The 144179-nt window shown below is 42.1% G+C and overlaps 2 long non-coding RNA genes across 3 annotated transcripts; one reads left to right on the forward strand and one right to left on the reverse strand.

Annotated features, from left to right (window-relative positions):
- Window positions 1–3175: 3175 nt before the first annotated feature.
- Window positions 3176–38028, reverse strand: LOC143843628 (uncharacterized). 2 transcript variants are annotated; one of them, XR_013233621.1, is made up of 4 exons: window positions 37709–38028; window positions 24875–25212; window positions 18732–18902; window positions 14297–16405 (listed from the first exon to the last, which is right to left on the reverse strand). It is a non-coding gene; the product is annotated as an uncharacterized LOC143843628 (long non-coding RNA). The 2 variants fall into 2 exon arrangements; XR_013233622.1 differs by lacking the exons at window positions 14297–16405; window positions 18732–18902 and adding an exon at window positions 3176–3458.
- A 34-nt stretch (window positions 38029–38062) lies between these two features.
- Window positions 38063–86674, forward strand: LOC143843627 (uncharacterized). Its single transcript, XR_013233620.1, has 3 exons — window positions 38063–38317; window positions 75991–76234; window positions 84533–86674. It is a non-coding gene; the product is annotated as an uncharacterized LOC143843627 (long non-coding RNA).
- The last annotated feature ends 57505 nt before the right edge of the window (window positions 86675–144179 follow it).

A 144179-nucleotide genomic window follows, 5' to 3' on the forward strand; every position in this document is an offset into this window, starting at 1 on the left:
AACCATCTTCAGTCAATTAACAATTTCTTTTGGCACTGCCCTGATAGCCTCTGACTAGAATGAAGGCAAGTGCCTATTCCATTGTCAGCCCTTGCAAAATGGGATTCTGGGAGTAATGACGGCTTAATTCTTCTCAGCTTTGAGGAAGGCACGCACATCTATATTATTTTAGGCTACATTATACAGTTTGGCCAATGGGGGCTGTATTTTTGCAGGCAAATTTCTCTGTTCCACACATCTCACTGTTGGGTTTGATTGCTTGTTAGTTTGCTGGGTTTTATTGTGCACTTTGAAGCACAGAATAGATATTCAGAATGCAGTCCTAAAAACACTTTCCTGGCAATAAGCCCCCTGAATAGCCTGAGTGAGATTCTGAGTTGACCTGTTTAGCATTGCTCTTTTGGTGTCTCTGGAGACCAGAATGAGTATTAAGGGGTCAGTCCTTTGCTGGCATATTTCGTTTTTGTCTCACCAGAAGCAGAAGGCTATTGCAAGCTATTGAATTTGAATGACTTTAATGAGAGCTTTGTAGCTGAGTGTCATACCAATGACACTGAGCTTCATATTTCTATACACATCCCCAAAAGTTAAGGAAAAGCATCTCAGAAGACAACTTTGAAGGCCGTTAGAGGGGGGGGAATGCTGTTTATTGTATGTGAGGCTGGGAGTTCGATCCCAGCAGCCGGCTCAAGGTTGACTCAGCCTTCCATCCTTCCGAGGTCGGTAAAATGAGTACCCAGCTTGCTGGGGGGTAAACGGTAATGACTGGGGAAGGCACTGGCAAACCACCCCGTATTGAGTCTGCCATGAAAACGCTAGAGGGCATCACCCCAAGGGTCAGACATGACCCGGTGCTTGCACAGGGGATACCTTTACCTTTACCTTTATGTGTGTGGTGTTTAACATACCAGTGCTTTGAATACTTGTCAGAGGAGTCATACAGGAGCAAACCAATGATCTATTTAGTGCAACATTCTGTTTTATACAGAAGACAAGCAGAAGTTCCTGAAAGGCCTACAGTCAGGGCACAGAAGCTACAACCTCCCCCCCCCCCCTTGTTGATTCCAGCACTTGTATTCAGAAGAATACTCCAAAGATGGGCATTGTGTCTGAGGAAGGGGGCATGCGCACACAAGCTCATTCCTTGAATAAAACTTAATTGGTCTTAAAGAAACCACTGGACTCCCAATTTGTTCTGATGTAAGCTCCATTTAGTCATCGTGCCTACTAGCCATTCATAGATCCTGCCCCCCATACATTTGTCTTATTCCTTTTAAAGAGCAACGAAACTGGTGGCCATTAATACATCTTGTGGCAGAGAATCCCAAAAATCATTTACTGAGGGCAGATTTCCACAGGAGGCTTTTTAAAGTCTGATGTTTCTGTTGCTAGATTCCACTACTGGAAATGCCCAACTCCTCACTGTCCATTTGGCCAGCTATGCCACCCAGCAGTTCATTCATGGTACTCTGACAAATAAAGTTTTATTTATTAATTAATTTATGGATTTTTATTTCGCTCCTTCCCAAAGGCTCGGGGTGGAATACAAAAAAATAAAACACTAGATGTAAAGCAACTTAATTTAATTAAAAACAAGCTTCCAAACATCGCATCCTTAAGGAAAGAAAAAGAAAATGGTTGGTAGTGTGTGTTAACTAAAGAATGTGTCATTCTGCCTCAGTCCAAACATCTGAGATAAGTGAAAAGATTTTCAGTGACTGAAGTTAATGCTTCTGGACAACCTGGGATTATATTCACCATTTAGGGAATGAAGTACTGAGAGCTACTTGAGTTCGGATACCTTCCCTACAGGAGTTCTCTCATTTTATAAATTCTCAAATGCCTATCAAACTATACCTGCTATCGTTTCAGAGAGCAGCTGTGTTGGTGTACAGTACAAGAGCTAGATTTGAGTCCAGAAGCTACATTGCTCATTTTCTGCCCCTATGCATTTCTCCCCTGCTCTAATTAATCTGATTACATTCTACATTCATGTTGTGCTATGAGTGCTTTTCTTACATGGAATGAGTATCTGTGTGTGCAAATAATCACAGCTGTAGGCGTGGCTAAGTAAGATAGGGTTGTGCAATTGTGTGTATTATTATGACATCTTATCTCTGCCCTCTAAATCTGCATCTAAACCAGCCAGCCACAGAATCTCATAGCATCTTAATAACTTGCCTGATGTGTGCACCATGTCATCTTGTAGGAATACATTTAATTTACGTACTTGGTCAGACCTTAGATAACTAATTCCTGTATGTTTTAACAACATCCATTCTTACTCACTATCCAGCTGCTAGTCACAGGACTCTGTTTATCATATGTTAATTCTGCTTAAATGCATGAAATCTATTATCAAGGATAAGCTATGACAGAAGAATTTCTTGATCTTATCAAAAGATGTATTCATCATGTCACATGAATTAGGCTCGAATATACAAAACATCATATTTAAAGCACATTCACAGTTTACAGTGGTGGTCAGGCAACTATTAGGTTAGAGGGGTTGAACATTCCTTTCACTTTCATAGTTGCTTTCTGGTGGCTAAAGCTGAAATCCTATCCACATTGTATTTGGAAGTAAACCTTATTGTACAAAATTTGACTCCCCTCCCCCCCAGTAAACATGCATTGAACTGGCTTTCACGCATTAGGGGGATAAATGTCCCCTTTTGCTGGTTTGTTGATTTTGCTAATTTCCCTCTCCTCCATCAAAGCTTTGACGTCAGTCCAAACAAGGCCTTGAATGATCAGTCTGGGGGATTCTGGATCTTAATGTTCCAAGTGTGCAACGTATAAAATCTTACAGACCTGCTGAAGCAAGTTTGCAAATCCAGTGTGTTGGATACCATTCAGCCATGATGAAGAAGGCTAGTTACTTCTTCCTGCTTCTCCCATGAGTATGAATAATGAAATCCAAAGTTACTCAATTAAGATGATTAATTTGTGTGTGTGCAGTAGTTTCCAATCTCATCACATTTAGCACCAATGCCTTAGCAGCCTCTACTGTCTATAAGATGCCTCTACTATCTATAACAGGGGTAGTCAAACTGCGGCCCTCCAGATGTCCATGGACTACAATTCCCATGAGCCCCTGTGGCAAATGCTGGCAGGGGCTCATGAGGATTGTAGTTCATGGACATCTGGAGGGCTGCAGTTTGACTACCCCTGATCTATAAGAACAGTTGCCAGTTCACAGCAGAATCTAAAGTTTATATCTGTCTGCATCTTCAGTGTCCATCATACACCCCATCCAGGGACTCAAAGGTTTTAAATATCATAACTTGTGGTTTATTAACTTGCTTTCAGCTTAAATTTCCAGCCTCCACAAGTGTCAGTTTCTCTTGTTAGTCACCCACATGGTTTGTGTCATTCCATATGGCAACACCAGAGCTTCAGCCAGATTTTTTTTAAGGAGGGAGAATTACAGCTTTCAAGCCAAGCAAATGTGATTCCTACAGGAGATAACAGAAACAGAGAGATCCCCATTGTGAAGAAAATCAATTCCATTTTTATATTCTGAAAAGCACCAAACAGCTTGAAAGACTGAATAAAAACTACAAAAAGTGACGTGTTTTATCATGAAGATCTTATTCTCCAGGAATGAGAAAACATCAAGTGAAACAATGTTGTGCCATCTAATCACCCAATTTGCATATGTAAAAGGACTTTAACTTGTAGACCCCTATGATGGGCAGCATAAGGAGCCCTTCCCCAAACCCGGAAATAGCCTGATCTGTCAGACTAGCCTGTGTGCATAAGAGGATTCTGAGCTTTTCCCAGGTGTACTGGGCATCACTATTGCCCCTCTTCAACTCAGGGTCACTTCACAAAATGGTGGGGAACAAAATGTGGAACCCCAGATAACATCTTGGCAAAAAAGCAGCCAATAGAGAGTCTAATATGAATTGGAGTCACAGAGCTGCGCATGGACAGTGAGCATTGTCCCCTCACAGACTATTTTTCCAATTAGAAATGTTCCCTGAGGGCTGGGCTATGTTACTTCTTCCAAGGACAAAGCAGCTGTGGGGCAAGATATGATGTCAGGAAAACAGTACAGGAAGAAGAGCTGTTCCCTTCTTTCCCATTCTAAGGTCTCTATCCATCTCTTTCCCCATGCACGTGGGGATCCAAATGCCTGCAGCTGGCTTACGTGAGTAAAGCTTAGTAGTGAGAGGTAAGCTGTCTTTCTTACACTGCAGAACCACTGATAACATTCTGAGGACCTTCAAAGTTTGAAACCACTTGCCTTAGTTAAGCAAAAAGATATTAACAAATACAAAAATATGTAGGAAACCCAGTATTGCTTTAGCAGCCCCAAGCCCCAATCAAGCATTCTTCGGACAAAATAGACGAGATATTCAGGGGCCTGGATGTGTACAGCTTCCAAACATTTTTTTTTAATGAATTGGACCCAACCGGCTCTAGATAGCAATGGGGGCAGGAAGGGAGAGTAATTCCTTAAACTTAATTTCAGGTTGGGAAATGGCTGATATGGGGAGCAGAGACCTTCATATATTGCATTCACAATCTAAATTCTGACTCTGCATTTCTGCTAAGTGAACATCATATAAGATACACTCAGCATCTTGGCTGGTTGGCCCTTGAGGAGGAATGATATACATTCCATGAACTTTTTAAGTTGCTGGAGTTACAATTTTGAAGGAATACTGAATACGGGTAGGGGGAGATGTTTTCAGAAAATAATAAGAGAAATAGTTTAGTGCCTCATTTCCTGTTTGCCAATCCATTCATTAAAATCACAGTCATAGTAGCTACATTCAACTTTAAAAAAAAAAGGTTTATTAGAGGAATAATTTCTTTCCTAAAAATACTTTTTGAAGATACAAATTCAATGCAAAGTAAAATGAAATGAAAATTGATCTTGTACATGCAGGCTATTGGCAATTTGTGTGGGTCTGTTGGCCTTTAGAACAAAGAATATCACTGTTAACAAGTGTACAAATAACGGGGCCTCACCGGTGGAGATGCCTGCTGGGTCATATTTCTCAAGTTCTTCAGAGACAAATTAAAAAGTGAAAAATGCAGCAAGTCAAAATATAACATCTAGAAAGTGAGCCATTTCCCTCACAAACTAAGTCTCGCCCAACTCTTGTAAGGCTAGTAAAATATATGACTTGCTGGGAAAGAGCTGTTTACAATAAAATAACTCAACAGAAAAGAAAAAAAAACAGTGGGGGAAGCAGAACTGCAAAATAACTTCTCTGTTATATTCAAGCCAACTTCAGTGAGACATTCCAGATTCATACAATAGCTGTATAGCTACAATATAAATCTGCTGCTAGGTGCCTGGAAGACAAGGCTAGTGGAAACCTGTTGCTGGCTTTTTCAAGGCATTTCAGGAATCTCTAGGATGGTAATATTTGGCTCCTTTCACACCACAGGCTTATAAGATTTGTCTTCATGGAATCCACAAATCTTGTTGCAATTAGCTGGATGGGCATAAAAACAGGATTTGGGAAATTGTTCCGCCAACATCATAAATATTCCTGCGGTTTTCCAAAACTTAAAAAGCATTGTCGTAATAGGAACGTTTTGCAAATTCTGGGATCAAAAACCCTTTCTTTCAGAGAAGATTAAAGGCACTTACAAAATGATTCATGCTCTTAAAAAAATGGAGACTGAAAGTTGTTTCCCTTCGCAGTTTTCATGTAAATACTGGATGGCCCAGGCTAGCTCAATCTCCTCTAAGCAGGTTGCCAAATTCTGTGCACATGTGCTTTTAGCACACGGGAAAGACAACTTAAGCTCAAGTAAAGATTTTTAGAGGAATTTTACTATGCATTTTTAATAATGTACTCATCAATTATACAATTTATATATTTTAAATTTTGTACTGGCTCCCTGATTATGCAATTTTCTGCTGTGAAATATTTTTTCTTGCTACCTGTTTTATCTGGCCACAGTGCTGTATTAAAATAAATTTGAAGCTCAGTCTCTTCAGATCTTGGAAGCTGAATAAGGCTGGCCCTGATTAGCACTTTGATGGGAGACCACCAAGGAAGTCCAGGGGTGCTATGAAGAGGCAGGCAATGGCAAACTCCCACTCAATATTTCTTGCCTTGAAAACCTTGTGGGGTCACCATAGTGGGGGCACTTCCCACCACCAAGTACTGAACAGTAAAAAAGCAGTACTTTCTCACATAGGCAAGCATAACATTTGGTTATTTGATTTCCGTCATCTGTAAATCAGTTGCAATCCCATGGAAATCTCCACACCTCTTCTGGAGGTTGGCAACTTTAGGGTCTCTGTGGAACCCAAATGAAACAATTTTAAAATTTTAAAAAATCTAAACAAAACATATACAATTGGGAAATTGAGCCACTTTAGTGTGATGCAGCAGTCAACATGTTAGAATAAGACTCAGGTTCAAATTCCCACTCAGGCATGAAGCTCACTGGGTGATCTCTCTCTCTCTCTCTCTCTCTCTCTCTCTCTCTCTCTCTCTCTCTCTCTCTTAGTCCAAACCATCTCTCAAAGTTGTTATTGAGTACAAAATGGGAGAAATCATGTATGGTACCAGCTCTTTGGAGAAAATTAAATAATAGATAGATACAAATATTATTGGGTCGGGAGGGGTTTGGTAAATGTATGACACACTAATTTATTTAAAACTTCCAAATCTGTTTATTGCTTTTATTATAAGCACACAGGGTGGACAGACAACCCCCCCCCCTTTTGCTCACTCTTGCCCCAAGGCCTCCTTTATCAGCTTAAAGCAGCCAGCCTTGCCTCCGGCCATGTCCCTATCAGCTGACAGTCAGCTAGAGATAGGAGAAGTTAGCTGAGGAGCAGGCTGGTGCTGTGGCGCTGCCAATTGTCAGCACTCTGGAGTCTCTCTTGGCTTAATCACCGTTGTACTGAATGTGCTTACAGCAGTGGGGTGGAAGTCTCCGAGGACTTGCTGTTTTGAACATACTGAACAAAAATAATAAAAAAAGAAAAAAGAAAAACACAGAAAGCCAGCCAGCACAGCCAGAAAGAGTTGGCAGCAGGCAGGCAGCATGGCAGAGGCACACAGCTCCTGGCAACAATAATTTAAACTATTAAAAATTAAGTCATAAGGTGAAGGAAGAACGCCGCATAAAGGGAGCCAGTGACAACAGGCAGACGATGGATGGATGGATGGATGGATGGATGGATGGATGGATGGATGGATGGATGGATGGATGGATGGATGGATGGAAGGACGGACGGACGGACAATGGACTTAATCAAGGAAGCCATGTCTCTCAGTTTGCAAGACATGAATAAGGTTGTTAACAACAGGACATTTTAGACCAGTGGTCCCCAACCTGCGGGCCGCGGCCTGGTGCCGGGCCGCAGCTCCCTCTCCCCGCCCCCCCCCCCCGCAGTAAAAAACTTCCCTGGCCGCAAACTTGCGGCCCGGGAAGCTTCTTACTGCGGTAGGGTGGGGAGAGGGAATTGGGGCCGGGCCGCGCCCGTGCGGGCGCGGCCGATGTGCGGGCACGGCTCGCGGGCGCGGCCGATGTGTGGGTGTGGCGCGGGCACAGCCCGCGGGCCGCACCCCAATGCCCTGCTGGTCCCCAACCTCAGAAAGGTTGGGGACCACTGTTTTAGACATCATGAATGTATAGGGTCACCATAAGCTAGAAGTGATCTGACAGCCTGTAACATACACAGCATCTCGCTAGCCACCTGTTTGCTTCTGTCATTGTGCATGTGGGACATTATCATAGTCCATCAGCAATCTTTAATCCTATTCCTCTAATATTTATGTAGCTTTTATCCATGGAGGAGGCTTTTCATACTAAACTTCACATCAATAAGGAACGTGTGGGGTGATACTCACCTCTCCTGTGCCAGCCTCACCTGGGATGAGACACTCCTTGCCTTTTTCAGCTCTGTTTGAGAGAAGGCTCTTCTCAACACAACTGGAACTTAATCCACATCAGCCAGTCTTGCTCTACAAGATACAAGACTTGCTTCCTCTTGCCTGGTATGGTGCATGATAAGACTCAAGCAGCCCCATACTTGATGATACTTGATGATACACCATGGCAAGGACAGCTCCATGAGGGACTCTTCTTGCCTCAGCTGGGCCAAGCCCCTTACAGAATGAGATTTACCTCAGCCTAGCAAGCCCAACAGTAGACCTCAACACAGGCCAGCCTTTTTTTCCTTCAGAGTATGGCCAGGGAGAGGTCACAACCCTTTTCCCTGGTCATTTTCCACTCCTAATCTGCTCCTGGCTTTGCATGCAGCTTAGAAACAAAATACCGCCTGGTTCACAATGGCCTGTTAGGCACGGCCGCTGAAACGGCGGCATGGAGAACGCGGAGGAGGAAGAAGCAAAGCAAACCGCTTACGCACAGGATGGAATGCAATGGCGGCAAAACCCAGAGTATCCAATTATGCACGCGGCTTCTCCGGAGCCGCTTCTGGTTGTGCCCTGATCCCAGGAAGCTCCACTTTCTTCCGCATCTCGCTAACGCGGCTTTTTTGGCAGCATATGTTGACTCTGTGCCCGGTTGCCGCCTGCAGTGTGCATAATTTGTAATTTTAGCTGCTGCCACTCCACCCTGAATGCGACCTTCCACACCGTGCATAATGGGCCAATGAGACATAATTTTAAGTCTCTTTCTCATGACAAACTATGATATATTAACATGTTGAATTAGGAATTGTCTGAGAGACTGGCTAGAGCCTTTCTGCTGATAGTTCTGGCAGTGTCATCCTAAACTGAAGTACATTTTTGGAGCCCAATGAAGTCAACAGTCTTAAAAAGTATAGCTCTGTTAAGGGTATTGAATCTTTGAACTTTTTGAAGCCCGTCTTTCAAGCAAACTCATATGGCACCACACTGGAACACTATTTAAACTTTTATTATAGTTTTGCTCTATGCAGCATTTTAAGTTAGTGTTTCTAACAAAAGAAAATCCTTTAAAATAACTATTTTAGAGAAGAACAATTCCCAACAAATTCAGCTTTTGTCCTTGTCTTGCTACATACTGTTCTGGGTGGATCACGAGTAGGTTAACTTTATGCATGAGGTGACTGCCACCTACTCTCTTTGTATAAAAAAAGGCTTAAATGGCAGGATCAAACTTACATTTACCACAGTGTGATTTTGAGCTACTCAGTAAAACACTTGGCAGAGTTGCTGATTAAGCCTGTAATTTGAAGAATTTTATATTCTTTTTCTTCCTGTTTTAGATTATGACTTCCTTTCAAAAAGAAAAGCATACCTCATCGTGTACACTTTTGAATATCAGGTTGTTTAGAAAGTATGCAGTTCTTAGTATAGAGAATATACTAAATGTACATGATGTTCTGGCTGATTTATTTCTGATCTAGAATAAAATGTGCAAACCTGGACACAGTCTTGAAAAAAAATGTATTGATTTACATTGTTCCTTATTTGAAAGTCAGTAAATGTAGACAAATAATGGACACCTTGTTTATGTCTATATAAATAGAATAGTAATATATGTATTATAATTAATAATCATTATTACTACTATAATTACTATTAAGTAATTAGTAGTAGCATTATCACTATGATGGCCCAGGCTAACCCAATTTCATCAGATCTTGAAAGAACAGCAGGGACAGCTCTCATTAGTACTTGGATGGGGAACCACTATTTCATCCTCAAATTGTTTATCAGCTCAGATTACTTCCCAAGATGTTAAACTTCTTTTGAAAGTTGCAAGGATGACAAGAACACTGCAAAGTTATCCAGAGCAGTCTTTACACTAGAACAAGAAGGGACCCATGAGAACCTATGAGAGGTTCTTGAGGATAGCCTTCCTCTGGTCCCCAGTTTTCCTCGGCTTCTGATTCTCTCTTGTTCTCTTGGTCCAACCACTTCCCGTCTCTTTCTTTCCTTCCTCTCCCCCCCCCCCAACATCTGTAGAAGAAGAAAAAGCCATCAGGAAGAAACAGGCACTATGCTAGCCATGTTTGGGCTAGGAGTGGGGCTGTGCTCTACACCTCTGTCCCTCAATTAGCATTTACTTTCTGCAAGATAATGGAAGCAGGCATGATCCCCAGCTACCTTTTCTTCTTCCAGCCCTGCCGCATCTGAAGGGGTTGGTAAGCATTGGGACTGGGATGGAGCCTATGGCTTCCAGATGGAGCCTGAATACGGTTCAGGCCCAGCAGCTCTCTCTAAGGATAGGCATGACACAGTTTGTATCAATTCATTGTTCATGCCACAAACTCTTAGGCACCAAACTAGTTTGGCTCATGAAGTTCATGATATGGTAGAACATCCCTACCTGATGTGCTAGAGACACCAAATTCACAAGGGATCTCCATCTGACTCACCTCTACTTGCCCTACATTTTTGGTGATTATTGGATTTATGGGGTTCAAGTTATGCCCCTCCCCAAAAAGGTAATCCCAGGAAAGTGCTTTCTGGGGAAATGACAAGCACAGGTTTAGAAGTGTATAGAAAGGTCCTTGGTCAAATTAGAGGCATCACATTCAAGGGACTTCCACCTGATGCTCCTCTATATGCCCTCCAAGTTATATGCAGATTGGATTTAGGGGGGTTGAGTTATGTCTCCCCATGAAGATGACCTCAGGAAAGTGTTTTTGGGGAAAAGTCAGGAGAATGGATCCCCACAAGCTACACACACTAAATATACAGGGAACTTAAACCTTCCACCCCCTCCACTACAATCTCTCCAGATTATATTTCTGGGCTCTCATTTACAGACCCCCATAAAGGTCTCCCCAGTATTCTCTCTGAAAAAGACAGCTACAGTTGCAGGAGTCTATGAAACAGCTCAGAAACAGGCCATTGTCATCAAACTCATGTGAAAATTTCAACTGGGCAGATATACACAGTGACACAGGAAGTAAGCTAGACTCAGGAATCAAGGCAAGCATCCCATTCACCCCCGAAAATAATGGCCCTTTATATTTTAAAGGAGAGGCACACTGATGGTAGAACTGGGTGTAAACTGCACGGAGCTTTTATTACAATCCCACATAGATGGCAGTCCCTGCCATCTACTCAAAATGGAATTCTCAATATTTTAAGATTTGGATTGAGAAAGCAGGCGGTTTTGAATCTGGGCTTTGCGCCGTGGTAGAGAACCCCTGCTTGATTCCTCCCTCCCCCCTTCAAGAAAAGAATGAAAGAGGCTTGGTTCTCCCCCCTACCCTTCTGAACTACCCTAACCACGTGCAGAATACTTTCCTGTTTCAATGGGGGGGGGGGAGGAAGACCCAAGTTCAAATCAATCTGAATTCAACAGGACTGACAATGGAATAAACAAAGTAAGTGCAGATTCTGCCCTGGCCTTGGAATCTATACGAAATAATAGCCCATTATTGCCTATGGATGTGTGCTGCGGGGTGTGATAAGTCATGCTGTTGTCACAGCATGGTGCTGGGTCAGGAGGGAAGCCAGGAGCAGGAATGGAAGACAATTTTAACTGAAGCCAGGGGTTCTGGCAGCTGTGGAGGCTGCACTCAAAGAAATGTCCAAGGTCACAGTCATAAACAAGCCAGAAGTCAGATGCCAAGGGGATTATCAAAGCAGAGAGAGAGTCCAAAAGCAAACTGAAGAATCAAGGCCAAGAAATCCAGATGCCAACAGGGAGTGTCCAAAGTCATTGCTACTGGTTTAGAGTCATTGCTACTGTCCAGGGTCATCAAGAAGTTCAGGAACAAGAGCATGGAGTCAGGTTGCATCAGGAATTGTACAGGTTGCATACACATTGTCTTTTTTACATATGTTCCTTAAATAACGCTTAGCAGAAAGGCAGAAGTCATCCTGCAATCAATCACTGTCAGGAGACTTAGTAAGCATGCAGAGCATCTTTCGCATAACACAACCAAGTGGGTAGTTGTGTTGGTCTGAAGTAGCACAACAAAAATAGAGCCCATAGCACCTTTAAGACCAACAAAAATTCATTCAAGGTGTGAGCTTTCAATAACATGACTGAAAAACCTGTAGGGTAAAGGTGACCAGATTGTCCCACTTTTGGAGGGACATCTGGGGGTACCTGGCAAATTGTACTTATGTTATATATATATATATATATATATATATATATATATATATCTATATATATATATATATATATATCTATATATATATATATATATATATATATTACAATACTATTTTTGCGTTCTATGCCTTCTATGAAAGTTTTTGTTGCTCCATATAGACCAAATTTTAAATCAAGAATCAATGGTGCTTTACCAATGTTAAAATCTGGTCACCTTACTGTAGGGGAACACTGGTGCAGCAAAAAAAATGTATAAACGAATTTTGCACTTCTAGAATCATAGGAGTCCTGAAGCTGTAAACATGGAAGGTATTGCCTCTTAGCTCTGCTTGTGACACAGTCATGGGCACACTGACAATACTACAGGTATTTTATTTATCCATACCAATTTACAAGCCAAATGAATACAACGCTTTCCAACATCATGGTACTCATTATGGAAGTGACTTGCCATAAACAAAATCAGAGTCCAGTAGCACCTTCAAGACCAACAAAGATTTATTCAAGGCATCAGCTTTCGAGTGCAAGCACCCTTTGTCAGACTATGATCTTCTTACATGACAGGGAATACATAAGAAGATCGTAGTCTGAGGAAGAGTGCTTGCACTCGAAAGCTCACGTCCTGAATAAATCTTTGTTGGTCTTAAAGGTGCTACTGGACTCTGGTTTTATTGTGCTACTTCAGACCAACACAGCTACTCATTTGAATCTTGCCATAAACAAAAATGGTCGTCTGCCATTAGTCCGAGAACAGTGAGTAAGTTTTGGTGCCATTAAGAACGGAATGGAAGGGCTTTCTATTTACTCTGTACTTTCCACAGTACAGTTACATAGGCTTCCTTGTCACTAAGGCAAATTATGCCTGTTACTTATGCATTGCTTAGGCAACAAAGTAATAAGCAATCGTCAGACAGGTTACCGGTCTCCTTTCCACTGGAAAACAAGTTAATGTTTTAAAGCTTGAAAACCAGATTTTTCCCTTACAAAATTGCCCTTGGGAATTGCATTTGTAGCCTCATAAATTCAGAGCCCAGGCACTCAATCCAAAGTCTGTTAGAGTTAGTTCTAAATAAGGGCTGAGACAAAATGGAACAACAGAACACAAGATAAATACATCATCAGTCTTTAAAACTCTTTCACGTTCAATTGCCCATGTTTAGTTTGATCCTTTTATTCTTTTTCTTCACTGAATTCCTATGACTGAGTGTTTACATTCCTCAACAACTAGATGAAGAGTACTGTTTTCTTCATGTGTCCCACTGAGCTAGGTTGTACATATTTAGTCCTACCATATCTTTCCTCAGGTGCTAGTTTTTTTACCCTTAATCATTTTTATTGCCAATGCATGTCCAGTTGGTCTCCATCTTTCAGGAAATAAAGTTTCCACAGTCAAATAAGTCATTCTAGGAAGGATCTCATCCTGGCACTACAGGCCGGGAGCATTACTTCATGGATGCCTTTCATTATTACAGTTTTATCAGTATTTTGGAATTGTTGAATAAACCTAGGAGAATTTAAAATGATACAGGCATCATAGATGCTGCAGAGGTTTAAGGGAGCTGCTTATGTTTTGTTTAAATTCACACAGTTTTTTTCAGTGCTTGATTCCACTATTAGAAATAGCATTTTTATTGGTAAGTAGGGAGATATGAACTTTGGTAGCTCATCAATTCATTAATATTTTTAAAATGCGTTTTAAACCAGATCTTAATGATTTCCAAGCACTGAGTACAACATAGACTTACAGTGCCATTCGAAGATGTTATACCCTTTTTCACTTTGTTGAAGTCAATGGGTTTAGAAGGGTGTATCTCAGGAATGTAATCAAAGCCTTCTTCAGGCTGTGATCCAGAAAGCCATAGGATCGCAGACAAGGCACCTTTTCATTTAATCAGTCAAGGAAAATGTAACCTTCTTACATTTCCTCAAAGTATTATAGTATATAGCTTGTTATTTAATATAGAGCTGAAATAATGTGGTACATAGGGATGGAAGTATATATTGTATGCAGTTTTGTGATTCTTTTGAGAATTTTTGTTTTAGATAATATAACTACTATGCTTGCAATTTAAAGGGGAAGATTGGCACAGGACAAAGAGTCTTTTTAATGATTTCCCCTGGTTCCTTTTCTGCAGAAAATCAACACTAGTTCAAATTACTTGTACTCATGCTGGGAAAATTTTCAGGTTTTCAAAAGTCTCACAGAACTATTCATAAGATGTAGTTCCCCCCTAAAACTGGTCTTTGAGCTAAGCAGCACCAGTTCCAATCTCTTATGCGTTATGAACTCACTTGGTGGCATTAGGAATAATAATCACACCTTATGAAGTCCTATAAAGATTCTGAATGTTTGTGAAACACCCTGAATATTCAGTGTGTCATATAAATACATGATGGCAAAACATTAAAAACTAGATGTGTAGATTTATTTTAAGCTAATGATTTTTATTTTTAAAACCACCTTCATTTTGGATTTTAAAAAATAAGAAAAAAAGATGGATGGATGGATGGATGGATGGATGGATGGATGGATGGATGGATGGATGGATGGATGGATGGATGGGTAAGTGATATTTACTTAGTGGCTTGGGAGCTACATGCAGCTCTTTGACATCTCCAGAAGAAAAGGTTGTACCGGTAAAGAGAAGAAGAAAAGAAGAAAGAGCAATTGATGCAGTGGGAAAAAATATTTTATTAGAATCAATTAGCCCTATGCAATTTCACTTATGCTTCATCAGGGGAAATTGGTTAAAATATAGATATAGATAAGTCTCAAACATGCTTATATCAACTTCTAAGGCAGGTTTTACACTCAAGGCCTGCTATGCTGGTACAATTTGTCCCTGTCTGTCCTTGTGTGCCATTGGGGCCCAGCCCACTCTTTGGTGTCTGTCAGCTAAAGTGCAGCCTTTCCTGGGACTGTTCCCAGGCTCCTCTACTTCCTAGCCTGTGGGATCTGATATGGTTGCCAGTTAATGACTGGGGAAGGCACTGGCAAACCACCCCGTATTGAGTCTGCCATGAAAACGCTAGAGGGCGTTACCTCAAGGGTCAGACATGACCCGGTGCTTGCACAGGGGATACCTTTACCTTTACCTTGCCCACTTTGGTATGCAATTTCCTGCCCTTCTTCCCCCATACTTCACCACTGCTCCAATCAGCAGTGGGAACTAATAGGAAGGGGATGGGAATGTTGTCACATGATGCAATATCATTCCATCTGAAAAATGGGAAGTAGTGTCACTGTCTCCGTCTCCATCCTCTCTAGGAATCCTTCAATTATTATTATTATTATTATTATTATTATTATTATTATTATTATTATTATTATTATTATCTTTTGATTTATTGCCCGCCACTCCCTTACGGCTCGTGGCGGGTTCTCTAGGAAACCGGCATGTCTCCACCAAACACCCCGGCCTCCTAGCTACTGCTGATCACCAGCCAAGGGTAACCCTAGGGTGTGACAATCTCAAAATGATAAGCTGAAGGTAGTCTGGTAGTTACTATAAGGAAGTCAAATACATATAATGAAACTTGGTACATATCACACATTGGTTAATAGGTATTTCTGAAGTTCAGAATCAGAACATTAAATCATTCTCAGTAAATGAGATGGAAGGTGGGGGTGTAAATTTTGTAGAGATTAAGAAATGAACAATAAACACCAGGTCAGCTTTGTTAGAAATTATGAAACACCATGGGAGGACAGAATATGAGACATGTGCTTCTTGAAGAGTAACAAAATTTGTGGTGGGGTATGAGCTGTTGTGAGTCACTGCTCATTTATTCAGAGGAAAAACTCATTCCTTGCCACATATTTTGGTAGTCTTTATGGTGCTACTAGACTCTTGCTCTTTTCTACTGCTCCAGACAAACACAGCTACCCATCTTGAATTCCATCTAGTACAGAATTCTTTCCCCAATTGTGGCCTTCCAGATGCCCATCAGTGATGTCTAAGGAAATAATTTTTTTCAGATGTTCAGTGGTAGCAACACAACACTTTGAGAATCATATGCTAATTTTGTGTGACAGTGGTAAGGAGATAACTTTTTCCTCTGTCTCTTTGCATCAGTTAGGATCATCTTGGCACTAGCCAAGCAGTATCACTGTGCATATATATTATGATTACACTGTCCCTTGATACAGCATTAGTCTAAGAATCAGGAAGAATGAGTATGAAGGATTTCCTCACACCTAAATTGAAGTCTTCCTAATAGCAAGAGAATTCAATAACACCATAAACCATGACAATTCCAGGAAGCTTATTTTCAGAAACTTGTTCCAGCACTTGGAGAAAAGATAAAGGGCTACTTTCCTCTTATTGCCTTCCCTTCAGCTTTCTTTAAGAACCAGGATCGCTAGTTTGAATAAGCATTGCAGACTCTGTAATATAAAAGGTAGAATATGGTAATATATATCCTTCAGCCTTCCCTTCAAAATGCAGCCTACAACTTTCTCCTCTTTCATTTACTTAGAAATAGGAAGCAGGGTGATTAGCCCAAAGAACAAAGATGTACTAGAAAACTGTAATTGTCATATAATAGGTCTTCAGCAATTCAAAGCAGATCTCTCCAACTACAGTATGTGAAATAGGAGACTATGGGCTTTACAGTACTACTTAATGCAATGCTCAGTAGATTTAAGTCAAAAGTAAGCCACCAAGTTCAATGGAACATAGTGCTGATGCATTTATGCTCCAGTATCCATGCCCACACTAGAGGCCAGATGTATCTACCAACCCTCAGCTCCAAGAGCAAAGGATAAAAGTCAAACAGCATTTCACACCAGTAAAATGTTTAAAAGGGATTTCCACAATCTTGACAAAGGGATTGGTGGGGAATAGTTATGATGACTTACCAGGAAGTTACACAAAAATCAGGACTGCCACTATAAAAGAAGACTTCTAGAGTAGAGATGGACATGAACTGGGAAAATGTGGTTTGTGGTTTGCAGAGTGCCTGTTTTGAGAACCACAAACTTTCAGCTGCTAAACTGACTGGTTCAGTTTGTGATGTGTAGAATGGCCCCTCCTGGTATGCTAGGGACACCAAACTCACGGGGCATCACTGACTCTCCACTACATGACTTACAAGTTTGATGGGGATTGGATTTACAAGGTCCAATTTACACAGACACCCCCCCCCCCAAAGAAGGTGCCCCCAATGCAGCCTTTGTAGAACTCAGGGGTGTTTTGCTAACATTATCTTCAGTAACCTATTCCATTCATTCAAGCTCAGAACTATTATGTATGTTAATATATTTCATCTTTGTGCCACAAGTAAGGAATTGTAGGTCATTTTGTGAACACTTCAGGGCCCAGTGTAATTTGTCTTTTCTTATTAATTTACTATTCCTCTGAATCTCCTGAATACAAAATGCAGCCTTTAAAATTTGATCAGCGATGTGTTATAAGTGGCCCTTGAATCATAAAGGTCTTTTTTTTTTCCAGTTTGCCTTTCTTTCTTTAACCTATTCTGTCCATGTTTGTTCAAGTCACTATGATACTTTATACCTCTGTAACACACTTCTTCTATAATTTGTCTCTGTTACACGATCCTGGCTTGACTGCTGCTACTACTGTCTTCCATTTATTTCCTTGGGATATAGGATAGGTGTATTCAGGACATTTTGCAGAATGTGCAAAACATAAATATTTAGAAGGGCATTTTTACGAATGGATTAGAAAGCTAGTATAACGGAATCACTCAGGAGGTTGCATAAAGGATATTTTAGTCTATTGCATTGTTCATTCATCTTCATAACTATAATATCTTCTACTTCTTCATTTGGGTATGTCATGCTGTAATGGACTGTCAGGGGTTAATGCTAAATTGAGTCTGAGAACCTTTGAGTGACAGACTAGACTAATGGAATTCTGCTGAGAGAGTCATTTAAGGCAGGGGTCATCAATCCCCTGTCCGCGACCCGGTGGCGGGCCGCAAAGGCCACGGTACCGGGCCGCCGCCAGCCACGCCTGCCTTCCCCTGCTGGCAGCAATAAGGAAGGGAAGAGGCAGGTGCAGCCGCCGGCATGGCGGTGACACAAATGCACATGTGCGCTGTTGCCGCGCATGTGCGTTAGTGCTCCCTAGTGGTGAAAACGCACGTGCGCAGTTGCCGCGTATGCATGTTAGCGCCACCTGGTGGCGAAAACACGCATACACGGCAATTGCGCGTGCGCGTTTTTGCAGCACCCGGGCCGTCGGCTCTTCCCTCACTCCGGAAGTGGTCCCTTAGGTGAGAACGTTGGGGACTGCTAATTTAAGGAATGGCAGTTCAGAACTGACAGTTAAGGACGAGTTAGTTAAGCACTGAATGTGGACTGGGAAGGAGGCTAACAGAATGAATGGATCAAGGAGGATCCTCGTTCAAGTCAAAAAGAATATTAGCTTGTAGTACAGACTAGTGATTTTTGCCCAAGAAGCTTGTAGTAAAGAGGAGTGATCCCTGGTTTGTGTATGGGTACTTGGTTATAAGTTCCTGCCTTCTAAATTTTATGCGTTAGTGAAACTCAGAAACCTATTTATGAATGTTTAAGAAGAAACTGAACAGAAAATCTTTCTTTTCAAGAAATTCTGGTTCAAATCTGGAATAATTTATACTGAAATGCTTAAATACCTTGTGGAATACCAGATACACTTACTTGTTGGGCACCATTTATGTGTTTTCTGTGTGAATATAAAGTTACTTCAGCTTGATTATTCATTTACCTCATGCATTCTATACCTGATTCCTTTTCTCTTCCAGGTAAAATAAAGCCTTCTGATTATTTGAAACTTTCAAAAGTTTCAAAAGCAGAATATAAGAAGGTGTTTTTGTCTCTTTCCTCCATTCCCTGGGCTGGACTAGCATCAACAAGAAAGATGACAAAAAGGAAAATCCTGTGTATAAGGGAGGAAAGAGAATAAGATGACCATACTTGCAGTAGGTAGATTTTGTTGCCTTAGGCATTTTTATTATGCCCTGTTTTCCAATTCAGTAACTGTAGTCTTACTGCATTGTTTATTGGAGGCCCTTGCTTTCTAATTGAATTGCTTTTCCCATTTTGTAATCCACGTTGAGTCTCAATGAGAAAGGCAGGCTAGAAATGAAGTCAATAAATACAGAAATACATATTGTGTAATTTTCATTCTTGTTATATAAAACACCCTTTTGGGGATGTGGTCAACCAGCTCATTGTGGAAATTTTGAATTGCCTCTCATTGTTCATATGAGTACATTCAGTTCCTAATCATCCTGTTGTATTAATTAATGGACAATGTATTCCTGGCGTAGATTGGTTTAAATAGCTTCCACAGATAAGTTTCAAGGATACATTTATTGAAAATCTATTAATTTTTACACCTATTATCAATCATATAGTCATTCTGGGTATCTCCCTGAGTGATAATAAAAGGTGTTACATAATACTATTAATAGAAACTATGGGAAGACTCTGGGAAATTGGTTCTTTGGTGGAAAACTGCAAAATGCAATTGAGATGGAATCTAAGATTGTACATATTATGGCCTCGGGAATGGACTAAACCATAAGAGTCAAATGCTTTGTTGTTGTTGTTGTTATTGGGAAGTACAATACTCATTGTCATATTTTAAAATAAGAAAGCTTATATTATTGACACTCCTTAGTCTTCCTCATATTGATAATGAAAAACAAGAACCAGGGTTTTGTACCCCGCATTTACTACCTGAAGGAGTTTCAGAGTAGCTTACAATCACCTACCTTTTCTTTCCCCACAACAGTCACCTTGTGATGTAGGTGAGACTGACAGAGATCTGAGAGAATTGTGACTGGCCCAAGGATACCCAGCTGACTGCATATGCAGAAGGACTGGGGAATTAACCCCAGTGCTTCAGATTAGAGGTTCCCACTCTACTACATCAAGCAGGCTCCTAAGTACTACATCAAGCTGGCTCTCAATAATGAGAGGTATAAGATTCCAATTCTGTTGCTGTACCTTTGTCAATCTATGAATCTTAATTAAGGTGTAAGAATTTCTGGTTCAAATCTGGCATGCCTTATACAGTAACTCTGCATTTCCAGAAGAGGTTCGCTAGCCCAGTTCTATAGCACCCGCTCTGTATGCAGAAGGTTCCAAGTCACTAGTACTTCTATTGTTAAAAAGGTACCAGGTAGAATGGCAGAAAATGACCTGCTCATGAGACCTTGGGCATGGGCCTAGATGGGCTAGTTGTCTGACAGGGGAATAGGACAGCTTCATATGAACTTGGTGCCTGTATGAACAAAAGAGAATAATTAATCTGCACACTGATTAATGTCTTGCTGAATCAGGCAGTTTAGAACAGAGCCAATTTTGTAATTTCTCAACCTTGCATGAAAATTGGAATTATTGAACAGAACTTTGAATACAGGTACATCCTGCCTAACAGATGGATAGGTTCTTTATTCCAAACATTAAGCTGCTATACTCACTCCCCAGCTCCTGCTTTTGTCCAGCCAAGCTAGACATTTGAGGATCTGGGGGAGGAGGGAAGGGAAATCTGGATTGCAGTTGCTAGGCAACAGCAGGAAGTTGCTCCTGGATCACTCCCAGACTACAATAAACTTGGACTTGGACCTGACCTTCGCCCCACCCTCAACATCAGTATCAGTAGGAAAACATAAAATGAAGTAGTAAAAGCCAAAAAGGGAGAAATGCATAATGGAATGATCTCTGGGAAGGAAGCTAAGGTCTATAACAAGTGCACAGAAAGCAAACACAACACCAAGGAAATGACAATGATGGATAAGTTGAAGGACTGCAATTCTGATGGATAAGTTGAAGGACTGCAATTCTGATGGATAAGTTGAAGGACTGCAATCTGGATTTTCAGATAGTTAGGTGGATAGGGAATTGGTTAGAGAACCGCACTCAAAGAGTTGTTGTCAATGGTGTTTCATCAGACTGGAGAGAGGTGAGTAGCGGGGTACCTCAGGGCTCGGTGCTCGGCCCGGTACTTTTTAACATATTTATTAATGATCTAGATGAGGGGGTGGAGGGACTACTCATCAAGTTTGCAGATGACACCAAATTGGGAGGACTGGCAAATACTCCGGAAGATAGAGACAGAGTTCAACGAGATCTGAACACAATGGAAAAATGGGCAAATGAGAACAAGATGCAATTCAATAAAGATAAGTGTAAAGTTCTGCATCTGGGTCAGAAAAATGAAAAGCATGCCTACTGGATGGGGGATACGCTTCTAGGTAGCACTGTGTGTGAACGAGACCTTGGGGTACTTGTGGATTGTAAACTAAACATGAGCAGGCAGTGTGATGCAGCGGTAAAAAAGGCAAATGCCATTTTGGGCTGTATCAACAGAGGCATCACATCAAAATCACAAGATGTCATAGTCCCATTGTATACGGCACTGGTCAGACCACACCTGGAGTACTGTGTGCAGTTCTGGAGGCCTCACTTCAAGAAGGACGTAGATAAAATTGAAAGGGTACAGAGGAGAGCGACGAAGATGATCTGGGGCCAAGGGACCAAGCCCTATGAAGATAGGTTGAGGGACTTGGGAATGTTCAGCCTGGAGAAAAGGAGGTTGAGAGGGGACATGATAGCCCTCTTTAAGTATTTGAAAGGTTGTCACTTGGAGGAGGGCAGGATGCTGTTTCTGCTGGCTGCAGAGGAGAGGACACGCAGTAATGGGTTTAAACTTCAAGTACAACGATATAGGCTAGATATCAGGAAAAAGTTGTTCACAGTCAGAGTAGTTCAGCAGTGGAATAGGCTGCCTAAGGAGGTGGTGAGCTCCCCCTCACTGGAAGTCTTCAAGCAAAGGTTGGATACACACTTTTCTTGGATGCTTTAGGATGCTTAGGGCTAATCCTGCGTTGAGCAGGGGGTTGGACTAGATGGCCTGTATGGCCCCTTCCAACTCTATGATTCTATAATTCTATGACAAGCTGGTTCTAATGGGAACCTAAATGTCTTATACCAGTTCTGTGATGTTATCAGCTTCATAAACTACTTTGATTTCTTCCCTCAGAGAGGTTGTAGTACACCAGTGTCATGTGAACTCAGTGGGTCCCATTTAACCTGTTAGGCTGAACGCTGTAGTAGAATTAGTAGGGATCATTCCCCCATGTGGCTTATACCAAACTTCAGTTCTGGAATACTATTCATTAATTTCCTCTTCTCCTGCAATGCAGTTATAATTCACTTGCCTGGCATATCCAGTCTTTCCTTCTCTGGTAACCACCCACAGACATGCTGGATCACGGCTTTTAAATCCCAGCTGAATAACTGCCCCCTCCTGAACCTCACTCACACTTTCTCTTGGATCCAATTGGGCCCTCACTTGCCTAGAGCTACTCCTTCTCCAGCCTATGCTGCCGAGGCATATGACAGCATGAATAGGCACATCTGGGCTATCTTAAAAGATCTTTGAGGTCCCTGTCTGCAGATGTTAGAGTAGATCAAAGGCAGGAAAGAAAAGAACTTTCCTTCCCTTGGCATGGCACAGTTTGTCCTTCCATGGTCTGATTAGTACTGTGATAACTGAGATAGCGCCTTGGCTACACTGAAGGAATGTGTTTTTCTCTCCCTCCCTCTATCAAACCCTGTACAGCAGGGGTAGTCAACCTGTGGTCCTCCAGATGTTCATGGACTACAATTCCCATGAGCCCCTGCCAGCAAACTCTGGCAGGGGCTCATGGGAATTGTAATACATGAACATCTGGAGGACCACAGGTTGACTACCTCTGCTGTACAGCACAGCTAAGTCTCAGGATGATTTAAGAAAGCTACCCTAATTTTAATCCATGCTGTAGGACCCTAATATAGTGAAACTGATATGGATACTGACAATTTGACTCACCATCTGTTGTAAACAGGGAGCCTATTGTCAATCAGTTCATTGTTTGCAAGCAGTTTGGGCCTGTTTGTAGGGTTTGTAGGATTACTTTTCAGGCATTCAAACAGTGCAAAACAGTTCAGTGTCATACAGAACAAATGGCAATGTTTCACATATATGCATTTTCATAGAAGTTGATTGCAGTCCTACATTGCCCCTGCACTTCCCTTATGTCAGAAGGGGGACCCCCTCTGCTGACTTGGCAGCAACCCAGACATACCAGACCCTCCCAGGGGGGACAAGGAAGAGTATAGGGGTATAGGAGGAGCCCTGGAAGAAAGAGGGAGTGGCTCTTGGAGAAGAAGAGAGGAAGGACACTGGGTTGGCCCCCAGATTTATGCCTTTGGGATGGTGGGGCAAGCAGTAGCATCCTATAAAAGGAGTACTTCCATGAATGGCCAGAGAGGATGGACAAGTTTGGCCAAAGAAGCTGCACAGAGAGAGAGAGAGAGAGAGCAGAGGAAAAACTAACACGAGGGAGAAGAGGCTAAACAGTGAATCAACTGCCCTCCCTTTCCATGCCTGAGACTAAGGGAGTATAGGGGGCAGCATTGTGAATGTGGAAGAAGGCAGGGCAGTAGCAAGCGGCCTAGAGAACCTCACACCTTACAAACCTGTTGTATAATGTAGCAACCAATGGTATTAAAAAGCAGTGATCAAATCAATCAAGTCATCCAGCAATTTTAAACAAACTTATTTTTAAAGTCTTCTAGTCTAGTGTTTCTATAAATCTACCATAGCAACATCATTTCACTCATACACCTTTTCTCCAGCCAAAGTTTTTCTACCCACATCACTTAAAGATCTGACTACCAATCAATCTCACTTCTATTTGCATATCCCAAAGAACAAAGTACTGTGATTTTTACTAGAGGCCAATAACAGTTTAAGAACACAGGAAGACCCTTCAAGATCTAACCAAAGGTCCTACAACTCCAGCATATGGTTTCCTACAATAGCCAATTAGATGGCTCCAGGAAGTCTGCATGCAGAGTATGAAAGCAGCAACCTCCCCCCCCCCAGTGATAGATAAAGATACACCACCTCCAAACATGTATGTTCCATAAAGCCAATATATCTGATGGCCCCTTGTCCATAACCCCCTTTTTATAAATTTATCTCATTACCTTTTAAAGACCTGCAGATCAGGTCATCTTCAGACAACAGAGATGAGTTCCCTTGGAGAAAATGGATGCTTTGAAAATGGACCCATTGTAATCCACTGAGGTTCTTGTCCTCCCCAGGTACCCTTCCACTGAATCCCCAGAACTTTCCTACCCTGGATCTGGCAACCCTACCCCCCCCCCCATTTGCTTTTCACTTGCCTCAAACATCCCTTGCTGAGGTCACCATAAGTCAGCTGCACCTTGATGGGACTTTACACATACAAGGCAGCTGAGATCATCCCATCTTGTGTCAGTGAGTCTGATAAATCAATTACACAGTGTGTGATAAAACACTTCCTTTTGGAGCTATGCATTCTAGTTCAAGTACGGGAAGGGGCTCTTCTTCCATATCACACTGCATAATTTCATAAGTCTATATTATTTTATATATTGCAACTACTATAAATCATTATGAGCTCGTTGCCCCCCCCCCAAAAAAGAGACAAGTCCCCCAAGCAGACCTGTTTCTTTTGAAATGTCATACTGAACCTCAATGTTCTGCAAACTGAATTGATTCATTTCACAATTGCTGGAACGAGTAGGGATTTAGAAATGCAGTGGAGGAAGTGGTTGGTTCTGTCAGCCACAACATAGGCAAGCGTTGCAGCAATACTAAATAAAGACTCAGGATGTTGTGGAGTTCAAACCAGCCAAAGGCCTTATTTTACATTGGAAGAATTGCAGTAAACCTCATTTCTAAGCAACTGAGCCCATAGCAACAATATCTCGGTAATGTGCTATTTTATGCCACTGTTTGGAGGCTGTACAGTGTTTCATTCAGGCTCATAAGCGGAGCTCTCAGAGATATAAAATAATTTTACTTACCTTGGTCAGTCATAAAGGTGGCATTCTCTGTACAAGTGGGCTTGCAGTCAAAGGTTTTGTTTTATGCTGTGGTTTCTTACATTTCCAAGCTTTGTAGTAACACTGACTTCCCTGCAGTGCCAGGGACTTCTCCAGTGCTGTTTCCCTGAAAGTCTTCATGAATAGGGGAAGGGGCTGCTGCTATCTTTCATGGTAACTGCTTTTTTCATGCTCCTTTAAAAGCTGCACTTGCTGAATTTCTCTCTTCCATGTAATGACACAAGAACCTTGTTTTCCTTTCTGGGACCATCCTCTTGAAAACAGAGCCTTACAAGGAGTATGCACAGGTCCAGTTTTTCCTGCAGAACCGAACAGTATAGTGAGCTCCCATTTGTGTCTGAGGTCAAATAACAATTTTTGTCCTCTGGAAAATGTTACAGCAGATATCTAGCCAGTTTGCTTGTTGATCACATTAACAACCCTCCTGGCTGTAATGGAGCCAGGCAAGCCCTGGGACCGCCACTGTACGCACTGAAGTCCACAGATATCTGTAGCTTTGGAATTTCCTGCCTCAGGAAGTCCATTTGGCCCCCCTCATTCTTTGCTTTCCAAAGACCTGTGAAGATAGCATTTATCTTGGAGGGTATTTTGGCAGGGGCAGAAACCAACTGCTTGCGTTATTGTTTTCAGCTGCCCTTACAAGCCTTCTTTTATTCCATCAATGGGAAAGCTCTTCTAGTCATACCAAATATGTTATGCCATACCTTTTATATTGGAACACTCATTAACTATACTTTAAATCCCCTAATTATTTTCCATTTTGAAATATGTTCTGTCATCAAGGCAGGGAGTTCAATAACAGTCTCTATAAATCAAACCCACATTTAACTGGATGCTATGGATGTCTCTAAAGAAGCACATATGAGGCTGCCTTACCCTGCATGAGACCACTAGTTCATCTAGCTCGATGTTTAATGCTCAGAGTGGCAGCAGCTCCATAAAATCTCAGGCAAAGGTCTCTTCCAGCTCTATCACTTGGACATTTTTCATCTAGTGATACCAGACTTTGGAACTGGATCCTTCTTTGTATATTTTGCCCCTGAGTTATGCCCCTTCCACCAGAGGTAAAATTGTTTAGCATATTATACATATGGTCACCACAGCCTCAGGTTCCTGATAAGCCTCCCAAAACATCCAGGATAAATAAGGTGGGGTGGACTTGAATTTAACAATGCAATAAAGAATCCATCACTGTGCATTTCTTGTTAAAAACCAAAGTCATTATGTTGCTATTCCTATTAGAAACACAGCTTGCCTGGACTGTACTTACAGCCTGTATTAAATTGCTTATGTGTGTTTATGCAGTTAAATCCATGTCCTATAAAATTTACTGTGAACTTTAATAGTATGCTCATCACATCCCTAAGTAAAACTGTTATTCAGAAACTTCCAAAGACTTCGCTGACATACAAACTGCATTTCCCCCCTACTATCTGTAATACTGGGATACTACTGATGATGATGGAACTATATTGTAATTTATGAAAAGCTGGATGCTGTCACATGAAAAATAGGGACAATTAAAAATTTCACTTCATCTTTTGCATAAGAATCACTGCAATCCATATACCAAATGTTGTAATGGTCCTGCATTTTCCTTTTAAGAATTCAATCAGTTCAGTCTCAAGAATCATTGACAGGTAATGGAATTACTCCACAAGACAACTTGGCACAAGGGTCTTTCTGTAGGTACATATATGGAAGCATTACTTATAGATAACCATTGTATTCTTTTCACAGCTCTTAAAATGATCTTCACACAAATTTCCACATGCAGTAGCATCACCAAACAACAAAAAGACTGGGTGAAATAATACAGCAAATACTATTTGAATATGAAGAAGCCTCCCAACAATGAATTTTCCTTTTGTATCAAGGTTACTTCTGACTTTATTAGTATTCACTTTCATTTAAACTATTGCAAAGTCATTAACGCGATAAGAGTCTTACTATCTTTCTCAACAATGCTTATTCACTGAAAGCATACACAGAGCAAATTGGTAAGATGATGGAACATTGCAAAATACAATGCAAAGGATCCTTAAGGAAAAATAATATAGATTTCTCATTCTTTTCAACAGCTTCATGGAAGCTAAGCAAGATAACACTGAAAAGCTGAACTTATCAGAATGTGCAAGAGCTCTGAATGTTCTGAGACCTTCAGAATTTTTATTTTTATTTTGAGGAGACAATGACATTCTTGACTTTCAGCAAGTATCTGTTCTGTAGGTTTTTTCTAATTAAAAAGGCACAGTCAATTACTACCCACAAACAAGAAACTAAGTAGAAATGATGCTCATAAAGCATTTATGCAGCTAGATATGCATGACTGCTTGCAAGATCTGTAGAGTTTTGATTCCTCCTTCCTATTACATTAATGATTGGTGATACCAGAAGGATACATGAGATGCCTATCACAGGTAGCATATAACAGATAGCAGTAAACATTTGCAAATCAGCAGTTATTTAATTTATTATTGAGGGATTGCCACCTGAAGGACACTATTTATTTTTATTTTATTTTTAAAATTTATTTTAAGACTTATATCCCGCCTCTCCTGGTACTGGCTCAAGGTGGCTCACAATAAAACAGTAAAACATTAAAACATATCAATGGTTACACAGTAACCAGCTGCCATTAAAATACAACACATCTAACCCAAAAAGCACAATAAAACAAGATGGTGGAAAAATCGAAAAATGCAAACATCTCCCAATTCCATAATTCCAGCCATATTTGCATACCATAGTTGTGATCTTCTAAAGCTGCATAAGTGCACTGGGTGGGACCGCAATATCGTAACTCTGGGCATCCTCTCCCCAACCTCAACCAAATTAATGGCAGAAGAGCTCCATCTTGCAGGCCCTGTAGAACCTTGACAGCTCCGTCAGGACCCTTAGCTCTTCCGGGAGCTCATTCCACCAGGTTAGGGCCAAGGCCAAAAAGGCCCTGACCCTGGTTGAGGCCAGGTGGATGTCCTGGGGCCTGGGACAACCAATAGGTTCATACCCACAGAGCGGATTGCTCTATGGGGAGCATAGACAGACAGGTGGTTCCTCATATAGGCAGGACCCAAGCCACATATAGCCTTAAAGGTTAAAACCAAAACCTTGAATTTGATCCAGAAACAGACTGATAACCAGTGCAGTTGTTGTAGCACCAGCTGGATATGGGCTCTCCAAGGTGTTCTAGTGAGGACCCTGGCAACCACATTCTGTACAAGCTGTAATTTCTGGATGAGGGACAAGGGTAGGCCTGCATAGAGCGAGTTACAGTAGTCTGATCTGGAAGTGACCATTGCATGGTGGCCAAATGGTCCGAGGACAGGTAGGGCACTACGCCTGGCATAGATGGAAGAATGCAGTCCAGGCTACCTTCATGATCTGAGCCTCCATAGAAAGGGAGGCATCAAAGATCACTTCCAAATTCCTTATGGATGATGCAGGTGTTAGTTACACCCCATCCAGCCATGGTAAGCATGCTGCCTGATCCTGACTCTTTTCACCCAGCCGCAAGAACTCCATCTTGGAGGGGTTGCATTTCAGATGACTTTGCCTGAGCCACCCAGCCACTGCTTCCAAACAGCTGGCAAATGTATCTGGGAGGAGTCCATCCATCCGTCCAACAGAAGGAAGAGCTGGGTGTCATCCTCATATTGGTGACAACCCAACCCAAAGCCCCGGACCAGCTGGGCTAGAGGGCACATATAGGTGATAAATAGCAAGGTGGAGAGAATTGCCTTCCGAGGCACCCCACACAAGAGCGCCATTGGGGCCAACAACTCCTCCCCCACTGCTACCCTCTGCATTCGCTTCTGGAGGAAGGAGGTCAGGCATCAACAGTCTTAACCAGTTAGGAGGGTTGTGCATTTATAATGTGCCATCAAGTCCCACATGACTTATTTTAAAGCAAATGATTAAGCAGATTAAAATCTGGCTTGTCTTTTTTCCTCTGCAAAGTATTTCTTAGTAGTATTCTAATCAAGTACTGATCCAGCCTAGCTTCCAAGATCTGATAAGGTCAGGCTATACTTGTAAGAACATCTTGCAAATTCTGCATTTTTTCAGATTCTGGAATTTTCAGACCATTATGGAACAAAATTGCGGGTCAAGGGAAGCTGTTTTTTAAGATGGTGGAACATAGTCCTCCTTCTAATCTAAAAGCCCCTAAAGACCCAAGCAGAATAGACAAGGAGGAGTTGATTTTACTTACCCCCCCCCCCCCCGCATGCCAGGTGCCTCAAGGCACAATACATGTCTCCACTGATTCCTGGGGAAGGGGGAGGGGGAGGATTGCATCAGCCCAGCAGAAGAGCTGCCAGATTTTTCAAAATTCCTGTCTGCATCTATTTTGATGTGATTTTATGGTAACTGAATTTTTTTTTAAGTTTGCCTTTTCCCAGAAAGCTGCATTTGCAATCTGCAGAGAAACCAGAATATAACTACATTTGCTAACCTTCCTTGCTGAGATTTGTTGTTTCCTTTCACAAAGTAAAAAATGTTTCCTTTGCAGAAAACCTTCTCCTGCTTTTTCCCTGCAATGTTTGAAAATAGTTCCATTAACAAAAAAAATAAATAATAATAGACCTTGTGTGTGTGATTGCATGTGATGAGTCCATCACCCAATTTTTATTTTTTTTTAGAAACTAGTCTTCAATCTGGGTGTCTACTGTTGGGGTACCTAAATTGGTAATTACTATTACTACTACAATTTAAGGAGTTTCTGGAGGAGGCGGAGGAGGAATAGGCAGTACAAGGATGGAGCATAGGAGTTGGAAGGCTAAGCTATATGTGTTGTTTCTAGGTTCTTTGCTTTGATCAGAGTCACATAGAATTTCCAGTAATGTTGCTTTGGAACAGGCTTTCTCAACCAGGGTTTCATAAATTTGGAGCATTCTGAGCACTAAGAACTTGACATAGACTTCTCCATGGAAATTCCTTCTTTAGGGCTTGTCTCCAAAGGCGATTCACTGGGAGCCCTCACCCGTTGATCCCTTGCAAGGATCTGATTGGAGGGTCGACATGCTACCGCCTGGAAAAATCAGAAAGATGCGTGCTACTGTTGACTGTAAGCAGAGGAACACAGAAACAACACAACATTTCCATAATATCCAAGAATCCCAACTTTGTATTAACATTCTGGAAAATCACAATAATGACCTGAAACTGATTTTCATATATATTTTTTTTCACAGGAATTTTGCACACCCCTATTAATTATCCTGTGAGAAAGAAGCAGAACCTGCCAACAAGAGGTCTATGTTCATCAGTGCCCTGTTCATCAGAGATGCCTTCTTAAAACTTGTCATGAAGTGGGACACTTTCCTTGTGCATCATAATCAAAAACACACACTTCCATTAGATTCAAATGACTAGCTATGTTGGTCTGAAGTAGCACAATAAAATCAGAGTCCAGGAGGAGCACCTTTAAGACCAACAAAAATTTACTCAGGGCATGAGCTTTCGAGTGCAACCACTCTTCGTCAGACTAAGAACTGACCATCAAGCTCATCCCTTGAATAAATCTTTGTTAGTTTTAAAGGTGCTACTGGACTCTGATTTTATTACACTTACGTTAGGCATCCCAAATCTACTATATGTGCAACTTCAGTTTGTGCAAATGAGTTTAATTCCATAACAATGAACTGACAACAAGGGAAGCACCAGGACCACCTTTGAACCCTCCACAGAAAGTTCTCGGAGAACATCAGTCAAAGGCTAAGCAGAGGGCACTTCATTTCATAATGTTCAAAGAAAGAGATGAAGATCGAAGGGGAAAATATTTTGGCAGGAAATATTTCCTGAATCCTAAACGTCATTACTGGCTAACTTTTGTGAAGAAATGAAGGCCATTTGAAGTAACAAAGCTTTTTGTTCTCCACATTTTGAAATGAGATTATTTGTGACATAAATGTATAACCTGACTGCCTGTCCCTTACTAGATCGAACAAGATTATACTTGTCAGGCAATGCAATCTAAAGCCTGGTTAATCCTCAATTCTTGAGACTTCAGTGCAGCCCAATCAGTTCACATGATGCCCTGGATGTAGACGAGACTGTTATTAAAGATAGCATTCATACATTAAAGCTGAGGCACAGTGCAATGCCATGTACTGGTATTTAAAAGCCAAAACTTATCTTTAAAAAAGAATCATTTGAGTTTATTGGTAAATTCCAAAGTTAGCATTCAGCATAAGACCTTTATTAGCATTACACAAAAGAAAATCAATTGACAGAATTCCAAAGTTAACATAAACATTAACATTTAAATATATTTAAACATATACATTTGAAAAGGTGACGTGAAGGCCTATAACAGATTCCATCAAAATAAGCCACCTCTCCCAGTTCATTTCCATGCATCTTAAAATAAATGTTCCAAAAATATTTCAGTTCTTCTTTCTTAGAATTTGTCACTGCAGTAAGTTTCAATAAAATAAAAGTTTCACTACCTATAATTAACCAATCTCATTTCTCGGGTGGCTCCTGTTGTTTACACTTCTGTGCAAAAGCTAGTTTAGCAGTAGGAAACATACTTATTTGTAACTAGAGGCAAAGCCCATTGTATGTGGGAATACAATGGGCGCTAGCCTTTTCCTGGAGGGGAATGCTTTACCAAGAGAATTGCTTACCCTGGGATGCTTGAGTAAGCGAATTGATCGGCTAGGCAGACGAAACCTCCAGTGACTCATCAGCTAAGGCAGTGGTCCCCAACCTTTATTAGGCTGGGGACCGGCAAGGCATCGGGCCACGCCCACGCTTCTGGCCGCGCTTGCGGGCCGCAGCCGCGCATCGAGCCGCGCCCGGAAGCCGCGCCCGCAGGTCGGGCCGCGCCCGGAAGCCGCGCCCGCAGGTCGGGCCGCGCCCGGAAGCCGCGCCCGCGGGTCGGGCCGCGCCCGGAAGCCGCGCCCGCGGGTCGGGCCGCGCCCGGAAGCCACGCCCGCTGGTCGGGCCGCGCCTGGAAGCCGCGCCCGCGGGTCGGGCCGCGCCCGGAAGCCACGCCCGCGGGTCGGGCCACGGCCGGAAGCCACCCCCGCGGATCGGGCCACGCGGACGCGGCGAGAGGCGCTTCGCGGCGTCAGGCTGCCGGACAGGGAGCCCCCGGCAGCCGCGCTCCGCGCAACTGCCGGGGGCTCCCTCAGGCGGTGGCCTGACACGGCGAGAGGCGCTTTGCGCCTCTCGCCGCGTCAGGCTGGGAGCAACTGCGAGCCGCGCTGCGCGCGGCTCGCAGTTCCTGGGGCTGGGAATCGGAGGGACCAATTGGCAGGCGCTTCGCGCCTGCCAATTGGTCCCTCCGATTGTCTGTCATGAGGAAGGGTCCAATCTGGACCCTTCCTCATCCCGGACTCATCCCGCCCCAGGACCCCTTACTGTTTTATTTAGTCCGTGGCGCCCGCGGCGCCACGGGCGGTTTACAGATGATTATTTCATTATCACAGAAACAATGTTCTTTCTAATATCACACAGAATATTCCAAAATGATTGTACATTAACACACCACTACCCCATATGAAAAAACGTTTGCTTTAGGGGTTGCACAAAACCAACAGGAATCTTGAGATTTGCTATGAATTTGGTGAGTTTCCAAAGTAAAGTGCCATTGATGAATCATTTTAAATAGATTCCTGCTAAAAGAACACTTTACCTGAGAAGGTAAATCTGGGGTTGCTTCACAAATTTCATTGCCAGGGTCTCTGGGCCATTTAGCAAAAATATTTTCTTTGGTTCCTTTATATATCCAGCAATATAAAATCAACTAGGGGCAAAGCCCGTTGTACCCAGGATTATAATGGGTGCTCGCCCATTGAGGTAGGTGAGTTTGTTTGTTTGTTTACTCACTTACTTATTTTATTCTATTTATACAGCCTCCTCCCTTATGACTCAAGCGATTTACATGGAAACTATCATGAAACAGTGCATCTTCTTTTGAATATGTAACACTCTTAACAATAGGAACTTGAGTCAAAAAACTTTTTTTTTTTGAACAATCGGAACTTAAGTTTGTTTGTCTTCCTCCCCATGGATTGTCTTTAGAGGAGTGATGTTGTCAGTGGCTGTTTAGACAAGGCTTGCAAAGCAGGTGGGAAGTGTCTTTGCAAAGCACTAGCTACTTGCCACTTAGGGGGGCAATCTGACAAAGACAGTACGTGACACTTTCCCACCTACCCAGTCCATGAATCCAGTAGTGACAACTGAGACTGACAGCACATAGGTCTCAGCTAAAGGTAAAGACACATGGGTCTCAGCTAAAGGTGTCTCACATTCCCCCAAACCTGCCACCTCTAACTGGATATGGCAGAAGTGAAACCTGGTAATCCCTGGATGCCAAGCAGAGGCTGTGATATGTAAGAGGGGACCAAACCCTGACCATGGAGGAAAAACTGTAGAATTAGACCCAAGTTCTCCAGAGTAAGCAGATGACACCTCCTGCAGACATGGACTGCTTTGGAAGGTAGAATTGCACTGTCCTGAGGTAATGAAGTGGACCCAATCCCAGCAACTCTGAAGCCCCAGTAAAATTCTCCAGGCAGCACTGAACTGCCTGGAACTGCATGCATACAGACAGTGCCACACCACATGAGGAGAGCTTGCCCCACCCACCCACACACACACACTGTATGAAGGTTGAGAGAGAGCAAGAGATGTCATGGCCAGTAATCTTAGGGGCAGGAGGCTTCAGAACAGAGGGCATGAACAGGTGGCTACAGCTTGTCTTGGGAGGTGACTCACTCTCCACCACCCTTCTCAGAGCCTTGGCACACTCCAGGAAGCAGGTTGTTTCCTTCTGAAAGAAGAGCAGGAAGGTGTTGGATGGTGGGGAGGTAGCTGTGGCTTATCAATACAGGGGAAGCAGCAGGAAGGGGATGAGAAAGGGGTGGGCAGCTTGGCTTACACCTGGTCCCAGGAGAAGATATCTTCCATGGATGCAGCCCCCCCTCCAAAGTGGAAGCTAAGGGAGAGAGCAGGGAGGGGGCAAGCAGCTCAGAAAGTACCTGGCCCTAAGAGAGGATGGGATCCATGGATGTGGGGGCCCCAGATGGATGCAGAAGGAAGGAATGGGGAGGGAGGCCAGTAGCTTTGCTTGCAACTCACCACAGGAGAAGGTAAGGTCCATGGATGGCAGCTACCATGAGGGGGGGAAGCCAGAGAGACAGGCTGGCAGAGGCACCGGTGGGCAGCTCAGCCTGCACCTGACCCTGAGAGGAGGTGGTGGCATGGCTGGCAGCTTCCCCAAGGTGTGGGGAAGTGGCAAAGTTGGGCAGAAAGGTGCAGGCAGGCTGGGCCAGGAAGGCGGTCTTCCCCTCCCCATTGCTCCAAACACCACAGCCTCGCCTAGGAGGCAGGTTCTTCCCTTCCTGGGTGCTTCCATTGAGTAGGAGATGGTGCTAATGGGAAAAGGCTCACCCCCTCACCCCAACGTCCAGGAGCAAGCAACTTACTGGGGCCAGCTCCACTTCCACCTGGCAAGTTCCAGGGTCAGCAGGAAGTTAAGCAAAGAGAACTGGCCCCTTATCAACTCTTCCTAGCTGAGAACCAATCAGGTAGCAGTTGAGGTGTTGGTTTGGACATTATCATGATTTACTGATTAGAGAAAATAATTGGTTAAAAGTTGTTTTGTTGGTCTTTAATTTTTCAAAAGCTGTTAGCTCTCTTATTATCAATCCTTTTCTTGTTTTAGCATTCAAGTAACTCTTTATTTTTTATTAAAAGTTGGAAATGCTACCAATGATCAAAAGCAATGGCCCTATGACCAGTGACAAGTTTTTTATAATAGTTTATTCTGGACTCCCAATTCTTGATGAACTTTAACACACAATCTGTTCCACATAATATATTTATGGTAAGGCCTTGGAAGAGAAGCGTGTCTCATGGCTTAAGTGCTACTCAACTCTTAACACCCATTCAGGGTGGCTGTCCTGCCCCTGAGTGCCTTCTCCTCCAACTGGCTTGCCTATCTATCCAGTGGCCAGCCTTCCATCCTCTACCCCTGACCACTCCCTCCTCCTTCCACTTCCCTTCGAGGCTCAGAGGCTGCAGATCCCTGCTGCATGAGAGCTGCCCCTGCTGGTGAGTTACCTTCCTGGAGGCCTCCAACCTGCAGCCTTTCCAGGTCCTGGTGGGAGGGAGAGGCCATCTGCAGAGTTCTTCCAACCCTCCCACCCAGTCTAGCACCCATTATATTCCTGAATGCAATGGGCTTGGCCCCTAGTGAATCTATATATCTCTGACTGCTGAAGTCACTGGCGATGCTTCTGAAAATATTTTAGATCCAACAGAATCCCAATCATACATCATTATAACTTTATTGTGAGTCCTTCCCATGCAGCCATTATCTAGTGAGGATCAAGGGTGGTAATTAGGTAGAGCTAGCCTGCACAGAGTGCTAAGTCTTGAAACATTACAGGAGCACCATGTAAAGTTGCCAGCCATGGCTAGGCAATCAGCAGGCAATATGGGAGGTAAAGTCTTCCAGACTGTAGGGATAGGGCGATCAGCAGCCTGGCATAATGATGTCACTTTCGGCAAAATTTGGAAGTGATGTCATCATGGGGGGCACTCCAGCATTCACCTAAAACTCTATGGGCTAATGCTAGAGCATCGCCAGTGCAATAACATTGCTTCCAAGTCACATCAGAAGTCACATTGTGCTGGGAATGCCAGTCATGCCTCCCCTCCAATTTTGCCCAATCATTTCCATCCACCATGGAAATGTGAAGTTGGCATGTGAAAGACCCCGTTTCCAGCAGGAGACCAGCAACCTTCGCACCCTGGGACAAAGCCATGGGAAAGTGGCTCCCATATCCCTGTCTTAACTTACAATAGAGACTGAAAGTGGTATATAAAATTCAACATTATTCTGTAGATATAGAATCATCATTAATGTAGTTCCAAAAGTAGGCTTCTTGCCTCAAAGGAGAAAGCACAAATCTGTTTTAAATAGGTATAAAATCAAAGCCCAAAATTGTATCCATGAATAGCCTGAATGAAACCACTTGCAACTCAGTGGTGCCAACATTTAACTTCCTGTATCATCACTCTTCTTTTATTTATTCTTTAATTTTTCTTTGGCAACCTGGTAGCCAACCTGCATGTCAGATATATTTCCATAATCTGTTATATGCAACTTTTATTTAGAACACTCATAGGAAGAAAAGAGAAATCACATTTTTGTTTTAAAAAGCAAGCCTTTAAATATCTTTCCAAAGACATGTCAAGGATATGACTTACCCTAAATTCATTTTGAAAACTATTTTAATATAGTGTCCTTTGCTTTGAAATTCTGATTCATATTTAGATGAGATTAAGGAGGAGGTAAGCAATGCTGGTAGAGAACTCTAAAAATACCTGCATTCTACATCCCAGATGGCTTTACATTTTGCTAGCTTTCTGAATTCTATTCTCCTTTTGTATATCACATTTTACTTTCATCTTTCCCAGTAGAGTGAATCTTTTGTGGACATACCTTTGAGCCTAAAACTGTTTTAAGTGGGAAGAACTAAATGTGTGTGGGGGTGGGGAAGTGATCAGATAAGTTCTCTGTGAGAAAGAGAATTTAGATGTTAAGACCATTGTTATACCCAGTTCACACACATATACAAATATGCATGTAAGCTAACTGGAATACAATTGCATATTTTATTCATTCATTCATTCATTTAGATTTATAAATTGTCCCCTCTGCTTCAGTAGACTCAGGGCAGTGAACAACATACATTCAACAATGCAATTAAGATCACAGTTTAGCAATTCTAAAATCAGTTCTAAAAAGTTCTGCCCTTGGGTATAAAGACCAGAACCCAAGGTGGGGGTCTAATACAGGAGGGAGGCCAAGGAAATGTTGATGTTTTTAAAGACAACATCTAGCCATTTGTACTGCTGAAGTGAAACATACGTTACCTGAGTGCTTGCTGCTACTGTTACACCCTTGCTCAAATGACACATCTTAACACCGCCCGTGGCGCCGCGGGCGCCACGGACTAAATAAAAGGATAAGGGGTTCTGGGGCGGGATGTGTCCGGGATGAGGAGGGGTCCGGATTGGACTCTTCCTCCGGACAGACAATCGGAGGGACCAATCGGCAGGCGCGCAGCGCCTGCCGATTGGTCTCTCCGATTCCCAGCCCCAGCAACTGCGAGCCGCGCGTTGCTCCTTTGCCACCGGCCTGACGTGTTGAGAGGCGCGAAGCGCCTCTCGCCATGTCAGGCCGCCGCCCAAGGGCCGCTTTGGCTGCCCCGCCTCAGGAGACAACACCTCGCCGCCTGCCCGGCCAGCCTCGAGCAGCTGCCGGCCTCCACTGCACCAGAACCGGCAGAGCCGCCCCGACGCAGCAACTTGCACGGCCAACACCAGCCCTGCTGACGAGCATGCCCAACATCGTTTCCTCCCTACCCTGCAACGACTCAGGTAGGCCCCGCGCACGGGGGAGACCTCAAGGAGCCGACGGGTGACGGGGGAGGGTCTCAGGCTGCACAACCACCCAACCCAACTCCATAGGCACTCCGCTTGCCATTCCGCCCCCCCCCAAACCGCTGCCTTCTATGCACACCAGCCGCCGTCGGCTGCCTCCACATGCCTTCCCGCCTCCTCTTTCAAAGCCCGCTCTTCAGCCCGCCCTTACCAGTGGGCTTTGAAGACACGCTAACAAAATTCTTCCTGCTATTCTATCTTGAGGGGCAACAAGCAAACAGGTTAGGCTCCCGGGGCTGCTGCACAGCCATAGTCTGTCGGCTCCATTTGAGAAACTCCTCTGCTCGGCCCCCACGTGCCTTCCGGGTCCGCTTTGAAGTCTCTTACCCGTTTGCGAGAGCCGGCCAAGTTGTTTCAAAAGCAGCTCTGGTTAATGCTGCCCCTCCCCCCCCCCCCATGCTTCAAGGCCATCTCTCTTGCCTCAGGTTGGACTCAAGAGCTCCACTTGCAAGACTGGGAAGCTGCCGGTTGCTGCTTTTTTTTTCTCCAGCTCTCCGAGCTGTACTTTGCAGGCACCCAGAAGAGCCAAATGGGCTGCTAAGGAGGAGGCGGGGACTTCACAGCTACACGTGAGGAGGCAGTGAGTTAACCCCCACTCCCCGGCCAAACAAACATACAATGACTTAAGTAAATCATTAACAGGGGAGCTGCCGGTTGCTGCTTCTTTATCTCTCTGCCTGGGAACTGTAGCTTGCAGGCTCCCGGGAGAAGCGCACGGGCTGCTAATGAGGAAGAACTACTTGAGAAGTTTCACAAAGCCTGTGGAATGTACTGTGTCCACCAACACCTTTTAGCAATCCTGTGCAGAGGTCTGGAGATGTCCCGAGCACAGCACTCATGGAGGGCTCTCCTGTGCCAAGTCTTCCTCTCCTGGGACATTCCCTTGAAAAGCCTGGAGGATTTCTGCCTGCAGCTTTCAGGCTGGCATACAAGACAGTAAGTTCTGTTCCAGTCTAACATACCCCCCCCCAAGTCTCCAGAGAGGCCACCCACATCCACTCCTCTTTGCCAGCCTGCCACCTTCTGTATTGCTGTGGCCAGGAGGGGGATTGAGGCTGTGCTTCTGGCCCAGGGGGTAAGGATTCCTTTCCCCCCCCATCCTTTCTTCCTCCCTTCTATCCATCCAGACCGTTCATCTCCGTTCTCCCTCCCTTCCATCCATTTCTCTTCTGCCTTTCTTTCTCCCATTGCTTCATCTCCTTTCTCCCCTTCTCTCTCTCTCTCTCTCCCTTTCTCTATGCCTGCCTGCCTGCCTGCCTGCCTCCCTCCCATGTTCTCGCCACTGCATCTTTCTGCTCCCTACCTTAACACCCAGAACTTCTAAGCCAAACACTCACCCATCACACCATGCTAGCGCCCGTTGTATTTAAGCGTACAACGGGCTTCAGTTCCTAGTTTGTAATAATACAGATTATTAGAAATACAACATGCCTTTCTGCAATGCTTCTAGCTAATGAAAACCATTAAACCAGTCTATCTATGCTGTCACGAAGGCGAATGCAGCCATGGCATTGCCTGCTCATAACAGAGCATAGGGGAGCCAGTTTGGTATAGTGGTTGAATGGCGGCCTCTGATCGGGAAACCCAGATTCCCCACTCCTCCACATGCAGCCAGCAAGGTGACCTTGGACCACTCACAGTTCTCTCTGAGCTCTTTCAGCCTTACCTACTTTATAGGCTGTCTGCTGCTGGGAGAGGAAAGGTAGGCAATTGAGACTCATTTGGATAGTAAAAAGGGTACAAAAAACAGTTTTCTTATTCATCATCATCAATAACCATTGGGTGTCAAGGCCAACTTTCCCTTGGTGTAGTAATGTAACTAAGCTTTACCTGGGTTTGCTTTCAATGACTCCATAAAGCAAAAGAAGATAGTTCAGTGGCAGTATAAATGCACAAAATGCATAAATGACTGACTATTTTATTTAGTTGAGTCCTAACAAAGTGCAGTTGGTTCTTAAAGCATACTTTCCCAGAACATAATACAGATATCTCCTTGGCAGCAAATAGGGGTAGGGAGGAAAAGTAAATGGGATAAGGATTCTTACCTCTAACTATACTTACAAAAAAAAAAAACTGGCCATAATCTTTTGACCTCCTCCTCATTCAATCAGTTGACATTATCCATGAAACACTCCAGATGGAGAGTGAGGTCTCTCTCCCCTCCAGATCTGGAGCGGAATTGCGTGAGCTAATTAACAAGTCTTGACCAGTAGACACCAACATGGGTCAGGGCATGGCTTGCACCCACAGAGGATCAGAGAATCATGAATGTAGCCAGAAAATTCCTCTAAGATGGCTTCATTCTTAATATCTAGTGTAATGACGGTCCTGTAGTCACAGCTATTTGCTTCTATTTGATGGGAAGTATTTCAATCTTTCTATAACTCTTATTTTTATTTGCAAGCTACAGCATGCATATACACTGTAATTCACAGTAACAGGGACAGTGCCATAAAATCAATCTCCCTTTACTACTCAAAGTGTATTATTACAAAAATGATCCTTCCCATGTTGTATAAAGTATTTTTCTGGTACTAAGAAAACAAATTTATTTTGCTGAGATATGCTGATATCTCCAGGATGCCGACAGACACAACATGTTGAGTTTGTTCTTGACATTCCAAAGCATTTCTAACTCTGCCTGGAAGCACAAAACATTCCTCCATATGAACTAAAGTCCAGTGAACTTTGTAGAAGGTTTGCAGAGACAGCTATGCTTTGGCTTCATTACTCCATACTCCTTTCAGTTTCCCAGAAGCTTAGTATGAGAGAGGAGATAAGATTTCAGCTGATTTGCCAACTCAAGGGATTTTTGAAGGGTGACAAAGCACATTGTCAATAGAGAAGCTTCTAACATTTTCCTCAAACGCCTTTCTCCCTATATTGCCACTACCGCCATCGCCACTGCCACCACCACCACTGCTACTGCTACTTGGATTTATTACCTGCTGCTATCGCACAGCAACTCACAGCAGGTTACAATTAAAATGTTAAAACCCCAATTACATATAAGACCAAAAACCAGCTCCAGTGAAGAGACAATCAATAAAAAACCCAAGCCCCATCCACCCCCACAAACATTCCCCTCCATCCCCAGTGCACCAGGGATGCTGAAATATTCAGAGGTGCTGACAATCCTAATGCAGGTGGTTGTTCAGCATGGAGGGGGCCTCAGACTTTCATGTCCTGGCCTCAACCAAAGACCTGGCGGAAGAGCTCCGTCCTCCAGCCCCTGCAGAACTGCACAAGCTCCTGCAGGGCCCTCAGCTCTTCTGGGAGCTCATTCTACCATGGCAGGGCCAAGGCCAAGCATATCTCCCTCAGGCTGGGAACCACCAACAAATTTGAACCCGCAGAGTGTAAAAGCCCTGTGGTCCCTCAGGTATTTGGGTCCCAGACTGCAAAGGGGCTTAAAGCAGGGGTGGTCAACCTGTGGTCCTCCAGATGTTCATGGACTACAATTCCCATGAACCCCTGCCAGAAAACGCCGGCAGACGCTTATGGGAATTGTAGTCCATGGACATCTGGAGGACCACAGATTGACTACCCCTGCCTTAAAGGTCAATACCAAAACCTTGAACTTGATCCAGGCTGTGACTGGCAACCAGCTGCCTCAGCACAGGCTGGATATGGGCCCTCCAAGGTGTTCCAGTGAGGGCCTTAGCAGCTGCATTTTGCACCAGCTGCAATTTCTGGGTCAAGGACAAGGGAAAACCTGCATACAGCGAGTTACAGAAATCTATATATTTTGACATTCTTAATTATCCCAAAATGGAACAGATGGTCCCCTCCCCCATATTCCATGTAGTATGTTATAATTCATTCACATCTTTCCACCCATTCAGTAGTACTGATGTACACATGTGCATTGATTAAAACACTGCAAAAAAAAAAAGGAATCTTGATGTTATTGCACAATGTGAAAATGCATTTTGTGTGTGCAGGAACTTGTGCTGCACAAATTTCTATGGATCCCATCATATCCATGATATCCATGCAAAGTTGTTTTTTGCAAGGTTTTATCAAAGTACGAGGGTATCTGCAACACAAAGGGAGAAATGTGTCATTAAACTGAAGGATTAGCTGTGGTAAACTATGCTGCCTGAAATCCCAATGTTAATTTTAGATATTATTATAAATAAAACAGTATTAAGGCCTATTGATAAAAGAGGAGTATTGAAGGAAAATTGCAACACAATAAAGAAACAGAATGGACTGAAATCTATTCTTCTTAGGAGTCAACCAACATTTTTCATTGCTAACTTTGAGATACATCCTCTTCTTTGACTCCAGAAACCTTCAGATTACACAAATGTGGCAAATTCATCTTGCCACACAGCATCCCAGCTAATAACATTGTCTCCATGAGGTGGAAACTCAGAGTACATAAACAAAATTGTCCATCTGAATACTCAAATAAGAACAATCTCTAGTAAGGACATACAAACGTATATAGCTATGAGGTAAATTCTAGCACTGGCTACAAGTTTAATATATACCAACAACTATATCAGTCAGTTAATATTTATTTACGGTCATTCAGACTATATATACTATCCAATAGAAAGGAAATAGCTGCAGAGCCTAACAAAATAGGAAGACAAGATGGCCCTGGTGAGCTTCCCACATAATGCATAGAAACATGCCATTCCTTTTAATATTCATATCACTCCTTCCCAATTTAATCTATTGCACATCCCAGTGAGCTCATCTCTGTGTTTACATAGCATGCTGCAACTCACTTAGTCATAACTCTTGGATTATACTCATCCTTCCCTCTTCCCACACTTAGGGCCATTCTGCACAATGACCAAGGTTGCTAAATGTTTGCAGTATGCAGAAACGCTATATTTAATAGTGGAATCTCATCATTCCACATACCTTCAATTGTAGTGGAATATTGAAGTCCCAGTAGCGGTCTATTCATTCCCCACAGGTTTCCGGTCTCGCAGGAATCGCAACAAAAGAGGCAATATTTTTCTGCTCTTCTTCCCACCCCTGGCCATCAATCAAACAGAAAAGCCAACGAACTGTTGTGTTTGTGCTCCTGAAAAGCCCTCTTCCCTTTAAAAACTCTTTTTAAAAAATCTGAAAACACTAGTAGCAATGAGTATTTGTTCATTCAAAGTTTCAAGACCTTTTTCCCTGGTATAGGAGCTGGCGCTTAATCGTTTACATGCTCTTCAAGTTAAAAAAAATATCATCCCCCCCCCCATAGGTGCAATTTCTAGCTGAGATTACGGGCAGTGTCGAACAGGGGGCTGTATTGTGCTTGGGAACTTTAAAGACAATTGCAGAAGGAAGCTTTGTTTTACTGTTAAGCACTTCTGAATTGTTTGTAGAGGGACTTCAGCCGGAGAAGCCTCACTTATTTGTCGCTTTCACCAGTTTAAGGGGGGGAAATGGCGATTGCGTCTCCGGAAGTTCGGGGGCAAGAGCTAGGGAGGGACATTCTTTCTACCACTATTTTGAGAACACACATGTCTTTCACTGATGTGTTGCAGCTTGTGCTCAGAAGTGTAGCGGTCTTTTCAGGGGGAATCCACTTTTCTGGATTTCCCCCTAAGTGCTATAAAATTCCGATTGTTGCTGGAGTTCGGTGGGAGTTTTGCTGTTTGTTTACGATGTCATGTGGAATGTTAAATTAATAGCATTTACAAAAGGTAAGACTTTGGCTACATTTAAGTTGCTTGGAATGGACCTTATTCTTGGACAGCAAGATCACATGATATTACTACAGTACTGTAGAGAAAGGGTGGGTAACAACAACTATAATATTAATGGAAGTTCCTTATATCAGCTCCTGCAGTACTTTTCTAGCATTGCCTTCTGCTAGCATCAGATAGGAAGGTAGTATGCGTGTTCAGATTTTTGTACTAATTGCGCAAGCTGTCATTATTTTCCAGTTCCACATGTAGCATCCATCATTCTGCAGCTAATAAACAGATGTGGCAGAATTTACTGGTTGTTCTGTTTCCCTACTCCACTTTTATAGATATATATATATATTTACCCTTTTGTTGTAGAAGGACTCAAGGCACAATAGAAAACAGCAGTTATTAACATTACTAATATCTTCCATTGTGCCTGTTCATATAAACTCTCTTGACAGAATCTGTTAACAGTAATATAACTGCTGTCAATTCCTGGATCTGTGTACAAGGCTGGAGAAAAAGTCTAATTTTCAAAAGGGCAAAATTTATTTGTACCACTGTGTTTCTGACACAAATGAGTTTGCCTGTTCCACATCATCCAAATAGAGTGAGCAAGCATCATGCTAGCAGTTAGAACTAGACAATGCTTCTAAGAGTATTGGGATTTGACTTCTGATATGAATGTTACTGGCACACTTTTTCTGAAATTGGCTATATATACTCCTAGGACAGTAAATTGCATTAGGGCGATAACACATAATATTTTTATTAAATAAGCAAAATATGTATCCTACAATATATGACTACATGTGTGTCAGGGTTCTGTTTTTGAAAAGTCAGGAAGCTGGTATAAGACCTTTATGAAAGAAAAATGCCATTTATGAAATAGCCTTCTGTGGAGAACACAACAAAAATATCCTAGAAAAAGTTGGGTTTATATGTGTGGGATTATCCACCAGGTGCACATGTTTTATTTAGCAAATGTATATATTGCCTTTTTGCTCCATGAATGTCCAAGGTAGCTCAAAGATAATTCCACCATGAAAAACTGTAAGAACAGGAGCAATCGATATGCAGTATTTTAAGCTACAAACATAACAATCAAGGTAAATACAAAAATGGCTTATTAGGATGCAGTTTGTGGTCTCTAAAAGGCCATTCTGGCATGTGGAAAAGGGTCTGTAAACTCTGTAGGTCATGCTGGTGCAATCTCACACTGTGCTTTTCAACTGTTCTTCCATGGTTTCCTTAAGATCTGGAAAATCCTAGTGAAGCTAAAGATGCACATTTGTGAAGGTTACTAAAATACAAGATGGCACAAATGCACTGCTGTGACACCTAGAAAGAAATTTTACTCAGTTACTTTAGTCTCTGGACACATGGGTGAAAAACAAGAGGAAGGTTGAGAGCCACACCATTGTCTCTCTATTCTGCTTTATCAAAGTTTGTTAATGTCAGTGGATCTTCAGATCAAATCTTCATAAATGGAGAGGTATCGAGCCATAACAGAAAAGAGCTGCAGGAACCTACTCATTCTGAGCCAGAAAAAAATCACTTCACATAAATGAGATGAGGAACATCACTCTGCAACATCTTTCCATCTAATCTTTGTGAAAAATCTATCTTCAATTGGGTGTAAGTGCTTTCCAAAATGTGCAATGGAGAAAGTACTCAGAGCCCCACACGTACATCGTTTCTTTAATGATGCATACATGAGCCAAATGGGAACACAACCCACTCCTCGAATAGGTATTTGCAAGTGGTTTACAATCATAAAACCTTCAGCAGAGTAATCTGAACATGCTGCTGATGCCAAGGGATGGTGAACATTGGAACACATTGTCTGCTGGAGAGCTTTCAAGTTTTATTTCTGCATAATAAATCACTGGACGTTTTAATAAGTTGAAGTAAACTCATCATTTCTTCCTGTACAAAAGAATCTGAGACGTTAATGAATACAAATACCTGATGGTTATCCAGAAATTGTGGGAGGAAAAATTGAGAGTTTGAACATGGTTTTTCATGGCAAAGACATCCAAGCCTACTCTGAATTCAGGTTGCTTGAAATCACCAAATAAAGGAGAAAAATGGATAAAGATGTACAATAGATGATGGCTGTACAAATATAGTTTATTTATTTCCTTCCTTTATACTACACTTTCCTCTCCAATGAAGACCTAAAATGGCTTACAGCATTCTTCCCTTATCTTCACAACAACTCTGAGAGGTAGATTAGGCTGACAATGTATGACTAGCCCAGTGAGTTTCCATGCTAGAGGAGGGATTTAATCCTGTTTTCTTTGTTTGTTTCATTAAGATTCGGTTTGTTTTAGTAGATTCCTCTAATGATTCCTCACTGGCTGTCATCTGTGGCCTTGGTCATGTCATTAGGGATTATATTCACCATTTCATCTCGGACTTTAGATTCCAGAAAGTATCTCCATCTCTGGTCTTTGCTCTTGCAACTTTCATGGCTGTTTCTGTAAGCCAATAAAAGCCAGTACACTTTAGGTTGGGAGTGATTCTCTGATGCTGCTCTTCCTCTTCCTCCTGATGTTGGAGATCACATGAACAAGATTTGCATGGACAAAAAGACATTTGTCTCAGGGAACCACATTCAAGAGGAATAGAAGGGCATTCACTGCTAAAGCGATGGGATTTCTGTTCTTTCTGGTTCTTCCTTACTGCATCTGTTAGTCGTTTCTCTCTGCTGGTGTTTACAGTTTCTAGCATTGCCATTATAGCAGACTCATAAGGCTTCTGAGAGAAGGGCCAAAAACCACATTCTCATGTGATCTGAGCCACTTGTCCAAGTGTGGGTTTTTAAAATGTAGAAGAAGAGTTGGCTCTTATATGCCACTTTTCTCTATCAGGAGTCTCAAAACGGCTTACAACCGCCTACCCTTTCCTGTCCCCACAACAGACACCCTGTGACGTAGGTGAGGCTGAGAGAGCCCTGATATCACTGCTCAGTCAGAAGAGCTTTATCAGTGCTGTGCTGAGCCCAAGGTCACCCAGCTGGCTGCAGGTGAGGGAACATGGAATCAAACCTGGCTCAGAGGATTAGAAGTCCGCACCCCTAGCCACTACACCAAGCTGGCTCTCAGGTATGCATTTGTGTTAACAAGGTGAGGGTGTAAAAGAGCATTTTGCAGATTTACAACTTAGCATCCTTACCTGAGTACAAAACATAAATGTGACCAAGCTTTTAGGGCTCCAGGAGCAGAGTGAACCACTCTCACAACATTAATGCAGTTTGACAAAGAGTAATCACTCTAGCAGCAGGGAAATAAATAATCCTTCAGCACCAACAATAGATCCAAAGTGTAATGCTCTCCTTTAAAGTTTTATACAGGCTTGTAAAAATCAAAAATCAAATGTTAGCCATTGTTTCTTACTGAGCAGCATATCTATGAGATGACAAAGAGCTGTGCAATCCTCTCGTACCTCCACACACTCCAAAAATTCCCATATAAGGGTCTGAGCCAGAAAATCAAAGGAGGAGGAAGGATAGCAATAGAGTAAATAAGCTAGCTGAAACAGGAGAACAGAAGACACTTGTAGTGACTGGAAGCCATTTCTTCTTTCCTTTCCCAAGACACTGAATGGCAGCTCTCCAAGGTACTCCCAGTGCATTGGAGCAAAGGGGAAAGACCATTGGTCTTGCAAATGAACTTTGCTTAGGATTGTACTGTAAAGGCAAAGCACATAGACAGGAGGTAGAGGAAGAGAACATAAATTTATCCACAAAGGATAAAGGGCTGATGATGGTCCCTGTGATGGACATGATTACTCCAGCCTGCAGGCCCTGTTCCATCCTGCCCTCCAAGGTTCTGCCAACACCTCGAGAAGCTTTTCTTTCTCACTTGATTAGCCACCTGACCTTTGTAAGGATTGACCTGTTGGGAGAATCAGGTGTCCCAGCTTCCCTTCCAAGTTCTGAGACTTTGCCTCCTGCTCCCTAACACATGTGTCTCCTGCTCCCTAACACATAGTCACCACAGAGACCATTAACTGCCATGCACCCCTGGAGGAAAAGCCACTTGCCAACTTTCTGCTTCCCCATTGGTAGTCCTGTTAAAATATCAAGTCCAAGATGATGGAGGTCTATGTAGTACAGAGGAATCAGTACCAGCTGCCAAAGTTATAAAGTCCTTATTAAAGAGAAAATGTTCACAAGCATACATTTATCATAGCAACAGACTGATCAAAGGATTCAAAAGCAATTGAAGATACATGTCCTATCAAATGTTAAAATATAGGACAGGCTCCTTAGGTTAGAATTTCATAGCTCTCCACAGAGTTTCCATTACCTTGAATCTTTTTCCAGCTCTTCAGGCCAGCATGTGGTTAATGGCTGCCTTCTCAGTTAACAGTTCTGTCTGTTCTGATAAACCCAGTACAAAAGTGATCTTTCTCTTTTCACCCATGAGTTTATCACCTCTTTTCTCCATCCACTGACTGGGTCAAGCCAAATCAAAGGAGTTTTTTTCTGAAGCCTCCAGAAATTTCCTTCCTGAAGTAAATGTCCCCCAAATCTCTGTTTCCTGCTTCAGAAGTGTGTGGAGCTTGACCACCCCATTTTCATTGCATTTGTATGATGGTGGGGTTATGTAAGTCTTGAAAGCAACTCAACTCCCCCCCCCTCACCTATTCTGTGCCCAGAGACAAAGAAAAAAATGTTTAAAAGTCAGAGTGAAGGTTTTGCTTATTTAATATCTCCAAAGAAACCAGTGCCCCTTTGATGCTCTCCATGGGCGGACCCTTTGGATTCTTCTAAAGACAAGGAGAACTGTCATCTTTCAACTGGCCAAACCAAACTTTTATGGTCCAGCGACTCTCAACTGGAAAATAAGATTAGAATTCACTGTGGTTACTTCAGGTACCTTGTAACTACATAAAAATTATAAACTCATGTTAAACAATTCCTCCTTTTTGATAAAGCAGATGTTAGGGGGAGATGCATCCTTACTATGCAGACTTATTTATTTACTGACAACCAAAAGCTTAATCAGAGACAATGATAAATCCATGATTAGATCGTGTAAATTTTTATGTTTTCCTCTATGCGGGTATATGGCAGCTTGGGGAGGGGGGTTTGGCATATAAGAACCAACTCTTCTTCTTCTTTTTTTTTGAAATGATGCCCTGGCCAATCAGGGCTTTTCTACCATGTTGGAGGCTCGGCAGCAAGTTAATTCAGGAAAAGCAGAGAGCTGCACCTTTACTCATGCTGATTTTTCAGGGCTATATCCACTCCAGGATATCACGGGAGAAAGGTAAAGTCACTCCAGATCAATCATGCTTGTTGCAGATGAAAAATTTAAATCTCCCCAAATCAAAATGTAAATAGCATTCAGTGTAGATGGCAGGGACTGAATTGACCTGGGATTGGAATAAAAGCTCCGTGCAGATTCAGCCCTGGTCATCCAGAGCCCATTCATGATAAAAGGAACCAGTAGTAATCATTCAATGAAGGACCAAACATGCTTAAAGACATCACAACAATCAAAAGTTTGTTATTTAGCACATCTGACATAAAACATAGTTATAACTAACTATGGGTATCTTCTTGACATTCATGAATACATATACAGTACAGAATCTTGCCAATGAGTTCTCCAATACAATATCATCCCCATCTGGAAACAGAAGATGGAGTAGAGTGACGGTGTGAACACACCATCCCCAAATACACTGCATCATGACATAAAGCCATATTCATTCTTTATTTACCATCTGCTTCATAGGAGGCAGAGATCGTTTATAGTAAGAAGTGGTAATGTTAAATTAATTTAACCTAACATTACACTTCGCAAATGTTTATTAAAGTTGTGGTCATTCTAAATCTATGTGTGGCTCCCTTTTTGTCTTCCAGAATAGAGATGCTGTATTGCACTGGGTCCTACTGACTGCTTTGGTTTACAATGGCTTTTGAGAGTTCAAAGAAATTAATAACTTCCAAAGAAAGCTTCTAAAGTGACCAGCTATATTTTTGCTAGCAGCTACTGTCTATACGTTCTGTTCTCCCAGCATGGCATTTTTGTCAACAAGAATGGATTATTCTCTGTGCACCGTTTTAAACATTAAGGAAACAACAGCTTCATTACCAGAGTTATTTTCCACTTGCCTGAGGTGTGTCTCATTGTCACTTTCCTTTTTTTCTGCTCTTCTATTCATTTTATTCATGAAGACATCATTCTTTTATAAGCAGAGGATTGTGTGTAATATATCTCTTCTGTAGAAATCATTTTGTTCCAGTCAACACACATACACACACACAGTATTTGTGCAGCCCAGAAGCTTTGGAGTTGTAAAAAATATACAAAGGGGGATTGAATCTGATTTTTGGATGAACTACAATCTATTTGTACTTGTTTTTACTCTTTCCATGGCTTTCAGTTAGACAGAGGTTGTTGGGAGCTATTTTATGTCTGAGGTAATGAGCTAATGTTCCCAAGCAAGGGAATTTCCAGACTGGGAAAGAAGATTAGGCCACTAAATCAAGGATTGAATGACCTGAACTGTTTTACAGGAGACTTTGTTATTCTAGGTTGAATTGTTTTCCTCTTACTTGTACCATGTCACTGGAGTATTCTTAAAAGCACAAGTTTCCTCTAAATCAATCCAGTACAGGGCTAATGCAGAGCTGGATTCTTGTCATCTGCTTTCTGCAATGCACTGGGTCCTACACAGAAGACAGAAACTCTTTATTGCTTTTGGTCAAAGGCCAAGACAAGTTTAAAAAAAAACAGAAGCAGAAGAATCAAATATAGATTAAAAGCTCCCATTATAGAGCAAAGGGCCATCACAATGGGTTCTATCTAATGGTGGCTTCAACAGTGAAATGGGAATTGCAAACTTTAGTTGTGCCAGCCTCCCACTGCAGTCCCCTCCACATCACTTCCCAGCTCAAAGGCAGCCTTTTGAGGAGACACAGTAGGCTGAATCATGAATAAGGAAGTGGGGGGTTTCTGTTTGGATCACACTTTATTCTGATGCAAAGAATTAATTGATAGAAATATTTATTTTAATTAAAGCACCACTCAATAACAGCACTTGAAGACAATTTAAATTCTCCCTGTTAACTTGGTCTACCCTAATTTTTGCATTGCTACTCAGAGGTAGGCAGAAGATATATTGTAGTTCACTGTAGACCTTTGGTAAATTTCTGATATCAGCTGTTTGTTTAAAATTTTGCAAAGAAATACTTGACAAAGTGAATCACAATGTTATCTAGCAAGACAACTGTTATCTCCATAAGTAAAAGTATATATTCATAATCACTTCATATGGATTAGATTCCACCTCAGCTGTGTTTTAAAACTCATGTTGTCTACAAAGATACAAGTAAAAAAAAAAAACCCAAAGGAAACTACACGAGAATGAATTCCATCCCTGCTGCAATTCTCTAACTCTGAATTATTGCAATATTCAATAGTTTGTTTGTTTGTTTGTTTGTTTGTTTGTTTGTTTGTTTGTTTGTTTGTTTGTTTGTTTGTTTGTTTGTTTGTTTGTTTGTTTGTTTGTACACTGCCCCTTCTTGACCAGGTCATGTCAGGGTAGTGTGAACATAGCCTGTTTTCTGAATTCATATTTAATACCTGTAATATTTGTTCTTTATACAATACAGAAATTGTGCTTTTGTTTAATAAATTGTTATCTATTTGTAAAATCCCCTGACTTAAGATACAGGTAGTTGTCAAAATAAATATAGTAATAACAGAGGCTTGTAGAGTGAATTAGGCATAAAGTAGGAACTTTTATTTCTGCACATCACTGTGAGGTTTTGTCACATGTCAGAACAAAAGGGTTTGTAACCAAATGGACAGATATGACAGGTCAATAAATGGCTATTATCAAAATGGAATTTCTATATTCAGAAGCAATCTGTATATTATTAGTCAAGTGTGGCCCCCATCTGTGGATGTCTAAATCCCCAAGTTTACAGAAAAATCTCCTTAGTGTCTGTGTGTCTCTTTGTCAGCCTGGTTTCCTTTTACCACTCACATCAATTTGTGATCCAAGAAAAATTAATTCTTGAATGAATTTGATCTCTTCACCATGAATTGTTATTGTGACATGTCTGTTTTTTACAGGGGTTATTATATTTGTTTTTTTAGTATTTAAGAAAAAGCCAAATGTCTTACTTCATTGGCCTTTGTAATCAGCTGTTCTAGGCCTCCCTTAATTTCTGCCACGAGGGTAGTGTCATCAGCTACCAAAGATTATTTATACATCTCCAAATAAGATTTAGCAACACATTTGGGGGAAGAAGCAGATAGTAACGTAAACATGAGTAAGTGTTATAAAACTGTTCTGAGACTAATGACTGTTAATAAGACACTGTGGCACTTTGTATATTCCTGATGATCGGAATATTAGTATTTGTAAAAAGAAATCGAAATTGTTCAGTTATTTCCTTCTATACTTGAATGATGATACTAGTTTAAAAGCAGCCCATGTTTCAGTGAAATGTGTCAAAATATTATCATTACCAATTATCCTATTAGTGGCTATAATAGAGCAGCCTTTGTGCAACCAAGCAGATTCTGGCCTTTCCTATTCTTAGGAAGGAAGAATTAACCTGTAGCTGAGTCAGAGACGTTGTAATTTTAGCAAGCAAAATGGATGCTATTTTTTTATTTCACTTGTCATTTACTGTTGCCTAGATCACTGTTTTTACTATCTGTTAAATGGAGATAAGGGTCCACAATCAGTTACACACATTAAGAGCATTTGTCAAGTACATGCAAGGACAGACAAGGACCTTAACCAAACAAGCAGGCAGCCAGGAAGAAGACTAGGAGGACAGTCCTTTCTGTACCTACCTGCTCACCACTCAGTTTCTGACCTGGTGACTTCCCTTTGTAACAAACTGAACAGATCAGTGGGGGCCAAACTGTGACATCTGGGGAGCCATAATTTGTCCACCCTGGAGTAGATGAAGGAAGGCAGCAGATTTGGCAGTTTTGTACCAGCCAGTGGGACTCATTGGTCAAATGATGTCATGTGATTCCTTGGGCCTAGAGGATCCTGGACTGTTGACCAGTAATTCCTGTGAGCCAAGGACCTACAGTTTGATCTGCAAGGCTTCAGATTAGAGAGCCTGACAGATACTGCAAGCTTAATGAACAAAAAGGTTACTTTTAGGCATATGAGGATTGGCTTTGCTCTCCATAAATGCAGAGATATTTAATACTCTTAACATGACCTCTTATCTGAAAACAACTTTAGTAATGTATTTATGCAACTATGGTCAACATCAGTCTGACCAAATGTGAGGTCAGATTTCAAGTGCATTTAGTAACCACAAACAAACAAAGTTGCAAGAATGTAATTGGAAAGCATGTGAGTACAGGTTAACCTTAGATGTTATGCTGGTTTCCCATTTACACATTGCGCAAGTTATTTGGAATAGTCTCTTTCAGGTAGTTTGATGAGTGCAAACCTTCCCTTTCCCCCAGTCGGCTAGTATTTATCTGCTGGTCACATCAAGTGCAATTTTCAGAGTTTATGGGTATATTTCCTGTGTACTGATTGAGTCTAGATATGAGTTCACCACTGGCTTCTGAAGGGGCAAGTCTTTAATTAATCCCAGTGTGGAGAATTTTGAGCACACAAAAAAGGGACCATCTCATGAATGAACGACTCCAGCATATATGCACTCTTGTACTAGTGGCAATTTGATCATTGATGCAGAAATCTCTTCAGATGAAAAGAGCACAGAACCATACCTTCTCAGGAATGTAAGAATGCTATGGGTGCCAGCACTTTCTGGCCATGATTCATGTGAATTTGATGCGCCCCCCCACACACACACACACACTTTTTTTTTTAAGTTAGTATGCTCATCCAAATCACTGATAGGAAGTGGAACATGTATAGTCATAATATAGTCATGCAAAATTAGGCCCTGCTTCCTTCCTAAAATTTAGCTGTCTGTGTGCATGCAGAGAGCTTTCAAACACTGGAAATGCACTACTGGGGTTGATTTAGGAAAGGTTGATTTAGGTTGATTTAGGAAACATAATTGCCATAACTACCATCAAAAAGTGATAATGTAGCTTGGAACAGAAGTCTATGATTTTGGTTTGGGCTGTGAAGTATAGGTCACATTCCGGGTACAACTACAGAATAGTATGTGACACACCCTCCTCAGTATGCTTACAGTCTAGAAATATATTCCTTGCTCTTTTGCTTTCTAAACATTCCTCACAGAAGTTAAAGGAAGCTTCTGTTAGTAAAACCATTGAAATATGAGCATGTAACTTAAATCTGCCGGCCCCAATCATTGGCAGATGTTTTGATTTCCATGTACTATTCATTAAAAGGCTTATCCTTTGCTTCTGAAAAGTAAGTGATTTCTCTTGATGTGGTTTCTTTCAGTTACATCTAAAGAAATAGCTTCCGTCAATGTTTATCTAATATCTCTAATCTGCGGGTTGCTTCAGGCTGTAGAGATGTCTCCTGTACATTCTAGAAAGAGCAGCATCTCAACTTATAGTGGTTTTTTCTCTTTTTTTCCTGATGAAACCCAAATTTAGCTCAGCATAATACCTGAAATAGTTCAAAAATGCAAAGCTGGTGTAGCTGAAAATTTCAAACCAGTTCACAAACCACCGAACCTGCCATTTCATGCTTGGAAGAAAGCCACAAGCTTTTGACTAAAAGAAACCTTATTACTGACCAACTGTCTCCAGTACTTAATTAAGGACTGCCTCTCCCATGATGATGCCTGCAGTGTTTTTCTGCTGACTTTGGTGGTTCCTGAACATCAGATAGCTTTTTAAAATTTGACCAGAACATGGACTTTTTCGATTGTGGCCCCACCTGGTGGAATGTTCTGTCTGAAGAGACTCATGCCTCATGGGACCTGCCAAAGTTCTTCAGGGTGTGTAAGACAGAATTATTCCTCCAGGCATTCTACTGAGTCATTCCCAGTAGGCCTACTATCAGCTCCTCTGATAATAATGCCATAGTACTAATGTGTTAAATTGCTTTATGGAATATTTGTATGAATCAACAGGGATAGGAAATTTGGAATAAATTCTGACTGTGGGATTTCGCAGCAGAGAATGAGACCTCTAATTGCAGTGTCATAAATTCAGTTCTGTCTCCTTGTTGTAAGAGCTAAGAGCAGACACATTAACATGTCTCCTTGCATATTTCAGAGCTCAACCCACCCACAGAATATAGATGACAGGACTCCAATTAAAGTTCTGAGCAGTGACAACCCTAACAAGAGGCTGCTTAGAAAAGTTAAAAATCAGGATGGGATAATTTAGCAGCTAATGCATCTGATATATGGGGTGTGGCTGCAAGATGAATGGTCTAGAAGTTGCCTATAAATAGAGTGTTTGATGTATGGAATGAGAAGTGTAAAAAAGAAGCTGATACAGCTGAAGCAAGGATCTTAGGCAATTATTCTATTGGCAGTATTTCAAGTACATGTCAGAGGATGGGCTTCAAGAGGTGAATATACAAGGCAAAGAAGCCTTGTGAGTGTAGATTCTCTCTCTTTCTCCAAGAACAGATATTAGTGCTGCTGCCTTGTGGGAACACTTCCTGGGGCACATATTTGTAAACAAAGCAGGGGACAAAATTACAGGGAGAAAATACAGGCTTGAAAAGCAACTCTTAAGAGAAAGGCAAAGGTCACATCTTCAACAATGGTAAACGTTACTATTCTAATGTACGACAAAATGTTTATCAAAAAAGATCAGTTTCCTGAAATTTATAATAATACTATTGATACATACAGAGCACTGCATATACTTTCATGAGATTGGATCCAGATTAATGCTTCCATAAGCAGATGTCCTTCCAAATATCTCATGATTTTAGTTTGTTCTCCTCAAGAGACAGCCTGAAAAGCCTCCCCCCCCCCCAGAAAAAGAATTTGGAATGGCATCTTGGGCTACTACACAACAGGAAAGGGGGAAATTATATCCTACCAACTAGGGTTGTCATATCCAGGTTTGGAAATTCCTGTCTGGAGATGTCTGGAGTTGAGCCTGGGAAAGTTTGGGAGGAAGGATTTCAGCTAGGATAGGATACTATGGAGTCCACCCAACTCCCATTTTGTTCAGGGAAACTGGTTTTTGTAGTATGGAGATGAGGTGATTCTGGGAGAGCTCACATAAACAACATGCATTGCTTGAAGAATTGATACATTGATACAAGTCACTGTCAGGAATTAGGGATGCCAGTTCCCAGGTGAGATCTGGGGATCTCCCAGTTTTACAGCTCATCTCCAGGAGACAGAGATTAATTTCCATGGAGAAAATGGCTGCTTTGGAGGGTGGACCCCATAGTATTATACTCCACTGAGGTCCCTCCCTGTCCTAAATCCTACCTACTCCTGGGTCCACTGCCAAAGTCTCCAGGTATTTCCCAACCCAAAGCCATAAACCTATCATGAATATGCAGTACTGACAGTTGAATAGGTGACCCCTTGATCCAGTTGGTGCATACAGCTGTTGCCTTGTTGGAAGCGTTTCCAGAGACAATGTGAAGTAATTGCAATATCAGCCCAAAGCAAATTGATCAATAATTTCTGTGTATAATGACATCATAATATAATTTATTTGGAGTCTTTTTCTTATTGAGGCACAAAACTTTTCTGCCCTGCTCATGCATATGGTGGGCCAAGTTCCAAATCTGAATAAGTATAAAAATGCCTTGAAAAACTTTAAAAATGATCAAACCCCCAAGCAAATATATAAGGCATAAGGCTTTACCAATTTTTTAAAAAAAATTCTCTTTAACAGATGCTTCAAAGGGACACTCATGTCTATATTTCCAAATATGGGATTCAGTTCTTGTAGCAGCTGTGTAGTCAACTGTTTTTAGTTTTGGTACTTAATAAAGTGATGGTTTTTGAACTACATGGCTTCTTTTTACTGTTGGAAACTTTGGTTTTCTTTTTTTGGTTCCATAAAGAAACACAAGTTTCATATGAAAGGTGCAGTTACTGGATTAATATACTGAAACACAAAAGGTCAGATACTGTGCAGTTTATAAATCATTGTTTGTGAAGACAAATCCCTATTTTGATATAACAACTGAAAATCGCAAAATAGAGGTCAGATATTTAGAAGTTTATCTTCTGTTTCTTAGATCAAGAGACACCTCTTCACTGTAAGTTTTTCATTCTATAGATAGCTACAGTTACAGTGGAAAAGGTTCATTTAAATGCACTTTGGAAGGAAAAATGTGTATAACCTTCAATGTTAAATTGCCATATGGTTACAGATTGTTCTGCTTTCCTCCAAGGTGACTTCTGTAGAAATCTGAATTTAAATCCCATTGGAATATTGACAATTCTTCTCTGTTGCCATACCCATAATTGAATGATGGATAGTTACTCTGTTTTCTGAGTCTTAATTGTATGTATATTTTCCATTTTGTTTCCTTTCATCCTTCCCAGGAACTGTCTCCTGGTAATCAGCATATTAGTAACCAGGGAAGTTTAATCATCAAGATTTCAATTAAGAAATATTTAGATAAATACATAGATTTCTGAGAAATGAATGGACTGGCCAATCACACAATAATTTATGCATTTATTCATTCATTTGTAGCCCCTCCAGAACAAGGTTGCAATTGTTTCTGTTGTGGCCATATCAGTCCTTGAATTAAGAACCTAATAACAAGGCATACTTTTGAGGGTTAACATTGCCCTGGCAGAAAGAACACTTGCTGATATGTACACATGAAGCTGCCATAGTGAATCAGACCATTGGTCTATCAGTGGCACCATTGTCTACTCAGACTGGCAGTGGTTCCAGGGTTTCAGTAAGAGGTCTTTCACATCACTCACTATCTGGTCCTTTTAACTGGAACCATCAGGGACTGTACCCCCAGATCTTGTGAGTGTCAAGCAGATGGTCTACCACTGAGCGATAGCCCCATCTGAGACTGGCAGGAGCCCAGGGGACATTGTTTTCCCTGTTGCTGCCTTTCCTTCTAAGGTCATGCAGAGTATTAAAATTACAAATTCCAATTTGATGCAGTAATTCTATCAAGAACACCTACTGGACTTAAAAGAGCCCTGCGAGCTTTATTATTATACTGTAAAAAGGACCATTTAGAACTCAATAATCAGAAAATTAAAATTATGTCATTTGCCAAAAGACAAATTGATCATTGATGGCTATAGAATTGAACAAGTTTGTTATTTCAATTACTTGGGGGTGATTTTTCAGACTTCTGGTAGCTGGAAAGCCCATGGGGATTATGTGACCAATAGTGCAAAGAAAAGTGTAAATGCTATTCTTAATTTTTTAAGATCATGAGGTGGACACTACATACCTGCAGCACTCAAATTGTTTGAAGCCAAGTCAGTGTCACAACTACTATACAGCACACAGTTGGGTCCTTTCTCTAATCCTACACCATTGGAGAGTGTTCAAACTAAATTTTTAAGATCTGTTCTACAAATGCCAAAGCGTGCCTCCAATGCTACCCTGAGACTTGAGACAGGATTTATGAAGATGGAGGCTAGGGTATGGCTGACTGCTCTAAATTACTGGTTTAGATTATCCTTTTTCCCTCGTTGGCCTTGCCCCACTAACAACTGAGGATGGTTACCAATCTTTGTGGCAATGGAATGTGAGAGCTTAAATTGCCCTCTTGGGGTTCTCTCCTAAGCTCCTGCTGAGTATGGGATATGATCAGGCCAAAGAAGCTGTTAAGCAGGGATTAACTGACGTAGAATGCCAACAGGATCTAGTTAATAATCCATCCTTCATTGTCAGTGAGTCCAACAGATACCGGTCCTTCCTTATGACATACCTAACCAAACTTAAAGTACTTAGTCATAGGAGGGCCTTCATGCTGTAATGTCCTCCCCTCAGCTGTAATAGAAGGAATATATAGAAAAATACCTTATCTCAAAAGGAAATGCCCCTGTGGTTCTGGACATATAAAAACCATGGAACATACTCTCTTTCCCATACTAGTTTCATTCTACCACTGCTTTGCAAATTTCCAGGGCATTCAGGAAAATTTTCACTTCTTTGCCACTTATAGATACAAATAATGACACAACTTATAAGGTTGCCATGTTCTGTGGAGCAGCAATGAAAATTCTCAATAGAATTGTTTGTATTACTATATTTTAAGATGTTTAAATTCTGATTTTAATAGATGTATCACATCATCTTATGCTGGTCTATGACTGTAATAGTCTGTCTCTGTCTGTCTGTCCAGCTTGTTCAAAATATTTGCTTAAAAGGATGTTTCCTAGGTTCATTTGTTTCATTAATATTACTATTAAAAAGACACAAAAAGTTATTTTTTAAAGTTTGGGAGTGTTAATAGTTCATCATGCACAGTAACAACCCTTATGTTACAGCCTGGATTTAAATGCTACCAAGTCTAAAACTCATTAATGTTTTTTACTTTAAAGTATCTTTAATCTTGCCAGTCTCTGCAAGCTATTTGTTCCTTTTCAAGATTGCTCTTTTCTGTGAAACATTTTTTACCTCAAAAATTAAATCCTATCACACATCATAGACAGTTTCTTTTCATATGCAAAACTGTTGCAATCAAAGGCAAAAATCTCTAATGTACAGGTTTGAAAACATCTGTCTCCATTCTTTTAACTTTGGGGGTCTAATTATCACAGTGCAGATTATGATTGCTAATTATGAAACTAAGATGACCACTTGTAGCAATCACAGCAGGTTTTCCGTCTTGATCGTTTCACAACAATTTACCCTAAAGTATTACATGGTTCTGAAATTGGCAGGGGTAAAATATTTGTGTACAGAAATGTCTACACAAGTTGGCCGTGTGAGAAATTTCTTACTTAATATGACAAGAATTTGTCTCACTGTGCAAGAATTAAGAAAAAAGGAGAGGAGGCTAGCAATACAAAGAGCACTTCACTGGGGCCCATTCTGCACCAGGATCAATGTGGCAAATTGATTACAGAAAGAAAAATGGAATTTAAAATAGTGGAATTCAGCGTTACGGATACCTGCCTTTGTAGTGGAATCCAGTTGTGTTTCAATCGTTTCCCACAGGTTTCCACTCGGCAAAAATTGCTAGAAAGGAAGCGATTTTTGCCATGCTTTGTCCCGTCCCTGGCCATCAATCAAACAAGCAGCCAATGGGCGGTTGTTACCATGCTCCAGAAAAGCCCCTTTGCCTTTAAGACTATGAATATGCCTTGATTCCTTGCTTCCTCCTAACGTAGAGACCCATCTAGCTGGCAGCTGGCCTGTGAGCTGCCGATTCATCATTGCCACGCTCCCCCAAGTGAACCCCCCCCGTGCATGGGCGCGATTTTCGGCCAAAAATAAAGGAAACTTACAAAGGGGGCTGTGTTGTGCTTGGTGACTTGAGGTGAGCTTTAAAGCAGCTCTGTGGAGGGACTGCAGCCAAAGAAGCCTCACTGGGTGAATGAGGGCTCGCCAGTTCGTTGCTCTCCGCTCGCTCCGAGAAAAAAAATGGCGATCGCTTCGCCGGAAGTTCAAAGGAGAGAGCCAGGGGGAGGGACTTTGCTGAAACCACAACAATGGTAACGCACAGAACTTTTTTGCTAGTGTTGCAGATTGGTTGTAAGAGTGTAGCGCTTTCCAGAGCGTGAATCCACTTTTTGGGATTTCCCTGGAAGCACTACAACGAAGCGCTTCTAGCGGGACTGTTTCAGGAGTGTGGCAGATTGTGTACGACGTTGTGCATAACTGCATATTAGGAGCGATTACAATTTGCCACACTCCTGCTACATTAAACTTGTGCGGAATGGACCTGGGAGTAGACCCCATTCAATAAAATGAAACTTGCTTCTGACTAGATCTGCTTAAGGCGTTATCTTAAGGAAGTCTACACAGACAAGGAAGTCAACACAGGCTATGCAGATCTAAAAACTCCAGTTTATTTGATTTAGCCATGGTAATAAAATGCATCTAATTATCTAAACAATTGGGATTTGCTTTGTGCAATCACAGCTTGAAGTCTGTTGGCCAAGCATAGTATGAATTAAGCCAAAAATCCAAGTCACAACTATGATCCCAAAATATACAATCAGGATATGCTTTGTCGCTTCAGGGCATATAGAGTAAGATCTGGTTGTTTTTCTTCTCACCTTACAAGTGAAGAGGAAGGACATACAAATAAATCAGATTAACCATTGTCTCCTGGCAAGCAAAAAGATATCAAGCTGGCTTCTGTGGCAAAAGGTTATTCTGTTTTTAATCATGCCAGAACAAGGTCTGATATACCTCGTTTTCAGATACAACTGTCTTCCTAAATGGCTATTAATAAACAAAAATTATAATTATTCATTCCTTGAGGGATTGGGTTATTGACATTGTTAGTTGTGAAGTTGTGTCTGACCCATCGCAACCCCATGGACAATGATCCTCCAGGCCTTCCTGTCCTCTACCATTCTCCGGAATACATTTAAGCTCGCACCGACTGCTTCAGTGACTCCATCCAGCCACCTCATTCTCTGTCGTCCCCTTCTTCTTTTGCCCTCAATCGCTCCCAGCTCTTCTCCAGGGAGTCCTTCCTTCTCCTGAGGTGGCCAAGTATTTGAGTTTCATCTTCAGGATCTGGCCTTCTGGGCTCATCTCCTCTAGGACTGACCGGTTTGTTCGCCTTGCAGTCCAAGGGACTCGCAAGAGTCTTCTCCAGAACCAGAGTTCAAAAGCCTCAATTCTTTGATGCTCAGCCTTCTTTATGGTCCAACTTTCGCAGCCATACATTGCAACTGGGAAGATCATAGCCTTGAATAGATGGACTTTTGTTGGCAGGGTGATGTCTCTGCTTTTTAGGATGCTGTCTAGATTTGCCATAGCTTTCCTCCCTAGGAGCAAGTGTCTTTTAATTTCTTTGCTGCAGTCCCCATCGCCAGTGATCTTGGAGCCCAGGGGAAAAAATCTGGGTAACAAAAGCTAGTGTCTTTTAAAGGAAAAATGGCAGTTAAAATAAGAAGATTGCTACATGATCCATGCTGTGAACATGTCCAGGTTAGATTACTGGAGTGTGTTTTACGTGGGGCTGTCTTTGGAAATTATTCTGAAACTGTAACTGGTCTAAAATACAGTAGCCAGGTTATCGTTGGGGGTGGAAGCCATGATCTTCTCCTCTGTGTTCTCAAAGATCTGCATTGGCTGCCAATCTGCTTGTGGGCACAAGTCAACATGCTAATTTTTGCTTTTAAAGCTCCAAATAGCTTGGGTCAGAGTAACTGAATGGCCTCCTCCTCCCAAATTATCCCAATCCACCAGTTAAGATCTGCTTCACAAGCCCTCTGTGCCTCATCTTCAGAGGTGGGGTGGGTGGTACCCAGAGACAGGGCATTTTCAGTGATGAAATGACCTCCACTGTGAGGTATGGCTGCTGCCTACCTTTCTTTTAGGCACCAGGCTAAAATATTCCTTTTTCCCTATGCTTTTAACTAAGAAGTTTTCTTTTACATGTTTTATTTTATGTGGTTGTTATGCTCTGTCTTGTTTAAATGGTGCTGGCTTTTCAAAATGGCTCACTTAATGCCTTTGTTTTAATCATTTTCTTTATTAAGCCAGTTTGGTGGAGAGCCAGTTTGGTGTAGGGGTTAGGAGTGCGGACTTCTAATCTGGCATGCCGGGTTCGATTCTGCACTCCCCCACATGCAGCCAGCTGGGTGACCTTGGGCTCGCCATGGCACTGATAAAGCTGTTCTGACCGGGCAGTGATATCAGCGCTCTCTCAGCCACCCCACAGGGTGTCTGTTGTGGGGAGAGGAATGGGAAGGCGACTGTAAGCTGCTTTGAGCCTCCTTCAGGTAGGGAAAAGCGGCATATAAGAACCAACTCTTCTTCTTCTTCTATTAGTGGTATTTTAATGATTTTGTTTATTGTTTTAGTTGCAAGCTGCCTAGAGTGGTTCTCTGAGGAGGTAGCACATACTGTTTATGAATGGATGGATGGATGAATAGGAAAGAGAGAGAGAAAGTTTGTGCAAAAAGAAGCCTTGTGGGTGCAGGTCTCTTTCCCTGACTTCCAAAGGGGAACTCCCCCTGGGTCACAATTTTTTTATCATAGCAGAAATTATAACTGCATTCTCACTGACTGAAGGAAACTCAAGACAGGGCCCCAGAACTACTCAGTGCTTGGGGAAGTGGAAAGCACCCATGTGCCCAGTCTCACAAAACTAGAAGATACATAATGCATTGATTTTCTGTATCTTAAGGAAATATATCAGTTTCAACAAATCTATTTCCTGTGACCTCCTGTGACGAGTGCCTGAATCGATCCTTTAACCCATAAAGAGTTAACAGCTTTGGGAAGGCAAATTCAATCATGGAAGAGGCTCAGGTGAAGGAAGGATTGAAACTGCTTTCCTCTGTGACCCTTCTCCAGTTGTCAAGGCAGTTGCCTGAAGCTACTAATTAGTTTGTGTAGTTTTTTTTATTAAAAAATCTTTCACAGCACATCTGGTTGGTTCTCAATCTCCACCTTTGCTCATGCCTCTTCTGACTAGAGATGTCAAATTAACAAGTTTGTTGTAAGCCAGAGACAATTATTTCAATTTCTTTTGACTGATTGGGCATGTAAGTTAGGGCTTCAAACAGATTCCATCTGAACCTTTCATTCAGAAAAGATGGTTGCTACTTTGTCACAGTTCTGACGTGCCTAAGTTAATTCTTCTTCCATTCAAAGCTGTAAGCTTTTATCAGACCCAATAATCTTCACTGTATGTGCTTGTTGAAAGTTGTCGCCACCAACTCCTGTTCCATTAAAGCAGATGTTCTAGCTGTTCACATTATATGAAGGATGCAAGCTCTGGGCTTGTAAAATAAGGTAACATGAGGTCAAATAGTGAGCTAGTAATATATTTAGAAAGCTATAGCTTGATAAAATGGGAAATTGCTCAGACTGGAAAGGAAGAAGACTGGTAAATAAAAAATTAGCTGCAAAGATGATGGAAGATGGTTACAATAGGAACAATAAATGGAATGGGGTTATTGCAGACTTTAGAGAGGTTAATCAATTGAACATCCCAGGAAAGAGCATGCTGCAAAAAATTCAGCAAAATCCTCTTGAGATAATTATAGGTCTGGGGTCAGAGCGTTAGACAACAGTTCTTGCGCTTGTCAGCGATTAATTCTTACCACAGATTACAAATCATATGACTCAAATTTCAACTTGTGAAAGATCAAGTGATTCTGGGACCGTGGGGGGGGGGGGGGGAAGGGGAATGAGGGATAGAATAAAATGCAATTTATTTTAAAAGCAAACTTTCATTTTAAAATATGAGTGTGGGCTCCTTTATCACAGAAGTCAAAGCTCTATCATCACAGTAACCAATTATGTGGCTGCCTACTGACCAGGAATTAGGGCATGGGAATATAGGAGTGTATGAGGTGCAGTACAGGTCATGTGTTAACGCATACACAGGTGTCCGAAGACACACCTATATTCAGCAGAGGGGAATTGCTTTGCGAGAGGTTTGGTAACATAGCATTTAGATCGTTGCCAATGTTTACAAGTGATTACACCCTTTAGAACTCAAGGCAGACGACAGATAGTGGAAGGAAAATAACAAAAATATATCTAGCATTCTAGCATTCAAGCAGATAGGAAAATAAAGGGAGGAAGAGGATTGCAATAATTATATTTACCGGTCCTGTAGAGCAGAGAAGTCAGAGAACGAGTCAACACAGCCAGCATGTAAGGTGATCTTAATTGGTCCCGAATCAGAAGCACGATTTGGCTTGACAAAGCCCCTGTTTTTATAGGTTTTGGGAGAGAGGGAGCTGTGCTGGGCTTGTGATAGGGGCTTGGTAAGCACATGATGGAATTTTCTATGGGTAGGATGTTGGGAAATGTTCTAGCCAGGTCCAGAGATGGGCAATAATGGGTCTTTAATGGGTCTTAAGAAAAAGAACCATCATGGCAATGGCTCTATCTATGGAGGTGGGGGAAGCGATTTCCTCTGGCAGATTTGTCAAGAATGAGTTGTTAGACAAAGGAGATTGCCTAGGAGCCCCTAGACCAGTGGTTCTCAATCTTCCTAGTGCCGTGACCCTTTAATACAGTTCCTCATGTTGTGGTGACCCCCAACCATAACATTATGCAAGTGTTCTTTCACAGAAATTAAACCAAAACTGACTAACGGCATGAAGATCCATTTTTTGTGATTGTATATAAATGTTTTTTTTTTCCCGGGGTTTCTCATTTCAGTTCTGCCTCTTGTCCCACTAAGTGCAGGTGCCTGCAGGAGGAGTGGCAACAGTGGTGCCCCCCCCGGGCAAGGTGCTCACCCTGCTGCAACCCCTGTGAGAGGGTTATCTGACCCCCCCGATAGGGTCCCAACCCCCAGGTTGAGAACCACTGTCCTAGGCAAACACAGTTCTGCTGGTCACTTAATCAGCAATAAAATGGGGCGGGGGGGGGGGAGAGGAGAGTGATGCATGTCTCAGGCTGCAACTGTCATGTCAAACTGTGGCTGAGAAGAAGACGGAGTCTAGCCCAGCAGGGTCTTGGCAGACTTTTTAACAGTGCTTGGCTTGGCTACAAGCCTAGACTATTAAGGAATGCCACTGGTTGTTGGGGACAGTATGCCATACCGTAAGGCAGGGTCCTGCCATACATAACAGTATGCCCAGCTTTCTTCATGAACTCCAATCTAACAACATTCAGCACCATCAAAGTTCTGGAGCCATGTATTAAAGTAGCATGATGATCTCAGTTTGCAAATGGAATTTACAAGTGTAACTTTGGTCTAACATTTCTGTTGCTGCTGCTGCGGCAACTCATTTCCACCATTAGGAGCTGATGTCATTTCATACCTTTCTTGTGACTCAAGGAAACTTCAGATTTTCTGCTTACCCAAAACATTTTTGTGGCTTTCACGGAATGATTTTGCTGAATGGCTTTGCTTAGATATAGATCATTTTGCTGCTTCGTTCAAACATTGACGTACACACATCTGTAAACAGGAATCAGTTTAATATCCCCTCTTGCAGTATTCAGTTGTATAAATACTTACATGGTCTTGTGCATGGTGTGTGTGTGTGTGTGTGTGTGTGTGTGTGTGTGTGTGTGTGCAGGAAGATAGGGGAACACAGAATATTCTAATAATTAGTCTGGGTAGGATCTAAGAACTTTTTCTATGTAGAGAGGAACTTCAGATGTATGCTTTAGATTTCACACGAGCACACACACTGACAAAACCATTGACTTAAACGTCTTTCAGTCTTGAGCATCCTATGAAGTCTGTAACAGGTAGCGATTAGACAGGATAATAGAGAATCCATACGGAAGTGATTGAATGTGCTCACATTGACAGGACTCTTGTCAAAGCAAAGTTCATATTTAAGTGTGGTAGAATGGCCCCACTTACCCATGAGCACCACTGCATTTGGCCCTTCAAGGAGCCCAGTGATTGTCCTGAATCTCTGACATGCTGTTCTCCCAGCTCATCCACTCTTTGGAGGAATTTCTCTTCCACTCTTTCTTCAATGAACTGTCATCAACTGGTCATTTCAGGAATTACTCACCTAGCCACTCTTCCATGTGTTGCTATTTGAAGGCTCCACTTAGTGCCTGCATCTCTTGCTAACTTGGTGACTCTTTACTAAAGGCATGGATTCCCACACTGGTATACTCCAGGGAAAATAGTTACTGACTGCTTTCATTCCCCTGGTGCCCATTTTAAATATATTCAAATGGTGGAGAACTGATAACATATTAAATAGTAAAGAATTTATTAAAAGTTCCCATTCTCTCTTTACGCAACAATGGATTCAGCAAGGAATACAAAGGTGTAAACCAAAAATTTCCCTGTCCCTCACCCCATGCATTCCCAAGTTGACCTTATTCTAAGACAGGCTGTAATTTAGAAGTTAGCAGTATTCTTGAACCTTCCATTACCTTGGAGTCTTTGTCCTGGCAGCCAGCCCTTTGTCTAGTCCATTAAACAATGGCAGCCATTAAGATGGTGCTCAGGTGTGAGAGCTCTTTCCTATAGATGGAATCAGCCAAAACAAACCTGCAAAGATGTCCACTTTCCCCTCTATAACAAGGAATTTTATCTCCGCTGTTTTCCCACTCCCTTGTGGATCGAAGAATCCTTTCCTGACCTCTCCAGGCAAATACAACCTACCCACTCATACTCCATATCATTCCAAACTACATCCTGTATTTGATGTGGTCGACCATGCGATATTGGCTCACCATCTTGCTCACCTAACCGGGATTAGGGGAACTGTGCTGCAATGGCTGGTCTCCTTTTTCCGGAACCAGGTGCAGAGGGTTGCGTTGGGGGAATGAGCTATCTGACCCTCACGAGCTCCCATGTAGGGTTCCACAAGGGGCAATACTCTCCCCTATGCTTTTTAACATCCATATGCACCCTCTAGCCCAGCTGGTCTGGGGCTATGGGCTGGGATGTCACCAATATGCAGATGACATCCAGCTCTACTTCCTAATGGATGGACGGACGGATTCCCCCCGGGAATACATTTGCCAGTTATTTGGATGCAGTGGCTGGATGGCTCAGGCAGAGTTGCCTGAAACTCAACCCTTCCAAGACAGAGGTCCTGTGGCTGGGTAGAAGAGGGCTGGACCAGGAAGCATGTCTACCATGCCTTGATGGGGTCCAATTAACACCTGCACCGGTCGCCAGGAATTTGGGAGTGACCTTTGATGCCTCCCTTTCTATGGAGGCTCAGGTCACAAAAGCAGCCCGGATGGCATTTTTCCATCTTCATCAAGCTAGGCTACTAGTTCCCTACCTGTCCTTGGATGACTTGGCCACAGTGATCCATGCAACAGTCACTTCCAGACTACTGTAACTCGCTCTACGCAGGCCTGCCCTTGTCTTTGATCCGGAAGTTACAGCTGGTACAGAATGCAGCTGTCAGGGTCCTCACTGGGACATCATGGAGGGTCCATATTCAGCCGGTGCCTCGACATCTACACTAGTTACCAGTTTGTTTCCGGATCAAGTTCAAGGTTTTGGTTTTGACCTTTAAGTCTATACACGGTCTGGGTCCTGTTTACCTGTGGAACCTCTAGGTTGGTTATGCCCTCTGCAGGGCTCTTCGCTCTGTGGTTATGGTAGTCCCAGGCCCTCAGGACATTGGCCTGGTCTCGACCCAGGCCAGGGCCTTTTCGGTCCTGGCCCCAACCTGGTGGAATGAGCTCCCAGAAGAGCTAAGGGCCCTGTTAGAGCTGCCAACTTTCCGCAGGGCCTGTAAGATGGAGCTCTTCCACCAAGCATACAGTTGAAGCCAGGGTGGGGCCCATTATTCAATCTGAGATCTTCGATGTCCACTGTGTCCATCTGCTAATAAATAGATCTGTCTCCCCAGTCTCACCAGTAAGATAGCAAGAATGTTGGCCCTGGCTGGTTGAGGGGGTTAGCTTAGCTAGTAGTTTGTCCACCTGCCATCTTATTAACTAAATAATTGTAATTATTGGGCATTTATGGGTTTATTGTGTTTTTATTCTTTTATTGTGTGAACCGCCATGAGCCCAATTAGGAATGGTGGTATACAAATTTAAATAATAAGTAAAAATAAAAATGTAGAACCCCTTCAAAATTGTAGTTGCCAAGGCAATCAAAATGGGTGTGAGAAGCCAGAGATGTAGAAAGAGTCACCAGGAAGGAAAATAAGAATTGGTGATGGGAATTAGGAACAGAAGCTAGAGTAGTCAACAGAAGGGGGAAGCCAAAACTCACAAGGAGGAAGCTGGGGGAAAACAGGAGCAGGAATTTGCTGGGGGATTTTTCATGGGTCTATTACTTATGCTTGTAAAATTCATCTTCATAGTGTACCTCAAATAATTTAACTGATAAATCAGTAAAGGAACAGTCAACTAGAACCATTTATTTGGATGACAGCCCCAATTACTAATAGCCAGATACTGCCATTATAACATATTTTTAGAAAGCCTTACACATTCAAGAAAAAAGCTGCCATGTCAATCTACTCCCTCTTGCCCATTAGTATTTCCTTATCCTATCAAACATTGCTTAACCTTTGGGACTGTGATATATCAATGCTATGTCAATTTCTGACCCTCAAGGTAGATATCTTTTACCACTATGCTTCTCATCTTGATGGGTGGGGCAGGGCTGTTGTTATGCAAGATGACAGTGAGAATTTCAGCAGGGTGTGTTGTAGACCAGTGGTCCCCAACCTTTTTATCACCGGGGACCACTCAACGATGGGGACCACTCAATGCCTTTTACTGAGGCCCGGTGGGGGGGTAGTTTACTCCTCTACTCTCAACCACTGCCCCAGCGCTCTCTGATCGCTATGGTAATGTTTAAACATCCCTTCAAAATAAGATACAGACACGCCACAACAATGAAGTGTGATGTAAAGGGCTGGGGGGGGGATGAAGTAAAGGGCCAGGGGGGGAGAAGGCGTCCTTCGGGGCCCACCTCCAATTAGTCGAAGGACCACGTGTGGTCTGCGGCCCACAGGTTGGGGATCGCTATTGTAGACCACAATGGGGAACTATCATTTCCTCTCCACCCAACCTTTCCCAGTAGCAGAAAAGAAAGATGCCATGAACATGGCTGAATTTATCTGCTGCACTCTAGTTTTCCATCTTCAGTCTATGCCATAAAAAGTACTGTGAACAATCAGCACCAATACTCTGCACCAGGTAGGCCTTATACCTGTCTCTCTTTTGCCCAGCGCTGGACCCAAAGTCTTTTTTCACTCTAGTGGTGGAAGGGGGAGTGGGCCAAGTAACAGTAAATTTTAATACAATAGTAGCTCTCAAAATCAGTGATCTACCAGGAATCCACCCAATCAGTAGCCTGATCCTATTTTCCACTGGCTTATCCTTCCCAAAGGAGTATGAGTCAATAAATAAATGGCCCGCTATTTCCTACATTTATTTTTGAGATAGTAGCTAGCGGCTCTCCTGATCTGTAAAGGTCTCAAGGGAATACTATGGTAATGGTTGCATGCAACAAAGAATGTTATGTACTTTATAAAAATGTGTTTTTAATCATCCAGAAAAGCTAGGCCTGACCTCAGTAAGGTTAAACTATACCCTTGCTGAAATGGATCCAAATATGTTGCAAGGAATATGTGTTCTCATGACTTCTCCTTTTTTTTTGAACCCACAAACCTCTTAGTGAACCAGCATAAACACATCTTGCAAAGCGCGGGATTTTTTTTAACCTCTGTAAAAATGAAAGTTTTTTTAAGATACCAAATTCTTCCATTCATTTAGATTAACTATGTATATTAAAATTCTCCTCTTCACTGGATCAAATGCAATTAGAAGATGTTTGATTATGCACTGGGTTTTCAAACTTGCCTGGAGCTTTATAAATGCATAATCAAATTAGATCTATTTGTCTTTGGCTGTGAGCCAAGAAAGGGGAAACTATATGCATTTTAATAGCTGAAGCTTGGAAGGTCTATAATAAGAGGTCAACATCTGACAGCAGAGGTATGATATTAGTTATTCAGAGAGAGTCAGTAAGTTGTGGTGTGTTTTTTTCAATTCAGTATGGTAAGAATTGACCTTGAGCTGCATTGCGCCAAAGGAATGATTTCAAAACAGGCAAAGCTATGTCTATAAAACTAAAATCCCACTTCTGTCTGACATTGTTACACAATTTTTCTCTGGTATCCAGAGAAGATATTTGTTTTCTTATTTATTTCCTAAAAATGACTTCAATCTATTGTAACAATCCCAGTAATTCTGCTCTGTGTGAGAGAATGTGGAGGGAGGGATAAGGTCAATTGACCCTCCTTTGCCAGCTCCTGGTTCTCCACCACAGCAGTCATGAAAACCCAGCGTCTTTGGGAAGGAGGGCAAGAAAAGGAAAAAGAAATAAGCAAAGTGCACTTACATGGATAAAGCGACACATTACAAATAGGGAACGCAGCCTTCTTCCACACACATACCGCACTGTAGGCTCACAGGGTGATCTACCCCTTCTTGATGGCTGTTGCCACTCTCACAGAGGAAGATAAAAAAAGGAGGGCATCATTACTTTGGACAATGAATCCATGGTATTCTAGGAATTTTCCCAATCTCTATGGTCTTTACCATTAGGATAGGGGGATCCCTAAAGCATTGTGTAATGCTCTTCCTTCTCTTCAAGCCCCACCCCAAAAGTTCCCAGGATTTCCAGGTGCAGGCCGGGCAACCCTACCTACCATACTTAATATAATCTAAGATTAATATAGTATAAGCTTGAAAGTGTGAAATTAATTTTTACATCCTGAAATTATTTTGTTACCCACTGCAGAATTTTACTGCCATCTACCCTAACACAAACTCTCTCTTTCTCTTATTTTTTTAACATCACATGCAGCCTGAATAAGAATTCTGAAAAGCTTGTTGACTTCTGTGTAGTGTTTTGGTTGGTCCTAATGATAGTGTTGCCATGTCAGGGTAGACTATGGAGAAGACGCCTGTTCTCAAATCATAGACAGCAAGCTCCAGCAGGCTGCAGTTTTATATATGAAGAGTATGCTCTTGTCTAAAGGAAGAGGCATATGACAATTAAGTCCAGAGTCCACCTTACTGCACCACTGGGTTCTGACATTTTACCTTGTTGATTTTATTAGTTTTTAAAATTGCAGTTATTTTAAGGGATCAACACAGCTGCAAAGGTTATAAATAGAAAAAATGCTTTTAAAGCTTTTACTTTTTGGACCTTTTCATTTTAAAATCTTGAATTATCTCCCCAAAGTCAATGTTTTGCTCATTAGACAAAAAAGTTAGATAGCTTGCCCTGTAGTAAATTGTTCTAGGGTTGTCAGCCATGTGCCTGTGGGTCCTGGGATCTTTTGTACTCCCAGGGAAGGAATGTTGTGGATGTTGTGATGTTACTTCTCAGTGATCACTTGGGAGTAATGTTACAGCCCTTGTGACAGTCTAGTAATTTCCCATAGTGAGTGTAATGCCTGAACCAGAAAAAACTTTGGTCTGCTGACTGTTATCCATAAACCCATTGACTCCAGTGGACTTAGAAGAGGATAATGCTGCTTAAAGGTCCACTGTGACCTCTGTCTAACTGACTTACACTTATGTCTGTCCAGTTTGCATTTATAGCCAGACATGATGGTGTGGTGTGTTGTGTGGATCCCATGGAGCCTTTTCTATGAAGTGAAGTATTTCCACCCATGGAGCATGACTTTCTTCCCCCTTCTGCCATATCCTCAAGTGCTCCACAAAGGCCTCTTATGCACGGGCCAGAAGGCCCACGCTGGTAGCAGGAGTGCTTCAGTTAAAATCACCAATAAAGGTCGCTGCCACTGCCAGTGCAGGAGCCTCCTGGCCCAGGGTTATGGAAGGCCCATGGTAAGCAACCGTGGGATCTTCCACAGCTTCCTGGGTGAGCCGGGGCTGCAGCAGGCCGGCCTTGTGAGTAATCACCAGCGCCGGGCTACTCGGCCCGCCCAGCCCCGACCCTACGGTGTCCCTTAAGGGACACTGCACACCCCTGCGAGTTGCGTGGAGCGATGGACTATTTTCAGCCAGAGTTGAGGGGGCATGGCCCCTTCCCACCTCCCCTACCTCCCCTACCCCCCCCCCGTGCCAGCACGGGGAAGCTGACGCCTTACATAAAGGACCAAAGTGCTGCTCCTGAGAAGCCTCCTGTCCCCAAAAATCAGTATTCTGAGGGTCCATTGTGGCTGCCAAGGGTGGGAGGACAAGTGGGAAATCCATCCATCCATAGAAAATACAGCATGGGGTCCACCTGATACATCTGTTTGTGTGAATGATTGAAATAGTAACTACATAGATATTTACATCATCACTCTAAACTGGATGTTATTCATTGTTGGGCCAATTTTGAGTAAAGTGGTACAGGGATGGGGGTTTCATACAGCTAATTTCCTTCTGTTAATGAACTGTCTCTGAAGCCCTATGGTAATTTCAAATAGTCTCCTACCTATGTTCACCACACAATCTTCCTCAGAGGGTTTTTTTTAACATTCTAAGTTGAGCTGTATAGCACTAAATCAATATAGCACTGCAGTGCTATAGCAGCATCATTCCAATGCCTTGACTCCTCTTCTCAACCTTGCCCTGATTTTTCCACACAAGTTTGTTTCTTTTATGTTCTCTATTTTTAAATTGTTAGGGATTTGTTTTTCCCCCACAGAATTGTTGTACTTATGAATGTACTAAACCACTTAGGGGATTCTGGTCAAAAGAGAGATATCAATCTGATTTTTTAAATCCTGTACAGCTTAATTTTCTGACCAAGAAAAAGCCACTATTATAAATCCACAAGCATTTACACTTGCTTTCCCCAAAGACTACAGAAATGTATGTTGTCAGATGAAAGATGGCTCAGTTGTCAGCTTTCCCCTCTTTGAATAAGATGATTTGTGTTTTCAAAGGATATTTTCATTCTTTACAACACAGGCTCATTTGGACTCTTGAGGATTAAATACAAGATACCCAAAGCTCTGTGTTATTGAAATACTAGAAGGAATGCTTACATTTCAAACATCTTTTTTCAACAACCAGAGTGTGAAAAGATGAAGGAATCTGTTAACATATTGATTGCTTTTAGCACCATTTTAAATTAGCTTTCCGTTCCTCTTCATATGGTTTTCCATTACATTTAAATAAATTAAAGTTCAATTATCTGGAAGACATGCGCTGAGCACTCTTCAGAAAGGAGCGTGAATTGATCAAATAATCAGTATGAGCATTTCCTCAGGATGACTGCCTTTGGGCTGCCCCCCACGGTTAAATGCACTGCTTTGTGTAGGCAAGATTTCTGCTGGCTCCTGGCAGGCACAGCGATGGACTATTTTCAGCCAGAGTCAAATGATTGCAAAGGACGATCTCTCTGCACTTCCTCGTGAGTCATGCTTTTCAGAATTGCTCATCAGCTGGAGAAGTTCTCTGTTGACACACAGGGAACGGATTCTGAGCAGCAAAGAGGCAATAGACACAAACAGGAGGATGTGCTTCCCAGATGGCTCCTTTGATTCTAATGATGGCAACATTTTCATTCTTTTGGGTGGTGATTAGTCCTGGAGAAAAGAGCATTCAACATCTTGGTTCTCATTAACTTAATTAAAACTTAGCAACACAAGTGTATGGCAGTCCTCGTTAGTACAAGTTCGTTTTTACGTTTTTGTTTTTAGCATACTGCAGGAACTGGAGACTGGTTTGTGTCTTCTGTCTCTCTTAAAAGAAGTTATATATTGTAGAACAAGAAAAAAGAAAACACAGCTGGCTGGATTTTTGGAACTGCAAATTCCAGGTGCATGTGGAAGGTGACCTTTCCATATCTTCCCCTTCCCAGATGCTTATGATTCCACAGATTTTGGTGCTGGGGTTTAGGGGACCTTGTGGACAGAATATCAGGAGGCACTGGGAACTCTAATTAGGCATATTAATTTTACAAAATTATTGCTGCCATCCTCTTCTATAGGAATACAAAGCCCAGTGTCAAGTGCCACTGAAAATCAAAACTCTGAACCAGTAACTCTGCAGCTTTGCTCACTGGACTATCTGAACTGCCAAACTGCTGGGACAATTTCCTTTGTACCACAGCACTCTTCTCAAAATGCCCATCTGAAGAAGCACATTCCCTAAAAAGATCCAGTAAGAGCTGCTGGGATCAGCTGACTCAAGAGTACAATAGCATCTATGCTAGAAGGTAGTAGGTTGGTAATGGACTTTATCCAGCAGTTGGATCCCCTGAACTTTTTCATTGGGGGAAAGGAGGAGGGTAACCTATGCTGGGGGATCTTGGGACCAATATTGACAAAAGCCACGTCAGACAGGGATGGTACTAAAGAGGTGAAGAGGGTGAATCTAAGCAAAGAAACTGACTAGATTTAACACATTAAGCTTCTGCTGCTGAATCAGGCCGTTCAGTCAGAGAAACTTGCCCATACCATGAGGACTGCAGAAACGCTGCTGTTAGGGTTGCCAGGCTGTATTGTAAGAACTTCCTGTGAGTAGGTGTGATAAGAACTTCCTGTTGGTAAACTGCAAACTTTGTCTAAAATATATTGCTGCATCTTGCAGTCAACAGAAGATAACATCCTGTCTCTGAATCACATAAACTGTACTAAGAAAAAAATGGCTTTTCCAATCTTAAATTCTCTAATTTGTATAGTTCTGCCATTTTTTACTCTTGCCTCATTTGTTCTGGCTTTGCAAGATGGGGTAGGGCAACAGTTTATGGCAGAATGCTTTAGGTTTTCTTCTGAAGCAGAAATTATGTTTGGCCATCTCTATGGTTTCTGAGATCTGAGCAAGAGATTCTTATTCCTGTTACTTGCAAGGGTACTTGAAAGGAGGCCCACAGACTCAATTTTTAAATGAAAGGCAAGGTGCTGAGGAAGTTGAATTCTGCTCAAAACCTGTTTCTTTGCCCCACCCCATAGGTTTGTGATGGGTTGAGAGATACCATATCCATAAGGGGCCCTAACACACACACACATGGATCCTGCTGACAGCTTTGCATTCAGCCATTATGTGCAGGAGTCATCTCAAATCTACGTTTGCAAATAAACCAAAATGCATGCACATAAATTACATGCATCCTAGTAAAAACAGTTAGCAGTTACCGGTAGCAACGTAACAGAATACACTTTCTCACGATAGAGCTGTATTCTGTTAGGGAGACAGGGGTGGTAGATTTCCTTGTAAGGTAAATGCAGAGAAGAGAACAGGCCTGAGGAGAACAGGCCTGCTCACCCACCCCCTTTCCCAGGATAACAGCTATTCCTTTAAATTTCTTTGAAAATTCCCCCTCCCAGGTAGTTTTAATTTTTTGTTCTCAAACTGGGCTCCAAACCCAGAAGTAAGCTTGAATGAGGAAACAGCACCTGGGAGGGGGGATTACAGAGGATGGGGAGGGATTAAGCTAGCCTTCTTCCTCTCCATATAAATGTTTTTTTCTGCCCCTGAACTCTTAGTACTTTACAGTTACCACTGTGGGAACACGTTTGTGCCAATGTTCCATCCTCACTTTGGATCTCACAAGGACTGCTTGCATTACTGTCCTCTCTGTTCCTGTGCCAGATTGGGGGGGGGGGGGGTGGAATTGCAATATATCTCTCTCTCTCTCTCTCTCTCAAAGGCTCAAGACTGAAGTTAGCCATAAATATCCAGCAGGTTAGTCCTACTATATTCTGGGCTGTTTGTGGGTGTGGCAGTTCCATGGCAGTTTTAAACATCCTTCTGCATATGTTTGAACCTGCCCCCTTCCATCTGAATTCTGGTAAAAACATATGATTCCTGAGAAGCCTTTTGATCTCCATGAAGTAAGACTAAACTCCCATTCCTTTAGGCCACTCTTGTTTGCTTCCTGCCTTTGGTTTCTGCACGTAACTTTCCTCAGTAACATGGAACTATCCCCAAAGGTAGCAAAACCACAAAGGTCTGCATTACATGCCAGCACCTCAAAGAGCCTCCTTGCCTTGGGGAAATGTGTAAAGCATTATTGGAAAGCTGAGCTATGAATAACTTAAAAGAACAGAAGTCATTGAGGAAGACAACCCTTTATTCTGCTCTGATCAGATCACATCAGAGATTCTTTGCAGTATTCAGCAGCGAAGGGTGTATTTAAATTGTGCTGAGCCTACTTCAAGAGCGAAGGAGAAGCCTGGGCTCTTGATATGCTTGACTAACTTTCCTTGTGCCAATTTTATCAGACTCATCTGCGGTCCAGTTTAATCAGAGTTTGGTTTCAGCTGATCAAAGTCAACAGGGCAGTGGGGCTGGCTTGAGACATTCTTACTGCTTGAAGCAACAATTTCCCTACAAATGGCAGTCCCATTTCCATAAATTAGTAAAGGGAGGTATAATTTATGGCCCTGACATGTATCATCCAAGGAAGCTTGATCTCACCAGATCTCACAAGCTAAGCAGGGTCAGCCCTGGCTAGTATTTGGATGGGAGACCACCAAGGAATTTCTGAGGCATGACATGGAAGCCAGCATTAGCAAATCACCTCTGAACATTTTTTTGCCTTGAAACTCTCCAGGGTCATCATAAGTCAGCTGTGACTGGACGGTCCTTTTCACCACCACGACCTCAATCCATTAGCAAGGTTTCCTGCTCTACCTACTCCGAACTTGACAACCTGTCATACAATTGGAAAGAATGCACCTTCTACCAGCTTTACACAGGCACACACAGCATGAATTTACAGAGGGATGATCTGTCAACAAAAGCAAGAAAATAAGGAAGAGGATCACTTGCACTTTGAGGTCCATACAACTTTGGAGGTAAGTCTGCCTGTTGTTGTTACCCCCACCCCTTCCTTCCCTTCCCTTTTCATATTCTTTCCAATGCCTGATATGATTCATAATTTGAACACAGGATCCTTTTATAGCCTATGTGGGTTCAGAATGTCAAGGCTGTCAAATGAATTAGACATTCATTTATTCTATTCCAATAAAAGCAAATGGGGCTTGAGCATGCCAAGCCCCTCAAAATCTTAAAACTTCTACACTGCAATAGGCAGCCTATACAATCATTGTCCATGATCAACCCATCTCAAGTTACAACAGATGACAAAGACATGTGTCGTTTCTTCCTTGCAGGACTGATCAAACTTGCAGGACACAAGGGTCATAACACATTTATTCAATATAGCAAAATTTCAGTTAGAAAAGGAATAAGAAGTAATTTTGTAAGCACACATTACCGGCAGCGATGGGTTCAGAGACAAATTGCCCCCCCCCCCCAGTTTAGAAAATTATGTGGAATTACAAACCAAGGTCAAAACTGCATCAGCTTCAGGGATGGCTTATAGCAGCTCTTCCCAATGCCAGCCCGTCCTGCCACTGGGCAGCTATTTCTACCACTGGTCCTTTCCCTAAATGTACTAATGAAGTAGCATCAGAAAGTTGAAGTTGCAAATTCCGGGAAGGCACAAATCTGGCAGGGCTGGTGGAATTAGCAATGAACAAGGAGAACACAGTGAAGAAATCAGAATTAGTACATAGGGCTAACCCAGTTGGGGATATTACAATAAATAAATAAATATAGGATCTTCAGAAGTCCAAGGGAGTCGGCAGGGCCAATGCAGGTATTGCGCGGCGTGGCTCGTTGCCCCCCCCGCGGCGCAGCCGACCTGGGCCCGTGTCAAGCATTGTGGCGATGGGGTGGCGGCGAGGAGGAGAGGGAGCGGGCGCGGGCACGCGCCGAGGCAGCGACCTGCTGTGGTGGAGGTGAAGCGGGCGTTCGGCAGCGTGGCTCGTGCCCCCCCCCATGGCACAGGCAACCTGGGGCCGTGTAGAGCATTGCTGCGAGGCGGCAGCGGCGCGATGAGGAGGCGAGGCCGCGGCGTCAGTGCAAGGCAGCCACCTACCGGTGGGCGGGCATCCGCGGGCGAGGAGGAAGGGGGGCGGACCAGGAGGTGCATGTCAGTCCAGCGGCTTGCAATTGGTCCCTTGCTGCCGGACTGACAATCGGAGGGCCTATGGGCACCCTTCCTCATCACGGACAGGGCCCACCTTTGGTGCCCTTAACAAATTATTTTATCCGCTCCGCCAGGAGCGGTTAAAGATGAGATAGACTCTCATAATAATAACACTTATCACCACGAGCTCTCACAAAAAAAAGCTGGCACGGTCTCAGAATTAGTTCTACTCCAGGATCTAAGGGAAGTTGCAAAGGGCAAAAAGCCATACAGATTCCAGGGTATAGCAAAAAAAAAAAACTCACTCTAGGATTGGCTAAATTTCCCTTGCTCCAAGACTGAAGGAAACTTGCTTAACAATCATGCAGCCTGCACACTGAGAACTGCTACAGGAATTGCCAGCATGCAGGTAATATTCTCCAATAGTCTACTTTTTTCCCTATTCCTTTCCTTTCACCCAGCTCATCCCGATGTTCCAAAGCAGTAGTTAAGGGGCTGCAACATGATTTTAAAGAGCCTCTTGTGGCGCAGAGTGGTAAGGCAGCAGAAATGTTGTCTGAAAGCTCTGCCCATGAGGCTGGGAGTTCAATCCCAGCAGCCGGCTCAAGGTTGACTCAGCCTTCCATCCTTCCGAGGTCGGTAAAATGAGTACCCAGCTTGCTGGGGGTTAAATGGTAATGACTGGGGAAGGCACTGGCAAACCACCCTGTATTGAGTCTGCCAAGAAAACGCTAGAGGGCGTCACCCCAAGGGTCAGACATGACCCGGTGCTTGCACAGGGGATACCTTTACCTTTACCTTTAACATGATTTTTAAAAACTCTTTTCCTCTCTTAATTTCTTTCCCTCCGTTCTACACTTTTCTCATTCATTTCTGTCTCCCTTCACCTCGTTTCTCCACCCACCCACCCCATTTACAATTCTTAGTCTTTGGAATGTATTTAGGAGTAGTATAGTAGCAAACCTCTGTGAATATTATGAACATAAAGCATTGGATTTACTGGGCACTATACATTGCATTTCATGAGAAAGGCGGGGTTAGATGAGTCACAAATTGGGATCAAGATTGCAGGGAGAAATATCAACAATCTCAGATATGCAGATGATACCACTCTAATGGCAGAAAGCAAAGAGGAACTAAAAAGCCTCTTGATGTGGGTGAAGGAGGAGAGTGCAAAAGTTGGCTTGAAACTCAACATCAAGAAAACAAAGATCATGGCATCCAGCCCTTTCAATTCCTGGCAAATAGATGGGAAAGAGATGGAGGTAGTGACAGATTTTATTTTCCTGGGCTCCAAGATCACTGCAGATGGGGACTGCAGAAAAGAAATTACAAGACGCTTGCTCCTGTAGAGAAAAGTTTTGGAAAATCTAGACAGCATCCTAAAAAGCAGAGACATCACCCTGCCAACTAAAGTGCATTTAGTCTTACCAGTTGCAATGTATGGCTGTGAAAGTTGGACCATAAGGAAGGCCAAGCGTCAAAGAATTGAGGCTTTTGAACTCTGGTGCTGGAGAAGACTCTTGCCAGTCCCTTGGACTGCAAGGCGAACAAACCGGTCAGTCCTACAGGAGATCAGCCCTGACTGCTCTTTAGAAGGCCAGATCCTGAAGATGAAACTCAAATACTTTGGCCACCTCATGAGAAGGAAGGACTCCCTGGAGAAGAGCCTAATGCTGGGAGCGATTGAGGGCAAAAGAGGAAGGGGACGACAGAGAACGAGGTGACTGGATGGAGTCATTGAAGCAGTCGGTGCAAACTTAAATGGACTCCAGGGAATGGTAGAGGACAGGAAGGCTTGGATAGGTTCCACAATGGGTCAGACACGACTTCGCACCTAACAACAACAACAACAATACATTATATTACATTAATTCTGCTGTGCTTCTACCCTCCCTTTGCTTTGACTATGATTCTGTGCTTGACATCATCTGGCATTGCCACAATGGCATTGGGTTGGCTGGGTATTGTACACTGCACTGGTTTTTCTGAGCTTCCAGCCTTTCCTCTCTTGCTTGGTGTGTGATCTGTGCTTGGCATCAGTCCTGCTCTGGTGGAATTGCCACAATGATAGTGGGTTTTGCTCGGCACCTGTGATTTCACTGGTACTACTGGGTACTCTGCAATGGTTCTGGTGGGTTTGAAAAATCCCCCCTCTTCAGAGATTATATGGTTTGACTTAAATCCTTTGGAAACAATGGAAGTATTCCGCTTTGGGGTAGTATGTTTCTTAAAATCTCATCTGTTGAAATGTGCAATCACTATTTTGTGATGCTTTGGCTGGTGTTAGTTTAACTTGGTACAAAACCAGACTCTTCATTCTTAAAAATCCATTAAAAATGCTTGGAATGGTCAGCTCTTGTGCTTCAAAATGCAGAACTGAAGCCCTCCAAAGTGCCTGTTCAGAACAAAAGTAGTATGATGGATTTTTGTATGTGTGTGTGTGTGTGGCCATCAATTCACAGCTGACTTTGACAACCTTGTAGGGTTTTCAAGACATTATCAAGACAATAGACATTTGGAGGTGGTTTGCCATTGCCTGCCTCTGCATTGGCCCTAATTAGATTCTGAGATCGGACAAGATCAGACTGTCTTAGGGCTAGCATGAGAGGTCAGGGCTAACCTGAGAGTAATGTGACAGGCCCAAGGTCACCCAACAAGCTTCCATGGCATGAGTGGGCATTCAACCTGGATCTCCCAGACCACAGAATCATAGAATCATAGAGTTGGAAGGGCTATATAGGCCATCTAGTCCAACCGCCTGCTCAATGCAGGATCAGCCTAAAGCATCCAGTTGCTGCTTAAAGACTGCCAGTGAAGGGGAGCTCACCACCTCCTTGGGCAGCCTATTCATCTGTTGAGCTATAACTGTGTCTTACCACTCACATGCAAGATGCAGATGAGTGGCCAATCACCGCTTACCTGCATCAAGCAGTAGTGCCCTGCAGGCTGGCCCAGGAGTTTCAACCCCTATAACTGTCAGAGTCTGTGGTCTGACACATGTATTATGTTATTTCAACCCAATGTCACTTTCTGAAGAAAATGCTGGTCATCAATTTCATCCCAGGCTAGCTTAGCAGGGATCTTGCCTTGAACTCACCCATGCCCAAATAGTGGGTAGGTGTTAAAAATTATTGGCCCCAGGCACGAGGCACACCACACTCTCATAAGGAAGCTGATCTCTCAAGTGAATCATGCTGCAGGATAATAATCTGGGTTTGCTTGCACTGTGTGCAACATTTCAGATTAGAATCTTGTCCATTGATAGTTGTTGCAATATGTTTAAAATGCTGCTGAGTACTATAAAACTGGAAAAGTGTCAGAGCCTCTGGCATTCCTCCTCCTGCCTGCTTCAATTTATTGGCAGCCTGAGTGACGCCAATAGCCTACTACGAAGTCCTTTTATTTACTCCTCATAATTTGGATGGGAGAAGTGACCAGGAGTTTGGAGGGCTCTTGGGAGGATTACATTTAAGATAAATATCAGTATTTTGGACCAGTCACCCACACAATAGCTGAAGAAAGACAGACCTTCCTTTTGAGACCCAGGAAAAAAATCTACATCAGTGGACTAAATAAGACAGGGGGACAGGAATTTGGACAAGAGGGAGTGATCTTTCACTGGCATCTAAGGTAAGGTGACCAGATTGTCCCACTTTTGGAGGGACATCTGGGGGTACCTGGCAAATTGTAATTATCATGACATTAAAAATATATATATATAATACACTACTATTTTTGCATTCTATGTGTTCTATGAAACTTTTTGTTGCTCCATATAGACCAAATTTTTAATCAAGAACCCCCCCCCCCGATCAATGGTGTCCCACTTTACCAATGTTAAAATCTGGTCACCTTAATCTAAGAGCCATACTAGATGTGAAGGAGTCCTTATGGTCGCCACAAGGCCTTCACTGTATAATAAAGTAATTTTAAAATGTTGTGAGAACCCATTTGGGCCCACAGCATAGTGGACTGAAGTGTCTTGCTCCCTGCACTGTGCCCCAGTGATCTCCCCCCCCACACACACACACACACTCCTGCAGCTATTTTGGCACTTGAATAGGGATGAAGGGGGGAAACAAGTGCTCATCAGGCTGCTGAGCTATGGAGTCTTAGCTCAGCAAATGTCTGGCATTTTTAACTACTTTAAAATGGTGTCCTCCTCAAGAAAGCAATCATGCCTAGTCTGGCTCTTAGGTGCCTGTGACAGGTCACTAATTCCTGTCCCCAGCCTTCTTCAGTTTTGGTTGCTTGGGCTCTGAGGGCCTAGGAGTTCACTCAGCATTTCTAGCTTCTCCTGCAGCTAGATGAGGCCAATGCAGAATTAACTGATGTGTGACCTCCCCCTGCACCACCTTGTGCTCCTATCCCATTCCATGATCCTGGGTTCAAAATCAGTATCATCATTTTGAAAGTCCTGGAATACCTTTCAGGTACTAGAATTGTGCGAACAAAGAAGATTATATATAAGAGCAAGCTGGCTGGGAAATGAATACACAGCCTGATCTGAACATGCATTCCCAAATAAGGACCAATGAACGCAGTGAATTGCGCCCCACGCTCTGTGCTAAAGGGGGAAAATATGAAGTCTGGTCTAGGCAAGTTGACCCTGATAACCCACATTTTCTTTGCTGCAAACCACACCATTTCTTTCTTTTTTTCTTTTTCCTCCATGCAATGAGGCCATTCCATCCACTGTAAATAGTAATTACATTTTTGAACAGGGTATTCATCCAAAACGAAGAATCACAGCATAGATTGATTGAATTAGTTTAAAAAACACAGCACCACATTTGACAAGAAGTTAGTGCCCTGCAATTTACACTGTGTTTGGGGAGCTCTAAAGGAGGCCTTCAGTAGCCTGAGCGAGTCAATGAACAAAAAAAGCCTTTTAGAGAGTCTTGGCATAATCCTTTCTCTAAAGAACCATGGTGTCCGTTGTGTTTGGAGCCAGGGTTTTTGTAAAGCTGGAATTATGCACAGTAATTGCCCTATCCAGCTAATTCAAGTCTATAGCATATTACAAATTCCCAGAGTATGAATTTACTTAAACAGATAACAAAATTGGGGAGTTTCTAAAATAGATTTTTATAGGTGTTTTAAAATATTCCCAATGGAACCATAAACATTAATAAAAGAAGAATATGGTGGTTGTGTTCCAAAAGCAGAACTTAACATAAAGGTTTAGAATCCCAAACTGAAAACATGTATTTATAACAAAAGAATGACCTATCTAGTTTTAAATCTGAGCCTTCAGTAGATTTTAAGCATTCTGCAACGCTAATGACAGACTATAAAAATAAGCTATTTACCACCACCAAAAATGTGCATGTAGTTTTGAGATGAATGTGGCTGCTCACCCTTTATCATTACTGCAACAGAATTACATTTCCTGGCTGGGCAACATAAGGAGATCACTTACCCAAAATGATCGATTTGGATTATACAAGGCCATCAAAGAATCATCGTAGCTGTTTGAAAAAGGCGTAGAGACTCAAACGCCTTGGGAAAATGACATCCCCTATCAGCCTGGTACCTGGGACATGATAGTCTAGTCATAATGGAAACTTTGGGCTCTGAAGCTTTACATCTCTCATAATACTGTTACCAATATAAAACCATCTATGCTAAGACAAAAGTGGGTGGTGAAACTTAAGGCCATGGTTTTTCTCGTGAATATAGCTAGGGGAGAACTCTTCAAGGCACTGCTAATTAATATGGCTAATGGCAAAGCATTTGCTTTGCATGCTGAAGATCCCAGGCTGTGTTCCCTCTAAGCTGTGGGCATGAGAGGCTGTTCATTGACACAGGAAGCCCTGCTCAGCAGCAGCCTGAACCCGCACAGGGTCTTGCACTGCCCATTCCCCATTTTAAGAGTACAGCAGTTATATTCTGCTCAGGATGTAAGCTGCTCTATTCAATAGGGGGAAATAACAGGGAACTTTGGTCCCAGGATCAATTTTCAGCACTGCCAGTAGTGTCTGATGTGTTATGGAAGATCTTGACTTGGAAGCTATTGCCAGGCATGGGAAATAATAGTGACCTTGCTAGACTAATGCATTGACTCAGTGTACAGCAGTTTCATTAGCCCGCAAATTTATATTCTGGACCACAACCACTTAAATTTCAGCTGCATCACTTAAAAGCCTTGATAGACTTTCAATCCCTGAATTTCTCTAAGCCACTTCAAAAACCTTTCAAGACAGCAGTCATCACCACATTTTGCAGCTGTGGATTTCATAAATTAATTGTGCCTTGTATAAAGAAGTACTTCCTTTTATCTGACCTGAATAGCCTGCCAAATGGTATCATTGGCCAAGTTCTAGAGTGATGGAAGAGAAATATTTTTTTCTCTGTATCCACATCAAGCATAATTATTACAAATGTCTATCATACCTTTGATTGATATCTGTCTACACTCTAAAGCGCTGCTTGTTTTAGCTTTTCCTCATGGAGGAAGATGCTTCAACTCCTTGGTTTTCCATATCTACAACGTGTATCTTGAGAGGATGCCACCAAGTCGGATTCCACACAGGGGCATTCCTCAAGCTGAACACACTCCATGCCCCCACTTTTCTGGAGAGTGACATTTCTACATTATGCTGTTTCTCTTAATTTGTGGATCTTTCACCTTTGAGTCAGGGTAAAGCAGAGCCTCCTTTGCACCAAGATAAAGAAATGATGCAGTGGCTGTAGGCAGAGCCTCTGTATGAAAGCTCTCCCTGAAACGAAACCCTGGAGGGGGTGGGGATTGATGTTACTTTCAAAATGGCAGTAATAAGCTCTTGCATTTTACCCTTGGTAGTCCTTTAACAGTTGTTGTTTTATGGTACCTAGGTTTGCCACCTCCAAGTCGAGACATTCCTGGAGCTTTTAGGGTGCAGCCTGAGGAAGTCTGAGGGTGAGGGAGGAAATCTCAGCAGGGTCTGATGCCATAGAGTCCACACTCCAGGCATTTTCTCCAGGGGAACTTATTTTTGTCATCTGGAGACCAGCTGTAATTCTGGGAGGTCTCCAGGCATATCCTGGAGGTCAGCTCAGCTATTGTAGGAAGGAGACAGCAGTATCTTATGATCTGGCTGGGTTTTAAATTCTGGATGTGAATTAATAACTGTTTATGTATCTGTTGTGTGTTTTATTTTGTGTGCTACCTCAGGAGGACTGGAAAACTGAAAGCCAGCCAGCCAGCCAGCCAGCCAGCCAGCCAGCCAGCCAGCCAGCCAGCCAGCCAAGAAAGAAAGAAAGAAAGAAAGAAAGAAAGAAAGAAAGAAAGAAAGAAAGAAAGAAAGAAAGAAAGAAAGAAGAAAGAAAGAAAGAAAGAAAGAAAGAAAGAAAGAAAGAGCCTGATTTCCTGTAGTCTAACTTGTGGACTAATGTGACAAAGTGTAGGGGCTGGAGAGGAGTGGTGCCAGCAGTGAGAGATACATGGAAATACAGCATCTTGAGTCTGTCCCTACATTCCTCTTTCTTGTTCACTGCTCCTTCCATGGAGCATATGGCTTTTCCTACCCTCGTGAGAAAGCAGAACTGAACACAGTATTCCAAATATGAAAAAAACATAGATTTATATAAAGGTGTTCTTTCTATATGGTCATCTTACTTTAATTCCCTTTCCTGATTATCCATAGCATGGAGTTTTCTTTTCTTTCTTTTTTACTGCTTGGATGCACAAAGTTGTTAGGAGTTGCTCCATCTATATTGGCTATAAAAGCAGAAGGCTGTAATCCCCATTGCTGGATTAGGGGCAGAAATAGTGTGCTAAGAAATTCAGCAAACTCTTCATTGATGCTTCCTACACATTCTGTGTGAATCACATCTAAAAGATGGTTAGCATTTCAAGTCCCCAGCCAAGCATTCCTTTCTTGGACTCTTCCTTTTACTAAGATGTCGTCAACTAGTATTGGCAAAGGAAAGGATTCCCTTAAGTATAATTTTCATTTAGCACTTTTCCGCGGTGACTTAGTAAAAGCAGATTGCTAGCATTACTTCAACATAATGAAAATGGAAATTTCTTTGGGCTACCCAGATCTATTTTATGATTTAACAATAAGGTGGGGGATGCGGAGGAAAACATTTAAAGGCAACTGAAATATCCAATTCTCTCTTTTAAGCTGGCTTTAGCAGTGGGTGATTTTTCCAGCTGTTCAACAGTAAAGAATGCCAATGCACACAGCCACATTTCTAGGAGCATTTAAAATGTCTTACTTTAGTCCGCAGTGGGGTTACACTGATGGGAGATGGGAACCAGTGGATTGTGCAAATGAATAGCCCCTGGAAAAGCTTCATGTCTGGAAATTTTTAGCTTTTAAAGGTGTTTTCACACTCTTTGTTTAAATAATAATTTGTCTATAAATGGTTACCCCCTGATATTATTCCAAACACACTCTTGGCTGCATCCATACTATGGTAGCAGCAGCTAGCTGGACAGGACCAACATCCACACGTGCCTATCCCCATCCCCATGCTCTTCACTTCTCCTTCCAACGTAGCCAAATAGTCCCTCCCACATGAATAGCTATAAGGACATGAAGTATCCACGTTTGAATGCTATTGCAGCGGGAACAAAACAGCAGACTGTAGAGTTTCTCCATTCTAATCCCATTGACAAGAGTAATTCTACAAAGCATCACACTGCAAGATTCCACAGTTCCTTTGTGTGTGTGTGTGTTGTTGTTTTTTTTTACAGAGGGAGGTGAAATAGACTCTACTCTGCACAACAACTCACCTCCAAATGGATTAACAATCACGGAGGTTTTACATCCTGTTTATTTTCCATTGCTGAATCAGGAATGGGATTCAATGCAACAGAGTTACTTTTGTTCTGGCTGTTTTAGAATGTGGCTGCCAAGAAAAACAAAACTTCAGAGCACCCATGGGTCTTCACTGTCCACCAATGAGGACAGCAAATAATTCACTCAGTGCAATGGATTTTCCATAATGTGTTTTCCAAATGTTGGTGGGCCTTCTTATCCAACTCAAAATGGAATGCTGTTTGTGGTCCTCATATTCCAGAGTGGCTCAAGATGGATGGGAGACCAGAAATCAGTTGGCAGGTTATCATCTCTATTGGCAATTACAATGGAAGTACATAGTCTGAGAACTAAAAAAAGTAAGCCACAAATTGCTTAAGCAGATTTATTTATTGAAGTCAGTTAGGTTGTATTACTTAAAGAACAAGTATAGTGGCTTAAATGATTTATGGATTGCAATCAACACCAGTTTGTAAATTTTATCTCAATCCAGCAGCAGATTTCTTTATCCGGTCATATGTAAAATAAATAAATTTATGGCATTCTAACTGACTGCAAAGGACACATATATCCCACTCAAATTCACACTGCTGTAATTCATCAAAAATAAAGAACAATAAGACACTGAGAAACATATTACTGAGGATATCTATTTGTAAATATAGCCAGGTTGCAGTCATAGAAGCATGGTATTGAGTTCAGTAAATAAACTCCAAAGTAGTATCCTGCAAGAAGATAAAACTGGTATTGAGATAGATTCACAAATGGCCAGTTGCAAAAAGCCAATCACAAATGGCCAGTTACTCTGGCAGGATGTGTGTGCAGGTAGGATTGCATGTTTCTTGAGACCTGTAGATGCATCTTGTTCATTGAAGTCACAAGGAGAGAGAGAGAGAGAGAATCATAGAATCATAGAGTTAGAAGGGGCCATACAGGCCATCTAGTCCAACGCAGGATTAGCTCAATGCAGGATTAGCCCAAAGCATCCTAAAGCATCCAAGAAAAGTGTGTATCCAACCTTTGCTGGAAGACTGCCAGTGAGGGGGAGCTCACCACCTCCTTAGGCAGCCTATTCCACTGCTAAACTACTCTGACTGTGAAAAACTTTTTCCTGATATCTAGCCTATATCGTTGTAGTTTAAACCCATTACTTTCCCTCATCTAGATCATTAATAAATATGTTAAAAAGTACTGGGCCGAGCACTGAGCCCTGAGGTACCCCACTACTCAAGTCCCTCCAGTCTGATGAAACACAATTGCCAACAACTCTTTGAGTGCGGTTCTCTAACCAATTCCCTATCCACCTAACTATCTGAAAATCCAGATTGCAGTCCTTCAATTTATCCATGAGAACATCATGGGGAACCTTATCAAAAGCTTTACTAAACTCCAAGTAAACGACATCAACCGAATTTCCACGATCCAGCAAACCTGTTACTTGATCAAAAAAGGAAACCAGGTTGGTCTGACAGGACCTGTTGGAGACAAATCCATGCTGACTTCCTTGGATCACCAAATTGTCCTCCAGATATTTGCACATCGCTCCCTTTAATATCTGCTCCATTATCTTCCCCACAACAGAGGTCAGACTCACTGGTCTATAGTTTCCCGGGTCATCCTTCCTCCCTTTTTTGAAGATCAGAATAACGTTTGCTCTCTTCCAGTCCTCTGGGACATCTCCAGTCCTTAAAGAGGTCCCGAAGATGATGGACAAGGGTTCTGCAAGTTCTCCGGAAAGTTCTTTGAGCACTCTTGGGTGCATTTCATCCGGCCCATGGGATTTGAACTCATCCAGTGCAGCTAAATGCCTCTCGACAACCTCTCTGTTCATGTCAACCTGCCACCCAGACACTATCTCTTGGCTACTGCCATCTCTAGCTGTGCCTAATCCCTTTGGCCTGTAGGAAAAAACAGATGTAAAATAGGCGCTGAGCCTTTCTGCTTTTTCTGCATCCTCCGTTAGTTTGTCCATCCGCACCCAACAGTGGGCCTATTGCCTCCTTTACTTTATGTTTGCTCCTCACATAACTGAAAAATCTTTTCTTGTTACCGTGGGCTTCCCTGGCCAATCTTAGCTCACTCTCAGCTTTGGCCTTTCTGATGATTTATCTACAGTGCCTAGTAACTTGTAGGTACTCTTCTTTAGAACTCTGTCCTTCCCTCCATTTCCTTTTCTTTCTTAGTTCCTCTTGAAGTTCTCTGTTCATCCAAATAGGCTTCTTAGAGCTCCTGCAGTGTTTTCGTCTTTCTGGGATAGTCATGGATTGAGCATGTAATTGCTCTTGTTTGAGTAGCGCCCACCCTTCACATGCTCCCTTCCCTTCCAGAGAGAGAGAGAGAGAGAGAGAGAAAGGGCACAGGAAAAGAGACTCCCAGGTTAAGAAAGGCATTCCTTTCATTAAGAAGAACACCTATATACCTCTACAGTAATGTAGTGTGCCTCCACCTAATCAAGGCATACTGAGCTACCTGACTCCAATAAATAACATGATACAATTTCAGTAGATATTAAACTACTGATATACACCATGGTGTCTAGATTATAAATTCTAAAGATCACTTTGCAAATGCTAAAATCAGCAGAAACACCCAAGTTGCAAGAAGATTGGATCAGAGGGTCCAATTCTAGGGGCACCCAAAGAGGGTGCCCCCATCTGACTCCCATTATTTCCTATGATGAGAGAAAAATAGATTATCTGGTCTGTTCATAAATTCTCATCATGGGAAATAATGGAGGTCAGATGAGGGCACCCAAAGAGGGTGACCCTAAAATTGGCCCTCATGGTCCAATCTTTTTGCAGCTTAGGAGTTCTTTTGATGAAAGGCTCCTGCAGCCATGCTGCAAGTTTGGTGCATCCACCTCAAACCCCCTCCCCCACTTGAAAAAGATAATATGGGGAACCTTTTCCCTATTATTTTTCCCTTAAAAGTTTAAACAAATGCTTGTCCAAATCAACAAACCATGCCAAATCATGAACCAGCCATTTAAATTTATTGGGGAATGGCATTTGGATGAGATTTAGCCAATTTGTGTACTTTTTGGCCAAATCAAATTGCACATCCCCAGGGGGAACATCTCTGTGCCACCTAAAATCCAAGGTTTTTGTTGCTTTGTTCCTAGGATAGAGGATGAGGCCAGGATCGTTGTATTTCCTCATCCTAAGAACCGATACATTAACTCTTTTATATGCAGAGGCCTCCTTGTTAATGTCTATCTGAGACAGGACAAGCCATCATAATCCTGTTGCTCTCAATGAAGTTCAATGTGACTTGAACACCTGAAAAAGGCATATTTTGATCATCAACATGTAACTATTACACGGTGTTTTAGTAAATTTGATTCCTGTTCTTGTAGAGTATTTACACAAATAATCTCGAGAACATTAGGAAAATAATAAAAATAAACAGGAAGAATCTCAGGAATTTATACGTAGCAGATTCATATGAACTTAGATTTAGTAGCTATAGTGTGGTGAATGGAAGAAGAAGAAGAGTTGGTTCTTATATGCTGCTTTTCTCTACCTCAAGGAGGCTCAAAGCGGCTTACAGTCACCTTCCCTTTCCTCTCCCCACAACAGACACCTTGTGGGGTGGGTGAGGCTGAGAGAGCCCTGATATCACTGCTCGGTCAGAATAGTTTTATCAGTGCTATGGCAAGCCCAAGGTCACCCAGCTGGCTGCATGTGGGGCAGTACAGAATCGAACCTGGCATGTCAGATTAGAAGTCAGTGCTCCTAACAACTACACCAAACTGGCTCTCTCCAAACTGGCTCTCTAAAAGATAGAAGGGGAAAACACTTAAAATCTTTACAGACAGTCCATGCGGAAAATTCTTCTTGACTCATGACATTAAGCCTGAGGTAATTGCCTAAGCAATAATTATACACATTGATAGACATTCTTCAGATCCAATATGGATAATCCTTTACTTTCAAATTATTCAATTTAATGACATGATATGTAATTGACATGGCAAAACAGAAGCAAGAGTTTGCAAGCTCAGCTCTCTAGAACCAAGCAAGATTTGTAGGTTTTGTATGACTTTTCTACCACAGAGACCTTGAAAGGGAATGTAAGTAGACAATATACCAGACAGCATCATGGTCCAGGAGGAGGCTCACCATATTGGTGGCAGCAACACACTCTCATCACAGACGTCTTCACTGGTTGTTTAGAAATTACAAAAAAAATGTGGTCCAGTGCATGTTGAATTATTTGGAGTGGTCATCTTGATTTAGGCTCGTTTTGTGGCCTTGGACATATAATTAATTTCATCCCCAGTTCCCCATCTGGAAATGAGCATTATAAACAGAATATTAAATGAAACAAGGACAGAACATAAACAGTTTCCTGTACCAGCCCATTGTTTGTGCATATCGTCATTATTTAAATCCAAATGTGTTGTGGGCTAGTCTTCCTGAAGCTGTCAAATCAGTCACTTGCTTCTGGTGACTTTGGGCGACGCAGAAGATGGCAATAATAACAGGAGGATTGGAATTCTGAGAGCCACCATCTTTTGAGACCACCATTCACTGCCAAAAACACAGTAGCTGTCTGACAGCTTTAGTAGCCCAGGAGCTCAACTCAAGGACAGTTTGCAACATTGTATCAAAATATTAACTTGGCACACACTGAAGCAGTCTGATGTTATTTGCCAATCCCATTCTCATTTCTCATTCACCAGCTCAACTCTTCCATTTTGGAACCAGTCCATGGGAGTCAGGCTTAAGTTTATACTTGGCTTCCATGAATTCATTTCTAACAAATAATAACGCTTCTCCACACATGAGAAAAATCATGTTTTCCTTAATCTAACACTAGTTTTAATCCAACACGACTAGTGTGAAAGCCTATTTGCATGCAATGGACGGAGATGGGGTTATGGGGGGGGTGGCATTTGCCTTTTTAAAAGGAGGAGTGATGAAAATAGCACTGGAGAGGAAAATGCACAGCCAGAAGATACCTACATTTTGTTTAAACAGGAAGGATGGATAAGAGGATATACATTGTTGTCTCCTCAAGTTGGGTGCCCCCCCCTTTTGTTGTTGTTATGTGCGAAGTCGTGTCCGACCCATCGCAACCCCATGGACAATGATCCTCCAGGCCTTCCTGTCCTCTACCATTCCCCGGAGTCCATTTAAGTTTGCACCGACTGCTTCAGTGACTCCATCCATCCACCTCATTCTCTGTCATCCCCTTCTTCTTTTGCCCTCAATCGCTCCCAGCATTAGGCTCTTCTCCAGGGAGTCCTTCCTTCTCATGAGGTGGCCAAAGTATTTGAGTTTCATCTTCAGGATCTGGCCTTCTAAAGAGCAGTCAGGGCTGATCTCCTCTAGGACTGACCGGTTTGTTCGCCTTGCAGTCCAAGGGACTCACAAGAGTCTTCTCCAGCACCAGAGTTCAAAAGCCTCAATTCTTTGACGCTCGGCCTTCCTTATGGTCCAACTTTTACTGTTGCTAAAAAGGGTACATGAGTACATCTTCGATTGAGTATCACTAAGGGGAGTGAAGGTAATCAGTCTCCACAGAAATCAAGTAATATTTATTTAAATGAAAATTAAAATAGGGCAGATCCCCTCATGATTGATGCAACGGATATTATCCTATAAACAGCCATGATGCCCTCACTGTCACATTCCACATATGGTGGTGGGGGGGGGGGAATCTCAGCAAGAAAATATTTAGCACAACACAAGGACACGTTCGGTTGAACATCACCTTCTGCCATCCCATGACTCTCACTGGGATGCTCCTTCAAGCCTCAGAATAGACTCTCCTGCAAACGGAGAGAAGCCCCTGCCTCCCAAGTACAGCGTTTGTTGTAGTTATGATTCTCATACCACTCTCCACCCTGCCTTGGACTACAGAGCCTCCTTTATAAAGTACCCCCTGCCAATACTTCCTCTTCTTCTCCTGCCCTGCCTTCCCAGTTGCTGTCTTCTTTGTCTATCTCCTCTTTCCCCCTATTCACAATACCTCCCTAAAGCTGGTCTGTGCGTCTTGCTTGCTGAGTCATCTTCTTGAGATCTGGTTCACTAACAGCTGTGGTCTTACTTGCCCTGCCAGCCTTCTGAGACCTAACTCGCTGCTGGCTGCTGGATTCAGGGGCAGGTGGTGAGTTCCAGGGTCCATGCTGGCACTCCAGTCACAGTCCCAGGCAATATTGTTGTGTGTATAACTAAAATATCATAAAAGCCTTTTAGAGAAACACTAATGGGCAGGGAGTATTGCAAGAATTTACTTTACCGCATTGTACTATTTATGATGCAATTATTTATTTATTACATTTATTTATTATGCAATTTATTGTACTAACTATACATTTATGAAAAGGCTCTGAGACAGTTTCTTCCACTGAGTCACTCAACGGTTTCAACAAATACAGAGTGGTGATTCACAAAACATTCCACCTGGCATAATTGCACTTAAACTACTTTGCAACCCAAACCACAAGCCAGTTAAATGTTTCAGTTCGCACCTTAGGCCTAAATCCAAATGAAAGTTTTTTGACTATCTAGTGTTTAGGATTTAGCTGTCACGATGATTCCAATGGGCTTTAAGCTACTTTAAATCCAAATTTTGCAACTTAATTGTCTTATCAAGGATACTTTGATTTTCACAAGCCAGGCATGCATGGATTAAAGTTCTCAACATCTTCTTTCTCTTCTATTGAGTACTTCATAGTACATAGATGATTTGTTTGAAATCTTAAAGGACTGAGTGGTTTGCATCTTCACAATGGGAGCATTCAATATGGTAGCTGGCTGGGAAGCTGTTGTTGGCACCTGCACACAATTTGTGGGCTTGCTAGGTGTACCTATGCAGGAGGTTCTTCATATACAGGTCACATGACATATTAAAACAACTGCATTTCCAATGAATGCACTGCTTTTGGAATTGTACAATCAGCATCATTAATCAGTCGGCATTATTAATCATGCTGGTTTATGCTTCAGGCTTACTTTACTGAACTACACTTTCCAAGTGGCACCATAAAAATTCACAAAGTATTTGCAATCAGTTTATAATACTCAGCATGAATGTTCATAGCAAGAACATCTCAAGGAACGTGCAATGGGCAAGGTTGATAATATGAGAAGGAGAAGCCAAGAAGAAAGCTTGAGAAAGCACCGCTTTGTAAAGTGATTTTACCTCTGTCGAGTGGAGAGGAAAAAATGGAAGACATGCAGTAAGATGGGACAGCTATGGGATCATAGTTGCAAGAATGGCTACTTGCAAAACATGTGAAATATATAACTATTTAAAGCATCTGAAAAGGCAAGCAATTCAGCCGTTCCACAACCCATTATGCATGGGCTGGAATGCCCGCACTTGCAGTGGAAGGACAGCAGGGAAAATCCCCAATTATGCATGCCCCCGTTGCCAACGCGGGCATGGCCAGCCCCAGGGCCACAGAAGGCCCACATTATGCGAACGCAGGAATTTCTGCAGCTTCCGGGATACTGCGGGTGCCTACAGGGTCTGGGGCTGGGGTGGGCCGGTGCTGTGCATAATTGACAGTGTGGGCCTATCGGCTAGGTGTACCTATGCAGGAGGTTCTTCATATACAGGTCACATGACATATTAAAACAGCCCCATACGCCCCTCCCCGTGCATACACGGGGAATTGTCGGGGCATCCTGCCTCACCACAATGGCCGAGTGGCAGCGAGGAGTAGCTCCCACCGTGCATAATGGGCCCACAGTGCTCATTGCTATTTGTGGTTGACTTTCTTCAGATTGAACAGAAGGGAATTTATTCCATCAATATTACATATATTTGGTCATAAATGCCCTAGACCTCTACCCTCCCCACAAAAGTCCACTTTAAAGAAAATTAAACACACATAAATAGTTTGTTGGCCTATTTGACAATTGGTGCTATTTGTAACAGTAATGTGCATAAATATCAGAGTTCAACTCTGAAATGAATAACCTCTGGCAACCCTATTTAGTCTTTATTTCAGTCAAGAAGATATACTATAGCATAAATACAAAGCTAATTCTAGAAGGAATATATGCCTTAATAATACATTTTGGATCATTATGCTGAGATGTGTGAGTAGTGAAGCATTCTGACTTTGACGCTATGTTGGTTTTGGCTCCAGAGTAACAGCAAACAGAGGAAATAATCAAGAGTGAAGCAAGAAATAAGGGCTGCAACTCAAAGAGTAAGTTACAGTATTGACTATTATTTATTATTTATTTATCGTATGGCATGTGTAGTATAGCCAGGAAAGTTAGCTAATTAGAGAAATGGAAAATATACTGCACCTGTCCCAAAGCAGGATGAGTCCAACAAAGCAACGCTGGGTATGGAGACATCAACACACACAGTTCAGGCTCTGTCAGATACAGAGCTCAAAATTCCTGAGGCAGCCCAAAGACCGGCCCACAAATACTAGCAGTGCTGCATCATGAAAGTGATCGGTGATTGGTTATAAGTTGTAGACAAATCTGATAAGTGAATTGGCATATGAGGTAATTAGAATGGGAGCTTTGGTATCATGTCATGGAAGACCATCCAGTCAAACAATACTTTGGTTGAGCATACCCTGAAGAGTTTAAACTTATCTATGGCTTAGAATCCAAGGAATGTAGTTATCAATTCTCTGTATAAATCTATCTAATGGAAGGTGACCAGATTGTCCCACTTTTGGAGAGACATCTGGGGGCACCTGGCAAACAGTACTTATGTTGCAAGTAAATATATATATATTACATTACTATTTTTGCGTTCTATGCGTTCTATGAAAATTTTTGTTGCTCCATATAGACCAAAATTTTAGAACCTCCCCAGTCAATGGTGTCCCACTTTACCAATATTAAAATCTGGTCACCTTAATCTAATGGCCCACATTATCAGTCAGGTAGGGTTCTAGGGTGACACAATAAAGCAAAGGAGATGCTGCACATTTTGGCTAAGTCAGCTGGACAAGTTTCAGGAAGGAAGAGGCAGAAAAAGAAGAAATGTTAGATTCTAGTCAAGTCCAAGCAAGATGGAGGTCTTAGGTTTGATATTGAGCTCTTCTGACTCTCTGCCAGACTGGCTTCTGTGTTCACCGATCTGTGCAGAGCCAATTATGGGTTAGGTGTTTGAGAGTGGCTCTGAGTGAGGCACTTTTCCATTACTGCACTACCTTTTGGGGTAACAGGTCAGCATTTTTTTAATCTCAGCTTTTTCACCTGAAAGACTGGGCATTTCATTGTGGGATCTAGTCCAGTATTCAATCAATCAATCGCATGCTAGTAAGAGGAACTAAGAGTAGATAAAATGGCTAAGCAGGAGCTATCCAGTTTGGGCATGGCAAAGGGCTTTGCATGGGAATCCAGCAACAGCTGTTGAAATTGCAGGGTCTCTATCTTGCAACAAGCAGTGCACTAACTACATCCCACAATGAAATGGCCAGTCTTTCAGATCAAGAGCTGAGATTAAAAAGGAGCTCATTTGAACGCCTGAGAACTTGGAATGAAAACCTAAGAATAGCTGTCAAGAATAAGAAAGACAGAAAACATGTTATATTGCAATCAAAACAATTTGAAATTTTCTGCAATAAGCAATGTGATTAAATCTAGTGACTGACATCTTTGCAAACAAAATGTGCTTGAAACAAATCAAACTTTCCTTGATCACGACATCAGTTTTCTCTGAAGTCAAGCACCCCATATGCTCAATCTGTTCACAGTTTCAAATGAGTGGTATAATGAAAGGATGTGTTTCCACATCGTAAAAGTCATTCAGCATACCAGTTCACTATGTACCCACTGTTGGTACTCAGGGGCTTTCCGCACCGGGATCTTTGTAGCAAATTGGTTGCTGAATGAAAAATCGCCATTTAAAATAGTGGAATTCATCGTTATGCATACCTGCCTTTGTAGTGGAATCCAGTTGCGTTTTGTAGCGTTTCCCACAGGCTTCCGGTCTCGGCAAAAATCGCTAGCCAGGAAGCGCTATTGCCAAGCTCGTCCCGCCTCTGGCTGTCAAGCAGCCAATGGGTGGCCGTTATCATGCTCCCAAACAGCCCCTTTCCCTTTAAGAAAGTTTAAAAAAAAACACACACACCCATTGCAACGAATCTGTGTTGATTCGTTGCAACGGAGAGACCCATCCAGCTGCCTGGTGTGTTTGAGCTGTCGTTTCATCATTGCCACGCTCCCTCCGAGTGAAAAAAAAAATCCCCCCCCCTCTCACGGGCCCGATTTTCGGCCGAAAAAAGTGTAAAAAATAAAGGGAAAATACATCAGCAAACGGGCTTCTCTGTGTTTGTGCTTAGTGACTCTGGGGAGGGACTGAAGCCGGGGAAGCCTCTAAACAGAAAGAGGCTCGCTGGTGCGTTTATCCCCGCTCGCTCGGAGAAAAAAAAATGGCGATCACTTCGCCGGAAGATCAGAGGAGAGAGCCAGGGGGAGGGACTTTGTAGAAACCGCAACAATGTTAACGCACAGGTCTTTTTCGCTAGTGTTGCAGATTGGTTGCAGGAGTGTATCGCTTTCCGGAGGGTGAATCCACTTTTGGGGATTTCCCTGAAAGCGCTACAACGAAGCGCTTTTTGCGGATCGGTGTCAGGTGTGTGGCAGATTGTCAACGACGTTGTGCATAACGGCAAATCAATAGCGTTTTCAATTGGCAACCATTGTGCGATTTTGAAGGCGTGCGAAAAGCCCCAGAGGGTACTGGATTGCTGGACCACATGTGTCATAGGCTCATTTTAAGAAGGTCAGGTGGCACTTAATATCAGTTGCATTTAGAATAAATGTACTGTTAGGCCTGCACTGTCCTACAGATGGCATGGGCTCAGAATTTACTGGAAATGAGCTTGCAAGAACAACGAAAGTATTTGCAATCTGATTTAGAACTTTCAAATGAACATTTTTCTTTATTTATGCGTATCACTGACTAGTTCATTGCCTTGCAGGGGGGGGGTATTAGTCACACCTAATAAGGACAATCACACCACCTTTTTGGCATAAAACTAGCCACACCTTTTATTTTTGCTTGAATGACTGTGGCATAGCATGGAGATAGAACTTGCCCTTTTGCAGTCTGCTGACTGCAAGGCTATCCTTGCCAGCAGTCCCTTTTCAATGGTTTCCTCCAGCTAGCCAGCCTGGATCAGCCTGGATCAGCCAGAAACCAATGGCCTACTGGCCCTTGAGAGGTGGCAACTGGGTGAGAATCCAATGGACATCTGCCTCTGTTGGGTTTCAACCACCACCCAGAAATACAAGCTATTCAATCAGCTCAGCATCCACTCAGCCCCTTATAGGGGGCCCCTAACACGGGGAGAGAAGTGTGCAAACTTGGCCACCCCAAACAGATCCACCCCCTTCTTGCAATCCACTAGTTGTGACAGTTAATAAATAATTCTTTCAAAATGGCAAATATTAACAATAATGCAACTAATCTAACCCATAAACTAGATGGGAGGGAGGGTGGGTGGGATGCTGCTTCAGCATCCGAGGGGGGAAAGAGGCAGCCCCTTATAAGGGTGTCTCCCTGGCCCCACCCCCCAGTGATGCCACATCACCACTCACCCAACCAGGGGATGACGAGGCTGGGAGTCCCACCCTCCCCACCGGGTCTCTAGCAGCACTCCTCCCCCACAGTGGCAAACAGCCCTTTGATGACTTTCAGGTGCTCTTATTAATAACCTGTTCTTCTGTTTCCATCCAAGTAGGCTTATTTTATTTGTGCACTGGTATTTCAAGTAGCCTAATAGCAATAAGCTGCTGTCAAAATTATAGTTATTAATTATGCTCTAAGCTCCAATCCCTCTTAAACAATATGCATACTGAATTGGCTGTTGATAGTGTAGTTTCATTCAACTGGAGAAATGTGCCTATCTAAGAGCAAAAATCATACAGCATTTAAAGAAACCAATGGTATTTTTAGTATCTGAAATATTAAATCCATAGGTATATGAGATTTTGAAAACAAAATTTCATCTACAAAACAGAAAAGGATTTAGCAGCACCTGCACTAGGAATAAGCTTTCAGCAGCTGCTGAATATCATTAACAGTTCCGCAGAGCCTGCAAAAGGGAGCTCCTCTGCCAGGCACTTGGCTGAGGTCTACCTGAACCACCGCTTCCCACTACTCCCCCCCCCAAGCCTCCCTCCTACAACAATCACTGCAGATCCTCCCAACTTAATGTTCTCCCCAGTGTTCTACCATTCTATAATGCTGTTTATTATTATCATTATATTGTTATTACAAACTGAGTTATCTGTATCGTTCCTGTTTTATGTAAAACAGCCTGAGCCTTTGGGGAGGGCAGTGTGTAAATATAATAAATAAATAATGTACCGATAAGCAGGTTCAATATTTCATCCTCTACTCAGTTGTGTTCTCAGAGGTGATGCAACAAAAGGCCAGCTCCATTTTTCTGAATCTCTCTTCATATTTGTATATTTCTTCAGGCTCCATTTTTTCCGAATTTTTCTCCAGATATTTATGCTACTTTGGGCTCCATTTTTCTTAATCATTCTAGATACGTTTATGGTTTTTTTGGCACAACTAAGCATAATTTAAATGGAATTCTAAACAATGGTAGAAAATGGCCTAAGGCCACTTAGAAGTCTAGATGTCAATCAGGATCAGATATGTTGGGAGAAATAGGGCAGTCCAAAATCATGGCATGGAATACCATTTACAGCACTTTCAATGGTAAAGTCAGACATTTCATCATGATTTCTAAAGAATCAAAATCTGCATTTAAGCATTCTGAATTTCTGAACATCATATAACAACGTCATTAAAAAGTAAAACAATGTATTGTTTGTGGAAAAATATGCTGCACAGATTTTATCGGGGAAACTTCTAAGGCAAGTAAGCTGAAGAAGAAAAGCACAAGGGAACAGCATTACACACTGTTAATGAAATGTAAAACTGTATGTTGCCAGAATACACATGATCCCCAGCTACAAATTATCTCATGCCATTGTTTCATATAAATGTTAAAGGACACGAGCAGTAGGACTTCATGGCAAGATGAACAACTCAGCACTTCCAACAATCTCCCTCTGCATTTATCAAACTAAACAGACAATGGAGAGTTATTTCTGAGACCACAAGATGATGTTCAAGCTGTTCTAAAACTATGGTATGAACAACTATTCCAAATGTTGTTGACAGGTCCAACACAATCAACATGGAGGTACCTCTCTCACTAAAGATATAGACCAGGATTACCCAAAGTAGTCTCTGTCTCAAAATCATGTTGAAAAAGGCCAAGGAAAATATTTTCCTTAACAGTAATGTCTGGAGTTATTCTGTCACACTCTCAGGTTTCTATTGCCCCAAACATACAATCATATGAAGAATGATTGTTGTGGGACTGCTTCTCCTCACAGTGATCCAAAAGAGCAACCTGACTACACTCTGAAGAATTTACATTGGGAATAGCAGTTGAAAGAAGTCCTCAAACATTTGGAAGGTGAAGGGAGAGTTGTTAGTTTACCTTTCCCACTATTGGTAGTGTATCTTATCTATTTCAATTTGTATGGAGAGAGGAACTCTTCAAACATAGCAAATTCAATTCAACTATCCTAAATTAGATGCATTCCCGTCTAGATACTTTTAGATTTCTATTTTTAAAATTTATAGCCAAATCTAAGTGTAGCTTCTTGATTTATAGTCACTTTAAGTATTTAAAGGATGCTGCAAGTTGTCTTTCGACAAACACGTTCTAGGACATGCACCTGAGTTGTTGATTTTTAGTATGTGAGTCTGCTTAGCAAACTAAAGAGTTTCCTCAGTGTAGTGAGCTTCTGAAAAATTCCAGAAAAGAGTTCTTTATATCAGTTACTACCCAGTACAGAACTGACACTTTGTAGGCCACTGTATAGGAGTTTAAAGCACTTGTCACTCAGTGGGGTGTTAAAAGCCATCAATGCAGCTTTTCGACAACTTGTTTCCTAATATGCCCTTGAGAATCATGTTTGGAGAAGTTCAGTGGCATACAATGGTAAATCTTTGCAAAGACTGATTCTTCTTAAATCTGATTGTTTCTTCTTAAGGTTAAGTACTTAAAATAAATAAGGAGAGAAATAAATAAGGATATCGCTCATCATCTTTCCTTAGAGCAATTTTCAGCATCAGAAGCCAACTCACTGATAGATGGCTTAGTCCAGATGGCTTAGTCCATATGTCCACAGCTGTATTTCATTCTCCTCCCTCACTGGCGACCTCATGATCAGAACAACCAAGAATGAGAAAGATGTTCCAGATCCTACTGACACGGTGCTTTGATTCTTACTACCACAGTTCAAAGCACACTATAGGCAACAAGTAACATACTAAGAACCAAAGACTGGTGCCTCTGTCTAGCTCTGCACTTTTGAAATTATCGGAAACTGTTATTTCCCAGCAAGCCTATGTTCGTAAATTCTTTCTCCATGGGGAAAAAACATTCCGTGTTTTAAAAAAACAAAGTTACGCCATAATAAAATGCATGTATGTAACAGAACATATTTAAGTTATTACAGATTTGTAAAATAAATGCACATATGAACAAAGAGAACACTATTTGGATCTTCTTCAGCTATCACTGGTACCACTCCAGCTCCTCCTACCTCAAATCTTCTTTCTGCGCTTCTGCTCCGTATAAAAATGGATTTTCAGATCTACACAAATTAAATGGTACTCTAAGATTCTGAACAATGAAGAAACACAAAATGAACAACATTACACTCACAATGTCCAGCTAGCTGTGGTTTCAAAGCAGAGTAGATTATGCACAATTTATAAATTGCATTCAGTTTGCCTTTAGAAAGCCTTAACCTTTTCTTGCACGACCAATTCATGGAAAGCGGCAATACAGGAGCTCTGTTATCTGGGCCAAGGCGGAAGAAAGCCTCCTGTCCTTATCTAGGCCTATTTTACCTGGCACGGAAGAATCTACTGCAATACAAGTGGCTAATATAAACTTCTCTGGTTGCTGTACAGTATATCAAACTAATATAATAATTATTACAAGCTTTCTTTTGCCTGATTTTAATTTGCCTTCAAATGAGACTGATATGAACTAGACATTTTATAAAGAAAATGAATTCAGAAGTCTTTAAGTTCTACTGGACCCCATTTCTTACGACATGTTCCTGACTAGCATACTGAGTAAGGTAATAGCTTTCTTTTTCTTTAAAGGTAGGACTGTGGGTTTGAATGGTTTTGAATTTCTTCTCCCTGCTGTTTTAAAGCTAAACAAATCTCTATTTTTAAATGAGGGCTTTCCCTTGTGTAAATCAAACCCGTTCTCTTTTTTTGGCATAATTTTCTGTTTCCTCACAGTGAATTTTCCCATAAAACATTTTCCAGTGTTCTTTATGTCAATAAATCAGCATTACACATGTCATATTATATGTAGAAACACTGTATGCATTGTGGATAAAACCCATACATCATGCACAGTCAATATAAACAGGGAGGGAAACTGAAAAGTGAAGAGCTAATTGACAAAAAAATCTAAAAGCAATAGAAGGTAATGAAATAAAGGCAATCATTTGTTCCCAGAAACGCATTCAACATTTTCAACATGCATATTTTGATATTTGTTTATGAAGCCACAGGGCTTACATGATCAAACATGGAAATAAATTCATCTGTTTGTCAAGTTAATGATAAAAACAATTGTCAACATGTTAGACTTAACTAACTTGCCCAACACATTAATGTAAACACATGTAGCATTGAACTGAGTCAAAATTAAATGAATTGGAATTACTTTCAAGCTCTAACAAAGTGTGAAGTAGAAAATAACCAGATGTTCCCACCTCTGACTCAACCTGTCACATAGGAATGTTCATGGCATGAATAGCTATATTAAGGAAAGAAGACAAACCCTTATTCAAAGGCCAGCACAATAAAAAGCAACCACAGAGGATCTTGTTCAACAATGGTAGCTGCTGATATTTAAAAATCTGCACCTTCAATCAAATCTCCAACAGCCAATCAGAAGCCTTACTAGGCAAATGACCCACCTGGCTTTGCCCATTTTCTAAAACCCTTGGTGGGTGTCAAGAAAGATGTCTGGGGCCACTATGTTCCCCACAGGCACAATGTTGGGAATATCTGGCATTAAATAGGGTTTTTATTTTTGAACAGAAATATTACTTTAAATGGGAAAATGTCGATAGAAGCTGGAAAACGTTGCCTAGGGAAATGTAGAGAAACGTTCACGGCATGCGCTGTGATCCTAACCCAGGTTACTGTCATGTCTGGGCAATAAAGTTTACAATCTTTTGATCTGCCAGTACAACAGCTGGCCCATCCACCCAAATCATTTACTTTCTGGTTGTGACCAGGGCATAAAACTATTATGCAGTGATAGATCTCTGTACAGAAATTTTAGTACCTCATATCATGGCTTTATAGCTTTTGAAATATAAAGTTCACTCTGCGTGGTCAAAGGCATACATTTAAAATACAATTCACAGCAAAGTAAACATTTTATATTGCATCATCTGCTGCATTGTATTCTTACTGAGCATTTCTCCCCATGAATCACTCTGAAGGAGAAACTCTTGCTCTTACAAACGTTTGCTCCTTCTGATAATCTTTGTATCTATCCCTGTAATCATTCTTTTCATACTACATCAGCATCATTTTAGTCTTCCATAGATAATCTCAGTTATGTTCTTCTCTTCAACTTAATTCACTTCATTTGTCCATCTGCCTACAAACCTAATCTTGGATTCCACCCCTTTTATCTTATCCATGTGAACCTTTACTCCTTTAGCAATTTCAATGAAGTTGGCTTTAAGAGACAAGTGCTATTGGGCTCTTTGTGCTGTTCTTTGCGGCATGTTATGTCCTTAGAAACATGACTTCTTAAAGAAATACAAAACATGCTTTCAATTTCTGGATGGCTGAGCTTGTGCAATAGTGTCTTTTCCACTGAACCACATGATAGATGTGAGTCTATTTCTTCCTTATTATTCTTCCTGATTTTCCAGGGTTACTAAGTGACCTCCATCCAGTAGTCACAATCCAGAAAATGTACTGTGGCATTCTAAATGGCTTACAAACTCTAATGGAACATTCCATATATACAGCATATCACAACTCCAATACCACATTATGAATTCATTTAATACTCTACCAGATATTCATTCTGGCTTCCTTGTGGAAGAGGGGTAAAGGGAGCTGATTTTAAAATACATCAGAAACTTCATTGTATGTATGAACTCAGTTCCACAGTTTTCTAAATTCTTACCTAAGAATTTTATTCTCATGAATATCTACTTCCTTTGAGAGCTAGGCCAGTAAAATGGCCTCAACCTAGATGTGATGTACAAAGATGAACACAGCCAATGAATTTACCATGTGAAAAATGTGGGAAGTCTTACTGCCACTATGACAGAAATAATCAAACATGGGAATGTATGGCCCTCAAAATTTACACTATAGTTGTTTCTAGGACATCGTTGTGATAGATTGTAACATTATAGTGATACAGAGACCCAGCTTGGTGCAGTGATTAAGAGTGGTGGTCTTTAATCTGGAGAACTGGATTTGAATCCCCACTCCTCCTCCACATGCAGCCAGCTGGGTGACCTTGGCTGCTCATTGTTCTTAAAACAGCCCCACCTACCTCACAGGGTGTTTGTTGTGGGAAGAGGAAAGGAAGGTGATTGTAAGCCACTTTAAGACTCCTTTGGATAGTGAAAAGTGGGGTACAAAAAAGCAGCTCTTATTCTAGTATCAATTTTTAAGAAGTTTGAAAATGTCCTACATTAGCAGGAGAAAATAGTAGCCATGGAAGACTCAGGCAAGGAGAGTGCACGAGATTTTCCCTGCGGCTGTTTTCTTATCACTGTGAATTCTGCATTTGCAACAGCCATGGGAGTTACATGGAGCATTGTCTCTGTGTGAAAGCAACCCATGTACACAGTAATTCATATGATCAAGTAGCCCTAACAGAAAGTCTTATCATATAGTTCACTGTTTGTCAATGTCCAACTGTTGTTCCACAAGTTACCTCAAATATCACATCAGATAATATTGCATAGATACTATCTTTGACAAAAACAATATTTATTTTGCCTTAATAGTCCAGTTTCAGACATGTACCAAATTTTTGCCTAGTACTATAATACAATTTCGCGATTTGATACTAGAGGTAACAATAAGCAGTTCCAACCTAAGGCCCTAATGCTGGTTAGTACTCTATTCCTGCTCCACAGAGGAGAAAGAAGTAAATTAAAACAACTCATGCCAAGGGGCAGAGAGCTCAGTAACGGCACAAGAGTCCAAAAACTCTGCCACAATAAGCCAACCCCCTTTTCTCCTTCAGTGAGACATACCATCAACTGGGCAGCATACCAGCTGCTTTTAATGTTCTTGATAGTAGAGGAATGTATTGTATTGAATGTATTTCTTTACTGCAAGAAAGTAAAGTATCTCCTGCAAGATTTGTTGGTATTTGATTTCTATCTGTGGTCCTGTATCTTACATGCAATTTCTTTTCTTTTCTTGCCCAGTGTTTGCATGTTCAAATGTCATTTGACTACCCTGTTTTCCTGATATTTAGTATCTCAGCTGGCTGCAGTCCTTGGCAAGAATCAGCTAGTTATGTAATGATATCCTACCAATACTATAGTAATAATATTCAATGCAGTAAATTCATGCTTCACTTCCAGGCACAGGACTGTGCAATAAATCAGAAAGATGAACTAAAACACTTTGAACGAGGTAGAAAGCATACGCTGCCTTGGCCAAGTATTACATTCCGGGAGAGAGAGAAGGAACAGCAGACCAAAGGTGAGGCCAGCCCATCCAACTAAATAAACGTGAGCTGGATGAATCCATTATTCTTTCCTCTTTTTTCACTTTGAAAAGGAGGGATTTGGAAACGGGTTTCGTTATTTTATATATTTTATTTAATTTTTTAAAAATAATACCTAATATTTCATGTTTCTTTTTTATGTATTTTAATCCTTTTGTAAGCTGCCCTGAGCCTTTGGGAAAGGGCAGGGTATAAATGCAATAAATAAATACAGTAACAGGATCTGGCCACACTTATCAGACACGTCTCAGAGTTAAGGCAAGATTTCTGCCTGCAAAATGTTTAGTTGCACTGCAGACTGTAGCTGTGTGCTATAACCTGACTAGCCAGGCCATTTTTTGGTATAGGAAGTGAATAGCCACATCAAATGAGCCAAATTTTAAATACTCGTTAAATAGGTGTTTATTAATGAGATGCCCTTTAAGCTGCCAAGCCTGAAGGACAGGAGAGGAGTGCCTGGCAAGACAGATATTGCTAGATGGCATGTACTAATCCTGAACTGCACTTTTCCCTTTCCCCCTCCCCCAGTTTGCCCTACCAACAGGCAGGGCAGGGCTTATCATTTCAGGCAGCAGACTGAGATATAATTAAAGGATATCAAAGTTCACTTTAAATTTATTTTTATTGCTGTGGTATGCACAAATTGAATTTTCTGCATCCCCTCAAAGTGTCATGGACTCTCCCTGCTCCACACCCTGCTTAAGCAGATTTCCAAGAGTATTGACTAGCAGGTGTCGACTAACCCAGTAATGACGCAGACCCATATTTGGCAACAAATTGGCCGCAGTCATTTATTAACCCAGGCCCCTCCAACCGGAGGGTTGGCCCGCATGTAGGTAAGGGAGCCCATGCCTTGCCAGCCGGCCGGCTGACCACTACTACCGCGGCGTTACAGCTCCGCACCTCACTCCCAGCCGGGAGGATGGGATGCCTTCTGCCGCAGGATCCCTGGGAAGCGACCGTCGAGGACCCCACGGGCGTCCGCCTCCATGGGGCCCCCTCCTTCACTTGGCCCCGGGCCCCTGGCCTCCCAGCCGGGTAGGCCACGCCTGGTCATAGCTGGTCTCCTTAACGAGACCCCCTACCCCAGGGAGTCCCGTACGCAGACGGGCTCCCTGCCAACGGGCTCCCTACCTTGCATGACCCACGACTGTGACGAAAAATGGTAACATATGGGAGGGACGGGAGGGTAGCTGTCCGGGCGCATGGATGAGGGGAAAGAGGGCGGGCTGCCTGCTCATGGCCTATTTAAGGCCAGCAGCCCCGCCCTTCCCTCCTGCGCGCCGCGGCGTGGCCCGCTGACGTCGCTGGGTCTGCGCTGGCTCCTGGGCTCCACCGCCGCGTCAACGGCGGCCGCGTTCAGTCGCGGCCGCTATTTGTTTACGCACTGTACCCCTTGGGAGATCACAAGTGAATGCATATTAACTAATGAGTACTGTAAACATGTTCAAGAAAACAAACTTGCCTACTTCATGTTGGAATATACAAGATCTGCAGTGTGCATAACTGAGTAGAATATATAGGGTGGCCTTCGGGGACATCGGAGGAGTTGTATATTTAGCATAGGAATTTCCTATAATTTTTAAATTATCTCCTCCAGTGCCCTGATTGGCTCAACAAAAGAGTACACTTCCTCCTTTCTTGTGTCCAGAACAGCAGTTGAACAGAAGAAGAAGAAGAAGAAGAAGAAGAAGAAGAAGAAGAAGAAGAAGAAGAAGAAGAAGAAGAAGAAGAAGAAAAGTTGGTTCTTATATGCTGCTTTTCTCTATCCAAAGAAGTCTCAAAGCAGCATATAGTCGCCTTCCCTTTCCTCTCCCCACAACAAACACCCTGTGAGTTAAGTGAGGCTGAGAGAACTCTGACAGAACTGCTCTGTAAGAACAGTACTATCAGGACTGTGACAAGGCCAAGGTTGAGGAGTGGGGAATCAAACTCAGCTTGCCAGATTAGAGGCCACCACTCTTAACCACTACACCAAGATGACTCTCTGATCATGGAAGCTTTAGGCTAATCCTGCATTGAGCTGTGGGTTGGACTAGGTGGCCTTTATGGCCCATTCCAACTTTATGATTCCATCTTTCTTCTTCAGACATTAGCAATATACTGTTAAACAAAGTTATGCCCTTCTAAATCCATTTATTTAGGACAACTTTATGAGTAACACCTTTTTAAGGACATAAATGCACATTTATGTCAATAAGGCATGCTTATCAAGCATATCATTCAATGCTATCTACTATATTGACTGATTCTTTCAGCTTGTTCTATACTCCAGTGCTGATAAGGTCTGCCAATTGCTCTTGCAAAGATGTCATGTTATCCAAATCCTAGGGCATGACTTATCGATCACTTTACAAGATCATGCCTCATGCACTTTATGAAAAGTTATGTTATTACTTGATACATACTTTTTTTCCTCATGCTTTGTACTGTCATTCCTTAAAAACAACAGAAATCTCTATGCTGGGTCAATAAAGAGTCTTGTAATGCCATAAAGGCTACCAGATTAATTATGGCTTAAGTGTTCACGGAATAGAGTCAACTTCATGAGATGAATGAGAGATATCCTCACACACATCATGTTGCATGCAAAGGCAGTTGTAAAGCTAAAGCTTGTATCATTAATACTTGAACTTTCCTGCAGGAGAAGTTTCACTTTACATTCATTAGCAATTCTTTATCAGATTAATTAGATTGCAGATTAATTTTTGTAATAAAATGGATTTCTGTTTTTTCAGCAGTGAGCAAGAAGGCTAAAAGGAAGCTTGAGAAAATGTGTCAGGCGGTACATTCTCTCCATTCTTTAAGCCTGTTAACAGTCACTGACCACTGTGGCCAGGGGTATTTAAGCAGCAGCAGCAATTGTTATTTTTATTTATAATCCACCCTTCTCCAAAGGCTCATGGTGGGTAACAGCATACAAATAAACAATAATTATAGGCCTGGTAGAATAGCTTTCTTGCAGGCCCTGCAGAACTACCCCAGGTCCCCCAGGATTATTAATAGTCTCTTGATTCAATTGTTTTTCATTTTAGATAAATACTTGCAAAATAATAGTTATTCACCCTCATGACAGCTGTATAAAGTTAGTAATTCAGGATAGAGTGTTGGCATGAACTCAACATAATGAATTCCAAACTGTGGCAAAAAAAATCTTGTTTCAGTTAATATCCTCTAAAATAGTTTCAGTAATCTTGATACTGCATAATGCACCCCAGCTGAAGAAACACCTTGAAAAAATATACTAAATATACTAAAGCCATTGAAAATGTATTGACCTGACTAATCAAAGTAGATGAAACAGAAGCCAAAAAAAAAGCAACAGACGAAACTTTATTTTTACTAAGTTTGCTAAGTTTTACTAAGCCACAAATATATTGGATACCTGTCAGGATCCTCCAAAATCAGTTCAATAGCTGGAAGACTTAACGGATTGATGTTGCCTGTGGTGTAACTTATAACAAAGGCAGCTTCCCATCCTCAAATTAGATCCATTTCTTCAGGTGTCAGCATCTCTTTGAAAGGTGATGTGATTTGTTAACATATGTCTTGAAAAGACTTTGGAAGTCATAAAACCTCAAAGCAGAATTAACTAAATTCTTCTTTACGTTTTCAGAAGTACACCACAAACAAAACCAAGGTAAAGGAAGATACAATTTAGGAAGACATTAACCTACATTACCAGAAGAGAATGGTAATAAAACAGAAGCTTCTTAGGGACATAAACCATCAATCATCCAAGCTTTTCAATGATGGAGCATCCCCACTCACACACAATGATGGCTGATGTGTAACGTGTTTTACTTTGAAACCAAAGTTGTTTGTTCAGTATGTTATGTTTTTACATTATGCATCCATCTTCAAATGTCTTTAAAAATATAAAAGGTGATTTTATTTATTTTATTTTATTTATTCACATTTATATTAACTGTAATTAACATTTTCTTAACTGTAGCCAAAGATGTATACTTATTTGTTGTTCTTAATAGAATTAGATGGTCACCTAAAGTTGGCAGTGAATTCACCCTATTCCTTACTCTGCTCAGATGACTAACCTAAAACAGGATATCACTAGAACTGGTTCCCCTTCTGAGATTCTAAGAACATTTGACCAAATTGCTTTGGCCTGCAGAACTAAGGCCCTACCCCTAAGATCTACTACAACCCGACCTTCTTCTTGGTTTGATAATGATTGCCTCAGTGCAAAGGTTGCTCTGAGGAAGTCATTCCATGAGGCTCGTCTGTCCAAAGACCTCACTTTGTTAGAAAACTATACACTCCAAAAAAGACACTATGAATCTTTAATAAACACTAAGAAGCGCTCTTAAGAGCCTCTTGTGGCGCAGAGTGGTAAGGCAGCTGTCTGAAAGCTTTGCCCATGAGGCTGGGAGTTCGATCCCAGCAGCCGGCTCAAGGTTGACTCAGCCTTCCATCCTTCCGAGGTCGGTAAAATGAGTACCCAGCTTGCTGGGGGGTAAACGGTAATGACTGGGGAAGGCACTAGCAAACCACCCCGAATTGAGTCTGCCAAGAAAACGCTGGAGGGCGTCACCCCAAGGGTCAGACATGACTCGGTGCTTGCACCAAGAAGCGCTCTTATTATCAGGCAAAATGGGACCATCTTCTAGCAACATTTAAATCTAACAACAGCAGCTCTTTTTGGAAAATGATCGCAAACTATTTAGGTGAAAGCAACAGGCCAGTTAAATTTTCCATCCCTTCCCAAACATGGTGCAATTATTTTTCTACACTTTTTGCTGCCTCCCCAATCCAAAACAATCATCTCAGCCTACCCTCTGCTGATTCTCTTCCTAGCTGGCCTCCTGTTAGCCTAGATGAAATTGAAAACCTTATCCAAGAACTAAAATTAGGCATATCTCCAGGGCCTGATGGTCTACCAGCTGAACTATTTAAACTAAACTCTAACTGGTGGAAACAACTCCTGGCTGTCCTTTTTATAGCCATCGACCAATCGGGAATATTCCCTGAATCCTGGCTTCTCAATCATTGTGCCTATTTATAAAAAAGGTGGTTCCAGCTCTCCAGAAAATTACCGCCCTATTAGCCTTCTATCCATTGCCAGCAAAATGTATGCCAAACATCTAGAACTTAAGCTACTAGATTGGGTGACCTCAAATGACCTAATAGGTCCTGAACAAATTGGCTTCACTAAAAACTGTTCCACCTTAGACCACTGCTTAACCCTCTACTCTCTTGCAGACAAATATCTCCATACAGGTCGGAGGAAACTCTATGTAGCTTTTGTTGATCTCAAGGGTGCATTCGATTCTATCTCCAGGTGTTTACTATGGAGAAAATTGCAAGACCTTAATATTGATTCACGCCTATTACTACTTCTAATGAACCTCCATTCCAACAATAAGGTTAAACTTACTGAAAAGGGTCAATTAACTAATCAAATTCCCATCCTGAGAGGAGTTAAACAAGGCTGCCTCCTTGCTTCTCACTTATTCAACCTCTTTTTACATGATCTCCCAAAAACTCTAAGACTCATAAATGGTCATCCACCCAAACTAGATAAACTGCCAATCCCACTTCTTCTGTATGCTGATGACACCGTTTTGCTTTCCCATTCCAGAATTGGTCTGAATAGATATCTGAATGCTTTCCACGAATATTGCCAACTCAATGACCTATCGATAAACTTAAAAAAAACCAAAGTGATGGTCTTTGCACAGAAGGGGTCTCCCTCAAACTGGCGCATTGGTGGCAATAAAATCAAGCAGGTCAAATGTTTCAAATACCTAGGAATCACCTTCCAACATAATTTGCACTGGACCAAACACAGAAATAGGATTACTTTGCAGGCTAACTGTTCCATTACCCATCTAAACCGTTCAGTTTGTCCCAGCTGTCTGTCGTGTGTTTGACTCTAAAATTCTTCCCCAAATTTTATATGGTATCCCTCTGTGGATCTCAGGTTTTAACAAAAACATAGAGAGGTTACAGTCTGCCTTCCTCCGGCAGATTTTCAGAACTCCAAATTGCATCCCTTACTCCTCTTTATGTCTTGAAACTGGACACAATCTTCTCGAAACTAAGGCCTGGATTTTCACCTTTAAATATTGACTAAAACTGCATTTTAGGGTTCGATCAGATAGTCTATTGGCCTGTTTACTGAGAGAGACTTTTAAATTTAAATGGTTCTCTGCCATCCTGACTACACTCCAACAAATTGGCATTGACTACGATTACATCTTATCTCTGAATGAATCCTCCATTATGTACCAGATCAAACAAAGGCTACTTGATCAGGAATTTCAAAAAATCCATCCCACTGTGCCAGCAATCTGCTCTCCCTGTGCGCTTGGTCTCCAAGTGAAGCACGGGATAATGCCGGCTTATTTCCATAACTTGGCAAATCCCCTCCATCGCAGAGCGTTTTCGCTTACTCGGCTTAACGCCTTTCCATCTAAAGTATTACAAGGGAGATTTGCCAAGATCCCCTTCGAAAACAGACTATGCACCTGTGAATCAAGTTCTCCTGACACTATCCAACATATCCTACTGGATTGTCCCTTGTTTACTGAACAGAGAAGGCATATCATACCTCTCATACCAAAACGGAGAAACCATTCAAGAGACCTGATTTGCCAATTTTTACTGAGTGATAAGGATGCCGACGTCACTTTTATTATGGCTGAATTTCTGTCCTCAGTTTTTAAATTTAAACTGTCTGACGTATCCTGACTAACTTTGTTTATCCTGCTTATCTGCTTTATGCCAATAAAGGTATTGTATTGTATTGTTATTTGTTGTTCTTCAAGCAGTGGGGAGAGGTTTCAAGAGCAAAGGTCTTATCAGCTTTGGCCTGGCTTGCAGGAATGATAGTAGAAAACTTTCACAGCTCCACTATTGGCTAAGAGATCTCCAAGGAATGCCAGGGTCATGACAAGAGGCAGGTCATGGCAAACCACCTCTGAATGTCTCTTGCCTTGAAGACCCTAAGAGTGTCACCATAAATCAGCTAGGGTTAGACAGCACTTTACCACTAAAATATGAATGTTTTTGAGAAAATTATGATTTCTGTCATTCACAAACACAAAGTAAACCTGTGTTCATGACTTTTGGGATTTCTCTTGCATTTCGTAGGAGTTGAACTCCTGAGCCCTGGAGAGTCAGATCCCTTCAGCTGTCTCCCAAATGAGTTTACAATTGTCACTCCATCAGCTTCTTTTCTCTGCTCACCTTCACCCCCAAAGTGTGATTCCCTCTCTATTGATAAATGCTTTTAAAACTTATTTTATGAACATTTTTTAATATAACAAGCTACCCCCCCCACACACACACACACACACAAAACTTTTCTTATAAAGTAGAATATTAGCACGGGGCTCTGTAGTAGTGGTGGCCACAAGGTTTGGGGAGGGAGGAGAATTTAGAAAAAAAGAAGTCCTTTCCTTTTCAGATGAAAGCCTCCTTTGTGTTAGCAATTCTACACAACACTGTAGAATGCTAGCAGTAAAAAGGAGGGTTCTGAATGTTTATTTTATTACAACAGAAAACCATTCTCAGAACTGTGCACACAGTTTGAAATCAAAGACGAAAGCTCTGTTTCACTCCGTTCTGCTCCAGCAGCGGTCTGCCTTGGGGAGGCCACAGTGTAGCCTATACAGAAATACAACTTGGAGACCAAGACAGCTGATGCAGATGGAGGATTCACCTCCCCCTTTGTTTAAAACCAAAAACTAAACCTGAGGCAACTCACAAGGACGTCATAAAAATAAATCTTTGTCTAATAAACATAAGACAGCACACTCAATACATCAAATGAGCCAAATTCATTTCTCCCTTAGCAGGATGTTTTTGTCCTGCCTTCCAAATGGATGTAAGTTTGAGGTTTGGTGGGCTTCCTTTGGAAGATTTTAGCACTCAGGTGGGCTTTAACTGGGAGAGGTTTGCTTTTTGACTTCATGTAGCTTGTCTGAAAAACTGACAGGTTCCAAAGCAATAGCTTCCCAAAGGGGTAGTCAAACTGCGGCCCTCCAGATGTCCATGGACTACAATTCCCATGGAGGGCCGCAGTTTGACTACCCCTTAAACAAAGAGTAGCAGAAATGGGCAAAGGCTTACGATATTTCAAGTCCAGTCCCTGCAGTGCTTTAAAGATAATTAGTAATATCACAGACTCAAAAGCTAACTGGTGCTGAATACATCATAACAATTTTGGTCCTGACACCAGTCATGATCCACCCAAACCTGTCAATTCTGTGAGGTAGGTTATAGCAGCGGTCCCCAACCTTTCTGAGGTCAGCCTCCGGGGGTGAGGGGAGAGCTGATGGCCTGGGTGCCCCGCACACGTGCGGCAGCTGCGCGCAAACGCGCACGCACAGTTGCTGCACATGCGTGTTTTCGCCACTAGGGGCACTAATGCGCATGTGTGCAGTTGCCGCATATGCGCGTTTTTGCGACCAGGGGCACAACGCGCATGCGCTGCAACTGCGCGCATGCGCGTTTGCGTCGCTGGCGGCCGTGCCTGCCTCTTCCCTTCCTTCTCGCTGGGGGGGGAGGCAGGCGCGGCTGCCGGCGGCCCAGTACTGTGACCTTCGCTGCCCGGTACCGGGCCGCAGCCTGGGGGTTGATGACCCCCGGGTTATAGGACAGACATTCAGCTTTATGGTATAGTGACAGGAGCAGGCTGAAAAGTGAAGATGGCTTTGGTGTAAGCCAAGCCAAGTAGTCAGTGCTGCAGAGGCCTCTGGCTTAACACCACTAACAATGGGAATCAGCTCATCCACTGCTTCCTCTTGCAAACTGGCAGCAGCACAGGAAATAATCCGTGAACTGCCACAGTCACTAGAGTAGTGGCCTACTGGAACATTTCTGTGCAAGTGAAGTAGCCAGAATTCCCCTGGAAAGTGAGAAGTTTGACTGCCAGGCATACTAGCTTTCATAAATACATGTACTATACACAGTCAAAGAAAGCTGGCTCATCTAGCCCTGTACAGTCTACTCTGAGTCAGGCAGAACTTTATTCTTTAAAATAAAGCCCATCCTTCCCCAAAGAGTTTACAGCCATGCATCCTTAGATCTTTTTAGCTGAAGATGCTCGTGATATTGCTATTGTTGCTGATATTGCTATTGTTGTTCCCCGCAGTACCCTAGAGAGCCTATGGCTGATTGATACTAAAATATTAACAATAGTAATATAAGGAAAGACGATAGGATTTTGCCACCTTTGATACTACAAACTGTTTTTGGAGGATTGGAGGTTTCAACCACTGATGAAGCCAATGAAAACAGAATTGATCTAGAAGCCGTTATGGTTGTTCCTTCTGATATATAAAAGATGTAAAAGAAATTGTATTTACTCATTGTATATATCATTACAAACATATTGCCTTAGAAAGGTTCCCTGTTCTGTTGATTGTTCATTGTGAACCTTTCTTTTTTGCACTGTAATTTCATTGTTGCTGATGCAACAATGATAACTGCCGTCTTAAATGGTTTTAGATTGTTTTAGTAATTTAACTGATGGTTTATTATATTAGTTTATTGAATTTATATGTGTAAACTGCCCCAAGACTGTTCTACTGAGAGGGTCCTAAAAGCAGTCCTAAAAGTGTTTCAAACAATCACTAGAGCTAATGGAAATACCATTGTGGTCTACAAGATAGTGAAAAGGGTGACACATACAATGAGACCAAAGAGGACACATACAATGGATGTCTCTGGAGCAGTTAAAAGGGATATGTAAAAGATATGTGAAAGTTGGACCATAAGGAAGGCCGAGCTTCAAAGAATTGAGGCTTTTGAACTCTGGTGCTGGAGAAGACTCTTGCGAGTCCCTTGGACTGCAAGGCGAACAAACTGGTCAGTCCTAGAGGAGATCAGCTCTGACTGCTCCTTAGAAGGCCAGATCCTGAAGATGAAACTCAAATACTTGGCCTCCTCATGTGAAGGAAGGACTCCCTGGAGAAGAGCCTAATGCTGGGAGCGATTGAGGGCAAAAGAAGAAGGGGACGACAGAGAATTAGGTGGCTGGATGGAGTCACTGAAGCAGTAGGTGCAAACTTAAATGGACTCCGGGGAATGGTAAAGGACAGGAAGGCCTGGAGGATCATATATATATTCCTCTGGCTGAAAAGTGGCATTGTCTATTTGAGGCACTTGTTCACAAAAAAATGGACATGTACTTTCCACAGTGGCTGAGTTTTCCAAATTGTTAGTTAGCATGTTATTTCAAATGCAATTTCCATTCCAACTAATGCTCAATAGGCTGTAAAGCTTGCTATTGTGCTATTTCTCAGCAGAATTTCCCATTCACAAACCGAACCAACTATTGCTATTATGGCTATCCTATCCGTCATCTCCATTCCCTATTCAAGAAACTAACCAGCTTGGCATTTTGCACCTTGTCAGGCTATTATGTTTCCTCCCCATTCTGTGCAATTAGCACAATTGCACATTGCCATCTTGCAGATAATCACCATTTGTTCATGTGTCTGTAACTGATAGTTGAGAAGTTACTCCTATATTTGGAACAGTGGCCTGCAATTGTCAGTATGCAATTTTTGCTCTTCCAAAAGCATGGATCTGGGGGGGTTATCCCTAATATGATGCCACCTTCCAATTCACCTAATATATTCTACCCCAACACCTTTTTTTGATCTTATATCTTTTGAAGGTAGATATCTTAAATCTAATTAATAATAATAATAATAAATGCTTAAAGGAACTATATTATGAGCTACTATGTTACTTCCAACCACCTACACTGTTCCCACCCCCAAACACACACACACACACACACACACTAATTCATTACATGTTAACTCTCTTACGGTACTATTTAAGCTACTATAGATAATAGAGTTACAATAATTACATGGTAAAGGGGAAATGGTTCTTTTGAATACTGAAGGGAGATGAAGTACATATTCATAGGAGACTCTAGTGGGAGGATACATGAAGCAGGGATATTAAAAGATATGAGAGAGAAGAGATGAGTAGAGGTGTACTTTGTTCCAAATTATATATGGTTCAGTTAATCTCTTGGAAGATGTACTAATCAGACATTTATATATCGAACCAACGTTACCATACGTATGTATGTACATACATGGTCATGTTTCCATGAGCAGATATACTCTGGATGCATGAAAATCTGTTAGAGTTATGGAATGGGAGACATACATTGCCTTTGCTAAGAACATTCTGGACTACCCTTTCTTACTATAGCCAATAAAGAGGTCTGGGAATATCAACAGGGTTATCTTATTTTCCCCCTCTCTATGAAGCATCCCAATTCTCTGACACTTTTCACTGTTTTTGGCAGATATTGAATTTCCACACACTGGAAATGTGCAAGGGACTAGTGAACGCATGGAGAAATCCACAGGTAGTTACAGATAACAAAACTCATTGAAATTCATAGGAGCTGTTCACTGCCCCGATGGGCGAGACCTTTAGCGGGGAGTATTTTTCACTCTAAAAGGCAACCAACACCTTTCCTTTTCATGAAAGTACTTGAATGAGTTATTTCATTTAAGGGTGTTTTCAAGTCAAGGAAAAGAGGAGAGAGGAGGGGAGTAAGGAGCTTGTGAGCAACATAGGACAAAAATAGCACTTAAATGTGTCGTTTCTTGGATAGTTTCCAAATGATTTTAAATCTTCTAAAGGTTCTAGAGGGGGAAGGATAGAACTGTTTATGCCCCCCATTGCTATTTTATGAAGTACAGAGACAGCCTCATAAAGTTTGTTGTTGCTTTGTCATGATTCATCTCTTTTTCCTGAAGTATTTGGCAACCACCAGGGAGTTTGGAGCTGAGCCATGTGTGGAATCCAAAGCCTGGTCTCCAGCTGTCCACACCCCCAGTGGGTAGAGAGTTTTTCAAACTGTTCAGATGAGATTTTCCTTCTTAATGGAATAGTGTATTGGTAGTTTAAATGAGTAATTTGCCAGCTAATTATCCATGAATCACATTTTTATTCTACCCTTCACCAAGGAACTCAGGATGGTACCCCTTGTAGTACTCTTCCCAATTTTATCTGCGAGGTACACAAGGCTGACATAAAGAAACAGGCCAGTGAGCTTATAGCTGAGCAATGGTTGAAATCCAATTTTCACTGGTCGTAGCATGACCCATTTACTATACCACCCTGATGCTCACAAACAGATAATAAAAGCTGCCAGGATCTTCTAAACTAATTGCATATGCACCAAATAATCTTAGGCCACTAGAACCAATGGTCAGATTGATATCAAAAAGTTGTAAACTTCATGGAAAGACATATTATAAAACAGTTAGTGATTATAAACAAGTATTGGGAGCCACTGAGGAAAGTGGCTACCCTGAAAGCAAGAGACAATCCTGACCTCATTCTGGCTCTCACCATAAATTAATAAAAAAGAATGTATTGAACTTGTAGCGGTCCATTTCAGCTTTTCTTCTTCTCCAGTGCTGTTTGTAGCTGATGGGTCTTCTTGTTCTGCTCTCACCTGGAGTATGGCAATGTTAGCTGTGCTCCAGGTCAGATGGGAAGAAGAGGGCAGTGGCTGTCTTCTTAGTAAGTGCATTGATACTGCTGGGCAGATGGCCCTCACCTTAAAGAAGAACACATGCAGATAGTTGTAGGGCTCCCTCTCCTCAAACCCCTGCACTCCATTAGCAATGAAAAGGGGGCCAGTGGGCTGTAGGAACCAAGAGCGAAGGCAAAGCTGAACAAGAGGAGGTGGCAGAGGTGATGGATGGATGCTGGCATGGTCAGGAGGGAAGAAGGGAGTCGTGAAGACAGTGCAAGCGGGCGGCCATCCCAGACACCTTTGCTGTCTAGCCATTGGGCAGAAGGAGTCCTGCCTTGCTAGCAGAGTGGGAGGGGCAGTGGACAACCAATAGAGGCCTGCATGCCTGAAATGAAAAGGGTGTGTGGAATCTGAGGCAAGAGCCACCAATAGGAAAAAGATAATTTGTTTTCATCAGCAGTTGCTGGACAGAGCCATTCAACTGCCTTTTTTCCTATTGGTTGCATATCCCCCATTCATGGCCAATAACCTTCAGTTTTAAAAAGTTCATCGCTGGGGGCCACAGGACATGTTTTATTATATGGAAAGATAAGGAATGAAAGGGAGCCCTCTAAGTAGCAACAATGTGCATTGGGGACAATATTCACAGATCTGAGATTTGTTTTGGGAAATTCCATAGTCCCAATTAGATCTTTGTGGACTAGAAATCTTAGTGGGAAATATTAATATAGACTTCTTTCTAAGGTTTGAGTGCTAAAATTAGTTTCTAGCCCTCATCACTGCCATTACTGTCAGTGAAGAAACCTATGGTAACTTCAGTTTTATAGGCTGTTCATCTTCTGAGAAACATAATTCTCATTTTTAATTTCTGTTGCCATCAAAACTCCTTTTTATTTGCTTTTCTCTCTCTCCTACATCTTGATGCTGAGAATGCTTCTTCTGGCCATTTTGTCTCTGTAAGCTCTGAGTCATCTTCTGCCATCCCATTCTGCTTACAGACAAACTTGAGAAGTGGCGATTACCAATAACTTTGGGCAAGTCATTGTTTGCCATACCTCAACCACTAATAAATAACGATATTAACAGACTATTTTACCAAATACAAATATATATTCTTCTATTTCATCTAAAAGCTCATTCTTGAGCACAGAAGCACAAACCATAAATAACCATTTGAAAAAGGCAGAACATGTGATAATAAAAAGATACATTTTCCCAATATAATCTAACAACTAACACTGCTAAGATGTATCAGAATGTTTGGAATATGTACGATTTTTCTTTTTTTTAAGAAGGCAGCGATTATGGTATCAGTCCTGATTCATCTACTACAGTCCATTTATCATCCAACAATAGTGGCATCCTTTATCATCATGTTCTACTTGTTTGGTGATTTATCGCTCCTCCACAGCTCAGAATTTTCATTCTACCATACAAAAATATGGGGCTTTTTACCTATAGAAATCGATGTCATTTACAATGCTTAATAATAAAATTAGAAAATACAAGAAAAGAGAGAACCAGAGAACTAGTGCTGAGTGAAACAAAGTGATACACTTGCTGAAACAGTTTTCACAAGAGAAAGATAGGTTGTTTTCATACATTTCATTTCAGCTGGAGGTAAACTATAGCCGGCTTGCTATAGGAGAAAAATAGCAAATAATTCCAGCAGTGATTCCATATTAGTCTGTTGCAGTAAAAAAAAAAAAATACTACAAAAGGGGGGTGGGATTCCAAGAATCAAATGCTCTGCTGTCTGGTTTGGGAAATGTAAAAAAGATGAGATTGGTGGCTGAAATACCTCAGTTAAGTTTTGGTAGAAAGGAAAGCAGAATTCAGGAAAGTGTTGTGCTTCATAAGCTAAGAAATGCAGGCTGTTGGCAGTCTATTTTTTTTAAAAAACCTCATACCTTTTTTTTTTTTTTTTGCCTCTTGAGAGTGGGTAAGTCTAGTTTTTGATACAGAATTCACTCCAGTAAATCATTTCATAAAATATGCAATAGGCCATGGCTTTGAATATCAGGGAGATTCGTATGGCCTACAGGAGTTTGGGCTCACAACACAAGTCTGAAGGAACTGTCATTATATTGCTTTCATATGGCATTTATTAAATTAGTACAGTTAGCTTCTAGCTAATTCCTGGACATATGAAAAATAAGAATCCTGTGGAACAACCAAGTTCTGTCAGAAACCTGTAAAAAAGAGCAGCATTTCATTCTTTAAAAAACAAAACTATTTTTTTCCGTAGGCACAAGCTGAGTCAATGAGTTTCCAGCACTGAAAATGTTGGTCCCTCCAGCCCATTTGTAGGACAAACCCTCCACACCACAATTATCTTCTAGAGAGAGAGGGAAGGAGAAAGACATGTAAAGCAAGAAAAGGGATGAACATCTCAATGTTGTGTGTTTCAACATGTTACCATAGCCCTCCTATGTTATCATAGAACAGAATCGTCGAATTTAAAATCGGAAGGGGTCTAGAGACCATCCAGACCAACCCCCTGAGTCATGTAGGGTGAACTAAGGTATCCCTGACAAACAGCTATCCAACTCCATTTAAATATGGCCAAGGCGAGATTACCCACAACATCCCTGGGCAACCAATTCTACCACTGAACTAGCTGAATTGTTCAATTTTTCCTAATATCCAGTTATATCACTCTACACATAATTTATATCACTCTGCTCACATTATTAGAAGTGCTGTCCTCCACTACCAACAGTTCCCACCCCTCTCTAAATGACAGCCTTTCAAATACTTTAAAAAGAGTAATCATACCCCCCTCAACCTCCTATTAACCACACATTTAATTACTACCGTTAACAATAGACTTGTGTGTAGGTATGTGACATCAAGCAGAAACTGACCTATGGGAACCCCAGCAAAGGGCTTTCAAGGCCAATGAGCAGAGGTGGCTTGCCATTGCCTTCCTCTGCAGAGTCTTCCTTGGTGGTCCCACATCCTACTACCATCTCAGCTTAGCTTCTGAGATCTGACAAGACTGAGCTACACCATAACCTCCCCTATACCAAGCCTAGAACTGAAATTTCAAAAAGAAACATTTTCATCACAGGTCTCCAAATCTTTATATTCAACGTTTTCATTATTGAATTATCTGCCCTGTTTTGAGAAATCCATTGCCTTTATTTCTTTTTTGCTGTTCCCAGAAGCCAGTTACCCAAAGAACTCTCTTCCTCCTTTTATATTCTTTCATTGCAGGAAAGAAGCAACATGAGGAGACGGGAATAAGGGGGCAAATAGAGGTGAGAAGACAAAATCCATTCATTTACTCGTTTCATTATAACTGTCCCCAGCGTCTGGCCAGTCTATAAATAGGACAAACCAGACCTAGTAATTTTGTTTCACTCATGTGGTTCCTTACAAGCTGCAACACAAAATGCTCGGCTTTTTCCCCCCATGGAAAGGGATTCTTATCTCCTCTTAGGAAATGAAAACACGGACAAATTTGCTTTTCCAGGGTGCTGAAACCCACAGAAATGTGAATGGTACTCACATAAATAATATTGCACATTTATTTCCACCGTCTCTATTTACTTTTACTTACCACTGTCGGTAGCAAAAAATGGACTGTTTCTAGCTGCCACAAATGAACCTTTTATTAAAGGCCAGGGCTGAAATAACTCTGTAACAATTCCTCCTATCAATAGACAAGCAAACTTGTGCTACACAGTCCTGACTTTGTCATACTTCGCACAGGCAGACTCATAACCTTGTGTTTGGGCCAGATGTTTTGCGTTAGGATGGGTGATTTAAGAATAAACACCACTTTTTGCCCTGAAAACTCCAGGCATTTGATCCCTTCTGGCAGACAATACACAGAAGGAGCAACGGTATGTCGGCTGCTCAGGAAAATTAAAACTACTAATGCATGAAGCACCTTCTTTGTCCTTTGGTAAAAGTGAGTTTCCTGTTTTGACTAGCCCTGGTAACTTGTAGCTATGTCCAGCACTCTGTGTGTCCTGGCCTCAGTGACGCAAGGAGACAGTGGTACTACACATGGCTGCACAAGACATCTGTAGCAGCTGCATGTTAAACCGCCTGCTTATTACTGATAACACATACATGATAGCAGATATCAGCTAGATGCCTACAGTAGGAGTCTCTTGAGCACAGAAATATATGTTGATCTATCCAGACAGGAACTTTAACATTTATGATATTAATACTTTTAGGAACATCTGTGGGAATCTATCTTAGCAATTATGTCACCTGTGATTATTTGTTTAAGTGCAAATACCTAAAACTTTAAAAATCAACAGATTCTTATAGCATAACACATGAGAGGGAAATCACAGCAGCAGTAACAAAAGATGCCATTTGGATCTTCAAAATGATATTGTGCAGAAGTCCCTCCATTGGTTCAAGCACTTTTTTCAGCTGCATCGGCAATGTTATCTTTAAAGAAAACAGTCTATAAATCTGATGTCACAAAGATTTGCACAGTCATCCATTAGGATATAGGATAGCTCCACCTGTAGAGAGTCTCATCTCTAACCATGGGCAGTTTTGGAAGGAAGTCAGTCTTGTGTTTTGGAAGGAAATCAGCCTTGTGATACCAACAAAAATGTAACCCTTTTAATATAATGCATGCTGCCAATGCAATTCTAAAATATGGAGCCCTTAGAAATCCAACACATCCACTGGGGTTTAGAAGGGTGCAGCTGTGTTTAGGATTGCACTACAGCTCTCTGGAATAAAGTCCTTCATAGGCTTGGACTCTCATATTTGTGAGACTACTTTACCCCTATGCTCCACCACAACAACTGTGACCCCCACCTTAAGGAATGGTCCACCTGAGGAGGTCCCAGAGGGCATTATACCAGAGGGCTTTTCTGTGCCTGCAATAGTGTTGCACTGTACTAAATGTTTCATAAAGTTACCTGGGGAAATTATTAGGGATTCTTGTCTATATTACTGAGATAAGACCAATGCAGCACCCAGGAAGTTAAAAGGTTAAAAAATGTGCTAGGGATTAACAAGAAAGAGACTAAGAATAAATCCGTTTGTATAATAATGGCCTTATGCAAGACCCTGATGTAGCCAGTTTACACATACACAACAGTGAACACAATTCTGGACACCATATCTGAAAAAGGATATTAAAGAGCCTGAAAAAATGCAGGAAGGGGCAATCAATATGCCCTTGGAATGACTGCTCAGTGGGGCAAAGCTAAAACTGTGGAGAGGGTTGAGAAAAAGGGCTTCTGAGGGATGCCTTAATGTGTGCGTAAAGTGCCATCGAGTCACAGCCAACTTATGGTGCTTCCATAGGTTTTTCAAGGCAAGCAAGAAGTGGAGGTGGAAAAGTCTTCCTTGGTGTTCCACCACCCAAGTACCCAACCCTGCTTAACTTCTGAGATTTGATGAAACTATTATATTAATAGATGTCTACAAAATTGTGCATGGAAGAAAAACAGCAAGAAATTTTTCTTCCTCTCTAGTAATTACTAGGAGATCACCCAGTGAAGTAGTGGGCTTCAGACAGATAAAGGAGGCATTAGTCAAAGAATGAGTAGTTGACTTGTGAAACTCACTGCTATGAAATGTGATAATGGCCACTGGTTTAGACAGATTTATGGAGGATAGTATTAGCATTTGGTCAAGATTTTCACAAGTGAACATCTGGTCCTGGTTTGCTATGGTGGAGACCAATGTTTTCCTTAGAAGATTCTACTATTTCCAATTCTGGGGGCCATTTCGCACGGCTTCAAAATAGCACAATGGTTGCTAATTGGAAACGCTACTAATTTGCCATAACCCACGACGTCGTAGACAATCTGCAACAATCCTGAAACCGACCCGCAAAAAGCGCTTCGTTGTAGCGCTTTCAGGGGAATCCAGAAAAGTGGATTCACCCTCCGGATAGCAATACACTCCTGCAACCAATCTGCAACAGTAGCGCTAAAGACCTGTGCGTTACCATTGTTGCTGGTTCTTCGAAGTCCCTCCTCCTGAGCCTGTCCTCCAAACTTCCGGCGAAGCGATCGCCATTTTTTTTTCTCCGAGCGAGCGGGGATAAACGCACCAGCGAGCCTCTTTCTGTTTAGAGGCTTCCCTGGCTTCAGTCCTTCACCTTTAGTCACTAAGCACAAACCACATAAAAGCCCGTTTGCTGAAATAAAGTCCCTTTATTTTTTACACATTAATTCAGCCGAAAATCGGGCCCGTGAGGGGGGGGGGGATTTTTTTTTATCACTCGAGGCAGCGTGCCAACGATCATACAATCAAACGACAGCTCACATTAGGCAGCTGGATGGGTCTCTCCGTAGCAACGAATCTACCTAGATTCGTTGCTATGGGTCTGTTTTTTTTAAAAAAAAAACCTTTCTTAAAGGGAAAGGGGCTGTTTGGGAGCATGCTAACGGCTGTCCATTGGCTGCTTGACGGCCAGGGGCGGGACGAGCTTGGCAATAGCGCTTCCTTTCTAGAGATTTCTGCCAAGACCGGAAGCCTGTGGGAAACGCTAAAAAACGCAACTGATTCCACTACAAAGGCAGGTATGCATAACGACGAATTCCACTATTTTAAATGGCGATTTTTCATTCCGCAAACAATTTGCAACAAAGATCCCCGTGCGAAAAGGCCCTAGATGCATCTTAGAAACATATCTTGTATAAATGATAAATCAATGACATTTTTGGTATATTGTCCAAGACAGATTATCTTCAAGAATTTGTTACATGGATAAATACAGAGCACACCACAATAAAATGTACTCTTCGATTTATAAGGAAATCCATTCATTTTTAGATACAGAGGTAGTTCAGTTTAAAATGTTTTCTCAGCTAGACTGTACATTAAGTGGAATCTGTTGTTACAATTTTCTTCTTCTCACACATTTGGGCAATATTTATGGGCAATATTTTAGGCTTAAAAGGAATTCAGCTTTTACACAGGATTATAATATACAGAAGCCTCACTTGGGTCAACAATTAATGGGCAGGGGATATCCTCTTAAAATCATAGATACAGCAACCAATAGAACTGAACAAATATATAGAACTGGAATGGACATGAACTGCATGTATATGGTTCATTTCATGGGTTATGGCTAAACACAAACTGAATTATGAACTATATGCTGGTTCACAAACCAAACCAGGTATATCAGTTTGTGAGCCATTTAAAGCTCTTTATTGAGAGCAGAATGCTCTAAACATCTTTCCAAAATGTGAGAGGTGGAGAACTCAGAGTTATTTAAACAGCCGAGCCGTGCTTTCTGCTCTTTCTGAATGGGCATAACTTGCCACAAATGGCATAAAGATTTGTAAAAGTTTGTAGAGGTTTGTTCGTTCATGAAGATGCTTTGAGACTCTGTAGTTTGCTCTGCAAAATGCCAAATGCATGGTGAACCAATGCCAAATTGCATGGTGAACCTTAGTTGTATTTCCTGCCCATGCCTAACTAGAACCATCTGTAAACCACTCCATAGGAGCGGTATAAATAAAAGAGTAAGGGGTAAGTAGGAGGAGAAAGGGGTGGGGCGAGTCTGGGATAAAAAATCGAGGGGGCCAATTGGAAGGCGCTTTGCGCCTTCCGATTGGCTCCGCTGCCCACTGCCAGAAGGAAAGCTGTCGGCGGCTTGCTCTATTGGGCAGGGTGGCAAACCAGCCCCACACGAGGAAGCCCCATCAAGCAGTGTGCCGTGGCCTGGGACGCCAGCATGGCTAGGGAAGGGGTAAGGGTGAGATGGCGGCAGGAGGGGAGCCATGGAAGGGGGCGGAGGGAGGGAGATGCCTCCCCGGGACTCCACATTCCCCTCACAGGGCTCCATGGCCAGCCAAGGCGCTGGGCCGTGTGAAGACCACATCGGCGCAAAGCTGCCTGTGGGCCCCGGGAGGCCTGTAGGTACACCAGAGACTGAGGGATAGCTGTTGCTGGAGGCCCAGCCAGGCGGCGTCGCAGCCACAAGGGCCTTGGCTGGGGAAGGCGGTGGGTCAGCGGCTCACTCTGGAGCAGCATGCTGAGGCCAACCGGCAACTGGGTAGGGCGGCAAACCGGCGGCTTGCTAGGTTAGTGCGCGCTCAGGGCGGAGAAGCCATCCATGTGCCCCCCCCCCCCACAACGAGGCATCCCTGGAGTGTGTGTGTTGATGTGTGAGCGAGAGAGAGAGAAAAAAACAGTGGGAGAGAGAGGGAGAGAGAAAGGAGATAAAGGGATGGATGGATGGGCGGGTGGGTGGGTGGAAGGATAGAAGGAAGGAAGGAAGGAAGGAAGGAAGGAAGGAAGGAAGGAAGAGAGAGAGAGAGAGAAAGAAAGAGAGATGGAGAGATAGAGGCAGAGAGTGAGGAAGGAAGGAAGGAAGGAAGGAAGGAAGGAAGGAAGGAAGGAAGGAAGGAAGGAAGGAAGGAAGGAAGGAAGGAAGACGGAGAGATGGAGAGATAGAGGCAGAGACAGAAAGGAGAGAGAGAAAGACAGGAAGAAAGGAAGGAAGACACACTATAAGCCAAGACTCTAATCCACCCTTTCTAGCGCCCATTATATTTACACGTACAACGGGCTCTAAATCTAGTGTTCATATAAAATAGTAACAGACCTGTTCCTAATATTATTTCATTGTTTTCTCATCTGTCATTATTATTCATAGGAGAATTATGTCGATATTGGCATGTAACTGAACACATCTACAGCTTGCTGTAGTGGTTAAGAGTGGTAACCTCAAATCTGGAAAACTAGATATGATTCCCCACTCCTCCACATGCAGCTATCTGGGTGACCTTGGACCAGTCATGGTTCTCTCTGAGCTCTTTCAGCCTCACCTACCTCCCAAGGTATCTGTTGTGGGAATAAGAAGAATAGGTGATTGTAAGCTACTTTGAGTTTTCTTTGGGTCGTAAAAAGCAGCGTAGAAAAAAAAAACTGACTCTCTCTTCTTCTCAGAATACAAGGATTTCCCTTTTAATGGATTTAGGTCCAGGAACCTTAGGGCCTTGCTTATTCATTCCAGTATTGACCTTGGGCCAATAAAAAAGGACTTTACCAAATGGACAGTTTGTGCTAACTTCCTTGAAACTTGATGTTTCAAGCAGCCATAGGATAGTTGTAAATTTAAACGACACCATTTCTCTAACTGAACATCAGAAAGTTTATATATGTGGCCATATGCCCATGTGGGCAAATGTGCTTACTCTGTGAGAACTCTTATCACTGAACATAGATCTCAAATTAGGAATGCACATCTGGAGCCCTTTTTAGAATCACACTTTGAGGACAAAGGTCATGATCACATGGATATAAAGTTCATTGTCACTTGAAACTATACAAATACATCATTACAATACTATGGGTAATAATAAGGTGATTTCTTACAGAGTCAGCATGGATATGTAGACTTAATTCCCACATGCCTTATGGTTGTAATTTCAATTTAGAGTTCAGCTGTTTTCATGAGAATTTTATCAGTTAGGGTTTCCATATACAATTTATGCATGTAATTAATATATTTAGACCATATTGAGAAGCATTCTCAATGTATTCAAGTTTGGAATTTTTGCACATATACCCTTTATTGCAAACTGTATATTTGGACCATTTACCTCTGTGTCTCTATTGTCTGCAGATGTGGCTTTAAATGTTTGCTAGGTTTCCTGCACATCTCACAGCATGTGTGTTGCATTAAGAATATTTGCATAGAAATTTTCATGTAAGGAAAATCTCTTTGAAACAGCTGCAGGAGATAACAAAGTTTTGCACAGTGATGTTAAGGAGAAGGTCATTGCATACAGCCTTCGAGAACCTTTACAACTGATTTGACAGAAGATTTGGTTTTTACTCAGCCCTAGAACTTTATGGGAGCATGTATTCTTTTCGTAAACCTTTTCAGAGTGGTACTGAGATGATGTTAAAGTCTAACCAAACCAAAAGATTTTGTTTAATGTACAGGGGAGGACTAGATCGAATGAGAAGATCATCAAGCTTTGGTATAAGAAATATTGTACCATTTGTAGAATCAGAATTACAGGTTTTAGAGAGGATTAGATGCTTCTCTTAGTTTCTGAGGGCCTTTTCGCACAGGGATCTTTGTTGCAAATTGTTTGCGGAATGAAAAATCGCCATTTAAAATAGTGGAATTCATCGTTATGCATACCTGCCTTTGTAGTGGAATCAGTTGCGTTTTTTAGCGTTTCCCACAGGCTTCCGGTCTCGGCAGAAATCGCTAGAAAGGAAGCGCTATTGCCAAGCTCGTCCCGCCCCTGGCCGTCAAGCAGCCAATGGGCAGCCGTTAGCATGCTCCCAAACAGCCCCTTTCCCTTTAAGAAAGGTTTTAATAAAAAAAAACGACCCATAGCAACGAATCTAGGTAGATTCGTTGCTACGGAGAGACCCATCCAGCTGCCTAATGTGAGCTGTCGTTTGATTGTATGATCGTTTGCATGCTGCCTCGAGTGATAAAAAAAAAATCCCCCCCCCCCTCTCACGGGCCCGATTTTCGGCTGAATTTATTTGTAAAAAATAAAGGGACTTTATTTCAGCAAACGGGCTTTTCAGTGGTTTGTGCTTAGTGACTAAAGGTGAAGGACTGAAGCCAGGGAAGCCTCTAAACAGAAAGAGGCTCGCCGGTGCGTTTATCCCCGCTCGCTCGGAGAAAAAAAAATGGCAATCGCTTCGCCGGAAGTTTGGAGGAGAGAGCCAGGGGGAGGGACTTTGAAGAACCAGCAACAATGGTAACGCACAGGTCTTTAGCGCTACTGTTGCAGATTGGTTGCAGGAGTGTATCGCTATCCGGAGGGTGAATCCACTTTTCTGGATTCCCCTGAAAGCGCCACAACGAAGCGCTTTTTGCTGATTGGTTTCAGGATTGTTGCAGATTGTCTACGACGTCGTGGGTTATGGCAAATTAGTAGCGTTTCCAAATAGCAACCATTCTGCTACTTTGAAGCCGTGCGAAATGGCCCTGAGTTTTCTCACTGAGAGGCTTTTATTTCTGTGTTTACTGAAGCACACTTCTGTATGTTTTCCCTTTGTAATTTAATTTAATTAACAAACAATTTCCCCATTTTAACTATGCAGGGATTCTTCTTCTCTCCCTAGAAGACTTCTCCCCTCTTCATTTAACTTAAATTGGGAGTATCATAACACTGCCCAAACCCCTCTGCCAAACTACCACTACACTGCTATTTGCAACTGAAGCTAAGAGTTCTCTGTGACAGGAATAACACATAAAATAATGCTAAATATTTGAAAACTGGCCATAAACTCCAGGGCCAAAACTGAAGGGAAATGGAAGACCCTCAACCAGGTTATCTTTATTACAGAAAACTTGTAATAAGAGAGCTTTAAAGCAACCTACGTGTCTCTACCACTCAGACCCCCAACATGCCACTGACATACTCTCAGCCAAACCTACCACACAAGTCTGTTGTGAGGACAAAATGTAGGACAAAAGAACAATGCAGCTTTGGGGAGAAAGACTGGGTACAGTATTATTATAAATCTAATTTTAACTATATTAAAATATATCATTTGTCATGTAGCACAGTAGTCTTTACAAAGGATCTTAGATGTTACAAAGGATGTTAGATCTTCTACCAGCAGAATAATGATGAACCACTCAATGCTTGAACTGGGGAGTCGTAACTTTTGTTCCACAAGTATAACCAAATTAAGAGAGGGTAAAGTTGGTTTACTTTGCTGAAATGCCTTAACCATTGATTTGCAAGATCTGGCAAGGAAAAGAAGAGAGAAATGCTTGACTATCAGAGAAAATGACTTGCAAGTTGGTAATTGCTGTAGCAGCCATGAGCATGCTGGCTTGGGTCACGAGATTAGCATGATATGTTAGGCAAATTTGTTCCAGTCTTCCAGGAAGGGACGTCAACCCATAGAAGAGTTCCATTCATTATGCTTTCTCTTCCCTGTTCCCCTAGTGGCTGCAACTAGCACAGCATTAAGATAAATGGAAAGGCGTTCAGCTGGATGCACCATGATACTGGCTTCAAGGACCCTCCTACTGACTTTCACACCCCCTCCCCCAATTTTGTCCTCTCTATGAGCAAGCCAGTTGACTGTCTTGAAGCAACCCTGTTGTTCTGAAGATACATTTGGAACAGGGCAGTATATCAGATGCCATTTAGCACATGCTGATTATTATTCAGCTATGCTTCTTGAGAGAATCCTTTTGAAATTACATTTAGTACATGTGAGTTTAACTCTGCCCCATAATTGTTTCTTTCTCATTTCTTCTGTGGGCTTCCCTGTGACATATGACTGGCCATTCTTCAAAACAAGATGCTGGACCATTGGTACAATTCAGCATGGCTACTTACAGCTTTCATGTCAGTGATGGAAACCAATAAGTAATCCTAGGGATGCTAACAGGTCTGGGAAAAATAATACTCTATCTTAACGTGGGCTTAACGTGTAAAAATAGGCTGCTGAAGCTTCCCATGGCATGGAGGAATCATATCACCTGCTCAATAGCATCTCATTAAGTCTATCTACTAAAGGGACAGGAGATTATGAAGGGGGGCTGTCAAAGGCATTACTCTGCATCTGTTGGTTTACAAATGTTTCTATGGCCCTTTGGTCCCTTGAATTCTTAGTCTCCTGCCTACTTCAAGGGAACATCTCAGATTATTTTTAAAGTGAAGCACTGAAATGTACCCTTTACCCATGAATCCAATTTAAACCATTCAAAACACCTAGAATGGCTTGACTTGGATGCTTCAGAAAAATCCCTAGCACCAGCATATAAACCAGCATGTGGATGGAATTAGCATGGGAATGAATTTATTCTAACAAATAAATTAAAAAGGGTGAAAAAGGATTCTTTGTTTTCATCTCCATTTGGCCCTAATTTACTGTTCTTGTACTACAAAAGGAACATGAAGGTGCAAATGTAATCCTTTGTTTACCTTGGTAGAGTAACTATAAGGGCTGACACTTGAAATGTATTTTAAAGCTGCTGTATACCGGACTTCCTTGGCCTGAGTTACCCTAATGTTACCAACCTCATGTCAGTTTGTATTAATTTGCCATTGATAGATCTCTTTTAAACCTCAAAGTAATGTGAGTCTGGATCTGTGCATACTTCCAAAATGCTCTGTTATTCTGCAGCTCTATTTCTCTAGAAGGAATCTGAACCCAGCCAAGTCCAAAAGTCCCAACACACTGCCTCTGGGGAAGGCAGTGGGAAAGGGTAGAGGTGAATGAACTGACCCAGGGGAGTTGGCTAGCCAGCTAGTGGAAATGGCAGTGAGTAACAACTGTTGTATATAGGGATGTGCATAATACAGGTTTTTCATATGCAACAGAAGGAGCATAGATATATTGTACTCAGGGAAAATTTGCTAAATCGTTTAGGAATATATATTAAAGAGAACAATAATTTTAATTCTTCATATTTGAGATTTTCTTGTGCAGGTGCCAGCCTTTGGAGAGCAGACTTTATGGTATTATACCAAACTGAGACCCCTTCCCTCCCTAGGCTCTACTCACAAATCTCCAGGTATTTCCCATTCTGGAGCTGGCCACACTATCAGTGGGGATTAATAGTACTTTAATTAAATTGTGCCATCTTCTGCTACCATATGGCTCAGCTGCAAAATATTACACTCAGAGAACCCAGTGGGACCAGGATTGGCTTCAGGTTTTGGAGAAGTTCTAGGCCAGATGTTCCCAATGAGCTCTTCCCCTCAAGTAGTGCTGCCGTCATCCCCTTGCTCCCTCTCACCCACTGAACAATCAAGTGGGTGGCAATGCTGAGGAGGAGAAGGATGAGTAACAACAACTTCCACATTTACTTGCCTTCTTCCATATGCTGCTTTCATTGTAAGTGGAGCTTAAAAACCAAATCTTCTTCTGGTGGGAATTGAGTCCAGAAGGGGAAGTTAGGGGACTGCTGAGGTTGCTTCTTGCTGTTGTCAGCTGATGCACTCAGTAAGCCAAAAGTTGAACAAGTGACCACATGGCAGCAATAAGGAGGAACAGCTGTCACCTCCTGCTTGTTTGCTTAACCACTGTGTTGGAATTGCAATCAGGAAGTAATTTGGTAAAGGAAGCCTTTAAGGGCTGTTGTTAAATACCATGTATTCTGGGGATCCCTTTGTTTAAGGTAGGTTTCCACCCACTTCGTCAGGAAGAACAGAACAGTGTGTACTTTTGCCCAAGCAAGTGAGCAGCCATTAGGTTTAACCCTCTCTCCATCTGCTGATGTGTGGCATGTAGTCTGCCTGAAGCCTATCAACAAAAGGCTTGTGAATTTGTGATGTGATGCTTTTGTAGCTGCTCTTTAAGCTTTTGTACCTTTGTCTCCTTACTGAAGCAGATGAATGTGTTATCTATTTGTAAACAATCTTTCCCAGTAAAGGAAGCTGAACCCCACTGAACATAAACAAACAAAAAATCCATATATTAATTAGGCCAGACTATATTAAATCCATAAATCCAAAAAATCCATATATTAATTAGGCCAGACAATTTTAAATTTTTATTATATATGTTGTATGAATTATTTGATATCTTACTGAACACTTTTATTACCTGTCTCTTGTATTTCAGTGCAGACTGTATAACACCATTCATGCTAACTAGTCTTTCAACTACACATGCTGCAGAGCTGCTCTAATCAGAGGAGCCCCATTTTGCAAGAGCTCCAGTAGTAGTCATTCACCACAGAAGGAACAATGGGATGGGATAGAAGGTCAATAGGCAGGAGAGGGCTGGTGGTGTATTTCACAACTGTCATGAGGTGATCAGCAAAGCAGTATCCCCCACGACTAGTGCTCTAAACCCACACTGTAACAAACAGAGCATCTTACAGCTTTCACATGGATCACCAATAGTGTACTTCCAACAACCGCAACCAACACAGAAATAGAGCTCCTGCTAAAGCAAGGCAATGTGGTGCTAAGCAGAATGACACCTGTCTGTTGAAATCAATGGACTGGATAGCCCAGGCAAGTTCAATTCCATCAGACCTCAGAAGCTAAGCAGGGTTGACCCTGGCTAGCGCTTGGAAGGGAAACCTCCGAGGAATACCAAGGTCATGACAAGGGGTTAGGCCAGGGGTAGTCAAACTGCGGCCCTCCAGATGTCCATGGACTACAATTCCCAGGAGCCCTTGCCAGCATTCGCCAGCAAATGCTGGCAAGGGCTCCTGGGAATTGTAGTCCATGGACATCTGGAGGGCCGCAGTTTGACTACCCCTGGGTTAGGCAATGGTAAACCTCATCCATACATCTCTTGCCAGGCAACCAGACAATCTTAAGATCTCTTGACTATATTACACACACATGGAAAAGAAGGAGTACATAAACAAATAAATAAAGGACTTGGAAGGATGTAACCCTTATTAGATACTGACCTTGACATTGAGGGAAGTCAGATTCTCCTCTCTTAAACCTCACAATCTAATCCCAGCTCAATGAAAAGAGAACAAGTACATGCAAATTCACTGCCACTGAGAGGTTTTTTTTGTGAAACTAGATAGGATAATACTATCAATTGCATAACCTGTATTTCTCAATGAACAATCCATTTCAATTTTAGCAGGTGCAAAAAAACATGAAAAAGGTGCCAAAAACATGCGGAACAACCAAGCAGACAGAATCAAAAAGAATCACAAACCATAGAGCAAAAGCTCTTTCCCTTTTATTCCCACTCAGCTCCTGCAGTTTCATATGAGTGAATACATGACAGGCAGTCTTCTAAGATGTGACAGGGACCTATGTACTGAATGAAATATCTACTTCAAAAATGAACAGGAAGAGGATGAATAACTTCCCAAGAGTCTAACATTCACTCTTTAAAAATATTTTTGAAAAATCAACCGTGCCATCCTATGCAGAGTTCTGCCCTTCTAAGTCCATTGGTCAATGGGCTTGGAAGGGGATAACTTCATTTAGGATTGCATTGTAATTTTCAAAATATGTTATTGGTGAGATCTAAGGGTCTGTGCCTTAATCATGGTTCATGGATCAGGAATGGGCTATGAAATGATGCATGGAGCCTCCTAGGTCCTTCTCTCATGTCCCCCCTATATCAGGCAACACCAGTACTCAGTAAGGCAGGGCAGATGCCAAAATCTGAGTACTTCTCAGGAGACTCACCTTCTGTAAAATAATTGTATTCAAAATCCAGTGGCACCTTAGAGATTAATAGCTGCTATTTGCAATTGCAAACTGCAGAAAGGGCAGAGATCCAGATTTCAGATTGCTGAGGAGACCAAGGCCATAAAAATGAGAGATAATAAAACAAACACCATAGCAACCATTTACACCAAACCTGGACTCTCCCTCCATTCCCATAGCATTATCCGGTATGATTTTCCTTCACATATTTATAATAATGCATGTCTCTGATGCTGACAGAGTTGGGAACAGCAATGAGTTAGAATGGTAGAAATGTTTACAATGAAAAGTAACACCCAACTTTATCATAAAGAATGGTGGAAATTGTTTCTCAGTTGTATATGTTTTGTGAATCAACATCATGAATCAGAATGTGAGTGATGAGGGAACACAAGGTTCTCTTGTAAGTGTTTTGGATTACATCTGTGGAATTTTAAGCTTACTGTGTTGCTTTCATGTCTGCCACAAGAATGCCACAGCCATTTTAAAACATAAATTGGGGGTGGGGGTGTTAAATGCCACAAGAGCTTGATTCTTCCTCATCCCGCCCGAAGCAGGGATAATGAGGTACTCTCCCTCCACTATGCCTTTTCAAGTACCGAAATAGCCATCCACCCACAATATTCAGCCTTTGAAAATGTGAAAACGTGGGGGGACAGTTATTCACACTGCCCTGCTGTGGGCCTAATCAAGATCAGGCCCGCCCAGTATTTTTCAATGGCCCTTCTGAGGCTTTAAATGGAGGTAGTGACAGACAGGACGGCTCAGTCATGTCTAGTTTGGTCTTGCATTTAAAGCAAATCTTAAAAACAGTTAATGTTATCAGGGAAAGTCATATGAGAAAGAAGAGTGATTGGGAGCAGAAGAGTAAGCCTGAAGCCAACTTTCATGCACTTATCTTCAGATTAAAGACATATCACATTGTGCAAGGAACAGCAGTTGGAAGCACATTCTTTATCATTTGTTACATGCCTGAGCAAAGTAGATTGCCGTATGCCACATGAGGCAAATATGACATTTCTAATGTGATCAGAAACTAATATATAATACGATTTAAAATATGAAAATGCAGTTTTATATGATTTGGTTTGTTTCCTTAAGTGGACTAGGCGGTTTTGTATTCCTATCTTGCGTCTAATCTTCTATGCCGTCTCTTCTGGCCCCGACTCATTTTGTCTATAGATGTACTTTGTGAATTGAATATATATTTACAGGTTCTATGTCTTTTAATACTTTCCCAGATACACATGAAAGTGACTGGTCTCACATTTGTTATTTCATATATTGAATTTAACACAAATTAAATTCCAAATTGATTTTTTGGGGGGGCTTGTTGATCCCATCTCATCAATAGCACAGGACGCATTCAGATCATAAATCAGCATCTCTTTGTATTTTTTCCCTTTTTCTTCTTCTACTTGGAAATATGTTGCTTATATGATTGTTAAATAGTCCGACCTTATGTTTGTTGTATATTGAAATCTGTTGAAATCTGTTGACTTAAAACACTTAACGCTTATTCCACTATGTTTACAGGATAAAGAGATGTAACAATACAGAGATGAGACAGTAAAATCAGAGTCCAGTAGCACCTTTAAGACTAACAAAGATTTATTCAAGGCGTGAGCTTTCGAATGCAAGCAACCTTTGTCTGACGAAGGGTGCTTGCACTCAAAAGCTCATGCCTTGAATAAATCTTTGTTGGTCTTAAAGGTGCTACTGGACTCGGATTTTATTGTGCTACTTCAGACCAACACGGCTACTAATTTGAATCTATCCTTAGAGATGAGACAGGTATACAATAAGGGTTGCCAGACTGCTGCACAGAATCCTCTCAAGATAAATTGGGGGGGGGGTTTGAGGCCTGGTACACTCATGTCACTGATGCACTACATGCTAGAGAGTTTACAAAAACACTTTGGTTGTACCATGGAGTCTGCATAATTCTAGAGCATCTATGACATCACTTCTGGTTTTTACTAGCAGTGACATCAGTGCACCAGCACATATTCCATCCCTGCCCCATGTCCTCCAACAGGTGCCTGAAATCCTTGTGAGCAAAGGAACAAGATGCTAGAAAGTCTTCCACTATAGCAGGAAACCTATTATAATCCCTACTATAATGTAAATACTTTTTTCTTTGTTATATTGTGAGTTTGAAGTCATTTAAGCATGATCCAGTAATCTGAAAGCCTAAAGAAACATCAATCTCCAGAACAGACACTTTTAAAGGATTAATCAAAGTACTTAAGAAAACATGTGTCTTTTAGCAACTGAATATGTCACTTGTTAAGAGCCTCTTGTGGCGCAGAGTGGTAAGGCAGCTGTCTGAAAGCTTTGCCCATGAGGCTGGGAGTTCAATCCCAGCAGCTGGCTCAAGGTTGACTCAACCTTCCATCCTTCCGAGGTCGGTAAAATGAGTACCCAGCTTGCTGTGGGGTAAACGGTCATGACTGGGGAAGGCACTGGCAAACCACCCCGTATTGAGTCTGCCATGAAAACGCTAGAGGGCGTCACCCCAAGGGTCAGACATGACTCGGTGCTTGCACAGGGGATACCTTTACCTTTATGTCATTTGTTGCGTAGTAGCTGTAAAATGTTTTAAGAATAATGCTACAGAGCAAACAACAAGTTGAATCAAAAGTAGCTTTTCTTATAGTAAAAAAGGAAGAAGGGATCCCACTTGGCTATGCTGGTGATCCCAGAATCTGTATGGGCAAAGCTCATGTAGGAGGGGGACTGTTGCAAAGGAGGGAACTGGGTGTGTATGAATGAAACATTTGGCTGGATCCAACCTAATATTTGATTGATAGGCTATCAATACCCTTAGGTACAGCTACAATCCTTTACAAAACTAGCTACATACAAAACTGGGGATGCTTTACGGAGAGTAAAACCCATTGGGATTGAATCATGATTGTTTGTTTGTTTGTTTATATGCCGCCTTTCCCAAAGGCTCAGGGCAGTTTGGTTGCTCCTTAAAAACAGGTATAAATCCATGGGAAATTGATTGTTGTTTAACTTCAGCACTTAAGTAAAGCTAGGGCCTTTTCGCACAGGGATCTTTGTTGCAAATTGTTTGCGGAATGAAAAATCGCCATTTAAAATAGTGGAATTCGTCGTTATGCATACCTGCCTTTGTAGTGGAATCAGTTGCGTTTTTTAGCGTTTCCCACAGGCTTCCGGTCTCGGCAGAAATCGCTAGAAAGGAAGCGCTATTGCCAAGCTCGTCCCGCCCCTGGCCGTCAAGCAGCCAATGGGCAGCCGTTAGCATGCTCCCAAACAGCCTCTTTCCCTTTAAGAAAGGTTTTTAAAAAAAAAAACGACCCATAGCAACGAATCTAGGTAGATTCGTTGCTACGGAGAGACCCATCCAGCTGCCTAATGTGAGCTGTCGTTTGATTGTATGATCGTTTGCACGCTGCCTGGAGTGATAAAAAAAAAATCCCCCCCCCTCTCACGGGCCCGATTTTCGGCTGAATTTATTTGTAAAAAATAAAGGGACTTTATTTCAGCAAACGGGCTTTTCAGTGGTTTGTGCTTAGTGACTAAAGGTGAAGGACTGAAGCCAGGGAAGCCTCTAAACAGAAAGAGGCTCGCCGGTGCGTTTATCCCCGCTCGCTCGGAGAAAAAAAAATGGCGATCGCTTCGCCGGAAGTTTGGAGGAGAGACCCAGGGGGAGGGACTTTGAAGAACCAGCAACAATGGTAACGCACAGGTCTTTAGCGCTACTGTTGCAGATTGGTTGCAGGAGTGTATCGCTATCCGGAGGGTGAATCCACTTTTCTGGATTCCCCTGAAAGCGCCACAACGAAGCGCTTTTTGCTGATTGGTTTCAGGATTGTTGCAGATTGTCTACGACGTCGTGGGTTATGGCAAATTAGTAGCATTTCCAAATAGCAACCATTCTGCTACTTTGAAGCCGTGCGAAATGGCCCCTAGTATACACTGGTCTTCCATTCATTCATTGCAACAACACTTTTTTTTTTTGGGGGGGGGACTTATATCTGGGAACTTTTAAAGGACTTAGGATTTCTTTGTCCAGTGCAGTTCAAATATGGCAACAAATGACAACTGTCAGTGAGCAGCTCAAAAGGAACACATTAAGACCTTTCATGTTATTTCAATGTGCTCAACTTGGAGGGAAAATATATTGCACAGTTCCACTGTATTTTCATCTGAGCCTAGCACATAACTCCAAGTAAACAGGTTTTTCTATTTGTATCTGTTTGTCATCAACTCTATAATTAATCCAGTTATGCAAGAAAATAAACAAACAGCAAGGATGGTGAGCATCATTTCCAGAATGCAAACTGTAATGTATACCTTGTTAAAGCTTCATAAGCATAACTCACATGACTTAAATGCATTCCTTCATATATTTTGTTCCTTACAACGTTCATTCATCTCTCGCCCCCTCCCCTCCCCCATCACAACATTCTCTGCTGAAATATTGTCACTGCTTATTGATTTCTCTGAGGCAGCCCAGCAAATAAGTGGCCGTCTGTCTAACTAGGATCAAATTCCTTCAAAAGATACAACCATAACTTCTCCATTTCACTAGGACTTCCTTGGAGGGTGGTACAAAGAAGTACAAACATGTGGTGGGCGCGCATACACTAATGGGTAGTTTGCTTTACCTTCTCAAATACTAGGGAGTGCCAATAGTAATGTTGGCTGATAAACAGAAAATATAAAAGGAAGGCTTTCAGAGTGAAAAGTAACATGAAGAAATGGGCAAATCAGGTCAAAAGATAAACAAGATCTCCCACTTTCTCTTCTCTAGTAGCCAATTCAAATCATTTACAGATTCAAAATTTTCCATCTATGTTCTCCCTTATTTTTAAATTTCTCTGCTCTGCTGGGTTCACAGCCAGGCCAAAGGAACATTTCAAAGAATAAATGCTTCTGTGGATTGTAAATTGTACCGGAGATGGAAGAAAACTTACCCTCCGAAGAACTCTGAATATAGTTTGTAGGTAAACTTAAAATAGTTTTGCATTGTTGCTCCAGGTGACACTACCCTCCCCCAGTTTTGTTGGACATATCCTATTATGCAAAGGGGTGTGCAAAGGGAAGAGCATCACCCTTTTAGTTACAGGCCTCCATATCTCTTGCAAATATAGAATATCCTGACCAGTTTTTGCTAATGTGAGATGAAGAAGGCATTTCATATTTGTGCTATCTCTCCCAGTGAGGAGCACCAGGTAAGAAAGGAGAGAATTACTTGTAAAATTATCCTTATTTTAATATTCCAAAAGATTTCCAAGACATTGCTCCTAAGACACTGCAAAATGCAGCAAATAATGGTTGAAAGCAGATTAGCAAGCAAAGAAATAAGAAAGAGCACCTAATGATCTGGGTTGGATCCTAAAACTGAGTTTCAAGTGGACCTGATAGTTTATGCCAGGCTTTCTCAACCAGGGTTTCTTGAAACCCTAGGGTTTCTTGACGACCCTGGAAGGGTTTCCTGAATGGGTGGAAGTTAATTAATTAAAAATAAATTTCTAAAAATGTGTTAAATATTTATCAGGTGATATGAACATATGTGGCTGGTCTGTGCTATAGATCACGATTCCTTTTCACCTAAAACCTCCATTTGAGCACGATCAATGGTTTTTCAGTGGGGCCTCTGAACAAATAGCAGTTTTAGCAGAAGAGGAAGTATTTTTAATATATTTATATACTGCCCTCCCTTTAGGCTCAGAGTAGTTTACATTGGAAACTTTCATAATAAAATATGATACAACTAGAATTTAAGCCCATTGTAGTAGATACAATGGGCGCTAGCAGGGGGAGAGGGGGGAGAAATAGCAAAGACAGAGGGAGGTAAAAAGGAAGAGAGTGATTAAGATAGAGAGCACTTGGCATTGGCAAGAGTAAGGGGAAGTCTGTAAGGGCATGAGGTTGAATATGTGTGTTGGAGGGGGGATGTTTTGGCATTGTGACAAATGAGGGCATGGGTGTGGAGAGATGGGTGTCAAGAACCTGTGGTTTGGAATGTTCGTTGAGTGTGGGAGAAGACTGACCTTTGGGAATTGTGGCATAGTGGTTACAGATGAGCTTTCGAGAGCCATGTCTTTAGATATCTGAAGAGAAAATCAGACTGGAGACTCTTCTTAGGGGGAGATTACATGCCAAACAATTCCTCACAGTTCTGTGGCCTTGCTCCTTCTGTCTCCATTTTTTTTACTGTTGATATAATGTTATGTGCCCACACGCTTCTTTCATGGTTGCCCCTTAGAAGAAGAAGATCTGGATTTTTGAACCCTGCCGTTTACTACCAAAAGGAATCACAAAGCGGTTTACAAACACCTTTTCCATTCATCTCCTCACAATAGACAACTTGTGAGGGATGTGGGGTTGTGAGAGGTCTGAGAGAACTGGGAATGTTCCACAGTCACCCAGCAGGCCTCAAGTGTCTCTAAGCAGTTTATAATTGCCTTCCCTTCCTTCCACCTTCCCAGTTCCCATGTCAGGGAAGTGGGGCTAAGAGCTTTTTGGAGGAGCTAGGAGAAGGAGAGCATTATCTCAGGAGCTGACTGCTAGCTCCTCCCTCTGCTGAGTTGGCCTTTGTGCTATAAAAGGCTCTTGCTTGCCAAAGGAAGCAGTCTTTGGAGAAGCTGGGGAAGGAGAGCATTATCTCTCCCCATAACAGTCATCCTGTCAGGGAAGTGGTGCTGAGAGCTGTGTGAAAACTGAGAATGATCTACAGTCACCCAGCAGGCCTCAGTTGTCTCTAAGCAGTTTAAAATCACCTTCCCTTCCTCTCCATATAACAGTCATCCTGTCAGGGAGGTGTGGCTGACAGCTTTGTTAAAATTGTCTTCCCCTCCTCTCCCCATAATAGGCACACTGTCAGGGAGGCGGGCATAGGGGCCCGCCTCACAGGCGCCCGGGACAGGGTCCTCCCACAGGGCCATTTCACAAATATATAGAGGAACCATGGATATGATAAAATTCTTAAATATACAACAACATTAACAATGAGAACTTGTATCAATTCAAGCAGTTTATAATTTAACATTCAACAATGAACAATCAGTAACTCAGCTGTTTTCTGCACTGTGATTCTCTTTTTTCTTCTGTTAGTGCAATGGGTCATGGGAAGGGCCTCTGGGCTTTGGTTGGTGGCTTGTTCACTTGTCTTGACTGAAAGCCTAGTGGAAGAGCTCCCTGCAGAATTGTTTTAGCTCTGGCAGGACCCTGATTCATCTGGGAGCTCATTATACCAGGTGGGGGCCAAGACCAAGAAAGCCTTAGCTCTGGTCAATGACAGATGAGTTTTCTTGGGGCCAAGGATCACCAATTTGTTGGTGCTGATGGACAATAGTGCTCTTTGGGGGAAATAGGTAGAGAGGCGGCTTCCCAAATAGTCAAAGCCCAGACCGCATCTGGCCTTGAAGGTAATTACCGGAAACTTAAGCCTGACCTGGTAGTCAACTGGTAGGCAGTGCGACTGTTGGAGTGTGGGCCCTCTAAGGTGTTCCTGCATTCTGCACCAGTTGAAGTCTCTGGGTCAAGGATGAGGGTAGGCCCACATATACACAAGCTGTTCTAATGTGTAGGCAAAATCATCCAGACTAGAACAGCTAGAACAGGGATAAGCCAAGTTATATTTCTATATTGGCTGTTGTGGGTTTTCCAGGCTATGTGGCCATGGTCTGGTACTTACAGACCCTGGAGTTTCTCCAGTAACTGTGGGTGGCATCTTCAAAGATAGGACATTGCAAGATGGGACTCTTTCTGTGCCTTCAGCCACGAAAGCCTTCAACAATTCATAGTCTCTCTAAGACCCATTATGCATGGTGGCAACCACACCGGACTGCTGCTGTTCAGTTGTGCTGGGGGAAAGCCCCACCATCCCCCAATTGCACATTCTGGCTGCCCCAGCACAACGGCCCCATGCATACAACATGGGCCAGAAGCACCGGGTGCACTCTGAAGTGGCACCAGCAGGGGCTGGAGGGATTGGGGGCATGGGCCCCCTGCTGCACAATGGTGTGGAGCAGCATGCTGCTCTCCCACCACAGGGGGGCAGGAGGACTCCCTGGCCAGCTCTGCAGAGCTTGCAGGGGCATTCACTGTCTCTGCAGGGACACCGTAGGTTGAAGCGGGGCTGGGCCAAAAGGCTAGGCACTGTCAATTATGCATGGCGCCAGCCTGCCCCAGGCTCCAGCAGTGCCTGCAGTATCTCAGGGACCACAGAAGTTCCCACGTTCCCGTAACGCAGGCCTTCCGTGGGCCTGGGCCGGGACACACCCGTGTTGGCAGCGGCAGTGTGCATAATCGGGGATTTTCCCCGATGCCCTGATGCTGTCAGTGCGGGACTTCCAGCCCATGCATAATAGGTCTATGTGGAGAACATACTCCAGTCCTCTGCTTAAACCCATTGCCCTTTACCCTGTTGCAGAAGTTCAAATATTATAAAGCTCATCATGCATAGCTCACTTTAGAATATTTCTTTTCTAAGCCAGTTTGGTGGAGAGCCAGTTTGGTGTAGTGGTTAGGAGTGTGGACTTCTAATCTGGCATGCCAGGTTTGATTCTGTGCTCCCCCACATGCAACCAGCTGGATGACCTTAGGCTCGCCACGGCACTGATAAAACTTTTCTGACCGAGCAGTGATATCAGGGCTCTCTCAGCCTCACAGGGTGTCTGTTGTGGGGAGAGGAAAGGGAAGGCGACTGTAAGCCGCTTTGAGCCTCCTTCGGGTAGGGAAAAGCGGCATATAAGAACCAACTCTTCTTCTTCTTCTTCTTCTTCTTCTTAACTGAAGATTTAAGTGGGTAGCTGTGTTGGTCTGAAGTAGCACAACAAACCTTTTGTAGTGGAAAGGAGTTTTACTCCAAAGGTGAATGAGCTTGACATCCTAAACATTTTGTTTCTGCTAGGGCACTAGGTTTGCTGGCTCTAGGCTGGGAAATACTGGAGACTCTGTGGGTGGAGCTGGGAGTGGGTAATATTTGAGGTGGGGAGGGACCTCAGTGGAGTATAATGCTATGAAGTCCACCCTCCAAAGCAGAGCAACTGCTTTTCTCCAGAGCAACTGATCTCTTTAGTCTGGAGATGAGTTATAATTCCAGGGGATCTCTACGTCCCACCTCAGAACTGTATCTGTATCGGAACTGTCAGTCATGTTTGCCAAGCTTGGAAAACAGGCTATAGATACTGAAATAGGTAATCAAAGAGCCCATAACAACTTTCCTCTTTTGAAAACACTCTGCTAGAAGTGCATAAAAATAATTTGTTTCCCCCCCCCAAGAACCCATCAAGCCTTTCTAGCTCTATTTACAGGTAAAGTCAGCTGTATACCCCTCCTCCCCAATTGTGGCTACCTTTAATGATACAACTATTGCAAAGGGGATTATGATAGCCAGAGGATAAAATCTTGGGTCTTGTTTCCAGCTAGCAAGAGCATTTTATTGACTTCTCTACATCACTTGGAGTTATGTTTTGAATGATAATCGATACAGTTAGGACAAGAGTTAGAAATCCAATCTCAGCAAATATAATGAGCTGATAGTGAAAGAATATTCTTGTTCACATGCTTCAGGTTATTGAAACACTCACTGGATTCTTCTGCCTTAGAGGTATACCTGAATATAAAATACACATTTGCCCATCAAATATATCTGACAGATCTATCAACTGCATTTTGCTCCTATTCTGTTTTAAAACACCGGTGAACAGATACTGAACTTCAGTTAGGTACCTTACATGTATGTTTTAAAGGGAAATGCACTAAACGATGTCCATTATCTCTTGACTAAAACACCTTATTTTTTACACTCAGCAATTCATATTTGAAACCAAAAGTCCTATGACAATCAAGCCTTATCCTTTTAATTTAATTTGCTGAACTAGAAATCATTAATTGGTTTGTTTGTACTAACAAGAGATTCCAACAAAATTACTTTTCTTTCATCCCTATACAATGTCAAAATTAGCTTCAGATTGTAACTGCAGTGAGTCTGACCTCTGTTGTGGGGAAGATAATGGAGCAGATATTAAAGGGAGCGATCTGCAAACATCTGGAGGACAATTTGGTGATCCAAGGAAGTCAGCATGGATTTGTCTCCAACAGGTCCTGCCAGACCAACCTAGTTTCCTTTTTTGACCAAGTAACAGGTTTGCTGGATCGGGGAAATTTGGTTGATGTCATTTACTTGGATTTTAGTAAAGCTTTTGACAAGGTTCCCCATGATGTTCTGATGGATAAGTTGAAGGACTGCAATCTGGATTTTAAGATAGTTAGGTGGATAGGGAATTGGTTAGAGAACCGCACTCAAAGAGTTGTTGTCAATGGTGTTTCATCAGACTGGAGAGAGGTGAGTAGCGGGGTACCTCAGGGCTCAGTGCTCGGCCCGGTACTTTTTAACATATTAATGATCTAGATGAGGGGGTGGAGGGACTACTCATCAAGTTTGCAGATGACACCAAATTGGGAGGACTGGCAAATACTCTGGAAGATAGAGACAGAGTTCAACGAGATCTGAACACAATGGAAAAATGGGCAAATGAGAATAAGATGCAATTTAATAAAGATAAGTGTAAAGTTCTGCATCTGGGTCAGAAAAATGAAAAGCATGCCTACTGGATGGGGGATACACTTCTAGGTAGCACTTTGTGTGAACGAGACTTTGGGGTACTTGTGGATTGTAAACTAAACATGAGCAGGCAGTGTGATGC

The sequence above is a fragment of the Paroedura picta genome, chromosome 8, assembly GCF_049243985.1.
Source record: "Paroedura picta isolate Pp20150507F chromosome 8, Ppicta_v3.0, whole genome shotgun sequence".
Classification (NCBI taxonomy): domain Eukaryota; kingdom Metazoa; phylum Chordata; class Lepidosauria; order Squamata; family Gekkonidae; genus Paroedura; species Paroedura picta.